Source organism: Tachypleus tridentatus, chromosome 9 (assembly GCF_004210375.1).
Source record: "Tachypleus tridentatus isolate NWPU-2018 chromosome 9, ASM421037v1, whole genome shotgun sequence".
Taxonomy (NCBI): domain Eukaryota; kingdom Metazoa; phylum Arthropoda; class Merostomata; order Xiphosura; family Limulidae; genus Tachypleus; species Tachypleus tridentatus.
In genome coordinates, this window is record NC_134833.1 from 126,654,311 (window position 1) to 126,776,206 (window position 121,896).

Here is a 121,896-nt window from a genome sequence, read left to right on the forward strand (position 1 = left end):
GGGCTGTCAGTCGAAAAGCCCTAAGTTCCACCATTTTTAGTTATGAGAGAGTCATAAAAGCGAAAGTAAATCGTGTTATAAAAAGTAATCATACAAGGGGCGGTTTCTACTGGTTTGTTTGAGGGAACCCTTTCTTCTTGTCAAGAACAAAAAAAAATTGGAGTTTGTTTGTTGTTAACCGCAAAACTACATAATGGACTATCTGTGCTATGCTTACCATGAGTATCGGAACCCAGTTGTAAGCGTTTTATATTTACTGAACCATTTGTGAAGAAAACTTAGAGATATATAATATTTAAGAAATCTCAGTTTATAAAACACACCTCAATGTAATAATTCTTGTTCAAGTAGATTACCATAAATGAAACATAAAAGGCAGATAATCAAAGTTTCTTTATTTTAGAAACTGTATGTAAACTAAACTGCCTGTCCTCTGTTGTGTTGACCTTCATAGACCCTTTCCATACAGCTTAAAATAAATATAAATAAATTATTACACACACGCGGGTTTACTATTTATCACTACATAATAAAGTTTGGAACTAAAACCAACTGTATATCCACTATACATTAACTCTGATAATGATTTTGTATCCAAATATATTTATATATTCTCACACTTTATATAGTATTACAAAAAGTTAAATGTATATTCACAATACTTGGTGGTTCAATATTAAATTATTTTCTGCTTCTAGGTTGCATATTTCTGTTTCTTATCTAGAACACGCATATTTGTTGTCTAAATATAACACATCTGACTTATTGAAGGTGTAATCGTTTAGGCAGTATAGAAATACCACTATCGTTTGTCTTATAATTTGGACAATTTTTACCTCAGGATCAATCCTTTAAAAGCATAATAATCTTTGATATATACAAATAACACAACTGAAATAAAGTTTATATTAAATAATAAAAGGTACCTAGCGGAAAGGGGAAACACTTTTACATTAGTTTTATGATCGTTGATGTCACTTGACAATAAACTGGTCTACGTATTGTCGCTACAGCGTCATTCCTGTCGATGAAAAAAAATAGTATTAGGCTATGTAAAAGCAACAAGCAAATACCGAGATAATCGGATTTCCTTTCCCCCTCTTACAGACCTATAAAAACCTATATTCAATGTAAATCTTAAGTCCGGACATCTACGTTTATCCCCGATGAAAAACCTAATGTTTGTTTTTGAATTTCGTGCTAAACGACACGAATATTATCTGCGCTAGCCGTCCCTAATTTAGCAGTGTAAGACTAGATGTAAGGCAGCTAGTTATCACCACCCACCGCCAACTCTTGGGCTACTCTTCTACAAACGAATAATAGGATTGACCGTAACTTTATAACTCCCTCACGCCTGAAAGGGCGAGCATGTTTGGTGCGACGGGGATTCGAACCCTCGACCTTCACATTACGAGTCGAATGCCATAACCCACGTGGCCATATCGGCCACGTGAATCTTATGCATTTGAATATACAAGAAAAGCTGCATTATTTTGTCTATAAAATAAATATATTCAGTTAAGTGAGTAAAAGTGGTATATTATGTTAATTGTTCACATAGTACAAAATAAACATTAGATTTAGATTGACACAATGGCTACTTTGCCTGTTTGTGGATCATAGGTCCATGGTCCGAGAGGCTATGTTGCTGAACATGTTCTTCATTTCCTGTTGTGTATGTGTGTTCTTCTTATAGTAAAACCACATCAGCTTTGACCACCGAGCCCCTGGTTTTATCGTTGTAAATCCGTAGACTTACTGTTTTCCCAGCGAAGGACTTCCTGTTGTGTGTGCATTATAAAAATAACAGCCTTTTTTTTTATTCTGATTGTTCCTTCCCATCGCCACACAGATAAGTCTGCAGATTTATAACGCTATAAATTGAGTTTCGATACCTATGGTGGATAAAGTACAGATAGTTCATTGTTTAGTTCTGTGTTCAGCTATAACAACAACAACAACAAACAAAGGGCGTTATTCTAGTCAAAGAACCAGCCGAAGTCATTATTACACCAATACTATTGGTAGACTGTCTGATTATTATAAAATTCAAAATAGGTCATCTATATCTGAACTCAGGAGTCTCTAATCTAACCGATTACTGCATATTTCCAAAAGATAACGTTTACTTTTCAAATTTAATGCCCCCCCGGTGGCACAGCGGAATATCTGCGGACTCACACCACTAGAAACTGGGCTTCGATACCCGTGATGGGCAGAGGGCAGATAACCCATTGTGCAACTTTGTGCTTAATTCAAAGCAAAGAAATAAATTTAATATCCAATAAACAGAAATTTTACTACTTAATTTTCCATGGCGATTCAGAACTGCAAGTGTCATCCAGTAGAACCACATGAGAAGTTTCTTGAGTTGTTCACGCGATAACTATCTTTGCATATTTTCTATATAACTAGAAAAAGTATCCAGCATTACAGAGATTAAAAAGTAACGCTACAAAAAAAAAGGCATGGGCTATCCCTTCAGTATTCTGAGCCGTTGTGGTTAAGCATCATTATTGGCGTGGTCGACCCCCTACCCTCTCTCTCTCAGCTGAACCCTCTTTCACAACATGAAGACGGTAAAATTAAAATGGCCGTCAAACTTGAATTGTTCATCCAATCAGAGTATTTTACTTCAGAAGCTGGAGTCCCTCAGGGAGGGGGTGGTTAGCCCTATACTCTTCAACATGTATGTAAGCAATATGCCATTGAAGGATCCAAATCATGAATTCTCTTCACAGTTCGCAGATGATGTAGCAGTCTGGAAAAGTGCCGCAACACCCACGATAGCAGCCACGAACATACAACCGCAACTAAATAGAATAAGTGAATACTGTAAAAAATATAGAATAAAAATAAACACAGCAAAAACACAACTCGTAGTCTTTACGAAATCGACAAAACACAAAAAACAACAGCCAGAATTATATATGAATGGCACATTACTTCAGACCGCCCCATCGGCAAAATTTCTAGATCTAACCTATGATTCAAAATTAACTGAGATAAATCATGTCAATGAAATAAAAATAAAATCTGGCGAAGAACTAACTATGCTAGGAGTCTTACTGGCAAAAACAGTGGAGCATCTACAGATATACTAAAAATCTATAAAACATACTTTAGACCAGTAATCGACTAGGCAGCTCCAGCATGGATAATTGTAAGTGATAAGACAACTAAAACCAAACTACAAACAATCCAAAACACACTCCTCACAACAGCATACAGAGTTCAAAGAACCATATCATCTCAATTCATACACAAATATTCGAACATACCAACCATACCAGATAGACTCCTACATAGTACAATAACGTACTTCGATAAAAATTGGATAAAAAACGAATTACTATGCAAACTAGATAGGTACCTCATACATGATAAAGTTAGTCCTAAACATCTTTCCCCGGTAAATGTATATTTTAAACATACAAAAATAAATAAATAATAAATATATAATAAAAATGTATATATATATATACACACACATAATGAATAAAAAAAAATTAAAAAGTGCCACCAACAAACTTGACATCCAGCTGATAGGGCAAAATAATAACCATATATGTACCACAATACATGAACATTGCCCTGAAAAAGGATCAGAATAATATTCAGTTCAATAATTACAAATTCCAATACGGCAAGACTATAAGTACGGGGAGGAGGAAGAGGTCAAAGAGAACCTGACCATCCAGGGTATGAACATATCTTACCCAAACACCGAGAGAGAGTTCATCCAATTATTTATCCATTTAAATTTGAACTTTGGTTGGTTTACTTGAGTTCTGCTAATATATTTATTTCAGACTGATTAAGCCAGTTCCTCAGAACAACTTTTTGACCTTACAACCTTAGCAAGATAGAATACATTCGGCTGATGATGAATGAATTCATATATAATGATTAATGAAAACTTTAACTACTCCATATATTTTTGTAGACATTGTGGACATTGAAGTGACCATTTCACACTTTGTTGCTTATCACAAATTAAGATTTCTCATACTCAGATGATGTTCCATTGCTTTTATCTTAATGAACTTATCCACTAAGATCTGCAGTGTCCTTCCCATGCATATAGTAGAAATTGTCTGTGTAAGTGATCAGGTACTCAGTGATTCTCCTCTTCCGAACTTTGAACTCAGCCTGATGGATTGCTCAATTCTCCCATCAGGTTGAGTGATCAGTACAACTTGGCAATGATTGTCTCACAATCCCCAAGTTTTGCTTCACGAAAGTTCTCGACAGAGTCTAAAGCTGAACCATACAAACTCAAACTCATACCCCGGACAGACTATTATGGAAAACAGCCTTTTTCTGCCTGAAATGTTTCAGGTGTCTTATTGCTGTATCGTTGAATATCAAGAGCATAATCTGCTTTAATTAACTCACTGGTGATTATAGTCAAAGTCTCTTCTGTGTAAACTCTCAGACAACACCTCATTGAAATGTCAGTGATATCATTGTTCTTAGCATTTAATTCATTGCTTCTGCATGATCCTATACTTCCATGGGATCCATGGTTGCTCTAGCAGGACACCTACTTCAAAGAGGGTCTCTACTGCCCCAAATATTATCATCCTCAGCGTCTTATCCACTGATGAGATAAATTCTCTTAGCAAACATCATCAACAAACTGTAAATCCAGTTTTTGTCAATATTTCGCTAGCGACTTCAATCAAAACTGGAACAAATTATGCTTGGACCCTATATAGACCATCCTACTTGGTCTCAGTCTTGCTAGGCATCATACCACCATAACAAGTCTCAGTCCTTGTGGTGAGTCTTCAGAAAGAAAACTTAATTGACTAATCTGGGTGGCCCAGACATTGACAACTGTCCATCCTAAGTCATCAGGTGCAACAAAAAAGAAGTCATGAACCATTTCAAACTCTCTGCAACCCCTACATTCAAGAAAGGACTTCTTATCAGCCCAACATCTCCACTGGTTAACTGTCTTCCTCCACCGATAAACTTACTTTCTTGGTGGTACATTCTTTGAGTTGTAGAAAATATCATTTCGTCAAAGGGTTTTAAAATTTTAATACAAAATAGCTGAAGTAAACACTGATACACGAATCAAACAAGATACATAGAATTCCAAAGTCAGGTATTCTGTGGTCAAGAGAGCAGAATTCTCTCCTTGTTATCTAATTTGTGGTATTTTCAAATAGCGTTAATTTCCTCTAAGAATGCCAAGATAGGTTCACAAAATAAAGATAATTCATCAAGATATTTACGGCAAAATAATTCTATATTCTCTCACAAACCGAGCTAGTGATAAACAGAGAGATTAAATCTAAATGTACAATCACAATAAACACTCTTTGTTCCACCCAACATAATAAAAGTGATTTACTAAGCACACAAGACAGTTGCCTTTACTTGAGATTTAGGCCCGGCATGGCCAAGCGTGTTAAGGCGTGCGACCCGTAATCTGAGGGTTGCGGGTTAGCATCCCCGTCGCGCCAAACATGCTCGCCCTTTCAGCCGTGGGGGCGTTATAATATTACGGTAAATCCCACTATTCGTTGGTAAAAGAGTAGCCCAAGAGTTGGCGGTGGGTGGTGATGATTAGCTGCCTTCCCTCTAGTCTTACACTGCTAAATTAGGGACGGCTAACACAGATAACCCTCGAATAGCTTTGTGCGAAATTCAAAAACAAACATACTTGAGATTTAGCCCTGACTATCTGAGATACGTATTAGACTAACTCTGTTAAAGACTTAATAACTCTCACAGTATTTACTTAAATCATTAATGTAAGTTACCTAAAACAACTAGCGCTACCTAGAAGACTGGCAATGATAATCCTAACCTGTCAGTGAAAAAATAATTATTTAAATTGATATTCTGTGGGTGACCTTGCAGCTTTCTTCAACACGTAAAGACAAAGGTACTAATCTAGACGAATGGCACGGAACAATAGCTAGCTAGAGCAAAAGTAGTTTAACACATTTCTTGTTCAGTGTGTTATGTGGAACTGCACATAAGCCTGTATAAGTAATAAATTTTGAAAAAAATTCTATGTTACTACAAGGATGTAGAAAAACAAACGTGGATTTATAGTATTTTTGTCCCCCAGTAACACAGTGGTATGTCTGCGGACTTATACTAACAAAAATCGGGTTTCGATACCCAGCTTTGCACTTAATAACAAACAACAAAACCACAAATTACAGTATTTTCCAATATTTATTCCAACGCAGTCAGTTAAGGCTCGCTAGCTGAAGTTTCAGGAAACCGAATAACAGAACATGTTTATCCGGAACTTTCGAATTCGTAAGAAGACAGCAAACGAATGCAAAGTCAAAACAAAAATATTTATTATATACTTAAACTAAAAAAATGGGTAAGTGTGCTAACTGCATATTTCGAATTGTCAGAGATGTGAAAAACCTTTAATTGTTTGTTTGTTTTGGAATTTCGCACAAAGCTACTCGAGGGCTATCTGTGCTAGCCGTCTCTAATTTAGCAGTGTAAGACTAGAGGGAAGGCAGCTAGTCATCATCACCCACTGCCAACTCTTGGGCTACTCTTTTACCAACGAATAGTGGCATTGACCGTCACATTATACGCCCCCATGGCTGGGAGGGCGAGCATGTTTAGCGCGACGCGGACGCGAACCCGCGACCCTCGGATTACGAGTCGCACGCCTTACGCGCTTGGCCATGCCAGGTCCAAAACCTTTAATAGTTTCTCCTGCCAGTTCAATATGCTTTCACTTGTAAGTTAGAGGAAATATAAAATAACAAATAATTATAACCCCGACAAATGCATAACATATAAGATTAAACTAAAGTAAACCCTCCTCATAAGTTAAGTTGAAATGAACTTGTGATAAAATTCACAAAAAAAAACAATGTTAAAGGGAGATAACGAAGTAGCTAAAATCCAAAGGCTCTAAAAAATCTAACAATCAAAGTAAAAATATAATGTTCTTACAAGTCCGCTTACTCTAGACAAACACTGCTTCAAATAAAAGAAACTTATTGTAATTGAATAGTGCGAGACTTGTGCACATCCTCGCCTTCTGTGGGTGTTCCATACATTCACAGCATTCTAGACGAAAAGGATGTGGCAATCGTAGCTATCATACGGTTCTCATTCGCTAAGAAAAATAGTACATCATTTCTCTCGCACGCCTGGCCTGGCATGGCCAAGCGCGTAAGGCGTGCGATTCGTAATCCGAGGGTCGCGGGTTCGCGCCCGCGTCGTGTTAAACATGCTCGCCCTCCCAGCCGTGGGGGTGTATAATGTGACGGTTAATCCCACTATTCGTTGATAAAAGAGTAGCCCAAGAGTTGGCGGTGGGTGGTGATGACTAGCTGCCTTCCCTCTAGTCTTACACTGCTAAATTAGGGACGGCTAGCACAGATAGCCCTCGAGTAGCTTTGTGCGAAATTCCAAAAACAAACAAACAAACCAAACTCTCGCACGCAATATTAAATATTATCATTTCACTCAGGGAATATGATCGTACCAGCTGATTAATTTGTGTGCTGTATATACTGAAAAAACAGAAAGTTGAGTAATTTACTTTAGCGGCTAACTGCGTTCAAACTGAGAACTATGAAAAAACATAGTAATTAAAGAAAATTATATATTAAGTTATCAACTAAAGTAGGAGCTAACTTATGATACATGTAGACTCGTTTTAGAGTATGCTTATGTACCGTAAGTAGATACATAAAATGGAAAATCACATACATCTATACGTAAAATAGAAGACTAAATAATTTTATGGAATTATGCTAATTATATGTCAAATTAATGTAAATAAGATGTTCCGCGTTCAGAGATAACGACTTGGGTCGTAATTTAGTTTGTATTTCTGGCCTTCCATAAATTACCACAAAGGTATTTAAGTATATATGTACTTTTATAATTTCCTAATATTTACTTTTTAAATGGTTGAAATTAGCGCACTTTTATTACTATCAGAATTAGTACCTTTCATATTTGGTATATTTCATAAACAGGATCTTTGGAACATACAAAACATTAGGGGTGTGTGTTTTCTTATAGCAAAGCTACATCCGGCTATCCACTGTGTCCGCCGAGAGGAATCGAACCCCCTAATTTTAGCATTGTAAATCCGTAGAGTTACTGCTGTATCAGCGGGGAACGGATGTGGAGACAGCAGTCGTAAATTGATAAAAATTGTCTGTCAATTAATAAAAACGTTTTAATATATTATTGAACAATTTCACACAATAACAAGAACTGTACTGTACATACAAAAGCATGCATAATACAAATTAAGTTACTGTGTACTGGAAGACCATAAGTCATATAAATAATACAAAAATTTATAATTTAGCATCACTGCAATGCTCTTCTATTTCGGCTTGCAAAGTAAGCAGACTCAATAAAAAAAAAAAAAGACTTATTAAATTTTTGTCAGCAAATATTTGGGGAGAAGTAAATAATTTTTGAGCACCCGATTTAATGTATGTGAGAAAATGTTTCCTGTTTATGATTTCTGTAATAAACTGTAAGTTTTGGATCATTGAACAAGTATGCGATGGAAAAAAAACAACAAAAAATAAAAGGAACAGTTTGGCAGTTTTTAAAATTATCAAATAAGAAATGAACTTAGAAATTTTAAGGTGTAGGCCTAGATGTAATAAAAAGTTAACCATTTTCCTCCATGTTTCGTAATGCTATACAACTATATAGGAAAGATAATGCAATAACAAGATAAAAAAAGAAAGAAAGGCATTCTTGGCAAGTGACCTTCATTAACTTAAATTTTTCCTTAACTTTCCTGGGTAATTTCCCTTGACAAGCAACTCAAGTAGAAAGAATTTGGTGCCTTTGAAGAAGTGTTATCGTAGTGCCATGTTACATTTCAGTCAAGCAACTAATAATTATTTCGACCTTGAAATGGTGAAAAAGGTTTTAATAAGTCTTAAAAGGTAATTGCGCGAGTTATAGTTATTATTCAATTCATTTTTATAGACAAACATTTCTGTGCGACAGGACTGTAAAAAGTCTTACAAGATACTGCCTTACAAGTTACAGTATCAGTTACACATGTTAAAATAAAATAATAAAAAGTGAATAAAATCAGACAAAGAATACCTTTGCCTCTGGGTTAAAAACAAAGTTTACTTTCTTAATGATGTTTCGTAGGCTTACTGCGTCTGGCAATCACAACTGGCTCATATTATACGACCTAAACGAACATTCAATAGAGGGCACACATCTACCATGCAGCTTTAATCATATCTGGCTCTTTTTAAAAAAGAAAGAAGAGGAAAATGTGTTCGTATGCTAGTTTTTACCAATCGATTTGACCACTTTTGGCAGCACAACGACGAATAATATTCTACAAAAGTCCATCAAATTCATTAAAGTTTAATTTTTGACTGAGGTTATAGAGCAAAAGATAGTGTGAAAAATCGGTCCTCATGTTAAGAGATAGATTTTTTTAATTTTCGTGACATTACTGTGGCTTTGACCTTTAACCTTGACTTGCAAAACTAATCACTTCTTAGTTGGGTCCTAGTCCAAATGTGTACCAGCTTTCGACCAAATTCATTGAGCAGTTTTTGAGAAATCTTGCTGAAAATACATATACTGCGTCAAAGGGGTGAAAACATATATTCTGTTCATCTTTATGCGGAGGGAATAAATTAATTTTTTCTTCAGAAATTAAGACACTCAATGTCTGATTTTATTTAAAGCAGTCTTTGATAGATAGTTCAGGCAGACTATTCATATAGAGTAAACGGTGAAGTGGGCGATGATTGCCTATTAGAGAACCGGTGATAAAAGCACTCGGCTAAATCAGAGGGTCGTGGATTCGAATCCCCGTCACCCCAAATATGCTTGCCCTTTCAGCTGTGGGGACGTTATAATGTGACGGTCAATCCCACTATTTGTTGGTAAAAGAGTAGACCAAGAGTTGGCGATGCCTTCACTCTAGTATTACACTGCTACATTAGGGACGGCTAACGCAGATAGCCCTTGTGTAGCTTTGCGCGAAATAAAAAAACCTATTAGAGAAACTTGTACTTCAAGCGTAGTGGACGAAATCTTGAAAGTCTTCTGCCACAGCAAAGTATAGAGTAAAGATATCTAATATCTGAAAAAAATAAATTGTTTGAAAGTTGAGAGGCTTTTATGATATTGCTCGAAATATAACGTCAATGTATATAATACCGTTTTAAAGTAACTCTACACAGACTATTTTAAGCAAATGGTATGTTTGATTTGATTATAATGTTATTATTTTTACGTACTTTGAAATGTTAAAATACAAACAGCTTTAAATAAATAGAAATTATCTTGCAGTCAACGAATATCATTCATACAATAATAAGTAGTGACATTTACAAGGGGAAGGGGTGACTGAGTGGGTTCATTCCCTGCCCTTATGCCACAAAGTCTCCACTAAAATAAAAAATACAACGTTCGCTTTACGATACTTACAAATGTCTTTTTTGCAACGAGTTTTTGTCGTTCCAGCCTCTTCCGCACATTACCAAAAACAAATATTGTAATGTACGTAAGAAAATATACAAAATTCAAATGAAATTTTCGTTACGTGCAACAAAATAATGACGTCACTTACGACAATTTCTTGAACAATCTCGGCACCAGCATCTTTAATCTCATTTTGAGATGAAGGTGAGACGTAGAGTACCTATCAAAAGAAGGTGAGATGTAGAGGGGCGTAGGAGTTGGGGCAGGCAGGGGACATGTAGCCCACAGTAATTTCTAAACAAAGGCTATGCATAACATAGAATTAAACATTATTATTATCGTATCGGTATTTTAAAGCTAAAGAAATATTACAGGCGGTAAATATAATAGTATTTATTAAATTTCATCCTACTGAAAAACAAGACATTAATAATTTGTATTCATTTCTTTCTCGGGATTTGGGTGATCTTATGTACCCTGGAGGGTCAGGTACGCTTTGACCTATTCCTCCTTCCTTAACTTTCGTGGTCATGCAGTATGAGTAGGTATAGCTACTACTTTAGGGTCAGAGTAGTCCGAGTTTACTCCGACCTTTTTCAGGTCAATGTCCATGTACCATTTTGGTACACTTGTCGGTTTCAATTTGCTCTATCAGTAGAAAGTATAGTTTGATGATGACTTTTTCCCCTCCCTTCTTAATATTATTTTATTTATTTTTGTGTTTAAAATATATGTTGATCGGTGAAAGATGATTAGGACTATCTTCATCATGTATGCGGCACCTATCTAGTTCGCATAATAATTAATTTTTTATCCATTTTTTATTGAAATACGTTATTGTGCTATATAGGAGTCTATCTGCTGTCGTTCGTATGTTTGAATATTTGTGTATGAAATTATATGATGTGTTTTTTGGAACAAAGGGTGAGCATGTTGGGCGCGACAGGGATTCGAATCCGCAACCCTCAGATTACGCGTCGAACGCTTTATACCTGGCCATGCAGGACCTATTGGTGTTCACTTATTTGTCTGTTTGTTTTGTTTTTAATTTCGCGCAAAGCTACACGAGGGTCTAACTGCGTTAGCCGTCCGTAATTTACCAATGTAAGACTAAAGAGAAGGCAGCTAGTCATCACCATCACTCTTTTACCAACCAATAGTGGGATTGACAATCACTTTATAACGCCCCCACGGCTGAAAGGGTAAGCATGTTTGGAGTGACGGGGATTCGAACCTGCGAACCTCAGCTTACAAGTCGAGTGCCTTAACCACCTGGTTATGCCAGGCCATGCTATTCATTTATTAAGCCAACCAATGGTGGTTGTTGTGTCATAAATAACGTGTTTTTCAAGAACAGAAATTATCCGTAAAATGTATTATAATGTTTATTGTTGTTATTTTTTTATCAAACGAACACGTATTCTAAGTATTTAAACTTTTTTATATATATAGTAAAATATAACCTGTTCGTGTTATATTCATGGTCGCATTTAAATATATCATAAGTATAATCAATCATATTTTTAGAACATAACTGAAAAATATTGAAGCAATTTGGTTGTGTTTTTTTAGTAACACCACATTGGGCTACTTTGCTGTGTCCACTATGGAGAATCGAGCCCCGAATTGTATCGCTGTACCGCTGTCTCACCAAGAGATATGTTATAATGTTATGAAATGGAAATTTTAGTGCCTCTTTCCCAGTACAATTAAAAGTTTCTGATTTTCTACTCTAGACAGTATTGGACATTTTTGATCTACAGGTCTGTATCTTTGTATGGTGTGCCCCCTAAATGTAAAGTGCAGCGCTTTTTTGTTTAGCCTATTTCATCCCCTTCGCCATGAAGAAGCTGGCGCCGTCTCGGGGTTTTCCTGTCGAGACAGCAGTAAGTCTTCGGATAGGCCCGGCATGGTCAAGTGGGTTAAGGACTCGTAATCTGAGGGTCGCACCAAACATGCTCAATCCCACTATTCGTTGGTAAAAGAGTGGCCCAAGAGTTGGCGATGGGTGGTGATGACTAGCTGCCTACCCTCTAGTCCTACACTGCTAAATACGGACGGCTAGTGCAGATAGCCCTCGTGTAGCTTTGCGCGAAATTCCAAAACAAACAAACAAAGTTTTTGGATTTACAACGCTAAAATTAGGGGTTCGATTCCCCTAAGTGGACAGAGCAGCTAGCCCGATGTAGCTTTGCTCTAAAAAATACACAGACACACGCCATCTTTGGGATCAATAAAGAATAACTTAATTTAAATTAATGTCAAACTGATTGTGAAATTAATATCGTATATATGTTACTAGACATGTCATGTTTCGCTAGCTAATGCGTTCTATTCCCTAAGGATATAGGCCCTTTTGTTTGAAGTAAATTGTCTGTAACGCCTTGCACGACGTATACCTGTAGAGGTATTAACGTAACCTTATTCAGTTAATTATTTGTATCGAGGTTATCATTTGACCTTCTTTTTTAACTGCCATAGGGCGATTGCAGTAACGTTAGGCACATACAGAAACTGTGAACAGCAAAAGAAACAAATGGCCCGGCATGGCCAAGCATGTTAAGTCGTGCGACTCGTAATCTGAGGGTCGCGGGTTCGCATCCCCGTCGCGCCAAACATGCTCGCCCTTTAGCCGTGGGGGCGTTATAATGTGACGGTCAATCCCACTATTCGTTGGTGAAAGAGTAGCTCAAGAGTTGGCGGTGGGTGATAATGACTAGCTGCCTTCCCTCTAGTCTTACACTGCTAAATTAGGGACGGCTAGCACAGATAGTCCTCGAGTAGCTTTGTGCAAAATTCAAAAACAAACCAACAAACATGATATATATATATATATATATAAACAGGACTGTTTTGTAGCAAATTCCAGTAATGAAAAAAACCAACTAAAATCGCTTCTACATTTTGGGAATTTTGAAAAACTAAATCACACATAAAAAATGATGCTTTATTTAAATATAAATTAATGAGCAAAGAAACAATAAATTAATTTATAAAATTTTATGTTTTTGCAGAAGAATAAATTTCAAAATTATCTCTTAACAGTAAGCTCATTAGAATGAAAAACAGCGCTAAAAATACAGATAGTTTATAATTAAAAGTAAAAATAATAGAAACTATTGGCGTGATTGCAAACCTGTGATAAACCGTTTCAGACACGTCAAAATGTGAGCTTACAGGTTTTATGTTATTACAATTATTACTATTAGTTAAAAACTATTTTTTATCTTTAACAATAATATTTGTACATTCGTTTTTCTTTTTTGTATCTTCTTTTCTTTCTAAAATTTATTGAAGTGTTTTAATATATCTAAAGTCTTAGTGATATAATCCTGATCAATTAGTATTACAGTATTATTACCCTTATTTCATTTTACAGTGACGCTATCTTTGTTTTTTCTTCAAGCCTGTAAGCTAAACCTCTTGAAAAATCAAATCTCTTGGCCAGATAAAGTCTCTGCATTTCCATTTGGTTACAATTTTAATATTTTCGTAACAGATAAAATAAGATATAATGACTAATCTCCTTTCCTACATAAAATGGGCCTGGCATGGCCTAGCGCGTTAAGGCGTGCGCTTCGTAATCTAAGGGTCGCGGTTTCGCGCCCGAGTCGCGCCAAACATGCTCGCCCTCCCAGCCGTGGGGGCGTTATAATGTAACGGTCAATCCCACTATTCGTTGGTAAAAGAGTAGCCCAAGAGTTGGCGGTGGGTGGTGATGACTAGCTGCCTTCCCTCTAGTCTTACACTGTTAAATTAGGGACGGCTAGCACAGATAGCCCTCGAGTAGCTTTGTGCGAAATTCCAAAACAAACAAACAAACAAACAAACCTACATAAAATTGTGACACTTGCTGCCAGCTACCAAGAAACAAATAATAATGAAACTGAAAAGTGTATAATACAAAGAAATAACCACTCATAATGTTTTTGGTTATATAAATTATTTTCCCTTTGACAGACGTATAATAATTTACAGGGAATTACAGTGTGATAATATCCTACAAGTGCCACCGAAGTGTACTTCAAATACTGTTAAGGTAGGAAGATTTACCTATGAATAAACAAAACAGGTTATAAACATTTCTTCATGTTGACCTCATAAATATATGTATAGTTTCTTTATCGAATCATCGGGTTTATTAGTACGCATGTAAACTAACTGAGGATATTTGGTTCTCTAAAGGTGAAAGTTAGATAATGTTATACCTGTTGTTTGGTCAACCAAAAGATAAATTCTTCTTTTTTAACGCAGTACTACTAGACAAATTAAATGTTATACAAAATAAACTAAAAACTCATTCATTAAGTAATTTATGCTAGAGATAAATTTTAAAATAAAATGTTATCAGGTTTTGATACAATTTCTTCTTTCATATATGCAATACGCGTTTGAATCGTCCCTCAGTGGCTCATCAGTAAGTCTGAGGGCTTAAACTGCTAGAAAACAGGCCCCTGCATGGCCAGATGGTTACAACACTCGACTCGTAATTTGAGGGTTACGCATTCGAATCTCCATTCCATCAAACCTGCTGGACTTTTTAGCCGTGGGTACGTCAGACCTATTATTCGTTGGTTAAAGTGATGACTACTGCCTTCCTTCTAGTCTTTCAGTGCTAAATTTCGGTCAAAGCTGCATAATATCCCTATACGCTTTGACCGAAATTAAACTCAAACCACTAAAAATCGAAGTTTGATACTCGTGGTGCCTAAACCATACATGACAAAAATAAACAAACAAATAAACTGTTGCAAATACTTGTAACCAGAATTCTTAACTTATTTAAAGCGCTCTATTATAAACTTTAGATTCGTCAGACATCTTCATCTGCGTAAATTCACATTTAGTGTTATATAAAACAACAACATCTCTATTTAAAAATGTTTTTAGTTATTTGAATGGGTTATAAATGACTGAAACTAATCCTAGGAGGATATATAAAAAAGTGCTTAAAAACGGAGAAGGGCCGGCATGGCCAGGTGGGTTAAGGCACTCGACTCGTAATCTGAAGGTTCAGAGTTCAAATCCCCGTCACACCAAACATGCTCACCCTTTCAGCCGTGGGGGCGTTATAATGTGACGGTCAATCCCACTATTCGTTGGTAAAAGAGTAGCCCATGAATCGGCGGTGGGTGGTGATGACTAGCTTCCTTCTCTCTAGTCTTACATTGCTAAATTAGGGAGGGCTAGCGCAGATAGCCCTCATGTAGCTTTGCACGAAATTCAAAACAAACAAACAAACAATTAGTTTTTATTATTCCGGCGATGGCGCTGTATACAGCCAACTTGAAAAATAAGGATTTCTACTGCGGTCACCGAGTTGGACAAGTAGCTTATAATTAGTTTCAAATCTCATACATATGTTACAAAGTGAATGATGCAATTGACAAACATTCACAAAAGCAAGTTAGCTCAGTGTTGTTTTTATCGTGAGTTGTAAAGTATTCCAAAACTCATTGTACGTAATTATGATGTAGTTCGTGATGACAAGAAACTCCCCTTGAAGTAAAAATGTATTCTCAAGATGGCTGGTATGAGTATTAAAACTTTAATTAAAAATAAAGTACAAAAGAATGTTTCGACCTACTTAGGTCAACTTTATTTAACTTCACCTAAATATTTTTTAGACCACCACTTGTGTTTTCCTGCTGTAGTAAAAACACACATCATACACTTTACAAGTGTCGGTGAGTACTTGGTTGTTCATTGGTTTGTTATAGTACATACAACCAGTCATTTTTAACTAATTTAAGCACCACTTACCTTAAAATTAGGACAGGAACCAAGTTAGACGTTGTGATTTAATCTCTTACGTGTTTTTTTTTTAATTACGTCATTCGATTTAATTGTGACACTTTGAATGATTATAATATAAAAGACTGTGAATCATTATTTTAACAAAGCTCGAGCAGATAGCCTCGTTTGAAAACATATTTAAGCAAAATGGCAGAAATATGATGAAAGGCTCAGCAGGTATAGAACCATGATTGTTGTTATAAAGCCCACAAGCTTATTGAGTCGAGGGACGGTACAGTTCAAACATAAAGGGAACTAGTTAAAGGTTGTTTTCACTTGTTAATGTGGTATTTCTAAATATAAAAAGACCTCACCTCCTAGTGGTTCAGCGATTTGAAATATAGAGTAAAAGCAGTGTTAAAACGACAAAAATTTTATAAAACCTATTTTAGATCTACTGTTCCAGGTGATAACTTTACAAAACATATTATGAACATAATTTGATTAAACGTCTTCTATTAGAATAAAAGTTTTACAATAGTACTACAAGCATCACAGTTCAGAAAGACAAATGAAAATTACATCCAGTACATCTGCTTTATAATTAGTTAAGTCTATTGATATTATTATAACCTAGTACGAAAAACTCGATGGACAACTAAAAGTTAAACCTAATACTTCGCTTAGACCACTAATTCCTCTATACCACAGGTGCTAGTACAACTACAACAAACACATTACAACAGGATATAACCCACTTAATTGCCAGCGTTCCCAATTGGATAACTGTGTGACAGTCAACTTTGCTCAGATTTTATTACCTAGCAGGCATTCTTCGCCGAAGTAAGAAATAAAACGGAGGCATGTTGCACCACCTGATTCGTTCAGTGACAAAGCACGTGATCTTCACGACTTTCATTCCACGTTTTCACTTGGTTCGGTGGTCAATGCGACTTTCCTTGTCAGTTTATTAACTCTATACGTATAGTTTGTTAGAGTTGTTCTACTATTTCAGGTGACAAAAGAAAAAGATTCTTCGTTGTAGGTAAGAAATTTTGCTGCACCTAAATGCTCTATGATTGGTATAGCAAGAATATTAAGCATAAATTCAGTATGTTAAATTAGCCTGGTTAACTTAAGTTACTGTTCACGTATGTGTTTACCTAGTTAATTCACATTGCTGTTTAAAATAGGAATCACTGAATATGTTTGTTATTACGCTGCATTTCAAGGGTAAAATTCCAAAGGAAAAATTACAGATAGTAGTTCAGTACTGATACTCCACCAAAATAAAGGTTTCATATACTTTTCCCCAGTTTATGGTATTCACGAACAGTACACAAGTGGGGTTGAATTATGTTTACTTCAATTCATTTTGTTCTGTAATTCTGTAAACATTAAAATAACTGTGCGAATTTATTTATACTTTAGTTTGACTTGTTAGCTTCCAGATGACATAAATGACTGAACTATTGTGAAATTTCGAAATTAAACTGATTACATAAAAATACATTAAACAATAGCATGAAAAGAGAAAAAAATAATAGATTGTGGTAAAAGATGTGATTTTTAGACGATAGAACATTAAATGATTGAATATCTGGGGTAACGTTCTCTATCATATTGTTTGATTTTATATAGTAATATATAACAACTGTTCATTTGGTAGAAGCTGAAAAGATTAGTGGTTGTAATAGTGAGTTTCGATAGATCTGTTGTACATAATTACTCTTATAATTTTGTATGACTTTGAGATTAAAGATGACATTGATCATTCAATTTTTGAACGGGATCAAATTAAGTTTTACAAAATATACGTTGGCACTACTTATAATTTATGTTGTATTGAAGGAAACTATCAGAAGGCCGTTAAAATTATTTTATAAAGTCAGATTGTTTCGCTTAATATATCACAATATAAACTAATGAATGATCAAAAGAGGAGTACATAAATACCTGAGTAAATCAAATATTGTTTTTATAAGGAATATAAATTTATTTTTAGAAGAGTTTCAGCGAAAGTTAAAATTATTCATTACCACACTGCAATTTAGTATAAATTATTACAAGAATTAGATACATTAATATTTCATATTGTTTTAACCGTCCCAGCAATATGAGATATATAACATACTTGATATCCATTCAGTGTAAAAATTATAATAAAAATCCATGTGTGAAACATGATATAACATTGATTCAAAGCTTATCCAGTTAAATGTACTAACACTGAATGGCTATTAGGCTAAAAATTTGGATTTTTATTGCCATTTATTAGAATGAGTAAAAAGTGGAACACCTCGTTTATACAGATATTATTAATTAATTATTGTTTATTGTATTTTTCTGATTTTATCTATTGGGTTACTGCTCGTGAACCATCTGAAGTGAATTATATTTTCATATTCACAAAAACGTTATATGAAATAAAAAGTGAAGATTCACGTATAATAATTTCTTAAAACATTCTGAGTTAATCATATACGACACGATTATTCATGACGTTGGGAAAATGATTTGTAGAATAAGGTTTAGTAACAAATTATAAACTACACTATAGCATTGAACATAGGCCTTGTTTTAAAACTGTATTATGATAATCGTAATTAGGATAGACAAGACACTGACTAATTCACTCTAAGATATTTACATATTTCTCATTTATTATCTAATTTAGAATGTAATAGAAAAATTTACGTCAAGTAGAACTTTCTAGGCCTACTTTGATTTGTTTGGAATTAAACACAAAGCTACACAATGGGTTATCTGTACTCTGCCCATCACGAATATCAAAACCCGTTTAGTAGCGGTGTGAGTTCGCAGACATACCAGTGTGCCCCTGGGGAGGAATACATTATTTGATATTATCATCAAAATTCGCAAATATCTCGAGCTAATAAAGAAATTAATATAATACAAATATAGCATATAACAATATTCAAAAATATATTTATTTAACAAATTTACATGCATGTGTTGTGAAGATTTGTTGCGCATTGACCTAATATTAACATATTATTCCTAAATTTTCATTTGTATATGAAGGAAACCTGAGACTTATTTTAATTCAAGTTAATAAACCATAAACTTAATTGCAATAATTAAAATGTTGTGATTCTTCTTGGTAGATATAAATTATTTTGTTGCAAAATTGACAACCTTGACCACAGACTTATATGAAGATTTTGTTAAGCTATTTATTTTAGAATGAAGGTGAATGCTCAAATGTCTTGCTTCGGCTTAAATTACTCAGTAGTGGCTGTAAGGCAGTAAGAGAAAAACAAGTAGAAAACGATTATATTAACTAATAATTAAGTTCAGACATTTTCTAGGAGTGTTATTGTGGTCCCCGTTCATGTACGTGTAGTGAAGTCTTTAACATGGGCTGTAGTTTTCTTAGATACGACAACATTGCATCTGGTGCAAATTATTAAAACATAACAGTTACTGTGTGATATTCACTTGTCCATCGTTATATATTCCCGTAGAAATGGACATCTGATAAAGAACCCAAACTACTTGGACCAAAAACAGCTGTCACTTTTTTTTTTAAATAAGCATCTGAGATTATTATTTTGAGGCTCAAAATTAAGTATTTGTTTCCAAGATTAAAAACAAATATAATTATTTTACGTTTTATTATCCCAGAAAAGTAACACGTTGACACTTTTTGACACTCATTGTCGCTGTCGGTTTCACCCACGTGGGAATTAGCACCATTCAGTTTAAATGCTTTTATTCAAACCTGATTTCATGCAATAGAAAGGAATTCAGCATTTAGTTGTAGGTAAAAGTTTTTCTTGAAAAAATTTGGCTACCTATGTAGGGATTTTTGTATGGTTTTGTCTATTCATCCCTGCCTTGTTTCTGTGCTGTTTGGCACAGTCATCCATACAAAGACGTGTTAGTACAACGTGAGAATTAAAGTTGCGAAACATGAAATTAATCAAAACTCCATTAAAATATAAGTAATGAGTAAACGTGTTTCGCCTTCAAGGTTAAAGTTATTTCAGATGAAACTGGAACATAAAAGTTGACGTGGTGGAATTATCAAAACATTAGCAAGGTAGAGCTACTGTCGCCAGGAAGCGAGTGAAACGTTAAAGTGGAAGTGATAGTATAGAGATAAATGTCATCAAAATCTAGATCAGGTCAAAATGTCATCGTTAACAATAATAGATGTTCGAATCCCATACACTACCATCAACCTCTCACTGAGAATGGCTTAAGTACAAAGCAAGAAATATTTGCTCGTTGCAGTCATACAACGTTAATTATCGGTGTCAAACTATATTAGGCCTCGATCAGTTTGCAAATAGGCGTTGTACTAAAACTATTATAAAATATGTTAAATTTTGTTAGAAAATAAAGATGATAAGGTTCTTATTCCAGTGATTACGTAATGTGTGAATGAGAAAACGGGACAATGTCTTCTTTCCAAGTTTTTAATTTGACTAAAAATATTAGTTAATGCTTTTCTTTAAAGTTTAGCTCAACAGTATTGGATTGAGGCCTTTTGTTTTAAGAAACAAGTATATCATATATCATTTGTATGATCTCGTACAAATTATACGATATTTTGAATGCTTAGAATGACTCATGTACTAGTATTAGCCTTGGAAAGCTTGAATGAAATGGAGCGTACAGAACTTTCTAGGATTTAGTTTCCAGTCGATTTATGTAGGCTTACTACTAAACCAGTATACTGACCCTGTATTGTCCTCTATACACTTCTGAAAGTGGGTCATTACCCCAGGTGTAATCGAAGTACACGTAGCCTCTTTTCTGGTGCATAAACTAGTCTAAATATTTCCCCATGATGGAGAGGCCAAGTTTATTTTCTTGAGAAAGTCGAACGAACAACCTTGACCACAGACTTGCTCGAAGGTTTTGTTACGTTTGTGAATCATCACAGTTCTTGAGCTCGTACGTCTGAATTTTTTCAGATAAAATTTATATCTATATTATACAAATTACAGTCACATTACATTTTTGGACGTTTTAGATTATTGAAATTATTTTTGTTACTATTTAGTATATTTTCAGTGTTTTTTGAGCTGTTATTATTTATTTAATTAATGCACACTCATTGCATAAATGGATTGTCAAATACTTTTTTATTAAACTATTTTATTTAACATACCAACATCTAAACACACAGTATACCGCCATTTAACGGGTGTTAGTGTGTTTTTCTTATAGCAAAGCCACAAAGGGCTATCTGCTCAGCCCACCGAGGGGAATAGAACCCCTGATTTTAGCGTTGTAAATCCGGAGACATACCGCTGTACTATATTTAACGGACAAAACCAGTATTTCAAGATTAATATATTACATGACTAAGATGCTATTGTTAATCACTGCGGTTTAAGTATTTATAAAATGATGGAAGAAGTATATAAAAGGTGTTTTAACAATAGTGTAATGTAATTTTTAACATAAAATAAGTAAATTAAAATTTTTGTGGACAATTTTTTAATGCAAGACGTCACAGCTTTTTATGTTGTTTTCTTATTGGAATACTTTCAAATGCTTGAACCTTATGAGACTGACTAAAAGTAATACTGTTGGTTTCATGGTGGTATAAATTATAAAAAGTCACGACAGTGTCGAAGCCTTGTAAATTATACACTTTGTTATTCATTGCTGCAGGGCATATACGTCGGCCATTTTGTTGTGAGTGTATTTATTACACGAATTTCACATTTCCATAACTAATTTAGAATCTGTCTTTAGTTAGATATATTCAAATTATAATTTTTCTGAATTAACCCACAGTTGTTCTTTTGTGACCTTACGCCTTTGTTTAGGCCTCTCTTTCCTAGTGTCCCGATTTTCCCTTTTTTTTTGCTAGGTAACTCCATATTTACTTAAATGTTTAACTTTTCAAAGAAAATTAGTAATAGTTTTTTCGGCTTTTATTGTAGTAATTAGAGATCAAAAATAGAAAATGTGATCAATGCTAATTTAAAATGCTTATGAATATTATCAATGAAACCCTGTTGGCCTGTTGCTATTTTTGATGCATCATAAGTCTCACGATGAAGGAGGAAAGTGGCGTTCTCAGAATTCGGTTTGGTTTGTTTTGAATTTCGCGCAAAACTACACAAGGGCTATCTGCGTTAGCCGTCCCTAATTTAGTAGTGTGAGACTAGAGGGAAGGCAGCTAGTCATCACCACCCGCCGCCAACTCTTGGGCTACTCTTTTACCAACGAATAATTGGATTGACCGTAACATTATAACGCTCTCACAGCTGAAAGGGCAACCATGTTTGGTGTGACGGGGATTCGAACCCGCGAATTACGAGTCGAGTGCCTTAACCAACTGACCGTGCTGGCCCTATCTCAGACTTTGTCGCCGTTTAAGTTAAATATTACACTATAAGGCCAATATTGAATTAGCATATCGCGATCCTTAACGGTGTCCTAGTTTGACCACCTACATTTATGGTGATCTTAAGTGCTCTGTTTGTTGTATTACATTGATTTTAACTGATTATAAAAAGGTCACAAACATTTACTCGGGCGAAGCTTGTATATGCCGAAGGCTAGAAACTTGATCACTTTGGCCATGTGTCTGACCACTGAAGAGAGGCGAGCCCATTTTAAAAGATAGGATGGCTCGGATATTTATACGATTTGGTATGATTTAGGGGTCGTTTTCTTCTGTTTGTTTGTTTTTTGAATTTCGCGCAAAGCTACACGAGGGCTATCTGCGCTAGCTGTTCCTAATTTTGCAGTGTAAGACTAGAGAGAAGGCAGCTAGTCATAACCACCCACCGCCAACTCTTGGGTTACTCTTTTACTAACGAATAGTGGGATTGATCGTAAGATTATAACGCCCCCACGGCTGAAAGGACGAGCTTGTTTGCTGCAAAGGTGATTCGAACTCGCGATACTCGGATTACGAGTCGATCGCCTTAATCCACCTGGCCATGCCAGGCCCGTTTTCTTTTGTAAATAACTGAATATAACAAAAACAGCAGTGGTTGGAACACTTTGTTTAAGCTAATGGATACAAGTATAACTGTAATCATTCTTTATAAGCTTGTAAAAGACATACACACCATAACAAGTTTCATTATAGTTACTTTGCACGTGTAATTATTTCGCGAAGGTTCTAAACAGTGCTACAGAAATATATGCATGGTCCATTCTAGCGAGAGCCAACTTTTCCGGTCATGATTCTGGGGTGGTTAAAGTTCTGGGGAGGAAACTAACCCTAAACAAGAGTGCTTTAATGACAATGTTTTATAAATACTTAAATATTCTTGAGGTGTAGTCTCGGGCATGTCTTTCTATTGTTCAGGGTGTTTGAGAGACCTCTTATCCATGGAGAAGTAACCCCTAACAATTTGTTTCAAATAGCACGGTAATCTTCAGTGAAGATATATTTTATTATTTTGTGTTTGATTTTGTTCCTAATTATAATAATCTAAAATCAAAAATAGGAAAATGCATAGATTAAATAATATTTAATAATATATTTACTGGAAAATGAGGGGACCAATAAATTTTAACACTAAATTTTGGGAGCTAATATAATTGTGACTTGTGCGTCTACGATCCCCCTAGATATGCCACTGACTACAGTTAATTTATGAAAATTAAACGTGAGGAGTGTTTATTTGAAAGTTAAATTCCTGTAGTTAACAACTAGTAACTTGCGATGTTCCAGAAGATCGTCAGTGATTCTTATGGCTAAAGCAATGCAGCGTGATGAAGAAACTGGACCTTTAGCGACTCCGAATTTAAAAGTTTCAAGAATCGTAGATTTCTTTCGTGATCGAGCAGTTTTCATAACTGGAGGAACTGGTTTTGTTGGAAAAGTAAGTTAAAACGTGAACAGTTAATACTTTTAACATACGTAACAAACGTGTATAACTATTCTGGTTATAAAACGGTTTTTTCAGATTTTTAAGTCCTCAAATAAATCAATCAAAATTCTAACTACATTTTTTTAGAACCAGGTAGTTTTTATTTTAGAAACAATTTAGGTCAAAGGAACGTAAGAGTAGCCGCCATATTATTTATTACGGGAAACTTTGCGCTTCAAATACATCTGTTGGTTTGAAATAAGATACATTTAGAATCAGATAAATATATTAGAGGTGTTAACTGAGGTTATATTACATGCCAGGCTCTGGTTGAAAAGCTACTTCGGTCCTGCAGCGGATTGAAGGAAATCTACCTCCTTCTTCGACCCAAGAACGGTCAAGATGTCAGACAAAGACTCGATGACCTTGTCTCATGTCAGGTAATAGATGTTATATGTGAATAAAACATCTTATTGTAACTGAATTTCTCATAGAGATGCTCAAAGACACTTGCATTTAATATATATGCAGAAAATAATGTGTGATATTTAAGCGGTTTAGTTGTTAAACTTTGTGATGAAACGTGACTTTACCTAACTCAATATTATTGACGAATTTTACAATAACTTTTAACTTCTGATTAAATGTTAAAAACCTACAAGACAGATTTACACCACGTTAAAACTATATAGGTATGAAGCTTTCAGTTCTTAGTGTGGGAGACCTGACGTGCCAGGTGGTTAAGGCACTCGACCAGTAATCCGAGGGTCGTGAGTTCGACTCCTCGTCACACCAAACATGCTTGCCCTTTCAGCCGTGGGGGCGTTATAATGTAATGGTCAATCTCCCTATTCGTTGGCAAAAGAGTAGCCCAAGAGTTAGCGGTGGGTGGTGATGACCAGCTGCCTTCCCTCTAGTCTTACACTCCTAAATTAGGGACGGTTAGCGCAGATAGCCCTCGTGTATCTTTGCGCGAAATTTAAAACTTAAAACCTTAGTGTGAGTATTCAGTAATAAAATTGTATTAGCATAGTGTTGTAAATCACGTTTCGTCTTACAAACAAGTACTTAACGTCCGTTTTGTTTTCACTTGTATTTTGCTTTACGCCTTTATATAACAGTGCTCAATAATAACTGCATCTATATGTATATTTGTTTCTTAAATGCAGGACCCCAAAACCTGAAGTTCACTATGTAGAGAATATGCAAAGGAAACAATTTTCAAAAACATAGTGTGGTTATTAAATATAAACGAGTTAGTTTGAAATTCTTATTATTTCGAGACACTAGTCGAAGTTCAAATTTAAAAATATCTAAATACAGGCTTCAGTGGGGGTCAGTGGCTTTTAGGACAGATTTTACCAACTTATGTCTTAAATTGATATGTATGTGCGAAAGACTGTTCGAACTTGCGAATGCAAGTATAATGAATTTTAAATTGTATAAAGACAAGAAGGGGTCCATATACGAGTCCTAGCCACCTACATTATTATAGTAAAGTTTAAATGGTACAGAATCTACTGAAACAATAAAGACATAGCTATAAAACCCCGAATTACGTAAAATAAAAATAAAAACTTCTTATTTTAGCACATTGTTCTTATACTGTGCTAATCTGAGCCAGTTTTAAGTAACTTCTTTTATATAGTATGACTTCCTTTTCTCAATAATTTTGTAGCGTTAAAACTTTCCATATTCGTGTAACCACCTAGGTTATGGACATATCGAATCTTTTTCGTCTTTATAATTTTTTTATTACACTTGTTTGTTTCCTTTTTATTAGCTATATTTTTTGTGCCAAAATTAACAAGCGTGGACGCTCATGTATCTTATTCGATTTTATTTTTCATCAGGATCTCTTCAAACCTACCCTCAAATCTATATACGCGTAAAGTAGCGCGTCGTCTTATATACATATATATATACACATAAATATAATTTATTAGTTAAGGCTATTATACTACAATTCTCCTTGGTGGCCTAAACAGATAGCCGAATGTAGCTTTGTTGTAAAAAACAAGCAAATAAAACAAACTTAACTTCAAATTATATAATTAGTCAGAGGTTTGGATTTGCTGTTTTTAACGCAGCCCTTTCTTATGATGTAACCTTAACTTCATTTAAAATGTAATTATTTTCGCTAAAATATACATAAATAAATAAATATGCATATATTGTAGTATCATTTTGGGTACTGGGACTCCAGACGAAAGAGTTCTGTAAAAGAATTAAAGCGGTAAGGTTCGTCTTTTTTTTAAATCTGTGTGCTTGTCTGGAAAATCATTTTCTTAGATGAAAAGTTGTTGATGTAGTGAAATTTTGATTCATTTCATAAACACATATATAACGATTTAGGCAGTTTTATAAGTACAATAAGATTTAGTTTTTCTCAGCTAATACCGTGAAACAGATATTCTTAAAGCGGTTTTAAACGGGTGATTTTCATGGTCGGCATTTTGTTTTATCCCAAACCTTAATATTAAGTACTATAGTACATAATAATTAGGTTTTCATATTAGATCCAGCAGGTTCCCTCTTAGGACTGTTGAAATATTTGTGAAAATAAAGTAATAAATAATCGTTTGCCTTCACGTAAAGTTTACTTCAAACAGTTGTAGAATAAAACCAAGTCATTGGTGCAGTTGTAAACTTATGTACTGCAAAGATATATGTAAGTGATAAGGGAGTTTAGTTGGCTTTGTTGTAAGTTAATCATAAACAATACACATAATTTCAAGAACTCCTAAGCTTCGTGTATTTATTAAATAGTCATGAAACATACTTTCAATAAGATAACCAAATATGCAAGCTAGTGGTCGGTTCAAGATCGTATACTTACAAGTAATTCAAAATTTCACTGGTGATAAATATCCAAATTTACTAGCGTAATGTGAGTGTAATATTTGCAATCTAAGAGTTTAGGCAGTTGATTGATCTTGTGATATTATTTGTTGGTGTGTGTGTTTTCTTACAGCAAAGTCACATCGGGGTATCTGCTTAGTCCATCGAGGGAAATCGAACCTGTGAGTTTAGCGTCGTAAACTTACCACTGTACCAGCGAAGGACTGACTATTCGTTGGTAGTGTGTGTATATTATTGTTAGTATGCTATGCACATTTATCTTGGTGAGGCTTCGTCTCTTTAAGATTGAAAATAACGCGTTAAATTCGTAAGAGTACAGCCGGGCGAGTAGTTATAAACAATTTTTGCTATTATTTTATGAAATTATTGTTTTAAATTACTTTTTTTTATGTAAGTGTTTCTATAGTGAGTATTTTTGGTATTTTCTTTAGGTGTTCGATAGGATTAGAAGAGAAATTCCTTCTTCATTAAATAAAATAATCCCAATTAGCGGTGACATCACAGAAGCTGAATTAGGCATTAGTTCCAATGACCAAACACTGTTAATAAAGAACGTGTCGTTGGTTTTTCACTGTGCTGCAACCGTTAAATTTGACGAACCATTCAGGTTGGTATATTTATATATATATATATACATACTTTATACTTTTTGTAAAGTAGTAAAGTGAATTGCTGGCCCCCCAGTGGCTCAGCGGTATGTCTGCGGACTTACGACACTAAAAACCTGGTTTCGATACCTGTGGTGGGCAGAGCACAGATAGCCTGTTGAGTAGCTTTGTGCTTAATTTAAAACAACAATCAACAAATGAATTGCGGATCTAATATGTGAGGTTTTGGTATATATGTTCTAAGTTCATTCCATTTATCTAACTCGATTACTGTAATTTGCAGTTCAATGCCACACTATTTTTTTATGAAGAAAAGTATGCTTTGAGTTTAAGAGTTAGTATGTGGTAAAGAAATTCAGAGCACAGTTATGCATCAATATATTATGCTATCTTTTGTTTAATGTTTGTTTAACACAGCTATTTTGATAACAAATCATCCCTAGTTTGTCTGATAGGAGCAGTATTAATTATTTTTCGGTATTTGACGCAAATTGATTCCAAGCTTGACATCGTAAGTTTTTAACGTATTCAGCAATTATACAGCAACATGCATTATTGAATAATATAATACATTGAAGTTTGTGACATGTTTTCAGAATTTCTCTATACTTTTATGACATTACTTGGTATATATGCTGGTCGAGAGCATGTAGTGGACAAATTTTCCTCTCTTCTACATTTAATTTTGAAGGGTATTTTATAATCTAAAAATCTTAGTGATACTTGTAAAAACTGTACTACAATATAGTATTTAATATTCATAATATAGTACAAAAAAGTTCAATACGGGTACTCAGTACCGATTTTGAAATCTATTTCGAATCAGAATTGAATGTTGCAGATGCTATGGACAAATTAATTGCTTGTAATCTCGAGTTCCCACAAGATACATAACTTGTTGATTAGTTAAATTTTATTTGATTACTGGTTAGGAGCCCGTGGTATGAACACTCCCACTTCCGATTAAATCTTACTATTAGGCAGTTTTAAAGTACACTGTCATCTATTAGAAAGAAATCAAGTATCTTTAAGAAAAAAGTTCAGAATATATTATGAAGAATAGTATTTCAAACGCTGGTGGGAAATATGAATACACAAGTGTGAAAATGAACAAAATATTTATTGATGGCTAGCACCTATGGTGGAAAAAGAATTAGACACATATATTATACTAAAGAAGACAGTATCAAAGTTAAACTTGTGATAATATGTATGTAAATACGTATTTAGAGACGAAAAATCAAAGAGCACCACACTTTTACGTTGGACAGAGGTTCAAGCAGTATCCTACATTCCTTAGGTTACCCACATCAGTAGTCATTGCAAACAAATATATGCAAAGGCAAGCACATAATGAAAAGAACTTGATCTTTCCCCTCTGTTACAAACATTTAAAATTTCTGTCAAAATAATGTACTGAGAAAAAAAAAGTGATACCTGAATAGCGAATATCTCTGGTCTTAACTACTTTAAAACAACGAGAAATACACACACTTATATTTGTGTTATCCTCTCAGCGATTATCGTGATATCATGGTAGACTTTAAACAACTGTTACATATAAAAAGCAAAAACACCGCCTTCTGGGCGGCTGTTTATGTTAGTAGTTAGTAATCATACTCTTTATATCCCATTGAAACATTTAGAAAAAGTGAACATTTTATTAAGAGGGATTTTATTTTGGGAAATTTGTTGTTTTTTGAATTTCGTGCAAAGCTACACAAGGGATATCTGCGCTAGCCGGCCATAATTTAACAGTGTAAGATAAGAGGGAAGGCAGCTAGTCGTCACCACCCACCGCCAACTCTTGGGCTACGCTTTTACCAACGAATAGTGGGATTGACCGTCATATTATAACGCCCCCCACGGCTGAAAGGGTGAGTATGTTTGTTGTGATGGGGATTCGAACCCGTGAACCTCAGATTACGAGTCGAACACCTTAACCCATCTGGCCATTCTAGAAAGTGTTATATGGGAAAGTGTTTTGATTAATCATACATAACTCATAGCACCAAATTGATTTAATGTACAGATCTCAAAATTTTCATAAATTTTACTGATATAAACTGTAATATTTTATATATTAAAAGTGGTGCCCTTTATTGCAAAAAATATTTTTAAGAACTTCAATTTCTTAGTACTACATTTTAAAATTACATTTATAAAGATATAGCCAAACCTTCACTCACAGTCTTAGTAAAAGTGGTGTTCTTGTTAGGAAGAGAGCGCTTTTATATAAAACCAGATTCTATTACAAAAGGTTGTTACACATACTACAGTTATTTTACTAATTGTCTGAATCTTTATAACTCAAACTATGAATTTTTTAAAATTTTATCTTTGTTTGTGCAGGAGTTTGGTTACATAGATGGATGCTGATATACAGGCAACGTCCATTATAGTAAGACTTAAAAATTGGTGAATTGAAAGTGAACCCTTCTATTGAAAAAAATTATGGGTAGGTAGGTGCCTGCATAAGGGAGAAAGTTCCAACTCCTAGTGACTTGTAGAAAGTTCTGTATCATCCTCTGAGCATAATTTCATTCCATGTTTCTTACACAGATATAGCGAAGTAGATAGCAACAGAATTGGATCACATTTACGAAGTTTATATGTTCAGTTTGTATCAGGAAACACAAATTACTTGAAGAAGAAATGAAAAAAAAATTAGAAAAATATCTGAATATATCTGAAAAATTATTTTATAAGTTTATTTTGCATTGAGATTACTTACTGATTAAGTATACTTTATCACAAGTTACAGCTTTTAATGTAAGTAAGGTTTGTATTTGGAATAGGTACGACGTTTCGATCATTGGTGCTGTCATTCTCAAGTATACAAGTTTTAATGGAAAAGGATGAATTAGTATATAAATAACATTCAACATTCACAATGTATTTGAATTCTAGAACTGATATAGTGGTTACTTATAAAAGTGAATATATACGTGTGTGGGTATTTGTTAATTGCTAGTAAGTTGCCCAGCCTTTTACGTAGGTGAAACTTGAAGATCAGGTCAAATTTAAGAACACCAAAAACCCCCTTCTAAAGTCCATGACCTTATGAATAAAAACAAACACAGTTCTTCTAAACAGAATGTCACAATATTGAAACATGAAATTAATATTAACAGAAGAAAAATCGGGAAAACTTAATTAATCAAATAACACCATCCAACAGTTAACAAATACCAGTGACATCTCTACAAATATATTCTGTCATTATTTCCTCACACATCTCTAATCTTATGCAAATATTTTACATAAAATTCCCTATAGTTTGTTGTTGTTTTATATATATTTATTCATTTTTTCCTGTCTAAACATGAAAAAATAATCTATCAATTCATGTGGATTCATATGTGCATGTGTAATAACCACTGTTAATTCTAGAATTAAAATTATTTCTTTGAAGTTAAGTACAAAGCTACACAATTGGCTATCTGTGTTCTGCCCACCATGGATATCAAAACCCAGTTTTTAGTGTTTTAAGTTCACAGACATTCCACTGTGCCATTGGGAAACACAATTAAAATATACTGTTAGATTGTTGACTGTTGATTTAAATACTAATTCATTATTTGCTTGTGTACTTGACAGTGATCATACCAGTGATCGAAATGTTCTATCTGTTATAATTACAAATTTTAAAAATATTTCATATCAGTTTATGGAAATGTGAAAATGGTAGCAGCTAACATGAAGGCAGTAATACCAGTTATTCATGTTAAGCCCAACTTTTCAACTCAAATAATTTTACTTGAGCTATCATACTATGTGCTGTGAATAAAGTAAAATGAAAATTAGCAGATTTCAACATATTTTAATAGATGCATTTTGACTATGTACCATCCTAATTTCATCTATGAATGTTAATCACAATAATGAAATATTTTGCACATTCTTGTTTTAAAAATGATTTCATTTTTATTTGAAATCATAATGAAATATGTGAAAAATTCAGATAAAAAGTACCAAGACTAGTAAGCAACAATATTGAAAGAGATAATGATGTAAAAGGTATTCTTACAAAAACATTTCCAGTGTTAAAAATTTATATAAGACATTTGGTATTTCTATAGGGAGTATGTTAGCATCAACGTGCTTGCATGTAGAAGGCTCTTGGAGCTTTGTAAGAGAATGGAACACCTCGAGGTAAGCTTTAATTACATTTATGATATTAATTCTCAGAAATGGATTTTGAAGGTATTCTATTATCTGTATAATGCAAACTTCTCTAAGAAAACTTGTTTCCACAGGTTCTTGTCCATGTTTCAACAGCCTATAGTCACTGTAACAGAAAAGTAATTGATGAAGTTGTGTATCCAGAAGCTGTACCATATCAGAAGGTCATTGATGCTACTCAGTAAGAAAATCTAAAATTAATCAGTATTTTAAGCATATATTTCACTTTAAGTAGATATTCAATTCCAAAAGAATATTCTTAAATTTTCTTCATTTTAAAATAAGTATATTATCAAAGTGTGAAACTTCACCTTAAACTGTACATTCAAAATTACATACTTCTTATATGTTTATGAAATATTACTGGGTATTGCAGAGATGCCAACCATAACGATTTGAGCGTAATCATACGCTCATACAGCCAAATATTACGACTTGTTGCAAGTCCCAAATTATTATATATCATATAGGCTTGTTTTTTGAATTTTGCACAAAGCTACTCGAGGGTTATCTGTGCTAGCCGTCCCTAATTTAGCAGTGTAAGAAGGCAGCTAGTCATCACCACCCACCGCCAACTCTTGGGCTACTCTTTTACCAATGAATAGTGGGATTGACCGTCACTTATTACACCCCCACAGCTGAAAGGGCGAGCATGTTTGGCGACCCTCAGATTACCAGTCGCACGCCTTAACACGCTTGTCCATGCCGGGCCCATTATATAGGCCTATACAATAAAGTGATAAATAGTTCCCCCAGGGCTTGAAAGGTGTGAAAAGAAAATTTCTAGTGAGATACAAATAAATTTTGATAATAAATAAAAGACATAGTCCAAATGGCTACTTGTGATAATCATGTTTGTGCTTGAAATAATAAAAAATATTTGTATCTCCGACGTCTACCAATAGTTTGAGTGCAGTGCTTCTCCATACTGGGTACGTGGGGGAGTCTATAGTTACGTCATCAGTGCTTGTCAGCCAATCAGCGCTCACGTAGATGGGTATTTCTTGTTTTCTAAGCGGCATAGAAACACCAATGCGATCGTTCACAAGATGGAAAAAAGAAGCCTCGTTCACCAGATTGACTTGTTTCTGGCAAATCTAAAAGGACTAAAACTGTGAATCAAAAATTCAGGAAAGAGTATAGTGCAAAATATCTGGTCATTACATCAAAAGTCAGTGACAGTCATGCGTTTTGTACAGTTTGTCACATCGATTTCTCTGTGGCGCATGGCGGGATAACCGATTTTCCAGACATACAAAATCGGCATCTCACCAACAAAAGGCTGAGGCAAAGACAAAACGAAACGATGCAGGTAACGACATTTATGAGTAAGAATTCAGAATATGAAACCATAAATGCAGAAGTGATGTTCATGCAATTTGTCATTGCTCATAATTTACCCCAAGCTGTAACCAATTATGCAGGACATCTATTCAGAAAAATGCTCTCAGACTGATATAGCAAAAAAATATGGCTGTGCTAGAACCAAAACTACAGCCATTGTACAAATGTTGGGTTGTGAAGTTGACAAAATGATTTCAAGCATGCTTACTAACAGTGTTTACAGTTTAGCCACAGATGGATCCAAAGACATGGATGACTCAAAACTGTGTCCAGTGGTTGTACAATATCTGTACGGGCTCTGTCTACATTCATTACGCTCAGTCATTTGAAATAGTTGGCATCTCTGGGTATTGTGTTAAACTAATTCTAACTTCAACACTACGTGTAAGTCTTTTTTTTTTCTTTTTTTTTTGTCTGAGAATATTGGGCATTACTGGTTACCATGCTTTTCTGTTTTTCATAGTTTTGGTGTTTCTTTTATACCATATTATAATATTATAAGTACAGTGTATTCATCATGAGTTCTGAACAACTTCCACCAACAGATGGATGAATGATGACTTGCTTCATACAATTCGTCCTCATCTGGAAAATGGAAGACCATGTAGCTACCACTACACCAAGTCCCTGGCAGAAAACCTTCTGGTACAAGAATGTGGCAATATACCACTGGCTATTGTCCGTCCATCAATTATCACTGCTGCCTGGCAAGAACCTCTTCCTGTGAGAATATGTCTATCTTTGTTTTAATACATATTAGGTCATCCCATAAGTAATGTCGTTTGTAATGCTAAGATTTAAAAAGAAAAGGAACTCAAATAACAACTTTAATCAATTATGTATTTTCCATCACTTTTAATAACAGTCTGCCAACATCTCAAAATATTTTCAATACCACACTTATAAAAATCAGGTGGTTTTGAGACAAAGAAGTTACAAAGACTATTTTTTAACATATCCATAGAAGTAAACTGTTTTTCATTCAGATGATGTTGAAAGCTTAAGAAAAGATGGTAATTTGAAGGAGCAAGGAGGATGGGGAAGTTTCTCCCAGCCAAGCTCTTCCGAAAGTGATCCTAGTAGTGTGAAGACATGCATTGTCATAGTGGAAAACAACTCCTTTCTGATTCACCAAAGCAGATTTTTTTTTTTTTTCAAGTGTAGTGTTCCTGACAGTCTCCCAGCAGTGATTGTCTCATTTGGTTGTGAAAACTCAAAGTGTATTAAACCACCTTTATCCCACTGAACACTGAGCAAAACTTTCCTAGGGTGCAGGTTTGCTTTTGGTTGTGGTGTAGCTGGTTCTCCTGCACTTATCCACTGTTGGCAGCACTTAACATTTTGAAAGTGTACCCATTTCTCATCTCCAGTCACTAGGTGGTTTAAAAATGAAGCTTGAAGTTCAAAAGAGTGAAGAGACATGCAGATGTCTACTTGTTTTCTCAGATTATAAGCTGACAACTCATATGGTACCCATTCTCCCAATTTTGAAACTACCAAGTTGTTGCAAATGTTGATGGACAGTGGAAGGAGATGAATTGAGTTGCTGGGCTAATTCTTCAACAGTTACAATACAATCCTCAAGTATTGCTAGATGCAGGTCATTATCAAATTCAACAGGGCACCCAGTGCAAGCTACATTTGTTAAATTGCAGTCACCAGTTCTAAAGTTATTGAACTATCTGTGACACTTTCTCACATCCAGAACGTCATTGCTGTACACCTCTTAAATGCTTCATGTAACTTTGGTAACACTTTTCCCTTTTCTGAACTTGTAAAACATTATATGTCTAATGTGCTCTTCTGACACCTCCATGATAATTGAAGCTTCTGAAGACAAAAATTAGTAAAGAAATGAGCTGGCTTACACTTAATGCTATCAAGCCATCCCATATTACATATTTGACTTTGAGAATAACTTCATTTAGTCAAGAAATATGCATTTAAACTTATCCTATCCCAAAAAAATAACATTACTTATGGGATGATCTGATAATTTGGAAATTTTGTACAGCATTTTAGCTGCTAAGAAGTTAGCAGTTTTCTTAAACTGTGGTTTTCTAATGGGACAGCAGTAAGATTACAATACTGAAAAATACCAAATTAAAAACATCTGGGTTCAATTCTCCATGGTGAATATATGACAGCTGATTGTTGCTTTGCTTTAAAACAAACTTAAACTGTAACAAAAAGATTTAAATATCATACACTTTTTGAGAAAATCTACTTGGAGTATACATTAGAAAGGGCAGGTCATGATAATAACCACTTAGATGAGTTATTGCTTAAGAAAATATAATTGTACATGCTTGTTGGTTGCACCTTAGACCAAGTTGACTGATTCAGTCACAAGTGGTTAGGACTCAACAACTGTACCGTATAAAAAGGACATTGTATCAAATGTCACCTAGATTTGAAAACTAGTTCAAACACTGCATTGTATATCTTAAACAAAAACAGGAACATGTCTTCTTGTAATAAGAAAGTGCAAACAGTTGTCAATGGATAACTGGAAAATAAGTAAAATGCACAGAAAATTGAGTGAAAGTTTAATATATGTATGTTACTTTTTTATTTCCTTTGGAAGTACATCTTGATTAGTAAAGTAACTTCCTTCTGATTTAAATTATGATGTTACTTCAAATCTTATAAATTACCATTTGTAAAATTTAAACATTTTATGTGAATTAAGAACTTAAGAATTCTAAAAAGCAAATAAATTAATCATAATGAACACTTCTATATCTTGTCTATAACAAGGTATTTTTATTGTATAGGGCTGGGTGGATAATTTGAATGGTCCATCTGGATTTATAGTTGCTGTAAGTATTTATTTTTCTTTTAATTGTATAATTTAAAATAATGTAACATTAGATACTACCTAATTTTCAAGTAAAAACACACCATTCTTATTTATTATGTGAGGAATCACACATGATCTGTTTTCAATTATACAGAGTAATTCAGAAGTTCATTTAAAGGTCTAACAATTCAATAATGGAAAGTATTTAAAAAAGGTGTTGTAAAATTACCCTTTGATGATGTCATTTAGGTTATTCAAGGCCATTTCTTCCAAAATTTTATAATATGCATCATACACCTAAAGTGTTAAGGACAAATTGTCAACAACAACAAACAACATTTGAAAATCACATATTACCAGAATTTCTTCTCAAAAACGACACATGGACGTAATTTCACCTTTTCCATATAAATGTAGCTGTTCTAAAAATTATCAAAATGTGACCATAAGAAAGGGTTTGTTTCATAAACCTAAGTTTGAAATGAAAGGTCAGAATTCTGCATGAACAAGTCATTGCAACTTTTGAGGGTTAAAAAACAACAACAAAAAATCATACAAAGTAGCACACAAAAACTATTTCTTATGATCCTAAATTATCTAAATACTGACAAAATATTCAGTGGCAGAACAGTTTGATATGACCCTATTGTCTGCAGTGTGTCAGAAAAATACTGGCTGTTGTCATAGTGCACATTTCAGTGGTGGCGCCAAGATATTTTCGTTGGTGGTGGTGGTGGGGGGGCTAAGGTAAACTGTGGAGGAGCTTCCCAAAATGCCATCAATATGAAATATAGATGGTAAAGTATAATAATGTAAATACTAAGGTACATTTTAGAAAGGTGTGCTATTTTGAACTGCATTTTCAATGCAATTTTCATTGGAAACTCATACTCTGATTAATAATTCATTATCACAAATTAGAAATAATCTGTTTATAAAAATATTGTATATGTAAAAGAGGAAGCTCACCTAAATTCCACCCAAGGTAATACATAATAATAAAGAAAATCAAGATTAGCTTAGATTGAACATTTAATATTCCATTAAGAGTAAAGCTACAAATCAAAAGAAATATAACATAAAGACACAGTTTACATAGCAGAAACGAATTATCCCATGTGAAGTTAATACACTCTGAGGAGGGCCCCCCGCTAGTACAGCGGTATGTCTTCGGATTCACAACGCTAAAATCAGGGGTTCGATTCCCCTCGGTGGGCTCAGCAGATAGCCCGATGTGGATTTGCTATAAGAAAATACACAATACACTCTGAGGAAAAGTAGGGTCAATATCAGGGTAACTATCTTTCATCGTGTTGTGTTTATAGTCAATATTACTTCAAAACAATGCACCTGTTCTGGTGATTGGCAGCAAATGTGTCTATAATAGTATCAATATCGAGTTGTTTTGCCCTCCTGGAGTTCACAGAGGACACAACACTGGCTAAATGCTTCATAGTTTTGACCTATACACAATACACTTTTACATGCATACTATGTTTTACTTTTCAATAAAAGAAAAAATGAAATTAATGGGTAAATACCTATGAAACCTTTGGTTTATCAAGTAAAATCCCTGATGATCTGTTGTAACTTGAAATCAACATGGTTGTCTAATCTTCATCAAAGCTCAAGATAGAATTGCATTACACAGGGAGCGGCAATACAATGCATGAGTTTCAGTGCGTTCAGTACGTTGCTATGGGACGCATGGCACATACTTCCGTCTTAATGAAGACGTTGAGATCTACAGATCTATGTCTCTTTGATGTTAATTGTTAAGCAACAACGACGATTGTGTTTTCAATATTTTATGAATATATGTAGGTAACAATATTGGGGGGGGGGCTCTGGTTTCCAGATGATCGTCACTGTTCACATCAAGTGATAGGAAATGTGCATCATTGGCTGCATATTATGTGATCATTTGCGCAGGCAGACAAAAAATGGCAGCCACTGTTGGAGGTGAAGATACCATATTGATATTTGTAGTATTTAGGCATTTTGATCATAACTACTGATTGCTTCCCACTATTTCATAATACTGTTGGGATATTTACACCTGTAACTATTATTGTTCTTAAGTAAAAACTATCTCAATATAATTTCATCTGTCTGCTTAATCTGGTAAATGTCTTGATATTTTGTCCAGAGTGGAAAAGGAGTTTTAAGGACCATGACAGTATGCCGTAATATTGGAGCAGATGTAGTACCTGTGGATATTGTAGTAAACATGCTAATAGCAGTGGCCTGGAACACTGCCATAAAGAAGCAAGTAATCTTAATCCAACATTTTCTACTTATTGATTGTAAATATTGGATTAGTTGTGTATTTCTTCAACCTAAGTTGAGGCTGTTAGGAAATATTAACAAGTGATAAAAATAAAAAGGACTTGTTTTAAAGGTGACTTTTCAATATTTTTAGTTAAAATTATTTGAAATGTTTTCAATAATTGTAATATCTGATTTTTAACTGCCATTGTATTTATCAAAACCTTATTACAATAATTTCTGTTATTCATTTGCCTGACATAGTTTAATATTTTATTACAAGTGTTTTTTCTATGCATTACTGTATTTAACTGTTTGTGTTTCTACTCACTTTTAAAATTTTACTTCTGTCAGGGTGTAATTTAACCTTCTGGAAATTAGAAGTTGTCAAGACTGACATTTCATCTTGTTTTATCTAGACCAAACAACACATTGGTATTCAACTGCACCACAGGATCCATCATCAAGGTGACATGGGGACAAATTGAAAAATTAGCTTATCCTTTTATTGTGAAACATCCTAGTATGCAGGTGTTCCGATACCCTGGTGGTAGTTTTAAACATTATTGGTGGTTGAACAGCATTTATGAAGTGATAGAACACAATATTCCAGCTTATTTCGTTGACTTCTTAGCCAGACTAACTGGTTACAAACCTGGGTAAGAAACCTAAAATGCACTTAAGATAACTGATATTTGGTGGTTTTATTATTGTTTTATTTTTTATACAAATGGAACTTAAGGGCTTTCAGTACATCTTTAGAGTAAATGAATTTCCTTGAAGTTACAATGTGAAGAACAAATATTTAAATTCCGTGGATGATTTGACTCGTACTGTTCAGGTCATAGTTCAATAAATGTTTAATTAATACTCGAGCTTAATCATAGGTATACTCAACAGATATAATTAAACCAAACAAAGCATTGAGTACAAATCTTCCAGCTACGTGCCCTAGAAGGTTTGTTTTTCCAAGACTAAAAATATAGGGCAAGTAATACATTTAAATTACAATGTCGTAATTCCGATTAATCAGGCCCAGGATGGCCAAGTGTGTTAAGGCGTGCAACTCGTAATCTGAGGGTCGCGGGTTTGTATCCCCGTCGCCCCAAACATGTTCGCCCTCCCAGCCGTGGGGTCATTATAATGTGACAGTCAATCCACTATTCGTTGGTAAAAGAGTAGACTAAGAGTTGGCGGTGGGTGGTGATGTCTAGTTCTCTTACACTGCTAAATTAGAGACGGCTTTGTGCGAAATTAAAAAAACAACAACAAACCAATTAATCAATGTTTAAAATGCACATTTTATGTAATTCATATTACATTTATCTAGTTTTGGATACGGATATTAAATGTTCACATTTTTAGCTATTTTATGAATGAGTTATATTGCAGCATGTTTCATTTGTGTGTGTGTGTGTGTGTGTGTGTGTAGAATAGGTATAGGTAGCTTATATATTTTTGTATTCTGATACCACATGAAGCATTTTCATTCTTATGTATGAAAAAACTAAAATCGTCCTGGTTTGTATGTGCCGGTACAATCTGCAGGTTCAGGCTCAGTGTGTAACTCGAACAGTTGCTACTGAATATGTAATAAGTTTTATTTAGTCCTTTCAATACAAATGTCTCATTAACCACACTTTGCTGATCTAAACGATTGTTGCAAGTATGTTACAGTATTGTTTACAAATTTTACAGAATGGTTACTTTGTACAAAAAACTTCATCGTGCTGTTCGTATACTGGAATACTTTACAACTAACGAATGGACTTTTCATTGCAATAATGCACTGATGTTGTTGGACCAGTTGGAGGGAAAAGATAGAGAGGTAACCTTGTTTCATCACTTTGCCTATCATATAACTTTAATTAGAAAACAAATTACATGTTAATATTTTCATCTAATTAAAATTCATAGTAAATTAAGAATTAAACAAATGCGTTTTTTCAATTGTTTTTGTTCGGCCTAATAAGCTCTTCTGTCATTTTAGACAACAGCACTTAATTGTACGATATAAAATTTAAATGATTCTTTAGAGATCATATGCATAAATATATATTTGTTTTTTTAGACTTTCAATTTTGATGTTCATCCAATAAAGTGGGATCCTTACATGGAAAATTATGTTCTGGGAGTTCGAAAGTTTATTTTAAAAGAGGATGAATCAACCTTACCAGCAGCACGCCAAAAACTTCAGCGGTTAGTGAAGTTCTCATACTTAGTAAATCATAGTTAATTAAAAGAAATAATAAATTACAAAAATCACTTACTTCGTTACGAACTTGGTAAGGTTTGTTTTATTTAAGTAGCTTGGCTGCATGATTTACCATTATATGTGAACATGTATATTAAGAAAACTAACTGATAAATTCTGTATTTCTAGACTCTATTATTATGGTCAGCTCGCTCGACTTGCGCTGATTCTGGGATTTACTCGTCTTCTCATATCCCGCTCGGAAAAAGCACGCGAGATTTGGTGGTTGCTTCTGTCTTCCGGCATGAAAATTATACAAAGAATTCCTCAACAGTTAACTTCTTGAGTCAGAAGATTTTGGCAGTTGTGATTGGTTACTGGAGATGCGGGTTGAAGAATTTTAAGACAGACGGGGTTACAGAACTTTCAGTTTCGAGATTGATGTTTTATAGGTTCATAGTGGACAATATTGTAATTTCATAACATTTTAGACTGTGGTATTTTGTAAATATGCTTTAATTTGGAGTTATTTACCTCATCTCTATGCTAAAAAGTTTATTTTAAGCTTTTATCATTTTTAAGAAATGTGCTTCATCATTTTGGGTAAAAGTATGAATTACAATGCAGCAATTTGTTGAGATTATTAAACGCTTCACTATGCTTTGTTATTAATAAACGTGTAATGTCATGTATTTTACGTTACCCTACAACAAACAAAAAACAAGATAATGTACAGGATGGGCTGTATGTATGTTAGTTAACCCAAATAATGAACTTTTTTACATTTATTTCTTAATGCAAATAATCACACAGTATTTGTCTTTCTAATTTTTGTTTATTGTTACGAACTTTTTGTCAGTCTGGAGGGTTCATCACCGATATTAATCCCAACAATGCATGATAAGTGAGCTGAAACTCTTGTTTTTCTATAAAAAATTGGTTTCACCGATTACGTTTTTTTCTTTGCATGTGAAAAACAGCATAAGTAATTTTAATACAGCAAGTATTTCCTCAATCAAGTGCCATGCTCAGTAATGTTTTGTACAGTCTACGAGGTTAACAGTTCATTTTCAAATTATCTTGTTTGTGGTGATGTGAAGAAAAATGTTACAAAATCACCAGCAGAGAAACAAGGGGTAAACCCTTGCTGTAGGTTTTAAATAGGAATACTTATCATCCGAGTACGACTCTTTTTACATTCAAGGTATGTTTAAATAATGAACGTCAACACTGCTGCAACAGCTTATTTCAGACAAACCTTTTTATTTCATCATCTTACATTGCTTAGTGTGAAAATGATTCTTCTAATTTATGCTACCAACATTCCATTTTTCTAAGAAAAAACAACTGTTAAGAAATAAACGAGTCTTCCTCACACAAAGCTTTAGTTTTGTATAAAAAAATCTATACGAAAGAAAAACTTATGAACCAAGGAAAACTGCACGAGTTAATCATGTATTATTTTAGTCTATAAAAAAGCTCGGTAACCATTACAACCAAACTTAAAAGTGAGCTTAAACTACAATCAAATGCTAGAACACTAGGGTGATATTCAAGTTAAAGACAAAAATAAGTTATTTAGATATTGACTAATTTTGTTACTTACAACACAAGTTTTATATCTATAAAATTCAAAATTGAGTAAGTAGCACTTTATTACTTTGGCATTTCAAATTTTAATATCTGCATCAGTCTGTCAATCAACAAACTAAAAGCTTACCAAAAGAATTTAAAACAAAATGAAATATCCATATTGTTTTTATGGCATCATTGAGCAATGCCCGTTTAGAAAGGTGTTTGCAATTTAATAAAAATAAAAAATGCAAGTCTTCCACTCCACCAGTGATTACCTTTAACAATGAAATTTCAACGAGCAATAAAAGTAATACGACGTATAACACTTCAATAAAACTATCACTACTGCAAAGTTTAGGATGAAAACATTACAGTGCACTTCTGTGCGAGTACGAAAATTCAAGTAATAACTTTACATACCGTATTCACAGATTATGAAAAAAAAACGTTTGAAACTATGTAATAACTATAGTGATAATTACTTCAGAAAAAAAATTAAATTTCCATTAACCAAGATAAACCTTACATTCACACCTATGAATCTTCTGCCTTTGAACCTAAATCTCAAACTTGTATTTTCAAGCTTTATCAGTGTAAATACACCTACTTTACCCCCTTTTATTCAAGTATGAGAGAATATACAATCTTGCAGATAAAACTTCTATACTACAGTAAAACAAGATAATTAACTTTCATGATGACACACACACACACACACACACACAAAATCGATTGTTATTTATGCAATCCATAGTAAGACATTACTAGGATTAACCTGTCACAAATGGAAGTCAGTGAGCCACAAGTATGTTGATGTGAATATTTCAACATTATTGAAGATGGCATAATACAAGTACCACATATAACAATATATCAACTGATGTTTATAGGTACACACCATTCAGCTGTTTTTTCTCCTCTGAAATAAAAATGTTCATGCAGTAATATTTGTGCTGACAGAATGACAAGATGGCTAAAAAACTGAAAAACCTTTTGAAACAATTTCTTATTTAATATTTTTAACTTATAACAACTGCTGGGAAAAGGAATTTTAGGTAATGTTTAATAAAATGAAAATATGTATTAACAGAAAATCTCATGATTAAAAATGAGAAGTTATTCTAAAGCTATTTTTAATAACAAAAGTAAAGTATTTGAACCTGTTTCTAGAAATATATCCAGCTAATTTATCGTGCACATGAACTTTACCAATTTAAATGGTGATTAGTTATAATACTAAAGCAAGTTTTAACTGATCTAAACAAATTTTCTTACTAGAAGAACAGACATTTTAAATGTAGGAAAACCATCTTTTAATTTAAGCATATTACACATGCATGTTCTGCTGCATTTTATTAATTTATTTTGCAGTAATATAGAATGGGTTATAAAATTCTACATTTAATAAACACGTTTGTGTATACAAATGAAAACAACTAAACATTTTTTATTTAGTATGCATTAGGAATGCAATATCAATAGTGTACCACAAACTTTTTAAAAAACTTGTGTGCATGTGTTCCAAATATATTTGACTCTTCTCTACACTTCTTAAATTCAGTGTGTTAGCATATTTACATTTCCCCAGAAGATCAACTGTAGTTACAACAATTCTCTATGTTACTACTAGTAATGAGTATCTTTCAGAATTGTAACTAGCTGCAGTAATAATTTTTCTATAATTTCGACCAAGGAGAAGACTTTCTTTATCATTTGCACATTTTCCAAGATTGACTCAATAAATGCCTGGGGATGGAAGGTTTTTGGTTGAAGTACAAAGCTACATAATGGGTTATCTGTGCTCTGCTAACCCCAAGTATAATACCCAGTTTTTAGGGTTGGAAGTCTGCAGATATACCATTGTGCCACTGGGGACAGAGTACAAAGTTTCATTACAACATTTTAAGACAAGAAGAACTGAAGTTTTCATTTTGGAGCACTTTAAAACACTACCTTCCTAGCAAGCCAAGCAATCTCTGGGGCCCCACTTATTTTTATCCTGTGTGGATGCAGCTACATTTCTGGTCTACTGCCACTTAAGAGCCATTGCCTATTCCTGATAAACTTGAGTAAAAACCATATAGCCATAAGACTACCATCTGAGGTTATTGTTGGAGGCACAAGAAAATAAAATGATAAAACACTTGTATCATTATCATAAAAACATGAAATGTATTAACTTCCAAAATATATTACTACATGTAGTAGCAGCTAATGTTTAGATATCTTATACTTATAACAAGAAATTAGTTATCTATCCTGCTATGTGGAGCACTGACGACTAAAAAACAAACATGACTAGTCACACCTGTACTCTGGATATTTTAGGATAATATGTGGCTCACAGTGTATAATGTTAACAAAATTACCATTGTAATTAATGACATTCAATAATTATATGCCACATTTAAGTGCATATCTTGTGTCTAAGCTATATTACACTAGATTGTTTTCATACGTGTTCATTCATATAAGTTACATAACATGGACTTGGTTGCTTACAATGAAAGTGACATTAAAATCCAATTCCTCAGTGAACAACAAAGCCCAGACGTAACCACAGTTTTTAGTCTTAAATTGACTAGACAACATTAAGTTGAGAAGACAGCCTAAATATTGTTAAAGCAATTTTCAAACAACCTCATTTACATTTCAATAGCAACCAAGTGGATAAAGTTGAAACAAATAAAGACTTAAGGTTGAATGGAGAACCATACAAGTTAAAACTGACAGTTATGAGACAATTTAAATAAAAATAACAGTATAATAAAAATTTATATGTACTTGTAGCTACAAACTTAGAGGAAAATAAAAGCCAGCAAATCATGTAAGAAATTTTGACACTCCAGAAAACAGAATGACTAATTAACCAGATTAGACTTAAACTGAGATTACACTTGCATGTTAAAATAGTCATATGAAACTAAAGCTTAGTCTAATGGAAACTTTTCTTTTTAGATCAAGATTTCTGTATTAATAACAAATTTTTAAAGTCCACCAGTGTCAAATGCTTGCACAGCCCATTAAGCTAGGTGGAAAAGGTTTGTAAACCACCTGTAAATATACATATTATGAACAAACATTTAGGACTGAGAAATAAAATGAAACATTGGACAAACATGTAGCAATTCAGTGCTACTTACCATATATATAATAGAATTCCAGAAAGTATAGAAACGTTTACAACATACCACACACAAGTTCCCATTTCAGATACTACAAAATGTGACTGTATAGTGAAGTAACAAAAAGCATGAAACTTGTACCAATTGTTGGAGCTGCCACTACTGACAGAGTATACAAGATAAATAAACATTTCACCATATTTTTTCCATGTACACATACAGGAAACAAATAATGAAATACTTTATTCATGGAGTAAATACTATTTTATTTTTACTTCTCATTCAAAATATATTTGAAGCACACATAACATCAAAACATCTATGAATAAAATGGGAAGAACAATGTTAATGTTTCAAGACATTCCCACTACGTGTGTATAGAAACTTTATGTGAAACACAAAAATATTTCTGTATTTTTGCAGTCTGTGCAAACTTCAAAATTGTTGACGTGCAAATCTAAACACTGATAGGAACAAAGTTTTCACTTATGAACTAAGTTCATAGCAACTTATGAACACGCAATGAATTAATAACCATCACCGATTTTAGATATCTAAACAAACAGAACTGATATCTTTAACCTATGTACTTTTTTCCCCATGTATTACTTATCTGTGAATTTGCAGGCACAATACATAATAATATATCACTATTTTTCTTTCTCCATTAGAACAATTTATGCAAAAATCAGATTTGGCACAGATCAGTAAAATGTTCTGGTCATGTGGCAACGTTTTCCAACAAAACCTACGATTCGAGCAGTTTTTGCTGCAGTTTAATTTTCCTATTATCTTTCCAAATATGTACACAATCATCTATCAATCCAAAAAAAGAAGTGGAACTTCACAATTTTTTTAGTTGTTTTCAGAAGTCCAAATCTAACTTCATTTTGGAAGCTAAATGATCATGGAATATAAAGAATTTCTCAATTCTTTCTGATAAAGTGTTTTACTCCGTAACTCTGGACCCCCCTTTAAACTAAAATTTACTCAAACATGATACAATTACTTGAATCTACAAAGTAAACAAAAAACAGTACACCTATTATGTTAAGTATTCTGAGGTAACAGTTTCTGCCAACATTTAACTTATTTCAATAAACCATGAACTAAGTACCATATAACTAAAAGCTACCAAATAAACCCTTTACCTATAAGAAAAAAAAAAGTGAAAGAAACAATGACAAAGTGGGTCTTCAAATTCTTGAAGATTAATTGCTGCTTAAAAAAAAATTAAATAATTTGCATGGAAATTCCTACTAAAGTTATCATTTGTTTGAAGATCATCATTATAAACAATGACAAATCTTCAAAACCAAATTAAACACTACACGAAACCCTGTAATAATGTGCTTAGTAATGCATTAACACATGCACTACATTATACAAGCAACAAATACAGAACACTAGAATCATCATACTAGCATACATACACATAGGTTCTGCCTATTTATTCAGGCAACTTACTATTATTTCCATGCCACCAAATGTTACTTATTAGATTCAATACTTGTAGAGCACATTAATTCCTAATTTACCAATATACCTAACTGAAAAAATATATTCATACAAGATCCAATTTTGTGAGAAAATTTTGTTTCATCATGATTTGGACATATGCTTGATCTTTTAAATATGAAAGATATACAGGTTGTTCTACAAAGCACATAAAGTGTTACAAGAATATAAAGGTATTCTCACTTTGAATACAATATTGGACAAAAATAGGTTATATTAGGAAAATGTCAGTAAATACTTATTGTTTACAGGCTTTAAAAAGAAGGAATTTTGTCAAAAAAAACTTATTTCATAAAACTTGGAAGTCTCAAATATTTGGGTAACAAATTCTAGGATTACCTGTATATGGTCTTAAAAAACAACTTACTGCATATTATCACAATTTCAATAACACCTTTTAGGATGTTCTTACTTCATTAAATAGGGTTTGAACAACTTAATTAATAAAATCTCCTTGATGCATAGACTTCTTCACTGTTACACTGTCAAAATCCTGAACAAATCACTTAACATGTCACAGCAGTGAGAATAATGCATTTTATATGCAGGAACATGTAAATCACTTGAATGATAAGAAGTGATGTAATATTAATATGAAAGTAAGAAGTGATTTGTTCACAATTTTGTAAAGATATAAATAAAGAATTACAAGTATCAAGGAGACTACGTACTTAAAACTTAATGAAGAAGGATCATCCGTGAATTTATTATTAAAGTGTACAAAAAAATGAAACAAATATACTTAGCAATTACTAAGTAAGTTGAAAAAATAACTAGATTTCCATATTTGTGTGTAGAAACAGTAAATACTACCTAAATATTCAAAAAATATCCCCAATAACATTTTTTTCAGAACGTAGACTTTCACGTTTTATTTTTTTGACCAATACATGCCACTTGATAAATGGAAATGTACATTTCAAAACAATTTAACTCATTTTCTCACAAGTATAACTATGTTCAGTAGGGTACTTCATTTTACCTCACCACACCCAATGCATTAAAAGGTTATTTATTTCTCAACTTAATACCCAGCAGCATTTCATTTTATATTCAACTTCCAAGCCTGATCAACACCTCTGAGCTGATACCATCTTACACAGAAGAACAAACTATTAAAGCAACTTTGCAATTTAAGAAAAACTTATTTGCCAACATTTGCCTTTCATATTTCTTTGAAACTGGAAGTAATGCCTAGATGAACTTAAGTTATGATTTGGGATCACATTCCACTTGCAGTTAAACTGAGATTCAGACCTCTATCAAAGTGCTTTCATATTGGCCGAGACTTTACAAGTTCACCAGTGTTCAGTCGTCTCTTTGGAAGATCACCAAACATTTCTGTACCATCATGAACACTCATTGCTAGAGCCTTAATGCTGGCTACCATTTGTTCAGGATCATCAGGGGCTGGAAACTGAAACAAAATAATGCTTTCACTTTTGTTTCATGCATTGTTAGTATTCTTTCTAATCCAAAGACTCAAGTCTGTTATGGTAACAATAATAAAGAATGTTAACTTGCTATTTAAAAATCACAAAGGGGTTTGATCAGTGTATAAAATAATGCATCAGATGTCTCCTCTTGGGAATAAGAACTGTCAATAAAAACTAAAAAAGCAGCACTTAATTTTTACCTTTTGGGTATGTTATTGTTTTCTGTTTAATGAAACTAAAGTAGTGAAAAAGCATTTTACTAATCACCATAAATAACTTCCAAAATTAATAAAACTCAAAAATGAATTCAAAACAAAACAAACAAAATACATTTAAGTCTTGTAGTTTTTGTACCACAACACAAAAATTGACATTTTTTTATAGTAGGATTCAGTTTCAAAAGATAGTAAAGCTTAAATAACAATAGTAATAAATAATTTAATTTGGTAAAAAGCACAAATGTTTTATTTTCAATGTTACGACAGGCTGACAACACTTTAAAATAGTTTAAGATGAATATGACATCAATAAATTATATAACTAGTAATGTCATGCAAGTAGAAATCTGAAATTAATTAGATTGAGTGACACTATGTTGCTAGTCACCTAAGCTTCCACAGTAAAAGGATAATATAGTGTCAATAAGGCACATCTTGAGGTATGGTAAGAAGATAGAAGTTTCATGTGTGTGCATGTGCTTAAAAACATGTGCTGGGGTACTGATTTCAGATACTAGACTGCCACTATTCTTGTCTCAACAGTTGTAAAATATCTTCTATAATATGACAAACATTTTCATATTTGATTTAAACTAAAAGCAGCAAGTAGTAAAAACATATTGCTGGATTAAAATGTGGCATGTATATTAACTTTTGTTTTTAATTTTAATGATGCGTCTCCCTCTACAGGTACAATATTAAAATTAATGATAGGACTTAGCTTGTGGGAAACTTAAAATGTGGCAATGGAACAGCAATCTAAGATGATGCCTCTGTGTTACTGACTCAGGTTCAAATCCCACTTTAGATGGTGTCTTATTTATAATAAGTTTTAAAATAATAAACAAAACAAAGTTTTATTTACGTTTTACATGTTGATGCTTGTTCCAACTGAAACAAAATGAATCAAGTTTTCCTTGTTTTTTTTGTAATAAATCTTTTTACATCACATCATTACTGTTGAATATACAAGACCGTTACATTTAACAGTTACTATTTAATTATTATTTAGTTTTCATAATACAAATCATAGCTAATAATCTATTTGAATAGGGTACAAGTGTAAAGTCCTTAATTTTATAAGGCAATACTTTAAAAAATCCTGAATCTTCCTTCTTGTGAGAAATTCACATTTTCTTTAAGCATTCTCCCTTCATTTCATACACCATCCCCTCCTCTTCAATAAGTACAAAGTTCAACAAAATCTTTAATGGCTTTGTGATGAAGCAAGATTGAAGTCTATAAAAATTAGATGCAGAATCAGACCAATCTTGCCACACCCACCCATTACATCCTTTCCTTCAGGATTTGTTACTACTTCTCTTATATTTCATTCTATATTATGTATAACCTATAGAGAGCCCAGTTTCTCATTTGTTCATTTATTAAATGATATTTTCTTGGATGAAGAATTGTAAATTTCTCTCTTAGTACAAGATTTGTTCCCATGGGAAGGATAACAACTAGCTTGTATTAATTTATAATGGCTCTTGCAACACAGAAAAATTGACACATCTGTGACACTGCCTGCCTTTTGCATGTTATTACTGCATTCTTTGGTGCATTACTTAAATAAAAATTATTTAGTGTATTACTACCATTAGTATATTAAAAAACAAAAGCAGAAGACACAGGTAAGAACTTTATTTCTTGTGTATAATAGTGACTTAAAATGTTATAATCATAGACTGTATTGTAATAATAGAGTAGGAAACAGTAACTTGTCTTGTCAGTTGGATTCTAAAGGAACTGAACAAACTTAACCTTTGTGGACATTTGATGTAAAAGAATATTATTTATAGCTCTGTATACAATTGCAATAACCCACAGAGTAAAGTAAATGAATTTATCACTAATTGTATTGTCATAAGAGAGTAGAATTTGATAATGTCTTTTCAGAAGGTGTTAAAGTAATTAAACCCACCTAAATACAACTGTGATAGTATAAAAGATTTTTGTATATACATTTTACTTGTTTTCAGAGTGAGCAAGTGTTTATATATAACACTTTTTTTTTTTTAACAAGTAGATTATGTGCTGTCTGTTTATTGTTCAAACTTATTGGCAACATGTCACAGACACCTACTAATGGTCCCTATAAAAACCTAACAACTTGTGTTTGCATTTTTATATAACTGGACTTTATATATCATCTTTATGCGGTTGATCCTTTATTCTAATGTGGCTGATTTTGTAACAGAAAAATACTTTGACGAGGTTAGGTACAAGACTGGATCCTACCTTCTCTTCTTCATCAGACCCACTTGAGTGATTAGCAACTGACCAAACAGGCATACTGATTGGCAGAGAAGTTGCAAACTTATTATTGGTAAACAATGCACTGGCTTCATCGTAAACACTGCTGTCTGTAAATAATGTGGAAATAAAAAGTATATCAAACACTTGTTTGTTCTTGACATGAAGCTTTCACGCAAGCTCAAAATGAATTCAATGAAAACTTAAGTTGTTATATTTCAGTGCCTAAAAAGTCAAATCATAATTCACATATTACAAACACCTTGCAATTAAACACTAGCCTGTTATTCATTAACAAAAACTGCCAAAAGAAATACAAATTACACTTACTAGCTGGAGTACCAATACCCTGGAAATAAGTTATGCAAGTTCGTGATTAGTGAAAAGTTACCCTTAGGACATGAAAAAAAGTTATTTCCTTTATATGTAATATAAAAAATAATAATCTTAAAACAGCAAAACACAAAATGTGAAACCATAAATTTGAATGTACCTCCTCTTGGATCCAACAACCCTTTATGCCAAATTTGGTGAAGATCCATAAATAGGGACAAAGTAGTGGTAAAACAACCCTGTAGAAACACTTGTACAAACTGCAAAATTGAAAATTTATGTATTTCTCCATGGACCTGATAAACCTTCATACCAATTTTAGTGAAGATCCATCCACACCTTTCAAAGTATTTACATGGACATGCAACAGACAGTACTATTATATTTATACAGATGGCACTACTGTATTAATCCAATGTGACATATAAATGATGTCATATCTACACCCTGAGGATGGAGAATAATTGTTATCTGCGACAGAAAACAGAGGCAAAACTGGAAAATCATGACCCCTATTGCAAATCTACATGCACACAGGATAAGAAGTTTGCAAAATTGGGGGTTTCACATCATGTAATAAAAACGTTTTCCAGTATCATTCAAGCAAGAGTTCCATTAAAATATGATGTATAAAACATACCACTTTCATTCCATTATTACCCGATATGGTTTGTTACTGGAGTTCCAAATAAATCCCAGTAACTTTCTGGCCTTTGAATTATTCATTCCCATGTAGGTTGCACACAAGTATAATTTCTTTATAAACACTATAAAGTTATCAATTACGTTTATTTAACCAATTGGTATTCCAGTTATAAGAGTAGAACTGATATCACCTGCAGTTTATACAGCAGCCTCACACTGCCACTACTGGAGGTAAACATTGTGCCTTCATCATCAGTTATATTAAATGGCATAATAAATCACTTTGTGACCCTTAATTACCCGTCTCTCTCTCTCTCTCAGCACTTGCTGTAAGAAAATAGGGCATTAATTACTTTGTAGCACTTAACCCTGTGACTGCTTTAAATGTGTATGGAAATTTTGCAAACTGTGCACTATGTTCATCAACTGTGTACAGAAAATCAGCAGCCAGTGATGAATAATCTGTCTCCCCATCATCATCAGTTATATAAGAGTACATTAACAATTTTGTAATGCTTACTATCAGTTAGTTATTTGTCATCAGTCATATAAAAGAGTATATAAACAGCTTTATAACACTATCAGTGACTCCACCTGTTGTACAAAAGTACATTAATAACTTAGTAACACTTACCATCAGTATCTCCCTCATCATCAGTTGTATAAAATGGGGCAGTATCTTCTTCCATGTCCACACCATCTATATCAAACATCGCTGCCAAAAACAATTTAACTCAAGTTGTATTACAGCAAATTCTACAATATTTTTTCAAATCCTATTTATATAGAACATATTTGGTTGAGGGTTTACAACTTTAAATCAAATGTTCAAAAACTTTATATACTTATAAATACTGAAATAAGAAAATTTTACTTCTGATCATTAAAGTGGAACTTTGACATTTAATCTGTTAATTTCTGTGATACCAGATTCTAGATAAATCACCGTAAATACACATATCCTTTTACCTTGCAGTTTTATGATGTTTAATAAAACACACATTAAGATAAATGTATACCTTTTGATTTTTCACTTCAAAACTTAATACCTTCACTTAATGCAAAAACAATTAAACTTAACTTTCCCAACTTTTAACAGTTTCTCTAGCATACTTCTAAACTTGTTTAATAATGCAAATTTGTTGGACCAGAAATAGATTTATGCAAGTTATAAAATGCCCACATACATTACATCCATAAGTCAACTACGTAACTTTATGCTTTTAACTCTTAAATGTCTTGACAACACCGGTATCTTCAATATGAATTTACTATAAACAAGTTCTTGATACACATGCACCATTACTTCAATATTGTCTGTATAGAGGTAATATTAATGACATTAACATCATCTTTGCTTGGATTGTGGAATAATTACTTTTTTTTCTGGTTGCTGAAGAAAGTTTCAAAACAACTGGATGCAAGATTTCAGGCAACATTGGAGCTGACTTCTAATAAGGCCATTATTATACTTTTAAGTTTAAGAAGCAGTATAAAACTGCAATTTTTATATATTATAAACAACTTAATGGCTCTTTTGAATGATAAACTTTCTTTCAAATTCTTAAGTTGTTTCTTTCATTTTGTTCCATCTGAAGCGAGTGGAATGAAAAGTTTTAATTCAAGAAAAAAACATGGAATTTGTGGTATTCTTAGTACTTCACATGAAAAATTAGTCCAGATAATTTCTTATTTTTGCATCAACCTGTTTCACGTATATATATATATATACTGCTGCAATAATTTTTTTTTAAAGTTCAATCTCTTTTCTATATTGTTAACTTGTATTTTTACATACCTAATTCCTTACTTGAATTACAAAGAGTTATAAAAGCATTGTGTGTCTTAATGAATTTCAAGTTTAAGAAACAAATATACAATCAGGTAGCATTAGTAATCTTTACAATGTGTAGTTGTATATACAGATCTACTTCCAAGCTTCAGTATTATGGAAGTCATGAAATTTTGTCAAAATGGAAACAGATAGGGGCTCACCTTGACATTTACCTGGGGCTAAAGATGTCACTGTTCATAAATGTTATGATTTGATACTTGCATAACAAGTTGTAGAGCTGAGCAAATTAATCCATTAATAAAAATTTAGATTTTATCAGCTGTCATGAAAATAAAAGACTAATGGAAATTAGGGTTCAGGATAATTACTGTTAAGGAAAAAGCTACTAAGTAATTACCACTACTTTTAAGTGCTGACTACAGCAAAGACATTTTTTATTGCTTGTAGATAAAAGGGTTGAAGGAACAATGCACTAATGAATAATTGGGATTGCTGGCTCATTGATTAACAAATACCACTAATCACTAAGTTCTAATAAGTGGGCAGAGAAAACTAAGTCATATTGTGCAGCAAACGTTCAAAATTGACTATAAGCTAATCACTACTACCGAGAGGGAGACAATCAAAGCTACTGATACATAGTTTAAAAAATTATTTTGGCCAAACACAGAAGAGTTTGAAAAATGCAAGTTTTCTTTATAATCTGTGATAAAGAAACTGCTACTCAATGATATTACTATATAATGAATTATACCATATCTCAAAGAAAACTAGTAAAATTATTAAAGACCCAGAATACACAAGTCAGTAATGTTTAATATTAAACCAACTTTAATTGTTTATATTTTTGAAACCTTTGAGACATATGCATTGTTGAATACTATCTTTAAATCTGAAATCATCCTAATATTTACAATAATATGCACAAAACAAAATTCCCTATACAATAAAAACTTGATATATTAAAGAATAAAGTAGTGAAAAAAACAATCAGATAAACAAAAAATAATGCATCTTGTTAATTTGGATGAAATGATAAATATAAAAACAGAGCAATTTTACTACTGCTTTTCAATGATAGTGTAAATTACTGTATCTTAAAATGTTTTTTTTTTCTTGAAATAAACTTTTTTCTGTTAATAATTTTTACCATAAACAATTATATTAATAAAATTAACTGCTGCTTGAAAGTCCTTTACTTTGGACTCAGTCTAACGATGCACTTAACATATTTATCCAATCTTCTACCTTTTGTTTAAATAATTAATTGCAATTTAAAGTTTACCTTTAATTAAACTATCCTTTCTGATACTGAAAGTACTACTAGTAAGTATTCAGTTTTAAAACAAATGACTTTCTTACTGTTCGTATCGACACTTTTGGCCATTCTGGAAGGCTGCATGTGTTTCTTTCTAAAACGATTCACATTTCGACCATGCATTGGTTTCTGAAACAGCATACATGTATTTCCCATTTGTTTTATTTGTTACTTTCTCAGCACAAAAGAAACAGTAAACTAGCTAAAACTAAACTAACATTTGAAGCTGTTAATATAAACACTAGTACTATTACCTTGTAAAACATTTCATCAATGCTTAAAATATCAACCTTTCTAAGTGTGGATTTCCATTTGACAATTCCTGTTGAAGGGATCAAAATGTTATCCATAGCAGTGGTACAACTACAAAAGATGCCCCATTCTCTACATAAAATGTAATTCAGACTCCTACATTTATTCCCTGTGTTGGATATTACCAAGTTCATTAGGCCCTTTGGGCTCCCTTACAATTGTGAGGACATACTTATACCATTGATCAGTAGTTATAGCAAGATGACAAGCAGAGTATAGTTTTATGTTCACAATTGAAAGTATTGGAAGCTGTTGTAATCTTTTGATTTAAGCAATTATACAAAATGTGCAAAAGATAAAATCTTTAAAATCTTATACAATTACAGTTTACCATTTCTGTAGATATACATGTATCTAAAGGCAGAGAAATGTGTATATCCATATAGCAAGCCTGAATTCTGTAAACTTCCAAAAGAATTCTACATCCCATTTTTTTTTAAATATATTTACATTGTAAAATCGTAAGAACAATTATTTTTCTTGTGGTTTATTACTGATTTGCAAACTTTTGTTTGTTGAATTTTGGGCAAAACTATTTGACGATCATCATACTAACTATCAAGACAACTAGATAAATCAGCACTGTCCACTATCAACTGACTATTTGAAATTTTCACCAATGAATAATAGGATGACTATCACATTATTACAACCATGTGACTGAAGGGCTAGAATGTTTGGTACAGGATTCAAACACAAACTTAAGTATACAACATATTCTACCTTACAAAACTGTCACATTTTCATTTTGATATAAAGAATAAAATATGCCTTAAACATATCTTTTTCCTTAATCTACTCTATGCTGGCTGCCAGTAATACAACTGATAGCAAACTAAATTACTTGATGTGGTCATGATATTTTATAAAGGTGGATTCTATCAGTTATAACTTCAAATAATTTAAACATTAACTTATTTACTACCAGTTACAAATATGAAAGAATACAAACACTGAAATTAATCACACTTTAGGAGAACATGTTCAACATCACATTTTGTCAACTTTCCACAGACTGATCATTCTTAATCTGATACTCATGATTGCACATTACAATTCTCATTGTAAGAAGCTTCTCCAAAGGACAGTAAGTCCAGTCTGAAATACCTTGACAAACTTTCCACAGATTTTATATTTTGCAGGGATACTTTCAAGGTTGCATCAAGAGACTTGACAAGCATGTCTTTCATTGAAACTTCTAATCAACTTTCTCACCAAAACAGCCATTGATTTAAAAGTATGGCTGAAAATGTATAAACATTTGGATTTTAAGCCTCCAATTTAAAAGCCTTGTATTAGAACATTTACCCAGCTTCACTACAATGCCTTTTTGGGTTAGAAGGTTCTGTTTTGTAATAACCATAACCTGTGTTGTTCTGGAGCAAGGTGAAATTTGTCATCCCAAATGTTCTTCTGCAAAAGTTTTCCAATTTCCAGGAGACCACTGAAGGATGTTTTTGTTGAAATGTGTTCTTTGATTCTGCATCAGTTTAAAAATCAACATATGAACATTTCCCCTGAAAACTCTTTTTTATATTCCATTAAATCCATGACAACACTGCATTGTCATATTTTTTTGTAAAACAAGTTGTAAGGAAAGAATACCTAAATATTGTAAATAATTTATGTTTCATAGTAACTTTACAACAAAAAATAAGTTAACTTATTTGTGTGCACTTTTTGTGTACAGACTTTAACAGTAATATTCAATATATACAAGTATCTGAAGTCTAATGTTTGTTGTTAAGTACAAAGTTACATAATGAGCTATCTGTGCTAGGCCAACAATGGATACTGAAATTTGGTTTTTATATTATAAGCCTTCACACTTACTGCTGAGCCACTTGGGGACAGAGTTCGAGTCATTAAAATATTTTCTAATTGCATACTATGCTTTTTAAATCTAAGGTTATTTAACATTTCCACAGAATAAAATTTCTGTATAAAACAATTTTCAGAAATGAATTAACAGATTCTAATAAATAAATGTTACATTATAACAAATCAACTTAAAATATTCTCAAGTTTAAAATTGTTGAAAAGAGTTTGAATTTCTATTCTTAATTAAAATTTGGTGTGCATGTTTACATTTGCCAAGTGGTTAAAATAACCTTGTTCTCAACAGCACAACTTAATAGTAATTAAGGTTTAATACAAATTTTAGAAGTGCCTGAAATATTAATTTCAGATTTAATGTAATAATAAAAGTTACTGACTGGTAGAGAATAAACTAGTTTTCCCTGATGAAGAGCCTGGGAAACTTTAATGGTTGCCTGGGGAAACTCATCTCTGCTTTCTCCTTGACCAGCCATTCCATCTCCTGAAGAAAACTCATCAAATTCTGGAAGACAAACACCACAGAATGAGAAACTATGTAATTTACAGTGCACCACTCTCAAAAATTAATGTTAAAAAATTAAGAAGGTGCATATTTTAAGATTTCTTAACAGTTGAAAAAAATTGCTGCTTGTAAAGATTAGCCTTTAAATTGCAACTTTAAACATTTTAAAATGATACTTAAAGTGGTTGATTAAAATTACATGTTTAATGAAACTTAAATTTTAACTATGCAACTTAGAATAAAAAAACTGATGCCAAACATTAACACTGATTCTAAAACTTCATTTCTTTTTTATATTTACAAGAGAGAGAGAGAAACAGTTATAAAAAAAAAACTATTTGAGGTACAATATTAGATTTCAGCCAATGCTTGGAGGTTAAAAGAACTTAAGTAAGCACTGAGCCACTATGCTTTTTCAATTCTCAATTACTATAAAACTTGTTTGTTTTTCATGTTAGTTTTTACTTTTAAGGAAAGCTTAATTCCAAAAACATGCAATTTGAAATGGCTGAAAACTTGTTACCTGTATCTTGCTCTTCTGTCATGGGTGTAAGCGGTGGTGATAAGGGACTATCAATCATTGCATCAGCCAGTGAATCAGTTACCTGTTTTTCCTGCAAGTCTGCTAACATATACAGCATAACCTGTTTGTCTTCATGTGCTCTGGCTTGTAAGCTAGCAAACTCAATTTGTTGTTGTTCTGTGTACTTCCTAAAAAAGTAAATTCTGAATATCAAGGCAATGAAGAGAACATTCCTAGAGTAATAAACACAAATCACTACTTAATGGTACTAGTATCCTGAGAACCTCTCAGAAATTCACCAAATAACTTTCAGAAAATCCTGTTTACCAAGGAAAACAGAATTTCAGTTGATGGTATCACTGATCAATGTCATTTGTTTCAGTGTCCTCAAAATATAATTATGAGTATAACTTTACACTTACAATTAATAGTTTACTTTTTGATGTAAATTTCACAACTCCATTGTCTGACAATTAGAGTAATGCCTTTGAAAGCAAAAAGCAACTGTACACAGTTCTGCATTCACTTCATTCTTGTAAGCATACTGGAAATTTGATTTTTTTTAACCTTCATTAAAGAAATATCAAATTAGTGAAATTAACTTTAATAGAAAAATTGATGTAATTAAATTAACTTCAGTTTTCCAATTTATTAAGGATATCATACTATAACAGAAATTTTGCTTCGATGATGTTGGAAAAACGTTTTCATTATGCAATGTGCAACTTCCAACTTTCCAAAATTTTGTTATCCTGTGTGAATGTAGATTTGCAATGGGGGGGGGGTCACAATTTTCTGTCATGGAAAATTTTATTTTTCTCCATTTTCAGGCGCAGATATGACATCAAGAATACATCACATGCAGATCTAATGCTCTGGCACCATCTATATAAATATAATAGTACTGTCTGTTGTATAACCATTTAAATACTTTGAAGGTTGTGCACGGATCTTCACCAAAATTGGTATGAAGGTTCATTAGGTTCAGGGGAAAATACAAATTTTCAATTTTGCATTTTATGAATGTTTTTGTGGGCTTTATGTACCACTACTTCACCAATGTTGATGGATCATAACCAAATTTGGCATAAAGGTTTGTTGGGTTCAGGAGATACATTCAAATTTACAGTTTCACATTTTGCATTTTTGCTGTTTTCATGGGTGTTTTGGTTTTATAAAAATTATATATAAAGAAAATTTATGTCCTAAGATAATATTTTATTAATCATGAATTTACATACCTTCCATCCAGGGAATGAGTACCCCAGCTAGTTCTAAATAAAGCATGGTGTAATCCAAACAAACACATCTTCTGAAACCCTTAACTATTGTATGCTATCAGTCTTTATGAATGTAGGTGTTACAAACTTGTGAAAAGCTACAAAACTCAGATAGATCAAACCACTTAGTACTTTAAAGACAGTTCATACCTTATTCTTTCTTGCATTGCTTGTTGCTCTTGTCTCAGGAAACGTGACACCTGTTGTTGCACAACAATCATAGCAGGCTCCAAATGGTTATACTTGACATGATATTCTTCAGCTGAATAAACAGATTGCAGATAATTTTAAGCAAACACAGTGCACTCAAAGTGGCAAATTGAGTGGGTGGATAAGATGTAGTTCATTCCTACAACGTTACATATATTGCTATGTAAATGCCTTCTAGTAAACATCTAAACTAGCCTAACACTTTGTTTCAATGTTAGAATTTTTAGTTGAAATTTAATAAATTTAACAGATTTAAAAAACATTTGCATTAACTTTCAGTTTTTATAATCTCATCTTAAATCTAATTGACAATTTAAAAGTTTCCTATTTAATATATAGTTTCTGTCTAACAATTATATTTTGGACTTTGAGGGGCAAAAAGTATTTGACTAATTTTAACTTCTGGTAATCAGAATATGTTATATTTCCACCATTCGATAAGTGTATATAAAAAAATCAAAACAACATGCAATTCCTCAGGTGCTTACCTGAGGTCTTTTTATCCAGATGGAGAGACCTTGAAGGAAGAATGATCTTAAATAACCTTGAATAATTTTCAGATTTAATTAGAGACGCAACCTGGCTAGACCCTTCCTGAAATAAAAATTTCATTTGATACCAGGGTGCAGACACAGTCATGATAACAAAATTCAAGGACTTCTTGAAGACTAAAACTTCAAAATACTGTTTTTCAAGGACTCCCAATAACAGACATTTATGAAACTTTGACAAATTATCACTTAAAACTAAAAGAATCCAACAATGTATTTAGACAATTTCTTGCAAAGATAAACCATACAAAATAATTGAAATATAACCTCAAACATCTGTAAATTGTAAACAACTTGTTAGGTACCAACCATACAGAACCTAAAATCTGTGTTTACATTAAAAACATGTAACTATTAATACTAATTTGTAAATTTCAAACCTGAAGGTTCAATGCAAATTGAACTTAAAATGTTGATATACGTATTTCTAGAAGAAGGAAAAAACAACAATTATACACAGTAAACAACTTTACTTTAATATCATGGTCCATTTGATTCTCACAAATGAAAAATGCAGAAAAAAACCTTTTCCTTGGAATAGAAAAACTGTACAACTACAAAATACCAGGAAGACATACAGTTTAGTTTTCTTGTTTAAGTATTTTTTTTTACCAGTTCTTTCTCCATTTCTTCCAGTTCCCTTTGTTTTTCTTTGCCAGTTCTCTTTAAAATGTTTTAACTCATTTGTGAAGAAAAGCTTCCTGTTGAATTCAGACTGTCAACAGATTTAACTGTTTTACATCCGTTAACATATTTCATTCTATCTTTAATTTCATTCAACATATATTTCTTCTTTGTTATCATATTTCATTTACTATTTTTGATCTTACAAATAAAGATCATAATGACTTTAGGCACATGAAGCTGAAATGAACAATACTTAAGAGATGGGAACAGCGAGTACTCTTCCAACTGATTTTACACAGTTAGATTATATGCTGAGCTTATCCTGATTCATTATTCATATTTTGAGCTTCTACTTCCTTATTTATAAAGAAATTTCTCTCAATACTTGTTTGTCCATGTGACAAGATAAATAGCAGATTCACAACTTCTAAAAAACTTAGTGTATGCAGTATCCTTCACATACTCACTAACAAAAACAGCCTTAACAGAGATCTTAAACTTTTCATGGAGGGCTATTGAATTATTTTTCCAATAATTTTTCTTCAACATCTTTGCACTTAATACTATTTCCAATACATGCTGATGGGTCACAAGACATATTGCTTGCACACAAATTTTTTTAACCAATAAGAGAATAGCAGACATTCTTCAAGGATCTTTATAAATTAACAAAATCTTTACATTAAAGCCAATATTCAAATGATTTTCCTTTTACTAAAATTCACTTTTTTAAGCTATTTTACTAGAATATTAATATCAATTTGTTTATAGTAGATGTTTTTTTTTCTTGATAAACTTACACAGTTCTGTAAACACAAGAAGTTGCAGAAAGTAGACCATTCTTAATGAATTTCTTCATAATTGTCAGATGAATTCACCCAGATTATCTGAAATGAACCACATCATTGCTACGTGTGATTGGGTAAGCTGTCAAGAAAGGTATAGCATAGAAAAGGAGAAGCTTGAGCTTTGAGAGTGAGTCACTGACAGCTATTGCAATGGTTTTAAAGAACTTGCACCTTGATTCTGGTAAAGACTTGTTTTTACTGCAGTGACATAATTGAATCCATCATCCCAAATTGAGAGCATTAGATTACACAGAGGTTTATTCTCAATACAAACTAAAGAGGCAGTTTTGATGAATCCGAAGCAATTTTTCAGAAGTTCTTCCTCGTAGTTGGTGAATGCTTAAATAAATAATATAAACTTTCTTAATAAAGGAGGAATATTCTAACCAGTAGCAAAAGATCCTGCCCTAAAACTGCTGTGCAAAATGTGAAGCCCACATGATGTAACAGTTATAATGATTGTGTAATAGTCATTAAAAGTTTGTTTTTTTCAGTGTCATAGAATTGCCAGTTTATGTTTGGATCATTCATACTGATATTTAGTATATTTCTGATGTTCAAATCACTCTGAAGTACATTTTCAGTATACTTTAAAACAAATGCTCAGCTGTAGCATATACTGACAAGATATTTTAATACTAACAGCTTACTACTGGCTAACTTCCAACACACACATGCACACAAAATCACAATACAGGTAAATATCCAACAAATTGCACACACGTTACAGTATTTCAATAAATTATATTCCAAAACCAACTACACAGTACTGAATTGTTATTTTGTTTATAGCTTTATAATAATTATTTTAAAGCGATTTTATTCATTAAACTCAAAATTAACGAAAGGTAAAAATTATACAGAATTAAATACAACCTAAACATTTAAAGAAAGCCAAGTTTTAGAAGTGTGTTCCTACTTAGAAGTTCTGGTTCAAAATAGCTGGGTACCAACACATCCATTAAACCTTTCGCTACAGGCTTAGTATAATATACACAAGTTTGCACTGTAACTTTTGATATAAGCATGTGCATTTTCACAAAATCTGGTAGACTTAGTAAAAATTACAGGTTTTTGTAAACAAAAAATTGGGTTTTTATAATTAAATATTTTTACTAAAAATTTTTGTAAAACTACTCTTTTGTTACTAGTCTGAGTGGAAAGTAATTTCATCTTAAGAAAACTATTCTTTGCTCTAAAAATCTCAAGTATTTGTATAATCTCTAAATCTTCCTAAATACACTTTAAATTTTGTTGCGAGTAAGAGACTTTACATTTCATGTTATCTTCTACAGCTATGTGGGATCTGTCACTTGACCATCTGTTTGATAGTAATTCCTCATTGGTTCTTAAGCATTTTTAGTGATAATACGTTAAAAGCAAAATGTGTACTAACCTCCAAGTTCAGATTCACCAGAACCCTCTCTTCACCTTCCTTTCCTTGGAGGGCATGAGTATCCTTCCCACAACAGCTGCACATCCACACTTTCCACTTCCCTACCTGGCGACTTTTACACAACAAGGGTTGTTGCTGCAAACCGAAATATTACTTATACATAAATATAGAGTTTTTTGGGTTTTTTTCAGGCCAACATCTCTATATTATAAAATACTGTTTTATACAACAAACATGTGGATTTGGTTATCACTACTGGATGAAATATAAATGACCACCACACACACACACAGATAGATAGATAGATAGAGACACATTAGAAATAATTTAAATTATCATCATCATCAAAATCAAACATTTTAACAGACATAAAACTTTAGAATTACTAAAAGAACTTAGCATTTTAAATACATTTCTCCAATCTATTTATGCACAAAGTTGTTTGTAGGTCCACAACTGTTAATTTCAGGATTGCCAATACCAGGACCAAATATATATAAATGTTAATTCCACTAATTACTGAAATGAGTGATTCTTGAACATTTGTTGGTTAGTTCTCTCAATGAATGTTGTAACAGGTAAAAACAATAAATATTACCCCTAACACAAAATGTGCAAAGAACACTACAAACCAGTTAGTGTTCCTCCACTAATCATTTTTAAGTAATCAAATACTACAAACTTAACTTGCATTAGTGAAATGATATGCAATTAATACAAGTCTCATCTTATCCACTATGTATAAAACACAAACCTACATTAGCTAAAACTCCTTAACCATAATCAGCTGGGGAATACAAGTGTTAAATCTTAACAGCTTGATGATAGAAACTAATCACCAAATGAAATCTTCATGTAGAAAAGTTAAACTTGTACATATTTTTACTTATACATCTGATTTAATTCCCTTTTAAATGAAAGTTACATTTGAGGTTAAGATTCTTGACTGAATCTAACACCAGGCTTACTTCATTTTTTCATTTATGTAAAATTGTCCTATGATAAATTTATTTCAACTTATTTCAGAATAATATCAATAAATACCTTAGTTATGCCCCCGATATCAAGTATCACCTCTGCTACGTCTGACTGAAAAAACAAATCTTTGGCATTCTCACCAACAATACCAATTGTCTCATTTTCTACTTTTTGTTCAAATTTTCCTTTTGTGTGGACTTGCACATTCAGGCAATTGCAGAAGAAGAACATGACAGTAGCCAACACCCAGCCTGGAACAGAATCAAGAGAAAAGTAACAGTTTAACAATTTCATTAAATTTGTTCTTTACTGCAGACTAAATTAAGCATCTAGGTTACACATCACAAGTTACAAACACTGGATTTTTAAAGTGATTCATATAGCTGTTTTTTGTTTCTTCATAATATAAATAACCAAACAAAAGATAAGTTTAAGATTAATATTTCTTGTATAACTAGGTTTTATATCAACCCACAAGAGTTTAAACATTCATAATTTAGCTTAACTAGAAAAACTATTTTGACCAAGAGGAGAAAAGAAGCTTATACATATTAACATGGTGAACAGAAAAACTGCAGCAACACCACATATCAGTTAATGTGACTGCAATTTCAGGAATGCACAGATTAAAAAAAAGTTAATATTTTGATGAAAGAAAAAACAATAATGTTAACAAAATTTTAAAACAAGTTTTTTTTACTGTTAGTGAAGATCTTACTGAAGGTTACACTTGCCAGTTCAAACCTCAGTCACGTTATCCTTTATTTTATAGTACTTATCTTAGTTATTACCAAAAACGCAACTAGCTTCAGCCAATATATATATTTTTTTTTTATTTATATAAAACTTAAAGTATTAATGCCTGGTTTATTCAGAATAGTAATACTACATTTTATTAATGTTACAATTAAAAATTAAGCCTACCATATTTTCATTACAGTGATAAGTATCTCAAGAATACATTACTACATCTGAATCATTCTACTCAATTCTCAGATTCATATATCATTATCCTTTTCAGAGATCAGAGGCAAGTCTACATTTTTAATAAACAGAAATAATGGCAAGAAAACAGTAAATCAACAATATATGCTTGACATAACTTATGTATAACTAACCCAGATTCAAATCTAATGATAAAGACCATATTGGATCTTACATGGTATACCATGTTACTTGTCAAATCACCAGATTTCCACCATTTTCTCTGGCATTCATTTATTACACAGTTGTTAAAAAAAAAAAAAAAAAAGAAGTTTCAGTTTTAGTAACAGTTTGGATGTTATGCTTTTTCTGGTAAAAAACATTCCACTAACTCATTCAGTCTTACTACATGTGGACAGTTACTATTTTCTTCCAACATAGATAAGATACATCTTACAATCACCAAGGGTATATTATGTTTACCATTGGAAGAAATCTCTCATGCATTTGTACAGATATGTTCAAAGAGTCTTACTACAAAAAGCAATACAAGATTTGTTATAATTTTTTTATCATGTGGTTACGTATGCTGACTAACCATTAACTTGACAAATAAGCCAAGTGCTGTTGGAATCTTGTTAAAATCTAATATTTTAATATTTTTTAAATTAACCAAATAAGAAAATCAAATTCTTTAGTATAGCAAAATAATTTATTCAAATATAACTTCTCAGCCTTTTTTAATTTATTTACTTAAATAACTCCCCCATGAATAAAATAACACAAATGATGTTCTACAAGTGCTGTAACTTAACTGTCTTTGTAACTAAAAACACTTGTAACTTTTAACACCATGAAATAAACTTTCAAAGCTGGGACAAAGTTAAGAATGCTCTTAACAGGGATTTGAACCTGTGACCCTCAAATTACAGGTCCAGTGCCTTAACCATCTGGCCATGTCAGGCCTTCAGTTTAGTTAACTATGTCCAAGCCATCAACTGACTCACCACTTAACTGTTTTGCAAAAGGCTCATTATAAAATACACAAGTTCATACACATATTTACATGTTAAGTGTTTATATTCTAACTTTTAATGCTGTATGTGTATCTCCACAAAATTTTGTGGACTTTTAGCAATGAATCCAAGTATTTTGTACACAGAAAATATGAATTTTTTAATAATGTATTGTTTATTAAAGATTTGTGAAAATATCCAGTCTAAATTTCATTACTAGACTGAGTGCAAAGTGATTTTCTATTCTTCTTTGCTAAAAACCTCAAATATTATTTGTGTAATATCTACAGCCTCCTAAATACAATTCAAATGTTTGTTTTCAATATAATCTTATACTTTGTTATTTTCTAACCTAACTATACAGAAGTCTGTCAATCTGACCAACTTCGTGAACACCATAAAATTTTAGGAAATAAATATAAATTACCTTTTTTATTCTAGAATGACTACATATTATAAAATGAAAACAAAGATTTAGTCTAAATAGATTAAAACTCCTAACATTATACATTTATATATACACATTTATTATTGTTATAATACCTTCCAGTCGTGCCTGGTTAACATTAAAGTTACAATGACATGGCACATAGGCACTCATTATCGCATTCAATAGTATAAAATTGACCTTCAGTCTTTACAAAATAACCTGTCTTAGCTGTGTTTTAGTGGACTAATATTTTGTAAAATACAGTCACATTTCAATTATTATACATTATATATGTACATAGATTACTATTTACAAACAAGTTCTTAAACTTGTTTTTTTTTAAAGAAAGAACAAGAAGAAATAAAGCAAACAATTTTTTTTCTTCTTATAACCTTTGTAATTAGTTGCCTCTTTTTATAGCTTGTTAAACCTTGACAAATTTCCCACGTGGAGAATGTGAAACGAAATATTTTTTTTTTTTATGTTTTATAAATGCATTTGAATAACAAAAAATCAAATTACTATATTGATACTTTAAATATTTGTCTGTTAAATAATTTAGAAGAACAAGTTAGTAGTATTAATGCTGCATATTCTTCAAATCCTACACAAACAGGTTTACTATGGTGAATAAAAAGACTATTCAAAATGCCATATGTGTAACATATGCTTCACTTTTATATGAAGCCTAGTCTTTTTCTTTCAAATTACATATCCAAGATTACAGATGAAGGATGAAATTCCATGAATCTGGTATGTCAAATGATAGAGTTTTTTTTGTTTTTTTTTTAATAATAATAATGAGCATCTGTTTTCAAATTGAATAATTATAATGAGGTATTACTTGTAACTGGGATAAAGTTCCTGTAATGAGAAAATTCTTTAAATGTGCAGCATAACTAACTGGTCTACAAAAAAAAAAAAAAGTCTTTATTTTAAAATAGTATTTTGCTTTTGAGAACAACAGTGTAACTATATTGTTTTCTATTTTTGTAGTTCTTAAGCAACCACCATAGCTTGATGACCAAGTTTTGATATTGTCAACATGTCAGTGCCACAGCACACTTAGTATCTGAACATTTGCCAAGAGTTAAAAAGATGCACAGCTCATCTGTAGATAAAAACAGAAGTAGGACATTCTGCTTTCTAAGCACACACTCTTAATCTATCAGCAATTTAATTATTTCAAAGAATAAGTTATTTTTTTCTTTATAATGTAAGGACATGTTATTAGCTAATACTAGATCCACATAGACTATAAAGTAAATTATATAAATATTATATATAATTAAAGGTCATTTTGTAATTTCAGTTAATTTATCAAATTTCTATTCTTTGCTATTCTACGTATATACTATTAAACTAGCGACTCCTTCTCTAACCCTAATAACCCAGATATTCCTGTAACAAATACTAGAGTATTTCCATCCTACAAAGAGAAGGTTAAGCCTTTAACACAGCAATTTAAAACTTGCACTGTAGCCAAATAGGAAAATATTTTTGAAATGTAACCTTGGATAAAGAAAAATCATCTTTCGAATTATTCATCATTAAATACTAAAGCTACTGCAGTGATTCTACATAGACAAATATAAAGGTAGACAGTAGGTCAAAAGAGTTAAAGACCAGATACATTTTTCCATCTAGAGAAATATTACCCCCCAAAAATATACAAATTGTAAGAAAATTTTAACCTGAAATTAAACATTTAAGTATCAACAAAACTTGTGTATTTAATGTAAACTACTCAATGAATCATTAATGCAATAGATGAAAATAGCTTTGCATAGAGATCACTAAATTTAAAAAAAACTTTCATTTTCCTTATCAATCATTTGTGTGTCTAACTTACCACAGTCAACAAACCTTTACTGCTTTAGATACACATATACAATGCATAAATAAAAAAATTTTGAAAACTATAAAATTGTTAGTTTGACTTCTGTGGTTTGTACCATATTGCAACCTACTGTAAAGTGTTTGGAACTGTATGCAAGAAATGGAATTGAATCAACATAATCAAACTGATTTTTAGAAAGCCAGAACCTTGCTTGCCTTCCAACTTTTTCCTGCATTGTGGCACATTGAATTGGATGTTAGATTACTTATACAAAGTTAAAACCTTCCAGATTTGATAGCTAATTGTCCTGCTTCCTAAAGACTACAAGCAATAGGTGCTTGCAAATGGGCAGTTTCATGATTGGGTAAAGATTCTGTGGACATTGCCATTGTGTTTTTTTTTTTTTCATTTTGTTTTCTTTGTTTTAAATTCTAGTAATATTAAACTATATAAAACCCTTTTTAGGCCTATAGTAGAACACTGTCTTTACTATAGAAAAGATAAAGGTGTTGAGAAACTTAACTATTACAGGAATACTTTGTCTAAAAGAAAAGTAATAAAGCCAAACATAAGCACTTACATATATCACTTCAGACTGAAATGAAATAAAACACAGGGTATTGACTCTCGTGTTCAAAAATGGCACATTTTTTCAAAATGAGAAACAATGGATGATTTGCCCAGTAATATGGTATTCTTTAGATTGCCAAATTTTAATATAATTATTGACAGAGTTTGTGTGTGTTACATCCAATACTTCAAAGCTAATGATTAATTGAATTAATTCTTTTCTCAATGAAAAAGTATTGCGAGTGGTCTTAATAAATTGACTACCATCTGATATCTAATAACAATAAAATAAAATCAAGTTAGAAGTACACTTCAATTCCTCAAATAAAGCACTGAAAAAAGTTAAGCAGCAACTAAACTCACCTAGCTCTTTAGTAGTAGCCAAAAGATTTATGTCAACATTTTCCAAAAAGTTCTTGGATACATTGCTCACAAAATCAATAATTTTATACTAAAATTTAACAAAATGCTCCAAATTACCATAAGACATGCAAGTAAAAAAAACAACTTAATAAAAATCAATGAAGATGAAATGCCAATAAAAAGGTAAGGTGTCAAATTAAGTGAAAAAGACTTAAAACAAAGTGCAAGAGGAAGAAGATAGAGAAAAAGACCAATCAAATTAATACCAAAACCAAAATGGTAAAGGAGATAGAATAAAGAACATAAATAGAGAAAGAAAGAGGTGGAAATGGACACCACAAAAGGAAGTCATGCAGGTAATATAACAGAATAACATACAGGATGTAGAAGTCTTATCTAGATCAAGATGAGAAGTGTGAAACAGAAGGGAGTAAAACTGGCTGAATAGATGAGTTATCCTCCAAAGCCACAGAAGTGTTAGAGATGAAAAACAATCCAGAGAAAGGAGGAGATATGCAGAAGGACAAAAAGTATGTGAAACATTGATGACAAACAGACCACCAATGTCCACGGGCAATAAGAAGGAAGGAAAACTTAAGGGAAGATGAAACATGGAGCATCAGGAGAGTGGTTTGAATGTAAGCAAAGTGAGGCAGTGCAGAACCAGATTAATATCCCCATTTGGAACGGCAGCTAACCATAGCAAAGACAATCCAAAAGAAACACATTCACAAATAAAATTTATGAAAGGTTAATATCTGCAGGATCAGGACCATCTGAAAATCTAAGGTTGACCCAGACAATTCCAACTAAAGTGAAACCATGTTTGTAAAACTAGATCTGTAGACAACAAACAAGCAAACATGTGGGTAACAAGGTTGGTTTGTTGATTTAGTGTTTTATGGCAAAAAACAGGTAACAAGGAACTGGAGAAAAACAAGGAATTGAATAAAATGTAACATACCCAAGAAATCATGTTGCAAAGTGCTGTATTAGGCCTATCTGATTCTACAGGAGAAGTATGGCAAAACATTGCAAAATATGGTGGTGTAAGAAAACAAACTATCAAGCCTTCATGGTGGAGCAAGTTTAGGAGAAGGTTGACTCATAACAATCAATCTTATGATGGATAACAGCAGAGAAATTCAAAGACCAGTTTCTCCCCTACCTGCAGCCTGTGAAAATAGTGATATAGGTGCAAGATCTGAAGTGAGAACATTAACCTTAGAATTCATTGTAAAAATACATAAATCAAACAAAAGGGTTTGATGTAAAATAGAGAACAAAAAATAGCTGGAAAATTAAGAAAGAATGAAGAAATACCACTTGAAAACTAAACCATTAAAATCAGAATTCACGAGAGGAGCTCAAAAAAACGAAAAAGAGAGAATATGGGTACTACCAAATGAGAAGTGGTAATTCAAAAGAACAATCAAAAAAATCACAGGCATTATCAAAGTATATCACACTCGTATTAATGGAGGATTTACACACAATGATTTGCACGAGAAATGCACTGGAATTGGTCATTTCCAGTGGAGAGGAGACAAAAGGCTTGTGGTACATGTATAATGTTCAACTTTTTTTTTGCATATAAAGGGTAGCATTGAATTAAAATGAGAAGCTATTTAGGTAAAAAGAGAAACTGTATCATACCTAAAGTATGTGATCTGGTTAAATCATCTCAATATTCTACTTGACTCTTGAAAATTATCAAAGGGAACTGTTATGAGGAGATATTTTCATTAATTTGGACTGCTGTATGTGATGTCACCAACAATATTTTAATTCAAAAACCACAAATCAACAGACTGCAGAACAAATGACTTACCATTTCCCCTGATAGTTCAAAAGACTTAATGCCTTCACTTCTTTCAACCTTTAAACACTACTTTATAATCCTATACCTAGGCTAAAGGCTCAATATCTGCTCCCTTCATACAGAAACCAGTTGACTTCTGCAACATGATGTGGCAAAGTCATAATACACAGACTTCCTTCATTCTCTAGTATGTGTTGATACTCAACTCATAGCATGGTGTACATTGATCAATTTCTGTGATATTTCTTGTGGATATAAAGACTTGTACCTTCTATTTAAACATCTACATCAGAAGCAGAACATGCAATAAGCAGTATATGTCATCTCGGAACATACCTCCAGTGTATGATGGGCATTTGTTTTTATGAATTTCCTGTAAAGCTACACGAGGTCTATCTGTACTAACTGTCCCTAATTTAGGAGAGTAACACCAGAGGAAAAACAGTTGGTCAACACCACCCATCATAGACTCTTGGGCTACTTTTTTTTACCAATGAATAGTGGAATTGACTGTCACTTATAATGCTTCCATGGCTGAAAGGGTGAGCATGTTCAGTGTGATAGGGATTCAAACCTGTGACCCTCAGATTATAAACAGAGATCCTTAACCATGAAGCCATGCTGGGCCTATATGATGGGTAATGGTAAATTAAAACACTCGCTTTAATAAATTTGAAGAAATAATGTGAATTAAAAAAAAAAAAAGAGTAAATCTGTTAAGTGTAATTTCTTCTTTAAAAACTTTCTAAAACATGTATTACACTCAATTTTAAAAATAGTATTTCTTTAATTATACTTCACGAAATGTGTGCATTTTTAAGGGGTTATGCTGAAGGCATCACTGAACATTATAGAATTCAGAATAACTGTACAGGTATGATTATTTATTCTCAGGCACTTTTCCACCCTGTACAATACTTATTCCAGACTGCATGTTTATTCAATTTTAACCGACAAGGCAGAAAAGTCTGTTGGTTTCATTTACTTCAGAGAAATTGCTGGCTAAGCTGTCTAATTATAGTATCCTGTGGCCTGTCAAGAGTTGTGTCAAAGCTTTGACCTATTCGAAACTCAAAGTAGAAGCATTTTGACTGAATGTAAGAGATCAGTCTGTAACTAGCCAGTCTGCATAGGTGATTGGTGAAATTAATATTGCAATGCTTTTATTATTATTAGCAAAAATTAAATTTAAAAAAAATATGTACATTTTTTACTCCCTTGCCTTTTGATGTCTGGAAGATCACATGATCTGAAGTACACGAAAATAAACACAAAAACTCAATTTTCCACCATGTACTATTATTCAGAGTACATTTTTCATAACACATTCTTCTAAGTGATACCCACTCATTAAGACTATCCAGGTTTAGTGAATTAAACATTATCATTACAAGAATTACTCACAATCTTTGTACTTTTGGAAAATATATACAGCTTATTGTCCAAGAAGATATCTAAATCTTATAACAATTTCAAATTAACAATCCAGCAAATCAAATACTAGTGACATTCTTTCAAAGTAATACCAATACATAAATACTTTCTGCTCTCAACTATAAACCAAGTCTATAGTTTTTTAATCTCATTTATAAATTCTTAATGTTTTGTAATTAAAAACTTTTGATAAAGTTTTTGAAAGTCAATTTACATAAAAGTAAGATTTCATTTTAAAATTCAGTAAATTAGGCTTGTCAAACATTTCAGATTAATAAAGGAAGAATCCCTTTCTAAAACACAATGAGAATTATTTGTCAAGTACCAACTTTCAAGTTCATATCAGATAAATACTTTATAATTAAAACAAGCTATTTCATTTTAATTACTTTGTATTTTAGTAGCTCCTTCCCTAACTACTTTTTCTTTTATAACTTGGTTGAAATTGTTATTTTTCAGTCATTACAAGCTTTTTTAAAGAATAACAACCAAGTGAAAAATCTCTATTTCTTAGTTAAACTTAGACACTTCAAACTTTTTTTAATGATGCATTTGTAAAACATGTCAAGTATTTGAATATTAATGTGTCCAAATATTATTAAAAGTTAGATTGTATTCAGCCCAGATAATTTTCCTTTTAATTTATGATAAATCTCAAAAGAAACCATAAAGTTAACAGAGTTAAGGTATTAAAACAAAAAAAGCTATTCTATAATTAGGACATTCCTAGTTGACATTCTAAGACTTGTGATAAACCACTGCCAATATTGTCCAAGAAACCACTTCTGTATTTGGAAATGTCAAGAAAATATAATTGTAGAATATATTCAAAATTTATTTTCTATAATGTTGTACTGTTTTACATTTTAAGAAAACTTGAAATGTGTATGCAATTTGGCTATCTAGAAAGTTTCACAAATACAATGTTACTTAACATTATGAAATGCAACAATCAGAGAGATGACATTATTTAAAACAACAACAAACAAATATGCAGATATTTCTTACCTGCACAACTTTAGACAGCTTGAAGTGCAGCTGAAAGAAACAGTCAGTACTTTCACACTTTTTTCACAGTATACAGCACTCAACCAGCTCTGGTATAAATCACCTTCTGCAAAAATACAAACTATGTAAAAAAAAATCATATGTAACTACCTTCTTTATTTTGAAAAAAACAAACGTATAGGTATATTCTTTAAATATATATAATACAGTCCTTGTACTGCATATTGGTTGCTGTTTTGTATAAGATAAACTTTAAAAAAAATTGAACTGTTTCAAGAAAAGCAGAAGAAACTTCTGAAAAACTTGTATTACAAAGAGCTTAAGGATTATTTCCTTCATGTTCTCATCTTATAAAATATGCTCTGAAGTAACAACTCAACATAGAAAACTCTCTATTCTCCTAAAGAACGTGTTATATTTTATAATCAAAATTCTTATATAATTTTCTTAACTGTTGATTGAAAAGTACACAAATAAAAAACATTTTAAGAACTGATTGAATGAATGTTATGCTCTTGCTGTAGCATTTAATGAAAACTTATGTAAGTTACAACATGATTGCCATCTAATGCAACCATAATTTAAATGCCACATATATGCTATAACCAAATTGTATTTTGCAGTATTAATTGGTAACATAGTTTATCCAAATCCAAAATGAATGCATCATTTTAGATTTCAACTGGTGAAAGCAATTGCAAATGAAAATAATGTATTAAGGGACTTATCAAAGTTCACAAATATTCTCATGGAAGTTATTAATCCATATATAGCATAAGAATGTGTGTGTGGGTCTCCCCAATTTTGTGGATATTCACAAGCTGAGGTAGCCATACTATACATGAAAATTTATTTATAATTGATGCATAACATATTTTAGCAACTTACAGAACAGCTCAGTTTTTCAAGTACAAACTTTTAACTTGTAGCTAAATCATCTCTTGATTAATTTTAGATGTAATTACAAGCTTGGTCTCAAGAGTTCAAGCCCTTTTGATTGATATAACTGGTCATGCCCAAGGTCTCAAAGGTTAATTTACTGCAATATTGCCTAAAAGAATTTCAGTTTTGAGGGTAGACTGGTAGAGATCCTAATGAGTAATAAAATCAAACTGGACATATGTGCATCTCATGCTTGTATTGCTGGCACACAAAAGTATAACTAATAAAAAGGAAAAATTGCATCGTGAGTTAATTTACTATCCTGCTTAAAAAAAGAATTTCAAATGTCACAGCTATTGAGGATCTCTTGTTTATACTTTCATCTGTATTCAGGCTTCTTAATTTAAAATAATATATCAAGTCTTGACTTTTGTGAAATCAATGTAAATTTGGGTGACTAATGGCACTTCTATATACTGAAAGCTATATTGCTACATTGTAGACAAAAGGTAGTAAAATTCAGTTTAAAAAATACAAAATATATAAATGGTTGTTATTTTAAGCTAACACAATGTACTGGCCAGAACTAACCTAGTAATGTAACGAAATAACTGACACCGAATTTTTTTCCCTTTCTAAGTTACAATATAGTTTTATGTGTATTTTTTTTCTTACTTTAAATCTTGCTTCGTTTTAATAATGGAACTAAAGAAAGATTTAGAAGTAGAAGTTCATATCAATCACAGAGAAAGACAAAAAGAAATTAGTCATATCACAATTTTTTAAATATAAAAGAACGTGTACTTTTTAAAAAATAATTATTACCAACAGTAAATCTCCAACTTTAAGTTCTTAGGCCTAAGTAAAAGTTGCACTAACGTTTTGAATTTGACAAATAACAATATACAGTCTTCAAAATTAGTACTAAAACTTTCAATTCAATTAATATTATACACGCAACTGTTTACAAAAATCTCAAAATAATAAAAAAAATGCTATAACAAACACAATTTATCCTTAGTTCCTGACTATGTTAATATAATTCAAATTATTCCTTACTCCACAACTTAACGACTTTCCATTACTACAACCACGAACAAAACAAGGTTAAAAATACACTCTCAGCGATCATATGACTACGACACGTGACCATTAAAAAAAAAAAAACAGCCAATAAAAAGAGTTGGTATTTCTCCACTTACTAATAACACAGCTGAAGCATGTCTAAAATATTATTTACAGTTATTGCTTCCTATCTTTTCTCGAAAATAAAATTAGAACTTATTTGCGATTACTTCTCTTTTTCTATCACATTATGCAACAAAAGATAAAGTGCGATAACGCTTGCTAAATTTAATTCATAAAGATTAATTATCAAGATAGATAATGTTTATCACGCACTGAAATTACGTAAACGTACGAGTGATATGCTTACACAATATTTGATTTGAGAACTATGTTGTGCTCTCAAGAACATAGTGTAAAAGACGCACAGTGTCACTTGAGCATCATAATAATTGTAAGTTCGATGACCTCGTAAAATAAATTTAGTGATTTTTCGATGGTTGAATGAAAAGGACAAACAAAAACTATATTTTATCAAACAGGTAGTTGAACTGCTTAAAAATTAGGGATGGCTCAGATTTTTCAGTGAAATGGTATTTTAAAATATTTCTTCATTAAGTCATCAAAACTATACTATACTGTTTACTTTTATGACATTATCTGTGTAATAACTAAGCCGCAAGTATCATAGCAAATATATTGAATTTATTCTTTTTTTCTTCTGCTTCTTTTTTATTACATGATAAGTCACAAACTAAAGCAATGGTATCAACCAATTTAACCGAGGTGTTATAGTTTCAAACAGAAGTATTATTCACGTATATAAGTAATTCTAGTGTAAACAGTGATATCATTATCCTGGAAAGTTAACTTGCTTATAAAAAAAAAAAAATGGTGTACTTTTCAAAAGCTCGTTTACAGGGTGAAACAAGTATTACCAGCCGATAACAGATAAACAATAAATATTACAGTTGGAACCTCACTGCATTTAGAATTTGGTCATAGATTCAACCTTCCTATATCTATTGAAACACTGCATTAAAAAATCAAGTAAAGAAAAACATTTTTAAAAAAGAACAAAGAAAGTGAATATAGGGATGGTTAATATTAATCTTTCTCAAAAGACCACAAACAATTTACATCAGTCACACATAATTCATTAACATGCAAGAATTAACACATAATAATATATATATTTATAATTATTAACACATAGTAATATATATAGTTATAATTATTAACACATAGTAATATATATATTTATAATTATTAAATCAGAAGTGAGTTTAATTTATCCTTTTTGTTTTCTCTGTGAATATTATATTACACTCTCTGCTTGTGCTATTATGCAGGTATGATGCAAGCACCATTCATACTACCATGTTTTTCATAGAATATTTTAGCTCATATGAACATGGTCCAACAGTAGTTAGCATGCCAAACTGTGGAGCTGAATATTCTGTGACTTGCATTTTGTTATCACACACACAAATTTCAAGTACTTAATCACTCAGAATTTGTAAGGATTAGTCAACAGACAATTTTCAAGTGTTTCAGTTTTACTGACTTAGTCTCTGAGGGTATCCATGCTTTAATTCAAGTCCATGATCTTGCTTGTTCTATCCTTTAACAGGGTCTTTGCATACAGGATTCTGAATTATGGAATTTTGTTTCCAGATCATATCCTCACTATTTGTGAAACTTGGTTATTTTCCTCTTTTTCCTACACTTTCCCTATACGTTGTTTCTATGTCAATCTTCTGTTTTGAAACCCATAGAAACCTGCACAGTCTCATTTGTAATGAAACCCATAGAAACCTGCACAGTCTCATTTGTAATGATTTCTTATTTTTCTCTTTCTTATCAAGTTTATATCTCTTGGAGGGTATAGGTATCTATATCTTCTGAAATTCTAATTCTGTCTTTATCATTAATATTTGTAATCTCTGCACCAATTTTACTCTTGAGGACTAACCTCTGTATTTGATACCCTCTTTAACTTGTACAGATTTAAATGTATACATTCTCTTTGAGGTTCAGTTTATGCTAACTGCAATAGACAGCATTTAGAGAATTTCCTCAAGGATACAAACCCAGTTATTTTTAATCATGACCTCCCTCTTTTGAGTAGATCCACTCACTGTTAGCATGTCAGTGCTTGACCTAACTATGATATTTACTTCTCTTAATGGCAAATGCTCTTGGCAGGTTCATCCAGATAACTTTGGAAGTATTTTCACTGTGAATCAAAATTTGTCTTTATTTCCTATTAAGACACAAATTTTATCAACTTTTCTACTTTTGTAGATTCTAATCTCCACAGTACTGCTACAGAAGCTAGCTTTACTAGAAATTTTCCTGTAACTCCAAGATGTTTAATTAACTTCATGCTCATCCTATGTGGGCTTTATGGTAAGGTACCATGTTGAAATGATAAATGTGGCAGATTTGTTGCACTTTGATGTTAAAAACTTCACTTAAATGAGATTACTTTATAAAATTATTATGTTGTCTGTGCTTAAGTTAAATGTCACATTCAAGCTGTCAAGTGAACGTGCAAGCAACAGTTTTGTTTTTCAGTCACTAAAGATCTTTCTATCTGTTGAACCTGAGAGAAATATGATATGTTCTCCTAAAAATCATTTCTTAGTCACCCTTGTGCAAAATGTGAAGGTTATGCTACCTTCTTTTCCAGCTAACAATGGAAGATCTTATCTGAACTTGAAGTAGCTCTCACCCTCAAAGACACTAACCTTGGTGGGAATTATATTGCCTACTCTATACCTTCATAATTAAGTCACATGTCTCATTCCTTTTTCTTTGTAATTTACAATGACATCTGCATTTATGACTTATATAATCCATCTTGAGAGCATGCAGAAATAGAGCTCATTCCTAAATCTCATATCCTGAATATGTCTATTCCAGTCTCTCTGATATCATGTGTAACTAATGCTTTTGAGCATATAGTGAATTCTCATTTAAATTGATCCCTTGGCTATCATAATCAGCTTTCTTTCAATCAGAATGGATTTCATAGAGGTCAAAGTACCACAAACTATTTATCATGATTTCAAGAATCCATCTCCATTGCTTTTGTCAATTAGGGAGTTTCTATTACCATATTTATAGATATAAGACAGCTTTTGATGCCCAATGGATTGAGAGCTTGCTCAGGAAACTTTCTTGAATTTATTTTAGAGGTCACATTTTGTATGTATTGGTTTAATAACTAGCTCTGTGAAAGAACTCTTTGCTTCAAATTAAGATGAATTCAATTCACTACCACCACTCTATTTATTGGTATTTCCTGGAGCTTCAAATCTATTCCTACTTTATTCATTATTGTGCTCCTTGATCTAGACAGTACCTAACAGCATTAAGATTCAACCAGCTTTCTGGAGGTAACAAGGTTATCTGATACCAAGGGAATAATGCAGCCTTTGGCTGCTCTACACTCCAGAAATATTAGGTTACTTGAATGAGTGGATTTTTCACTTCATTCCAATTAAATACAAAAATATTGTATTATCCACCCACCACTCTGCCCTTGATCCAGTTTGTTCTATTCTAAAAAAAAATCTAACCATTGAAAGTTTCTTCTAATATTGTTACTAAAGGGCAATACTAGATGCCTGCTCACACCAAGGATTTGTCACTAACTATTGTCAGCATCTGAATTTTCCTTAAGTTTCTGTGTGACGTCTTTGGCTATAGAAGAGGTGCTGATTGCTTTAAACTTCAATTTTAATCATCCATATATAATTTTGAACTGAATTAAGGTTGCAATCTTTACTACACTGTCTCTGCCTCTGTTTTATATCATTTTGACTCTATTTAATTTGCTGCTCTAAGTATTTGTTTAGGGGCTTTCAAATTTATTCAACTTCTGCATTGCAAATCATTTCTAGTGAACCACCACTATAACTGCACTATGACTATCTCTTGGGTCTTTTGGGCTTTAAACCTATTAATCAAACTGGAAACTCACAGGTTCATTTTGCCTGGAGTCAATAATATACCACTTTTTTTTTTTTTTTTTTTTTTGAGGCCATGCGCTGCTTCCTGTATCTAGTAACCAGCCTATGGCCTCAACAACAACAACAAAAAAGTGATACAATCTCTTAAAGTCTATTAATTTAGATGCTACTAGAAATGTTGCATCTACTACTGTAAACTATATTCCATCTCTTTAGCTGCTTGATCGTTTATTTGTTGATTTCACTTTTACTTGGCTTTTGTAAAACTACAGTTTTGTTTCAGCTTGCCACCAATTTCTATCAATTTTTAATGCACCTTAACTGTTTATACTAACAGTTTCTATGATCACACTTGTGGATAGATTGCCTCTTTTTATTATGTCCATACTTTTAGATCTACTACATCCTTCTGCCTTCTTCACTATACCAGTATTCATGCTGCAGAATGTATGGGTATATTTTTCTTGCTCTGGAGAGCATCACCTCTTAGAGCTGCTCTTACCACTTAATTTTCATTCTGTCTGAACTATTTTTACAAGCCTTGGCATATCCTTGCTCTCCTTCTCACTCAATCCTAACTGCAGAATTCCATAATATCATTTCATATTTGTCTCACCTTGGCTGTTTGATGAGCTTCATCTATATTCCAGGTCATATTAGTATTCTTGGAAATGAACATGCAAATTGATTAGCTAAGAAGGCTAACCAAATGTCTCTCATTGTTGTTCCCCCTTTTAGTTTATGATATTTTCACCACACTCTTCTCCTACAAGTGTATTCCACTTAGAAACATGTGTAAACTTCCACTATCACTGTACATTTCTCATCTTCATGTCAATGTCTAGTGGTTTCAAATTTATCTTTTTTAAAGTTTGGGTTTAAGACTCTATTTATATGATATTTCACTAATCACTGGAGACCATACACCATATTTTCTTTCATTGACTTTGTTATTCTAGATGTTGTCAAAGACTTTTTTTGAATTGTTACTGGTTTCTATTTTCCCTTCACTTTTCATATCCTTCTCAGAGTTCATGATCTCCCTTTTTATCTCAAATGCTACCTGCCATTTTAAAGATTTTACTTTTCAGCTTTCTGATTGAGTCTGTTTTACTCTCATATTTATTTATGGGTTATACTTTTAATTTTTGTATTCAGCATTTAGCTAGAAAGAGCATGACATTAAGATAAAATAAGTGTTTGGAAGTAAGCCTAAAATGTTCTACATAACATCATGAAACTCAAATAACTTTATGGAGAATCTAAAAACAATGATACATAATAAATACAAAGATCAGTGAAGCATTGATTCAGTGTTTAGTTTATACTTGGCATCACTAGTCATTAAGTGAAGTATTTCATTACTATCCAAATCAATTTCATTAGCGTTAGCAGTTTTAGCATCACTAGTCATTAAGTGAAGTATTTCATTACCATCAAAATCAATTTGATCAGCATTAGCAGTTTTAGCAAGCTTATGCTTGACAGTTTGTACCAACTTAGAATGATATGGTGATAGAACTGATGCATATAACACAAGGTTTTCTGTTCAGAAAATAGACTGGGCTGCACTTGCTCAGATATAAATCTGTCTGAATGTGTGTGTATGTGTGTTACACCAGTGTTAATTTGTAACTACTGTTATTTCTATCCTGCTTCCAGCTAAAATGATTATTGGCATGCTAAGTTAGTTACAGGGCCAAAAGTGAAACAAGCTAAGCACCTTACTAGCTGGTGAAGCAGGCACTGTATACCACACTTGAGAAAGATTGTACAGCTTCTAGAGCACTTAAGTTCACTAGCTGAGAATTGTGAAAATAACCTGAACTAAACATGATACATTAATTTCACAGATTGTTCAAAGAATTTGCTGATTTATTTGTGACCACATGACTAAATGGGTCAAACAACGATCGTATGCTGTCACGTAGCTGTAGATGGTGTGAATTTGATGAAATAACCACTATGCAGGTTTTCTTGGCATATCAGAGATATGGATAAAGTTGAGCAGATGTTGAAGAGTGAGATTTATACCTTTGAGAATGCATGTGATTTTCAGTGATAATTGTCAGAGAAAAGAAAGGAGTACTAATTTTTTATGTGGACATTAGATGGATGAAAATACTAAAATACAGCAGTGCATTTTTACCTCACACAGAGGAATGCTTGGGTTCATTTGAAGGTATCCACAAGCCAAACACGCTAGATTTAGGGCTAGTTACTTACAGTTCAAAGTGGATGATAATAATATACCTAAGACTGCTTTAATTACTAAGGAAGAACTGTATTAAATCTGGATCATGCCACTTGGTTGGTGTAATCTTCCTGCCAGATCTGAAAGTCTGGTGTAGTTAACACTTAGAGGACTACTATGAGAGAGAGATGTCTTATCTATGTGGATGGTATAATGGTCTTTTGCCACACATTCCCAGCAGTTTCTGAGAACCTGAGGATTATATTCTAGTGTATAAAAGATGCAGACTGAAACCTGGAAAATGCACGCTCATGTACACAGAAGTGTAGTTCCATGGTCACATAATGACTCAGGTTGATGCCTGCTTTTTATGGATAGAAATGTTAACATATGTTCCAAACTTTGAAGCATACTTTTCTTGAAGTACAGAGCTAATTTACCCTTGTTAAGACATTTTCTTTGTCCTGAATACAGATGCTAGAGGAAGTGGTGCACTTTTGTGCCACGTATAGAATAGTGTAGAGAAAGTAATCACATGTACAGGGAACATGCTGAATTCTTCTGAACACCAATACTGTTCAGTAAAGAATCTGTTTGTAATAGTAGTATTTGTTAAATAACACTGCTATTACTTGGATTTTAGGGAGTTCTCCATTCAGATTGCTCCTGCATTACAGAAATGATTGACGAGCTTTGAAAACCAAGAAAGTATGATTGCCACTTGAATAACTACATTTCAAGAGTGCAACAACATCTAACCCAGAAGTAAGGAATTATCCCACAAACTCATTAGATATTGTATGTATATCAATATTTAGATCTTGGATACTGAGTAGCATCTAAATCCAGTGCATTATAAAAAGTGATAAAAATATAAGAAATGGTGATTCTATATTTCAATTAACACCAAGAATGACCAATCATGACTTCTGTAAAGAGTAGTTGAAGGACCAGACATACATTAGGAGCTACTTGCCATGTAGCAATGTAAACCACAATCACCACAAACTGGTGAATGTAGTAATGATTTGCACAATATCCTATATTTGCATTGTCAGTGACCAGAACTGGATGGCATGTTGGATTACCAAAATGAATCACTAAGATGTTATAACCAACTTGTAAGGTAGCACTCACAGTTTTAAGTGAGGATATATTTCATACTTTGCATAATGCAAGGACTGGAAGGCAGCAGGGAGTTGTATTGCATTGTAAGTGGTCAAAAGTGATTTTTTCAGCATGTAAAGAAGCACCCAACCTATATCTAGGGCTTTTCCTTACTCTTTAGTTTTTCCTAGTTGCATATGGTATGTACTAAATGCAATATTGCTACTGCTTATGCAACTAGTACTTTGGCAGTGGCTTTACATGGCTTTGTGGGATTTGGTTCTATCAGAACTCCCCTGCTCCTAACATGTGCAGAGTTGTATAACATAGGAGTGGTAAGATTTGTAAATAAATTTCAATATCAGAGTTAATATTCACATAGTGTCTCATTAAAATAAAATATGCAGAAAAAAATATAATTTGTTTGGCATTAATGTCTGGTCAATGGGGTTAACAGGAACAAAATGACAGATGTTTAAAGCTTTTTCAGATAGGATGCTGTTGTGTACAAAAAGGACGTTTGGATATACATTTCATATTAATGTAAAATTTCATTTCAATATGTTTGGTCATTCTATAAGAGCATTTCATGTATTTTATGATTATCTTTGAATGTTTTATATTTATATGAGTTTATTTTTGAAAACAAGTAGAAATTCACTTCTGGAAAAAAAATTAAAATATACTATAATTTTTTTGTTATTTAAAATAATGCCAAACACAGAGTTCTGAGTATCTAAACAAGATTTTAGATGAGACATATATTTCTACAGTGTTACATACCATATCAAACTCACTCTGCATTACAAGTTGAAATAATGGTGCTAAAGGTTAATAACTAATGTGCTTCAAATGATATAATGCCTTGAATATGATAATAATAGGTAACTTTAGAAAATTTAAGAAATGTTCTCCTGCATTTGACTTTATTATATTTTTGTTTCATATCATATAGTACATAAAATACATTTAATTTTAGCTGGTTGCATCTTTAGGGATATAAACATAACTGTGAATGATCCTTTATTATTGCAATTGTCTTGTGTATTTTTGTAACAATTGTTTGTTTATATTATAATATTTTTATGATTAAAAATTTTAAACAAATCTATCTATTGACATTATTGATGTCAAAGATATACAAATAATTAATTATTATTACTTTCTATAAAAATATAAATTAAACAGTTTATTGATATATTTAAAAAAAAAGACCAATATAAGTGACAGGTACATTATATGTAATTAATAACATGATAAAACGTTTATCACATTTTTATGGAATGTTCAAAGCAGTCTTAAGTATACTTTTGTCATTCACTTCAGCTTGCCAGAACTCCTAATTTTTTCTTAAGTCAGATGGTTAAGGCACTCGACTCATAATCTGACTCATAATTCATAAGCGTGGTTCGAATTCCTGCCACGCCAAACATGCTCACCCTTTCAACTATGAGTGCATTATAATGTGATGGTCAATCCCACTATTTGTTGGTAAGAGAGTAGCTCAAGAATTGATGGTGGGTGGTGATGACTACCTGCCTTCCCTCTTGTCTTAGACTGCAAAATTAAGGATGGCTAGCACAGATAGCTCTCATGTAGATTTGCATGAAATTCAAAACAAGTCAAATCAAAACTTAAGACAGACCTAGTGTACTTAACCAATGGTTGTTTTCCAAGCACCAACACATTGTCATTTTTTGGAATTCCTTTCTCCTTTCTAATATTCACCCCTAGTAACAACCAGGCAGTCCCTAAAGGTTGTACTATTCCATTCTTCAACAACCACTCAGTTTTAACATTAGCCACATTTCTAGTGATCTGTCATCACTGGTCACAGGATTCTTCATGATAGTTGTTTTATCAGCTGTATATCACTTCTATCTATGTGATGATGTGTAGTTCTTGCCTTACCAAACTAGCCATCTTGTACCACAAAAACATTATCAAACTCCTTGATAGATTAATGTAATTTGAGTCTGTTTTTCAAATTTAGCTACACGCCTAGAAGCACCATTTGTACATTTAGCTCTATTTTTACCTTCTTCTCAGTGTGTCCAGAGGCAGTCCACTGTTCTCGAAACCAGTCTAGTGAGCAATAGATCATTGCACTGCAGAGCTGTAGTTAACTTACTCTAAAATCAAAATGTGCTGACTTTCATTCTAAATTACCATTATTGTTACCTGAACCTTCACTTCAATGCAATATTAATGAAACAAATTAGAAACATGCCTTTGCACTCAAGTTAGCTGGTTGTTGTTTGTTAGAAAGAAGTTAATGCTAACTGGCTAAAGTGGTAGCTTACTACCAAGTACCTAATACATGTCAATATCAAATAAGCCATTGATAGATCTTGGTTTCCACTGAAATGTAACCTTGCATCTATGTATCAATCTTAAAACAATCAAAGTGATACCCAATTCCTGGCTCTCTGTACCATCCACCATGATGTTTGATGCAAACTATTGCACTTGCTCAGGTTACAGTCAATCTAACTCAGACTCTGGTGTTTTCAAGTAACTAGAATACCAACAGCTCTTGCCCTTCCTGCATCTACTTTGGTATCAGTCTGAAGAGTACTAATTTTTTGGTGTACAGGCAGACAATGTGTTTCCTACCATTAGTTAATATATAATTTTTAAATGTTTCTGTATTTATTAAATATGTGTTCTTTACAAAGAAATTTAGTTAAGAAAGCTACTGATCTTCTCTTGATCTAGTTATTCATGGAACTGAGTCAGATAATTAGGACATCATGTGCACTATCTTGTAGGAAAGATTACTACAATGTTGAACTTATTATGTAGAAACTGATAATGATAATTTTTACTGTCAAGTCAGGTGATGACCCAATGGTTCACAATGTACTTATTTTGAAGTGACAGTGATTGTCAGTCACCTATATTCAGGGAAGAATGGTATTGTAGTTCTTAGTAACATCATATCATATTTTCCGAGTCTTGAACAAGTTTTGAGGACTTTAAACAACTTTTCAACTTGACCTTTAGAGCTTAAGGCTCAGACCCCTCTCCCTTAAAGACACCACACATTATATTTACCCTTGTACCTGGAGAGGAGAGCCATGTCTGTCCATATGTGTTTCTATGAGTGTATCTTAAAAATTTATAAACCTATGTAGACAAAATCTTTGTACAAGATTGTCCAGATTCAGATTTTGGATCTCTTTGAGGATTTCTTTAAATTGGTGAGATAGGTCATTTTTGTGGCTTTAGGTTAATAACTCTGTAAATTATGATCAGAATTGTACCACATTTCATGGGCTCATTGAGGTTGAGTCTCTTCACCACATTACAAAAGTAATCAAATTGTTTACTATTTTGGATCTGAGAAAGATCATCTGAGTTTCTTAATGTAAAATTTGATGTTATTTAGTATATATAAACACATCCAATCTCATAAACGAATGAGAGGGCAAGGGTACACAATTTCTACAATTGCTTTTGTTGTTTTACTTTACTCATATTGGAATAATTAAAATAAACATTGTTTGACTTGTATAAAGTATTCTTTATGCCAAAAAAAATCAAGATTTAAAAAATTCAAATATGTGCTTTGCAACACATTTTCTGATGAGTCTTCTGTTATTCAGAGGTTTTTACTTTATTACCCAATGGAAAATCAGTGATCCTATGAAAATCACAACCCTCTGATGATTCTGTATGATGATAAAATATATGCATTACATAATCTAATAGTCATTTTATGACAACTAAAACAAATGTCCTTGCCATACATTCTTTAGAACCTTTGTGATGCAGCCATAGCAAATTGGCCTGGAAACATCTGTTATCTCATGAGAAGTAACAATGACTGTGTCAGGTTGCATTTAAGTTGACATTTTCATACTTTTTCTGAGCTACCAGTCTATTTTTGTGCTATGTTTACAGCTACAGTCACTGGTTTCTTTTTCTTCTCCAACACATGGTTTAACATGGACATTTTAAATTATATTACCATAGAAACTGCTTGTATGAGATAAAAATATCCCTTAATCTTATGTGATGTTACCATATGGGTTCATCTGTCAGCCTTTCAATGAACTTATTGATAAATGTTTCATTGTAATTGTTAGAAGGTGTATTTAGTAAGGCCTTCCCATGAAATTTCCTTAAACTGACTGTGTAAGTGGACAATGCCGTTGTTTTACAGCTATGAAGCCAGTCCTATGGATTTGTATGTTGTCTTTAATTGCCAAATCTTTGGCACACTTAATTTGAAAGTGTTCTGGACATCGAGTTACTCCTTGTCCAAGTACCCTAAGAACTTGAATGCAGAATTGTCTAGTCTCAGAATCAACTGTTATACTGCCTGTTCCTTAGTCTATCCAATTTGCTCGAAATGTTTATGAAAATAGTCAAAATGATCCTTCATTTTGCCCATTGTATCTTTGCAAGTTAAGATATTTCACATCACTATCTTCGTTAAATGATGGTGTAAGCAGGTACCTAATACCATTTTCTGTACCAATGCATAGTTAAGACGCTGTACACATTTAAGAGAGGATGTTGCCTTCCTCTAAAAGCTAAAGATGTATAATCCTAATGAATGTGGCATCGTCAGGTGAAATCCTATATAAAATACCAAATGCAGGTGGATATGCTTAGCTGTCATATTCTGTGTCAACTTCAACCAATATGTGATATTTTCAGTTAAAACCAATTTCTCTAAAAATATTAAATATGCAAATCCACAAATAGCAGCAAATTCGATCAAGAAATAAGCAGCGTATTCTGTAGAAGATGACTGACTTTCTTTAAGTCTGAAATAATTAGTCTAGACAAATGTAACTAAATGAACAAAATCTTTATTATCGCAAATAAATAGAAAGTACGTTGTGACTGTTCATGCAGATGGAATGACATTCATTTTAACTTTGGTGTGGTTAGCTACGTTGGCCCCGGCATGGCCAAGCGCGTTAAGGCGTGCGACTCGTAATCCGAGGGTTGCGGGTTCGCATCCCCGTAGCGCCAAACATGCTCGCCCTCCCAGCCGTGGGGGCGTTATAATGTGACGGTCAATCCCACTATTCGTTGGTAAAAGAGTAGCCCAAGAGTTGGCGGTGGGTGGTGATGACTAGCTGACCTTCCCTCTAGTCTTACACTGCTAAATTAGGGACTGTTAGCACAGATAGCCCTCGAGTAGCTTTGTGCGAAATTCAAAAACAAACAAACAAGTTTAGCTACGCAACTTTTTTACCCGTGAATAAATCGTCAAGAACATCGCTCTTTAATTTTATGGCGATTTATTGACGGGGAAAAAAGTCGTGTTGGTAAACACAAAGTAAATAGGCAATTCATATGCACTTTCATTGTTCAGTTGATAGTATTTCTTCGTGACATTTATTTTCTTACTATACTTGTTCGCTGTATTATTCAGATAATTTCAATTTGGCCAGCTAAAGATATCAAACGCTAATTCTTTCAACTAGATGCGATATGTTACTGCAATGTTCTCTAGAACGAAACAGATATCATTTAAAAAATACCCCTCCGTGGACTCAGCAGAAAGCCCGATGTGGCTTTGCTGTAAGAAAATACACACACACATAAAAAAGAAGAAAAAATTTCAACAATTTTCTGAGCCATGTGTTGATGCTATTACAAGAGGAAAACTAAATAACAAAAAAAGTCTATGTCATTAAATTATGATTGTTTTGAATTTCGCGCAAAGCTACTCGAGGGCTATCTGTGCTAGTCGTCCCTAATTTATCAGTGTAAGACTAGAGGGAAGGCAGTTAGTCATCACCCCCCACTAACAACCCTTGGGCTACTCTTTTACCAACGAATAGTGGGGATCAACTGTAACTTAAAAGCCCCCACGGCTGAAAGGTCAAGCATGTTTGGTGTGACGAGGATTCGAACCCGCGACCCTCGGATTACGAGTCGAGTGCCTTAGCCATCTGTCCACGCTAGGCCTTATGTATGTGTTGTACTGTTGCAATGTGTTAGAAGGAAAGTAAATAGGATTGTGGACTGTATCCTTAGGAATGCTGAATGTACGTTAAAGGATGTTAACATTTCTACGTACAGAACCCAAGTTAAGCTTCGTTTGGAGTATCGTATCGTATATTGGGCTCCTTAATTTAATAAGGACCTCGAGTTGTTAGAAAGGTTTCAAAGGAGTGCTAATATAGTTATTCCTCAAATTGGATATTTGTCATATGAGAACAAGTTAAAGTCCTCAAAGTAATTTTTCATTCAGTGAAGAAAGGTTAGTGAGGACCAGAATTAAGATAAACTTGGTGAATTTCGAACAAAAGCAGACAAATTTGAATATAATTTAATATATAGGTCTTTTTATAACAGCGTTGTGTGATATTTGGAAATCGTGATTAGCGTGGAAAGGTATTTTTTAAAGTCACATAGATAAGAGAAAACTGCAGTCAGAAGATTGGTCCTCTTTACACAGGACTAAGAGGTTTATAGATAATTAGTGGAACACAGATTGCTGTTACATAACCCCTATTATAACTTCTTGCATGAAAGAGTATAGGGCAGCAAAACTGGACCATGATGATTTGAACAGTCTAAGCACTTTAAGACTTATTGAAGTGGTCTCCGTATGGTGCCATGACACTTGTTAACAAGCCCAGGTATTGCAAGATACTGGTTTGAATCATTCATAGCCAATAAAAGTAGTAAGATGTGGACAGTGAATGAAGCATGCTGCAATTTTCTACATCATCAAGTGGAGTAGTCAGTGTCTTATGTCAATTCTGAAAGTCTTTGAAGTAGTCAGATGAGATCTACATATAATTTGAACAACCAAATATGTTTAGCTCCATCATTTCTGAAGGAAATCACATTCGAAGATCACAGTTGCCATCCATTTGTTATATGAAACTGTAACACAATTTTTACCTAATTTAATATGGCTCGGCATGGCCAGATGGCTAAGACACACGACTTGTAATCCGAGGGTCGCAGGTTTGAATCCCCGTCGTACCAAACATGGTCGCCCTTTTAGCCTGGGGTCGTTATAATGTGGTAGCCAATCCCACTATTTGTTGGTAAAAGAGTAGTCCAAGAGTTGGTAGTGGGTAGTGATGACTAGCTGCCTTCCCTCTAGTCTTACACTGCTAAATTAGGGACGGCTAGCTCAGATAGCCCTCGTGTGACTTTGCACGAAATTCAAACCAAACAAAACAAACAACAGTATACTGCCTGCAAGGGTTAAGAAGGTAGTCAACCAAAACACCAAAATCTTTTTCTTTCATAACACTGTCACAAAACAAATTAAGTAATGCTGCAAAATGGGGTTTAATACTTGTGGTGGGCACAGCCCAAATAGCCTACTGTGTAATATTTACCTGGTTTTTTGAAAAGTAGCTTTAAGAAACAAATAATTTTAGTGACACACACACTATATCATTTGATTACATTATTTTATCAGAAGTACAAAACAGACTCTAGATAAGAAAAAGCTCTACTCTTTTCGAAAATTTAGGTTTAAAACTACTTTATGATATTAACATTCGACCCCCTAACAATGAATTGGACATAAAGCTATCCGGTAACCGTTGGTTTTTCCATACGGGTGTTTACTAATAGGCGTTATTAACATTACGAGTAGGACTAACTGATTATAAAAAAAATAACTGAGCAGTATGATTTTCTTATACCTTATTTTATTATTATTTTGTTTTCTTAGTAAAAGAGGTAGGTTGTAGTGAAATAATATGTAAAATTATGTGATATTGACAGTAACTGAGTAAGCAAGATTTGAACGTGTGGGTTGCCCAAGTTTAATTTAATTTAAAGTTTCAAGTGTAATCAGGTCTAGAAATTGCGTGTATTCTGCAGTCTGTGAAAGCACTAACGTAGTAGTAGTAGTAAGTGAGTTGATGTTGAGGTATTGAAAGGAATTAAAATTTAAGGAAGAATCTTTATTTCTAAATAAGTATATGAAAAGAATATCAATACTAATGAAACTGTGGATGCGTTTGTAAGTGCAATTAATGACAATAATTAAAAATATTCTGATTAAGAATTTTTTTATTGCAATGAGTATATGAACTAAACCTTTAATAAATAAGCAACACCCAAGCTTATAAAAACGTGAAGATAATTTGTAAAATGGAGTGAACTGAGGTATATGTAGAGAAAAATGAAAATATGGATTTTGTTTTACATAAAATTACAAGGAATGATCTTAATTGTAATATTAAGGTTATATGTATAGTTCTCTTTTATTACATGTTGTAATATTTAAGAAAAACAGGAATAAAAATAAGTGGCTTACTTTACAAATAATCACTACCCTCCCTTAAGTTATTAAATCTCTCTCTCTGAGTTTGTTTCTCTGATTTCTTCCATTTTTGGTTTTTCATTTTTACTAACCTCATGTTTGTGATCTTTACTAGTTCCATTATTGCTACTGATTACAAATATTAAATTTTACTTTTATCATTAATTCATATTGTTGCTTACTTTCTGCTGTCACTGTCCAAATATTGACCTCTGGAGATGTAAATGTGTGGTGCACAATATGAAATTTGATAGCTTGGTTCAACTTAAGGTAGTTTCATTTGTTTGGTTTCACATGATAGCACTTGCAAATAGTTATGGTCAGAAGAAAGCTAAACACCAGCCAAGCAACTGCTGAACACCATCAAGACCTTTCTATTGTGTGAAGGTACAAGAACATCAGATGGATTTTAGAGAATCTTAGCCTCGTAATTTCTGTCTAGCAATAACAAATCCATTATTGGTTCCACGTTGAGGATTTGCATACCTACCTTTGTAATCTTGACGATGTTGAGGTTGTTAGTTATATAACATAGCAGCTTGTTACTTTCATTAGTTGCCTACGCTGTTCTCGTGGCACTGAGCAAACTTTGTCATCTACTAAATTTGGGCACTAGGAGTAGCTTATAGGATAATGAAGTTATTAAAAATTAAGTTCAGATAAAGAAGTACCACAAGTGATAGATCAGTAAGAAAAATAATGTATGTAAAAGTAGAAGTTATTGTTTATTATTTGGTTGGTGCCAAAAATTCGATACATTAATATATTATTTAAACTTGTCAATAGTTACGTACATAGAGATGTAAGTAATAGTATCAGTTAATAAGTGTTGTTAGTAACTTATAAACTGAAATAGCTTAACTTTAGTTAAACTAGCTGATGCTTCCATTAAAGACAGTAGAAAGGCAGGAACTGGTGAGGAGCAACATAAGGATGTCTGATCAGTACACTGCCCTCTTTTTGTCATTCCCTGAAGGTACACATCAGGTTTATTGACAATTTATACAGTGGTTCACCAGGTATAAGTGGACACACTTGCACAGACATTTGTCAAATAATTGTTTAGAAATACAACTATTTGGTGGGTGGACTGGAAATAGAGAATAGAGGTTAGTCAACTTCAGTATAGTTAGAAATAGCTGAGGGTAAGTAAGGAAGAATGTATAGGGTGTGACACATTACCAAAGTGGGTTACGTTTGAAAAAACTAATCTTGATTATAGTTTTCTGAGATTTAATAAGATGCTCTATGTTACTCTTCCAAAGTTTGCTAACTTAATGATAAGTTAGAGATAGGTTTGGAAAATATTAAGCTTTCAGAGGATATAAAAAACATTAAATTAAGAGTAGAAACTAAGGAAACAATGCAATAAAAACATTTAAGGCTATAGGAGACAGGTTCAGTTAGCATTGCAGTACTAATCTCTGATGAATTTGAATCTTTGGGTGCTTACAATGAAATGAGAGGAGGTTTACATATTGAGGGGACTCAGTTGAATATATGAATGAAGTTACTTATTGTATAAAGCATTGACAGAATACGAGTAGAATTTGCTTATAAGCTCCTAAATTATAGAACATTACAGAGCATGTTGACAGTTTATTTGCTGGTACTAAAGAACATTATCTGTTTTTGTAGTTCATGTTGGACCAAAGGATATCACCATTTGTGAATCAGAGCTGCTTAAATCGTATAATGAACTCTTGGGTTTAGGAATAGTTATACGTGTGTGGCCCTTTCAACGGTGTTCCTTGAGTTAGATATGATAATGAATTTCTTAGCAGGAAACAAGGTTTAAATAAAAGGTTATCTCAAATTTATTAGGAACAATAAGTGGGCTAATTGGACCTGTGAGACAATTTTAAGAGTAAGGGTAAAATTATATGACTGGTTCTAGTTATTGTTTGTTTGTTTTTTGAATTTCACGCAAAGCTATTCGAGGGCTATCTGCACTAGCTGTTCCTAATTTAGCAGTGTAAGACTAGAGGGAAGGCAGCTAGTTATCACCACCCACTGCCAACTCTTGGGCTATTCTTTTACCAATGAATAGTGGGATTGACCGTCACATTATAACGTCCCCACGGCTGGGAGGGCGAGCATGTTTGGTGTGATTGGAATTCGAACCCACGACCCTCAGATTACGAGTCGAACACCTTAACACATTTAACCATGCTGGACCTTGGTTCTAGTTAAGCAGGATAAATGCATGGGTTTAGAGGATGGTGTATTAAATGTTGTTTATACTAAAGTTGCTTGGTTGTGAAGAAGCTCAGATAATTGTGGAAATAAACAAATTGATAGGTTAGCTGTAGAGACAAAAGCTTGGTAATAAAGTGTAAATTAAATAATGGTTTTAAATATTAGCTTAATTTCTATTATTCTAATTTTAGGAGTGTTAGGAACAAAATGGTTGAGTTCAGGAGTCTCATTGAAATGGAAGACTGTGATATTCTGGAGATAACCGAAACTTGGTCAGGGTTGGAAAATATTGATAATGGGAATTATTTTAAAATCCTAGGCTATTAAATAGTAATAGAATTTTTAGAAAATGGAATAGAGGGGGGTTGATTGATATGAGAAAACTAAGCAAAATGATATAAGTGTATTGGAAATTTAATGGATGTTGATGGTAAGGTTTTTGTTGAGTACTACAAGATGGCTGAGTTTATTCATATTTTTACTATTTTTACAACAGAAATGATGATATTAATAATATTTCTGACTCAATATTCTGTGGTAGATTTTGGAAATTGCACGAATAACTTGGGTATTAATACCGTGGTGGTAAGTAGGCTTACCTAATCAACACCTGATTTTGCAGCTCAGGCCACAGAACTGTGGTGTTATAGCTGTGTTAGTCACCAACCTGGATGTGGAGAATTAACTGTAGATTGGAGAATTCATCATGCCATAACTTGCCCACGAGATGATGATACATGTGTGAAGATTACAGAAACAAAAGGAGGTATTGATTTATCAATAATTTAAGATACATGTTGGGTTCCTGTATGCAATAGTTAAAAATGTTTCATGGGTCTCGACCTTGACTTTGAAGACACTATCAAGTGGTTGCTAGCTACTTTTCGACACTAGCAAATTTGGAAATAGTAATTCCTTTTAAATTAAATTTTACTGTATGATAATTAATTATTTTATGTTTTAAATGTTAATAAATATGTATGTATTCTATTTATATGTGAAACTTTTCTGTGTTGTTCTTTTTTTGTCACCGTGCAGAAAGCCTAGTTGCTTTGTGCTATAAAATGCCGAACCCACCTACCCATTTATTGAAACTATTTATAAATTGATATCAAAACTTGTTTAAATTACATATAACAATACTTTTATTTTAACTATTTCATAAAAGTTAAAAGATACTTTGAACATGTGTATGAAAACCAGGAGCACATAGTTCAGTAAAGTCTACATTACCCAATTAGTGATGACCACTCTACACTAAAAAAAAATTAAAAATAATTGTTCAAAGTCTGAGTTTGAATGCTGAAAACTGGAAAAGCATTAAAAACCAATAGATCTAACATTTGTTTTAATCATTGATAAATTGAGAGGAATGTGAAAAGAAACAAATTATATTTTTATTAACTCCAAAGAACACACATTGACACTATTCCTGACAAGAGACCAGATGGTGTAAATCTCACCAGGTAACTCATGCTCTGCTTTGGTAACTGATTACAATCCCACTATTCTCATTTTCTGACAGTTGGTACTGGCAATGTTTTTAGTGCCCTTTAAGCTTTACAGGCAAAACTAAACAACAACTTGTTAGTTTGCTAGTGTTAATTTCAAGCCTCGTTTCATTGTTGGATCAAAAACAGAACTATAGGTATGGGAAATAGTATTATAATCTTAGAAAATGATGTGTTCATCAGAACTTGTTTGTTTAGCCAAGTATGTTTGAGAAAGTTAAGGTTAAAAGATTGTGATCATTAATTTTGTTCTATGGATAAGTAAAAAATTTACTTAATGAGTTTATAATATTTTGTTTTGAAGCTGAGAAATTAATTACGAGAGACTGTTTGTCAAACTTGGTTGGTCTGAGGAGGGACATTCCAGCTGACACTTATGAAGGATGTCGTCCTGCAGCAGAGCACCCTAAACTCGCAGTCTATGTACAAAATAATATCAAAGAATTAGAAATCAAAAGGTAAGTAGAAGTTTATTAATGAAAAGATTATAATTAATAGTGTCAATATTTTACATGTATGTATGTACATGTGTATATATATTTGCTACTGACATAAATAAAACTGAAAAGTTTAAAAGACTTGCTTAAAGATCCAAAACTCTGAAACTGATTTAGTATTACATAAATGATACATTAAATAGAACAGCAGTATAAAAACAAGAAAACAATTAAAATGCAGGAGAGAAGGGAAAATGTTAAATTTGTTTGAATGTTTTTAAAGACTATAACTGTAGAAACAAACTGGGAGGAGAGATGATAAAAGGTAATTTTATTTAGATAAGTCTCATTTAAAAAACTTACTTCTGCACTGAGTTATTCAAATCTTATGATGATTGCTATTATCCTTTATGTGGAAAGTTTTATTATAAAAAGGTATTAAATTAATAATTTGAAATTGTATGGATATCAGTGAAACATCAAGACTTGACAAAATTTATATAGTTGTGGTATTTCACCATGCCTTGCAATGTTGATACTCTGAGTATTCACCTAATTTTCAAAGGTTTGAGTAACCTCTGTTTATGCACTTGTTAAAAGCACAACATTATTGCACTACTTCAAACATTTGAATTAGTTATCAATGCTTTTACACAAGTTAAAATAATTTTCAGAGTTTAACAAAACATTAAATATGTAAACAAAATTTTAGGAAATTACAAAGCAAGTCTATTTAGAACTCAACAATGCTAAATGTACATGCATTTTCTGAAAAATATAAATATTTGACATTATTTATTGGCTTAAAAATTTACTCAGTACTAAAAAAATTGGCTTTCACAATTCATTTTAATAGTATAGCATGATATGAAAATTATAATATAAAAATTCTTGAAGTGGTTGTTAAATTTTAACAACATACACATATGAGTCACACTTAGTAGACCTTGCATCTATGCATATATTTTTTATTCTTCTTTTTCATATTCACTTACAATGGATGGATAGACATCCCAAATTATGTTATTATACAAGTAGAATGCACTGAAATTTAACAAAATAGACAGAGTTGTGGTATTTCAAGCTATGGTCTAAAAACAAGGGATATTGAATTCTTATTGGAAAATTGTTTACAAAACTTCCTCGTATAGAGTTTTAAACATTTCCACCTTCAGGAACATAAATTTCTAACTGGCTGAATGATTATACCCTGCAGAGAGCTGTGTAGAGATGACTATATTAAAAGATTGGCTTAATTAAGTGTAACTGTGAAGAAAGTCATTAATTTTCTCAAATTATATTATTGTAAGATAACAGAATGATCAGAAATTAGTTTTCATGAAATATAATGTTGTCCCCTGGTAGTTTGCAACAGTAGTAGTCATATAAAATTTTGAAAGAATAAATAATATGGCTAGTTAATTTTGGTTTTAATCCTAAAATTGTGAGTTGATTGTGCATAAATTGCTGTGGTTTGTTGGCAACCTTGAACAAGAGAAAATCTGCTATACCAGTTTCTCACATAAAACTTTTGCATCATTTAAGGGTTATGTCTATTGTTTGGAGAAATGCATGGGTACTCATATTGTTGATGAAAAGTTCCCAAAGCAAGGCTATTTTTTCATTCCATTTTGACCTGGTTTTACACTGTAAGAATAGTTTTCAAATTGTTCATGACATCAAAGATGGTCTCTGCTCATTGTAGAAACAACAATAACAATTTTTCAACTGTATGTTATGATTTGTTGGTTGAGGTTTGATCAATCCTATCTAAGTCTGTCAACCACTGAATGCTCTAAAATGACAAAAGTGTTTACAACTAGAACAAAGTATCTTATTAGTGCTATTCCATCTGCTTCATGGTATTTTTGTACTCTTTTGATTGTTTTCTAAATTTTTGGACAACCTGTTTTTCTGGTCACATTAACTTCAACAGGAATCTCATTATTACTGCATCCACATTATTTTCATTTCTGGCAAACATTGCACTTTCCAACCTTACACTTGCAAATGAGATGACTTTGGATATTCTCTAATTATATATTGACTAATTTAATGCTGAAAAGGGGTGTGCTAAAGGTAAATTCAAGATTTGCAGTTGGTGCCACTAATGATGATACTTGGCATCCAGTAATAGGCTGTCAGTACTGCTACTAGTTTATAGTATATTATATATTGAAAATAATATCTGTTATCACATGTCCCATCTTTGGAGTTTTGACTAAACACCTCCTCTTGTTACTTCAGCCTTGCATTTTACAGAATTATAAATGTCTGATGTGGTAGTTTTGAGGTTATTATTCATTTGATGAGTGAATCTCACTGTGAAAATTGACAATAGTGTGACACATGGGAAACTGGCTTTCATGCCCTGGAAGAGTACTTGAATGTGCTGATGTGACTGATTGCTTGTTAGGTAGGTGCTGAGTGATTAACCATTAGCATGCAGATAGGTCAAACTATGCATGTCATGACCTTTTAGTGAGTTACATTCAAAATTTAACTAAACTACTTAATTATCATGGTATATGAACAAACCTGATATCAAATGATAGATAATAAATTAAATTGTAATGCTATACAAGTTTTAATTCTGTAAGGAAATATTTAAAAAGTGACCTCAAATTCCCCTAGTGTGAGAATTTGGTTATTTGTTCTTGATGAAATTATAAGTAGGTTGCCAGAGCTGAATACTAGGCTTTGGTTAATAAGTAAGATTGACTGTTTGGACTTGTCGGATCAGTTTACTGGGAGAGGGTAGCTTTTTTGGAATGGATGGTTTACATTTAAATATAGTTAGGCTGGTTTGTTTGCAAGGCTATTAATTCAACTTTGAGGGAAGTTTTAAACTAGTACTAGACAGTAGTGAGGGCCAGGAAAAACCAAATGGAAAAAGAATAAGAGGCAGAAATAAAATTCAACATAGGAAAGGAGCACAAAAGTAGTAATAAGAATAGGCTGAATTGTTTCTCTTGTAATGCTAGAAGTATATGAAGTAAAATAGATGACTTTATAGAATACTGGTAGGAATGGAGTGTTTTGATATAATGGGGAATAACTGAAACATGGTGTGTTGATTCTGTGCATGATTCTGATGATAGAAACTTCTTAGAAACACAGACCATTGGGTGAAACTAGGATATTTAATGATAAACCCTGCAGTGAGATTAAAATTTCATCTTTTAATGAGGTCATAAGTATGAGTGATTTTAATTTTAGGCATATAGATTGGAAAATGTTAGAGTCAAACAATGAGAGAGAGGTTTTGTAAACAATTCAATATATTTTTCTTTACCAGTTGGTCAAAAACCTACTGGAAACAATGCTATTTTAAATTTATTATTAAGTCCTAATATAGAAATGGTTCAGAGGGTGGAAATTGGGGAATAGCTGGATGCAAGTAATCATTGCTTTATTGGATTTGATATTTTACTGCATATGGAGATGAGGAATAATGACACTCAGTTACAATGTTTAAAAAAGCTAATTTTAAAGGGATGCGATAAGAATTTTCTGTCATGAATTGGGAGCTTAGTTACTTGAAGATGCTGATGAGATGCAGAAAATGTTTACATATTGAAGATTAATGTATTCCTTGTAGAAAGAAAGGGGTGATTGCAAGTAAAAACCAACTAAGCTCATAAAGGGTAACAGGATAAATTTAAATAAAAGCACAAAGTTTAAGAAATTAAAATTGAATTGTATGACAGAAGATTTAGGCTATTATAGAATGTCAAGAAAGGTGGTCAAACAGGAAATTAGGACATCAGAAAGTATGTAGGAAAAAAGATTGGCTGAAAATGTAAAAATTAACAATAAGAATTTCTTTTGAATACATTAACAGTAAACAAAATGTTAAGATGGGGGTAGGACCTTTTGAAGGATGATAAAGGAAGGCTTGTATCTGATAATTGAGATTAAATTGTGATTTTTTTACATATGAAGGTTTTAGCAATATTCCTTATCTTGAACTGTTAGATGGAAACATCATCACATTAATCCCAAGCTTGTTAAAAGAAAGTGATAAGTTAGAGTGATAAAGCTCCTAGGCCAGATACTATTTCTCCAAGGGTTTTGAAAGAGGTTAAGGATTGGATATGTGAGCCACTTGCTACTATTTTTTTTTTTGTCAGTTCTTGAATAGTGGGCAGGTGTCAGAGGATTGGTAGATGTCTAATGCTACATCAAGGCTTAATTTTAGTACCTGTTCAGAGTGGGACTACTTGAATGGTGCCTGGGATAGAGGAGGGTGTCATACAAGAAGCAGTTAAGACAGTGTTTCCCAAATTTTTGCCACAGCACCCTCTTCAGCAAACTGTTGCCACTAATTCCCACTCCTAATAAATTTTTAATATAATTACCGAGAGTAGTGACAAAAGAGGTATGCTCATTAAATGAGCTAAAAGCATCGCTTGCCACAAGTACACCCACACAAGTTTTATTTAAGACAGGCTGAAAGAAAAAAAAACTTATTTCTTATGATTTATTATTAACAAATATAAATTTGAAACTCTTAAAACTTTCATGTACCCTATCCCCTCAGAGTTAGTGCCCCTCTTCTGATTTTTAAAAATGCACACTAGGGGACAGTACAACCTAGGCTGGAAAACATTAAATTGTTTTCTCATGAAAGAACAATTAAAGGGATCTGATTGAGGTATTTAAGATTTTTAAGAGAATTGACAATGTTGATCCATCATTTATTTTCATCCTAACTGGTGAGAGTACTAGGACTAGAGAAAACAAATGTAAATTAGTGCAGTTTTATTTTTGTGGATTACAACTATTACAAATCCTCCTTTAGTGACCTAAACTCTCCTAACTTTGACACACAATGCCAACAACATGTTACATATGTACAAATCAATTTTCCTTCACACCACATTTCCTCAGTAACATAACAGTAACAGCCACTCCTTTACATTATTTTCATCAGTGACATACCATTCCCTAGTCTGACAATTCACAATATGCTGATGACATTGCTATCTGGAGCATTTCTAGAAACCTGCTTATGGCCATGTCTTGCATTCAGAAATCACTAAATGCTATCATGAGCTGGAGCAACATGTGGAGAGTGGTTTTAAAACCCCACAAAAACACAAGCAATTATTTTTTACAGGAAAACGCTAAAAAAGTAAACATCTCACTTGACAACTTGCCTGTTAACATGAGCAAGCACATTAAATCCCTTGGCATCACATTCAACATCAGCTTAACATGGAAAAACTATGTCAACAACACGCATTTATCCATCCAAAAATGTATTTCACATTTGTTGACCATAGCTAGCAAGCACTCTAGTTGCTCACCTGAAACCATCATTAAAATATACAAGGCATACATTTGCCCATTAATAGTATATAGGTGTCAGGCCACATACAACGTGTAACAACACACTACAGAAGATTCAAATACAACAAAATAAAATACTAAGAGCAGCAAACCGACTACCAACATGCACATCTGTCAACTGTGTACACAAAATTAATAATCTACCCACCCTTAGGAATAAGCTAACTAAAATATCATACAAATATTACTCAAAAGCAGAACATAGAAATGAACTAACTGCATCATTATACTAATTAGCCAGCACTCCTACAAAATACACCTCACCATACAATATACTTTGAGAGTCACAAATCACTCAATAAAACACAACATAAATAAGATATATTTGTTTTCTTTTTCAGCTCTGAACACAGGACAGGCAGAATATTTGGCACCTGTCCTGTGAAATTGGGATATTCCCATTTCCCCCATCCCCCAACAAATTCTGAGGCACTTGGATTTATAGATCCCAGCCACTCTGTGGCCGTGATCATGGGATGTTTTACAGATTCTAGCGGGGTTGGTCTGCAGCTTCTTTCCTGACTGCAGGCTCTGGAGTTGTCCACTTACTTTTTGCTGCCTTTGTTTCACTCAGCGTTCTCACTTGTCATTTTCATACTGCCCCACCTCACTTCATTGCCTCAAACAAGCCAAATGAAAATATAGTAAAAACCCCCACATACAAATAAATAATTTTCCATGAGCGGTAGAGGAACTACAACGATTCTGAACACCTCTGTTGGGGAGAGAATTTGTCAGACTTCTCTTTTTAAACTAAACATGTGCCAGGGTTTTGTTCATTCATTTTTGTGGAGGCAAGAAGTTTAGGTGAGCTCGAGTTTAAGAGAAAGCTTGATAGCTAACTGAATTATATGGGTTGACTTTCAGTTGTATTCATTTGTTTAATAGTTTTAGTTTAGATAATGGAACAGTCTAGATGGACCAGTGGGTTCCTTGTTGTCCCTAAACATTATCTCAAGTAGAAAAAAACTATATTAAAAATTGTGGAAAAGATAATTTCAGCTTGATTTATCAAGAATTGTCAGTTAAATGATACAAGAATATAAAAGTGTTATTTATTTATATATATTACAAATAATTTGCTAAATTCTGTAAGAAATAATACATTAAAATACAATAATTTAGTTTAAAATTATTGAAATTATGTTTCAATGTATTTTTTTCTGTTTATGACTACAAAATAGATTACCTCCTAGTGGCACAGCAGTATGTCTGTGTACTTACACTGCTAAAAACCTGGTCTCAATATCTGTGGTGGGCAGAGCACAGATAGCCCAGTGTGTAGCTTTGTGCTTAAATAGATTTGCCATTATAAGTTATACAAGTGATTTGCTACCTGTATTCAGGTTATTCTTTTTTCAACACTAATAAATTTATGCCTTTTGTCAAGAAAACTGTAATAATGGAACAGGCCTCATCTGATTCCTATACATGGTGAGGGGACCTCCCAGGGAAGGTTCTGTTCTATCTGGTTACCTTCTCTGGGATCTAAACATCCACCCACGTGTTTGCCGTGCGTGGCGACCCGTGAAGGGGAGGAGAGGATCCTGGTGGTTGAGGGGTCCAACCCTAACACACCACTTTGGCCTCGAATTCCTGTAGACGGGCGGCCTTTGGGTGACACCCCTTGGGTCAATCGGCTGGTCCACTTGGGCTAGAGTCAGCCAAGTACCAGTGTTGGAAGTTCTCAACGGGTGTTGTGGACATTGTGCCTGATGCTGGTGTTTGGGTATAGTGCTCACGAAACCCTGGCGTTGCTGCATTGTCCTTGCACGACTTTGTAGTGTGTCCCCTTGTAGGGCTCCATGGTGGGTGGGGTCAGTGGGTATCAAAATTTTTCCTTTTTCCTATGGATCCTCCAAAAAATTTAAATAAAATTGTAAAAAAACAGTCAATGGGTAAGCGACCACGTCTTTAATACTCAGAACAGCAATCTTCAACATCAGTAACACACGTACCTCATTTTCTTATATTACATTCTCTTTCGAAAACCTTTAGGGCAAATGTCCCCTTTTTTTATTCAAAAGGGACTAGAGGGACTTGCTGGCTCTCCAAAGTCAGTAAAGAAACTTCGATCTGGTGACATATTGGTTGAAACATCCACATCCCAACACAGTGAACTCCTCTTGAATTCAAAGGCAATTGGGGATATACCTATTGAGGTTACACCCCATGCTACCTTGAATTCTTCACGAGGAGTTATTGTTGAAAAGGATTTGAAGAACGTTCCCGAGTCAGTTTCTGCAGTGAGGCGCATCTCCACTCGCAAAGATGGAGTTACACTGCCAACAAATACCCTTGTTTTAACATTTACTTCACCACATGCATCTGCCACCATCAAGGCAGGTTATCTCATTTGCAGGGTTCGCCATACATACCAAACCCTCTTGATGTTTCCAATGTCAGAGATTCGCCACTCAAAGACATCTTGTCGTGGTTCCCTGACATGTGCTCGTTGTGGAGGCAAGGACCACGGTGCCTATGACTGTGACATGAACCCACATTGCGTAAACTGCAATGGTTCTCACCCCTCTTACTTTCATTCTTGCCCAAAATGGTTGGAGGAAAAAGAGGTGCAGCGTTTGAAAATGACACAAAACATTAGTTATCCTGAGGCTTGGAAATTGCTGTCCACAACTCCATCTCGGACATATGCTGCTGCACTTCATACCACAACTACAGTGGGAGTGCAGACAGATCTCTCTGTGCCTCCAAGAGAATCGTTTTCAAAACAAATGAAAAGCCTTTTGACCTCCGTGGTTAAAAAGGTTGATGAATCGACTTTCACATTCATCTCTGTTCCTCCCATACCTTCCAACAAACCTCAAGATCCACGTCCTTCAGTTTCAAATACAGGCATTTCTTCTGATACATCTTTTTCTCCCACCACAAGAGACAAAACAATTATTCGTTCGCGTCCTCAGTCACTGGATTCCCCTTCCAATAACAAAAACCTGCCCACCCGACCCAGAGCAGGATCCATGGAGGTTGATAGACCTCCTCCGACTAAAGACAGTAAAGAAAATGACGTGGTCGTAAACCAAGGGTTCTCCAGCCACTTCACCTACCCATTCTTAAAAATGGCCACCTTGATACAATGGAACTGTCGAAGTTTACGTTCTAATCTGGATGACATCAAAACGCTGATTGCTTCCTACCATCCTGTTTGTCTTTCTTTACAAGAAACATTTCTCAAAACTGCTGATACTGTCTCCATTCGGCAGTTTCCTCTGTACAGAAATGACAGGTTGTGTGATGGTTGAGTACATGGAGGGGTGTCACTGTTGGTTGATCAACACGTGCCCACCCTGTCTTTGTCACTCAACACACCCGTGGAGGCTGTAGCCATCCGTGTTTCCTTGGGTCATACCATCACTGTTTGTTCTCTGTACCTGTCCCCTGGAGAGACATATGGTCAATCAGATCTTGATGCTCTCGTTGAACAGTTGCCATCTCCATTTCTAATCCTAGGGGATTTTAATGGACATCATCCCCTCTGGGGAAGTGCTATTATTGATGGGAGGGGCCGATCTGTAGAGCGGATGCTCTCTGATCACAATCTTTCTCTTTTCGATACTGGTTCTTCGATACTTTTTGTAGATATCCCACACTTTCAAACCGGGTTGCTTTCCAAAGGGCCTGTGCACATGCTAGGTGGGTAAGATGTCAAAGCCAGAAGGAATCTTGGATTAAGTTCACAATCAGCATATCTTCTACCACCAGTTCCAAGATCATATGGGACAGGATTCAAAAGGTTAATGGGCACTACAATTCTGACCCCCTCTCGATCTTACTCTCTGATGGTCAGGAGGTGACTGATGTTCGGAACATCGCTAACACTCTAGGTGAAAGCTTTTGCCGAGTATCTAGCACTTCTGCTTGTTCCTCCACCTTCCTGGCCATCAAGACTCGGGCAGAGCGATCACCTCTTTCCTTTCGAACTGACTGTTTCTTTGACTATAATTGTCCTTTACCCTGGTGGAACTAAAAATGGCCCTTCATCGGTCTGCCAGTGCGACTGTTGGACCTGATGATATTCATTATGACATGCTGCACCATCTATCTCCTGCTTCTCTTGATGTCCTTCTGATTGTTTTCAACCGGATCTGGCAGGAGAATGTTTTTCCTGATGCCTGGTGCCAGGCTATTATTTTACCTTTCTCTAAGCCAGGGAAAGATCCCAAGATTCCTTCAAACTACCGTTCAATTGCTTTGACGAGCTGTCTCTGTAAGATATTAGAAAGGATGGTTAATGCTCGTCTTGTTTGGTTCCTTGAATCAAACAACCTCCTCTCGCCCACCCAGTGTGGGTTCCGTCGACAGCACTCCACCACAGACCACCTAATTCGTCTTGAAACATTTATCAGAGAAGCCTTTCTCAACTGCCAACATCTTGTATCAATATTCTTTGACATAGAGAAGGCTTACGACACAACATGGAGGTATGGTGTTTTGCGAGACCTCCATACATATGGGTTACGTGGCCATCTACCCATGTTTATTAAAAAAATGTTAATGGACAGGAGATTCCAAGTTCGTGTGGGTTCGACACTTTCACGTTCTTTTGTACAGGAACATGGAGTCCCTCAAGGCTGTGTATTGAGTGTTACACTCTTCAGTATAAAGATAAATGCCATCACTGAACAACTCCCTCTCACTGTTGCGAATGGGCTGTATGTCGACGACTTTCACATCTCATGTCAGTCGTCAAACATGAGATATATTGAGTGGCAACTACAAACCGCCCTCAATTGTGTACGGAAGTGAACTCTGATGAACGGCTTTAATTTCTCTCTCTCCAAAACTGTATGCATGCACTTTTGCCGTCGACTGGGTATTCACCCTGATCCTGAACTTCATATCGGTGAAGTTTTGCTGCCAGTGGTCCCGGAGACCAAGTTCTTGGGGCTTATCTTTGATCGTAAACTGACCTTTATACCACACTTAAAGCAGCTTCGGGTCAAATGCACATGAGCACTGAACATCCTCTGTGTTCTCTCTTCTACCAGTTGTGGGGCAGATCGCTGTTCAATGTTAAAGGTATATCGTGCTCTTATTAGATCGAAACTCGATTATGGATCAATGATCTATGGCTCTGCCAGACCCTCGGCCTTAAAGATGCTGGACCCCATTCATCACCAAGGACTTCGACTCTGCACTGGGGCTTTCCGTACCTCTCCAGTTCAAAGTATATACATTGAATCTCATGAACCTTCTCTACACCTTTGCCGTTTGCAACTATCTTTACAATATACTTCGAAACTTCATTCCTTACCAAAGCATCCCACCTGGAAATGTGTTTTCCTTCCTCGGTGGGCAGTACTTTTTCAGAACAGACAATCTGTCATTGCTCCGTTTGGCCTTCTCATCCGGGCGCAATTGGATGAATTGGGTCTCTCCTTGAATAACATTGCAGATTCCACAGGTCAGCCCATCCCACCATGGCTTATTACAGCCCCCAAATGTGACCTTTCTTTCAGTCACCTAAAAAAGGCAGATACTCCAGATTGGAAGTACCATTTTTTATTCAATGAATATCTTTCAAACAATCATTCAGTTCCCATTTATACAGATGGTTCCAAATCAGGTAATTCAGTGGGCTCTGCTATGGTTTGCTATGGGTCAGTAGTTGCACGCAGAATCCCTTCTACAGCTTCTGTGTTCACTGCTGAACTGTATGCCATATCTCTTGCCCTGGATCATAATGCAGCTGAGCAGTACTCCAACTGCACTATTTATACTGATTCACTTAGTTCTATACTTGCCTTGGAATCACTACTTGTTAGCTCGCATCCTATTCTCGCTGATATTCGAAACCGACTGGCCCATTTCTCATTAGCAGCTACTTCAATCCAGTTTTTCTGGATACCAGGCTATGTTGGTATTCGCGGGAACGAGCTTGCAGACATGGCAGCTAAATATGTCTGCTTCAGCACCATCACTCCTATGCCTATTCCGTACATGGACTATGGTGTTGTCTTCAAGGCTCGGCTTTGTGCCAGCTGGCAGTCCACTTAGAGTGAGCAACGCGACAACAAACTTTTTTCAAATCAAACCCAAAATTGGACTTTGGCCATCCAGCTTCCATAAAGTTCGGAAGGAGGAAGTTGTTCTCACTAGGCTACACATAGGTTACAGTTTTTTAACTCATCATTTTCTTTTATCTGGAACTGATGCACCAATGTGTAGTTTGTGTAACACTCAAATCACTATCAGCCACGTTCTATTTTCTTGCCATTGTTACAATTCTCAACGACGGCAATATTTTAAACATATTTTTTCCCAGGGTCAGTCTGTAACATTGGACAGAGTTATTGGTGATGGTGACTCTGTCCACCTTGATAATGTTTTTAATTTTTTAATGGCCATTAATCTTTTTAATCTCATTTAAGTGTTGCATATTTATTCATTACACCTTTATAATTGTGGTTCCTTTTTTACAGTTTTAATCTCTCTCATTCAATTTGACATTGGACAATGGCCAGAACATTAAATAACTCGACACCAGGACTGGAAAGGCCAACTTCAGGTGACTAACGCTACTGTTTGAACTATTCGTTTGAACTACTCGTTAGTCGTCCTGGCGAGTTGTTATTATACTTTTGCTGCATATCATTTCACACTTTTACTACTTTACTTTTTAGTACTGGCCATATTGACTCATAATCTGGAACCAGGACTGGAAAGACCAACTTCAGGTGACTGACGGTGGTTTTTTATACTTACCTGTTAGTCTTCCTGGCAGGTTACGATCATTACCATTCTGCTACAGGTAGTCCTTTACAACTTTGTTGACTGGATGTCACCATTGGTTTTTTCACCATTTTCTGTTTTAAATGCTGATTTGTTTTTATCTTCATTTACTTTTACAAATTTTACTCCATTTACTTGACTTTATCTTTTTACTGGACATTTGGCTACTCATTGTTACAATTTTGCTATGTAATTTTAAAACTTCTATTCTTTTACATTTTGATACTAGTTGCTATGACACATAACCCGGAACCAGGATTGGAAAGACCAACTTCAGGTGACTGTGGTGGTTCTTGAACTTACCTGTTAGTCTTCTTGGCGGGTTATGATCATTACCTTTTTGCTAGAGTAAATACCTTACAACTTCTTATACTCTGCCTTCTATCTTAACATTGTAGACTAGGTGTCAACATTGGTATTATACTTTTTTGTTTTACCTTCATTTCCATTTATGTCTATTACTACATTTATTTTTTTTACATTTTTACCGAATGTCTGGCGCAGATAGCCTCGCTGCTTTGTGCCATAAAACACTAAATCAATCAATCAATCGATATTTATTCTCTGTCAATGTTCCTGCTTTTTAGCTGAATTTGAGCCAATTTGTTGTTTTTAATAAATATAAGAAAAAGATGTTAAGTGTTATCAAATGATATTTCCAGTTTCACAGGAACATGCAGATTCTGTGATTTTCAAATACTTCTGTTGTCTGTGAAATCAGACTGCTTCTCCTATGATTTCGTAGTTATAAAGGCCTTGTTATTTCACAGTCAAACACCTGTTAAAAAAACAGTTTATTGGATTTTAAATATGTTTTGGTTTTTTCCTTCCTCGTAAAGTTCTATTGTTTACTACATGTAGACCTTTGTTTATGTAGCTGAAACATTTGTACGTACTTTTATATACATGCAAACCTGATAAATAAGCATAAAAATAAGGGGGTGGATTTTAATTAACGTCCTAAATCTTCTTCAGATCCAAAACATAATGCTAAAAAATTTCTTTTGCAAAGAAATCATTACAGAACGTAGGATTGGAACATACCATCAGTACATTTAATTTTTTGTAAAGGTAGAGTTGTGTGTGAGAAACATTTTACCTTTGATTGTTTCCATTTGGATTTACTAAGTTAATGGATAACTAGCTCAACACTGTTTGGTAAAAGAGTCACTACCTCTGCCTTTCAAACATCATACCTTTTCATGAAGCCATGAGAGAGAAGTATGACCAGAATCTAGGAAAAATAAAGTATTTTAGACTTGTTACGATAAGATCTTTTAAACAACACATATGCAACTGCTCTATTGTATGACTGTAACTTTGTTTTGTTTCAGTGACTCATGGTGAAAGTAAAAATTATGCAAGATGCACTTTATTTCTTGAACTTCACAAAACTGTTGTAGTATTGTTAGACAGTGAATAAGTTTCAATATCATTTTTTTTTTTTTTTCGTATATTATAAACAATACTGCTTTTGTATACTTCTAAACCTATTTTGTGAGGAATGGGTCAGTAGGTTGTCAATATTTATATATCACAAACCAGCATACAACTTAACATTTACAACTTAACATCCATGGAACATGTAAAAATAAACAGTCCCACATATTTTTTGTTTTATGGTTATTATTACAAAACATAATTTGGCTAACAACGTAATTTCTTATACAGTAAAATATGTACAGTAAAGTGTATTCATAAATAGTAAATTTTATTTTTAAAGAGGAAATAGTTTTGATATTTATGAATACTCAAAAATGACATTGAAAGTGTAAATATTAGATGATTTAGAAGCTTTGATGAAGAATGTGGTGTTGAAATAGAAATGAGTTTAATACAGTTGTTTTGATGAAATGATTATATGCAAAATAAAAAGTAAACAGCTTAGCTTAATTTTAAAATTTTAGTTTTTGTCCACACTACTAAAATTTTAGTATTATTGTTTTTCTTCCCATTTTTCCAGGGACTACTGGAATGAAGTGACCTACTGTTTTTGTAAGTTTGATCAGTGGTGCAATGGTAGTCATTACAATATTGCTGAATTTGCAAATGTACTAATAACATTAATTTCATTGGTCATCCTTCAAAAATGGATGTTTCACTGAATGTTTTCAGCTCATTTTTCCATACTTGAACAATATGTTACTCTCCTGAAAAAGATCTGAAAAAAAACCGTCCATTGTGAATTTGTTTACAATAATAATTGTATGCATCAAGACTTTTTGTTAACTTGTTGAAGAACTGTTGAAACAAATATTGAGATTTTTGTGATTTTGATATAAACAAAACGTATAGGACAGTTTGAGTTGTAAGAAGGTTTAACTTTTGTCTTTCTTTTATTAACCAGCACTTTAAATGTAAACATTAAAAATGGTAGCATGAGACAGATTTTTTTTCCAGACTGGAAATATTGTAGAATTATTCTTGCATATTTTTTTTCACAATGTAAATCAGTGTTCTCTTTTGTTAAATTCATACCTGGAATAAATTATACTATTTAGTTGTTTCAAGTTTGTAGCATGAAAAATATTTAATTAGTTTGTATTTGACATCTTGTTTGCTGATGTATGGGAAAATGTGACAAACTTGTTTTATCTGTATCTGTAGATCTTTCTTGTAAATACTGTTGCATGATTTTATAAGGGCAACTAAAGCATTTGTCAAACTACACATTTACCTGTGTAACTCTTTCATGTGGATTTTAAATGTGTTTTGGATTTTCTTGTATTTCTCTGTGTTATTGTTTACTATGTATAAACTTTTTGAGACTTTATAGAGCTGTTAAATTGTATTTTTTCTTACACTGTGTTTTTCACTCATTATGTCTTCATTAAAACTTTTCTCCAGTTTAATAAAACTGTTATTAATGAGTAACAAACTTACAAACTGTGATGCACTAATAAAATGATATTAATTTTTTATATTTGGTATTACTTTCTCATTTTTAAACAGTCATTTGATTCTCTTTAAATGAATTTGTTTGAGATAAAGAGAGATCTGGAAAAATTGAACTATATACTTTTGTCATGTAGTCAGTGGGCTTCAAGAACCTTGTTATATATAAATTTTAAACGATTTTATCATTGTATATTTATCAATATAGTAGTAGTGGTAGTGTTTTGTAGTTAGCACTTTGGACAGTAATCTACAGATGCTATTTTGTGTAAGTGTTTGAAACATTACAAAAGATTGAGCATGTATCATTAGCTATTTGATTGTGATGTCTTTTAAACATTTGTTTTTATAATTATTGCTAGGTTTACTGTTTGTGAAAAAAGAATGCTGTTTCAAGTAATGATTTAAAATTTGATAAGAGCATTCATTAATCTTCAGTTTTTGATAACTTGAGCAATTTTACTTAAATCTATCAACAGATATATTCTAGATCATGTCCAGAAACTGTACATGTACTATCAGTTTGTTTGTTTTTTAATTGGTCTTATTAGGACTTTCTTATTAGTTTTGTTCTGTGTGATAATCATTTTAAAATGGCTGTAGAGATAAGAAAAACATTCCATTTATCAGGAGCCATTATACATCTGTTGAATCTGAATATATATATATTTTTAACTTTTTCTCATCTGATTTTATTTATAACTGTAAGAATTTAAAAACATTATTCAAGTTTTAATGATAAAAGCAAATGGTGGTGTTAAACAGATTAAAAAGAAATTCTGATATTTTACTTTTTTAATATTTATTCTTTATTTGTTTTGGGTTTTATGAGTACATGTTTTTCAAAGAATTATGGGTTTAATACAGTTAATATTTTAATAATAAATGTATATGATGATATTTGCTATGTACTTCTTAATTTAGACTTGTTGAAGGATTATATTTGTACTGTGTATATTAGAGAACTTGAAACAATCAGAGAAATAAAATATTTACTATTTGTGTATATTTGAGTTTGCATATTTGTTTTCAGAATTAGCAGTAAGCTTGAGAGCATGTCACTATGAAATGTAAGGTTCAATACATGTGGTGGGCTTAGCTGAAATAGCTCCTTCTGCATCTTTGCATTCAATTCAAACAAACTTATCGAATAATACAAACTTTCTACTTGAACTCATGATAAAACTTTCAAAAAATACCATTATGATACAATATGTTATTTCCACTCACATAAAACCTTTTCTGGATTATTACTGCCCTCTCTATGCTTAATGTTTTGCTCGCCGCTAGCTTTAATTCTACCACTTACCTCTCGCATGTTTAATATGGTTCAGCTGTGCATTATCATGTACATCATCCTGAGATAACCTATAGCAGTGTGACATACTCTTATACAGCTAACTCTATTTGAATTATAGCATAATCTTACATTTCAGTTTGGCATTCAAGGGTTTGAACTTGTTGCCAGTACCTTCATTAGAGTTCCTGAGTCACACCATTATATTTTGCCACCAAACTATTCATCATAAGTGGTTTCATTGACTATATGGTAGGTACAGGGTATGTGGGCACTAAGCTGTACAATTTGTTCCACATTTGGAGGTCTTTTAAATAGATCATTGAGTGCTGCAGATATTATCAGAAGAACTCATCCTTAGTTCACACATTCCTTCTTTATCTCCTTTCCTAGTTCCTTTCCCCAGGGGATCATATCCTGCAAGCATTAATCAGAGGTTGTTCAAGACCTTTTTTCCTAAGGTTGCTATATAATTCTTGACTCATCCTTTGCACTGATTCTGTTTATGGTTATTTCTTGTTCCCCACAAGATGGGACTTGCAACCAATCATCGATTTTTCCTGTCTGAAGTAATTTCTAGATGGATGACAAAGTTTAACATGTCTGATGCTTATCACGTTCCCATATAGCCAGCACCTTATCAGTTTCTTGGATTCATTAACGGGAATTGAGTCTTTCGATTTTGAGTTCTTTTGTTTAGTCTTTCCTCAGCCCCTTATTTATTGGTTGGTCAAAACAAAGCTTTTCACAGGCTCCTAGAAGCTTTGGTAACACCATTACATGGACAACTGGCTTCTGGCTCTATTATGGGCAGTATTCTCCTGCTGTACACGTTGGTTGTTTGGTGAAGGTAGAAAAGTCTGTACTGACCTTTCAAACTCTACTTCAGTTGGAGCCAACTATATCCAGGTTGTTTTTGGTCCATGGAGCTAGCAGTTCAAAAGATGAGGGCAATTTCATCTTTGATCCCCTTTCCTATTCTTTATTTCACACTTGCATTCCTGCTGTGATCTGGATCACCACCTGTATCAAATCTGTGTGATGTTATGAAATGTGCATGGCTTTCTTCTCAGTTCCCATTCCTGGCTCCTGATCAACTAAAATATTTCCATATTCAGAGGCCTTTCCTCGATTACCCTTACGTGATGTATTCATCAAATGATCAATTTGGAAAATTCTTTATTAGTCCATGATAATCGTATTTTCCATGTTTCCTCTTTGGTCACTTGGATGAGATCATGCAGGCTGGCATGTGGGCCACTCCACACATCTTCATAGCACATTATCGTATTACTGTTTTTTCCTCAACCAGATCTTGTCTACCTTATGTTGCTGTCTTACGTGGAGAAGTTCAGTTATGAGTGGGTAAGTTATCTTTAAATCTTTTTCTCGTTCATGATACTCGTTATTTGTTTTGGCTAGATCCCATTCAGTGGCGAATTTGCCTGTCCAGATATTCTTATTCTGAAATATGCACTGTATGGCCTTTTAAAGGTCTATAACACACACTTCTGAAATGAGCTGTTCTGCAAAATTGCTCATAGCTTCTTCATCATGGTGTTTTGCGTCATGAATATTCATCTTGGGTTGTAAACTCACGACCAGACACAAGTAAAGCAGAAGAGGATTGCTGCTTATCGTTACCTATCCTTAGATTGACGAAATGAGATTCAGTGTGATATATAAAATAGGATTTGTAGTCATTCATTCCACTGTTTTTGTGGCAACATTCTTCTAGACTCTCCAATGTGCCCCACTCTTCTAGTCTTTACCATGTACAAGTTCATAGCTGCTGAGGTGGTGGACCATGGAGGTTTCCATCTGAGTGTGTTCTATTCCACTCACTTGAGAGTAGGGTGGTATATTTTCTCATTATGAACTGGAGATAACTCACCAGTAATGGCAGTTCACCTCTCTGGTTGGGATCTCTCAGCCTACAACTGCTTTGATGTAAGTTTCAGAATTTGATATCAGAGCTGGACCAACCAAAATAAGTCCTCTCAATAAGGTGAATGGTAGAGGATCTCCTGATATGTGGGCCTGGCATAGCCAGGTGGGTTAAGGCGATCGATTCGTAATCTGAGGGTCGCGGGTTCGAATACCCGTCGCACTAAACATGTTCGCCCTTTCAGCCGTGGAGGCGTTATAATGTTACGGTCAATCCCACTATTCGTTGGTAAATGAATAGCCCAAGAGTTGGCGGTAGGTGGTGATGACTAGCTACCTTCCCCCCTAGTCTTGTACTACTAAATTAGGGACGGCTAGCGCAGATAGCTCTCGTGTAGCTTTGCGCGAAATTCAAAAACAAACAATCTCACTATGGGTCAGAGGAACGATTTTCAGTCCTACTGGCTTTGGATAAAGTTGAGGACCACTGGCTTTTCGGGGATTGGATGATTTAATATCAATCCCAATTGTTCTGAGGATTGAGTTTATCTTCTGATTGCAATCTGGCACATCATCATTGTTTTACATTAGGGACGCGTCTGGATTCAACTAGGGGAGGACCTCATCCTTTTGTATTGTATGTATATTAAAATATATCTGTGTTAAGAAAGAAAACTATCGAAATTCAGTTAACTTTTCAAATTTTCGGCTATTTGAATTATGTAATACGTGACATAATGAATTGGAGACTTATCCAGGATAAATTACAATATCTAACACATTGTATCAATTATCCTGTTTTTTATACCTTTAATGTCCGGTTTCGAATAAATATAAACTTGATGTATTTGGCTGAAAGGGATTTTGTTAATGTTAGTAATTCGTCAAAACGTTTATTTTGGCGTACTGCTACATTTAACCACATAAATTATTCAAAGTATTTCTTGCGTTTCTGATTGTGCTGAATGTCATGCCCATATTTTCAATTTGTTGTTAAACATAATAATTTCCTGAATGTGATTTAACAAGGGAAGGGATTTCCATGATTTTACTTTTGTCATCTCTGGATCTTCATATTTAATTATCATCCCCATCAGAATGAATTCATCTCCTCCTGATGAAAATCGAACAAAAAAACGCAACATATAAAAATTATGTATTAACAAAGACTATACACCATTTTCTAAACATTCGACGTTTGTGTGCAGATTGATGTTGTTGTTTGAATTAAGCACAAAGCTACATAATGGGCTATCTGTGCTCTACCCATCACGGGTATCGAAACCCGGTTTTTAGCATCGTGGGTCCGCAGACATGCCGCTGAGCCACTGGGAGGCGTGCAGATTGACCTCTAACGGTTGTCAAAATAAAAACATTATGGTGTTTCATCTCACTGGAGCCCAAATACAAAGCTCGGTTGTATAAGACGACCAGTTCCAAGCTAGTATAGCTGTAAGTCTACGGACTTAAAACGCTAAAATCAGTGGTTCGATTCCTCTCGGTAGGTTCAGCAGATAACCTGATGTGGCTTTGCTATAAGAAAACACACACACACTCACACGACGACCATTCAACAGTAGTGATGAATTCTTGGTAGATACGTGAATTAACAAATTAAATTCAGCAACACTATCAACTGCAGTTCTCAAACCATTACAACATTATTAACTGCAGTTCCAAAACCATTACAACACTATTAACTGCAGTTCCCAAACCATTACAACACTATTAACTGCAGTTCCCAAACCATTACAACTCTATTAACTGCTGTTCCCAAACCATTACAACGCTATTAACTGCAAATCCCAAATCATTACAACGCTATTAACTGCAGTTCCCAAACCATTACAAGACTATTAACTGCAGTTCCCAAACCATTACTTTTGTTTTATCACTTAAAGTGTATGCTAAGTCTGCAGAAAAAAATGAAGAAAAGACATCAAATCTCGATAATGTCTTATCTACCCGATAGCCAAAACCCATATGTTTTATCAGGCGAGTTACACACCTAATTACCATCAAAGAGCAGAGAGGCAAAAATGCAAAGTCTGACGAGGCTAGCAACAGAGATGAAAGTGAAGACTTAGGTACGCTTATAGTGTATACCAACATAACACCAGAGAGCTCAAGGCTCTCAGAAGGACAGATATTGCTGATCGGGGGCTATGTAGAGTAGGCACAGTTTAAAAAGTGAGAGACTAAACCCAACAGAGGTTCAATAGGTTGATCGATTTGTTCAGAAATTCGTGACATGAGATCCATACAAAGGATGGACTTAGAACTGACCATGTTTTTATCAATAGGATTACTGCAAAATCAGCCAAAAACTAATGATAAGTGAGCGTGAGAAGTATGTCCCATGTAAAGTTTTCACACAGTGTGAAGCAGGCTATAGAGAAAGCTGAGGAGAACAATACTCAAGTGTGAACAAATCGGTAAAACTACATGTCATTGTAAATATAATGAGAACAGCCTATATGATTAAATAAAAATAAGAACAAAGCCTATCATTTAGAATGCATCCTAAAATTGTGTAGCTTCATAAGCTTATATGGATTAGAAACTGGAGAAATGCTGCATTACGACCACGCGTGTCAGAATATGATGGTATTCGTAGCAAACAGGATGGGTGGACAACTTGTTAAAAACGTAACTTAATCGAGAAACATTTTCAGTGTCATGATTGATGAAAGTATATTTGCCTTCAACACACCCATGTGGACTCATTGACTACGTGAGTATTTCGTTAGAAGATGTGGATGCAACTTTTTTTAACATTGTGTAACTAAAGTCAAGCACAAGTTTGGCATCGTAGATGGATTTCTTTCTACCCTCAATCAGTAAGGTGTCACTGAAGACATGCTTCGAGAGCATCTATTATTTTTTGCAACGATGGATCATCACGTATACTTTGGAAGTACAAAAGGAGAGCATCAATCCTGTGAGAAAAGATTAATAGTGGTCACTGAAGCAAGTCATTTTCAGCTATTAATAGAGTCAATGTTTTTTGTTGTTGTTCTTTTTCACAGAGGAACAAGAATCAGAAACAGCTCGAAGCTGTAGATTCTAAGTTCTGACTAAAAATACATAAAGCTGGTCCCATTTTTAACATTTGTTGGTTGTCATCTTTCTGCACATCGCTGACTGCTTTCCAGGAAAGGTCCTCTGCCTTTGTTACGTATTTTAGAAACGGTTCAAGAGAAAGTGCACATACGTCATAAAAAAAAAGCAAAATATGTGTGTCTTCTGAGGAAGATGGCGAATTGGTTGTCTGTTATAGTAGTTGTCACTATGAAAGATGCACTGGAGAAATTAAAAGTCCTGTTTTTGTTTCTTAACAACTGGAACTCCACTGCCGTAACTGCCAAGACTGAGGTCAAGCTTGCAGTTAAGGACAGAGATAGAACAAGTATCAGCACTATGAAGAATGAACTCTTAAGTGGTACATTTAAAGATATTTTAATTATGGAGTCATCTGACGCTCAACAAACACAATACAAAAATTCCTGCATTCAGTGTTTGCAAGCGTTAGTAACTAACATAGAATGAAAAATTTGATGATAAAGTGATTCTGGAAGAGTCAGCTGTTTTCAATCTCCCTTCATGTCCTGTAGAATCGGGTTCAAGAGTTTTATTTGAGGACGACAAAGTTATTAATCTGAGTAAACCTGCGAAAATAAACATTTTAAGACCTGTAACTATAAATGAATTTATAGAGTAGAAAGCTATTCAGCGTAACATAAAGAAACAAGTCAACACTGTTGGTGTAATTCTGGTGCTCACTACTGAATATTAAGGTGGGTTTAGTAAGAGAAGCTGAGCGCACCTAGATCCACTCGGTAGTATAGGGTTTATTTCAGTCCATGGCCCAAACTTGAAGTGTTTCAACCTAAGGAATATGCCATGTTATAGATTAAAAAGGGACACCATGCCTATAGAATAAAAAGGAAATCAAAATATATCGCCCACCAAACAAAACTGCCTTTTTTAATGATCCAGCTTCATTTTTTGTAAAATTTATAAGTTTAAAATATTAAAATAATGAGTTTTGCATTTGCTCTTAAATAGTTTTAAGATTTATTTTCATTTGTTTTTATCATTGTGGGTAGTTAGTAAATTATGCTGTGCGGTGGTCTACAATTTCACGTTCTTTGTAGCAGTTTATCTTCAGTGGTAAGTCCGTCCCTGGACTCGTAAAGCTAAAATTTGTGTTTAAATTGCATACTTTTGTACTTAACAAGAAACAAACAATCATATTTGTTTAGTGTTTGTGTCAGCTGTTGATATATGTAACTGTTTATTGTACGATGTTTCTTTTATTGTTGCTTTAGTTCTTTACATTAAGTCCGCTTAACAGAGCAAATACTTGTAATTTATATTTGGCCCGGCATGGCCAAGCATGTTCGCATCCCCGTCGCGCCGAACATGCTCGCCATTTCAGCCGTGGGGGCGTTATAATGTGCGATCAATCCCATAAATCGTTGGTAAAAGAGTAGCCCAAGAGTTGGCGGTGGGTGGTGATGACTAGCTGCCTTTCCTCTAGTGTTACACTGCTAAATTAGGGACGGTTAATGCAAGTAGCCGTTGTATAGCTTTGCGCGAAATTAAAACAAACAAACTATTGATATTGCTATTTTTCAGTCTTTTTTATTAGTACTTAAACAAAAAATACTTAGCTTTATAACTTTCGAGCTGGAAGATTTTCTTAAACGAATATAACTTTGCAGACACAGTGTTAGTTACAGCCTGGTTTTCCTATTCTTCCTTCTAAGAGACTCTTTAATTCACTCATAACTAACGTTTTCATCTTTTCATATCAGTAAATCCGCCTCTCCTCCAGAGTCTCCCCCTCTTCATGTAAATTATCCTCCCAACCCACTATCCCTCATCATTGAAGTACACTGGACCCAGCCCACTATCCCTTATCATTGAAGTAAACTGGACCCAACCCACTGTCCCTTATCACTGAAGTAAACTGGACATTTTACAAGCACGTTATTTCTAACGCAAAAAATATTTCAATTTCTTTGAAAAATGTGACTTACAAAAAATACCAGTAATTTATTTTTATTTTATAGACATAGTTGAAAATCATGTAAAAGATATTTTTCCATGCAATTTGTTTCTTCCACAGGATAAAAAAAAGAAATTACAGTGTAATGGAGTGGTGCTACAATATACAATTCTGTGAAGCAAAAGGAAAAACGTGGCAGTTAATGTAAGACCACTAGGCAGGATAAGTCAAAGAAAAACATTCGTTACATCATCAACTAGTGCATTACATCATCGACATAAATTGGAAATGGATGATCATTACGAGACTATTTCCTTGGCTTCAGTTTTTTCCTGCTTCTATCACTATCCAATGTTATATTATTCTTCGTGACAAATAATAACTTAAACAGTACTTACGCAATGAAAATTCATATTTATTTAGCTGTTATTAAACGTTCTTAAATTTGTACTAATTATTATTCTTAGAAAACTTTAATTAATTTTGCAGGCACTAGACTCTCCATTATATCGACTAGACATTGAATAGTTAAAATGAATAAACAGGGTTGCTTTATCCATTTTAGGAATATTCTTGAGAGCTTATCATTCTATAGATTCTTCATAACACTGGAATTTGAGGGAGCTTAAACAAAATAAATCGAAAACAAAACACAAAAACTGAAATATTTCAGTTACTGTGGTAAGATGTTTGTATAAACAAACAAACCAAGGTAAGGGAGCGGAAAAATATGTATTTGTAGCGCTTTTTGATACGTAATTATGCACATTTGTATAATTGTAAAATGTTTTAGCTATTGCTATTATCAAGTAACCAATATTTGGACATGGTGCTTGATGTTTATCTATTCTCACATGAGATATGAACAAATTATGTACAGATGAGGGGCCAAGTTAGACACCAGACACTTTTACTCATTTCCTAACCTTCCAGATGAAATTCAGACGTGTGACAACACTAGTCATAAGTCGACTTATGTTAGTAATGCACTATGAATTGGTCAAGATCTGAAATATATTCTGAACCATTTATAAATGGGTCATGGCTCGATCCTGCACCAACACGTTATTTAATATCTGTATAAATATTTTCACACAGTACGATTAATATGTGATTCATGTGAATACAATAGCTGCTTTTAGACTTTTAATATCGTAACGATTTAAATGTGTTATAAGTGACAGTCAATCCCACTATTCGTTGGTAAAAGAGTAGCCCAAGAGTTGGCGGTGGGTGGTGATGACTACCTGCCTTCCCTCTAGTCTTACACTGCTAAATTAGGGATGGCTAGCGCAGATAACCCTTGAGTAGCTTTGCGGGAAATTCAAAACAAACAAAAACAAACCGCTTTTAATTAATTATAAATAAAGAAAATAATATAAAAATAAAATACAGAATTAGCCATTCCTCGACTTGCTCTTGCGAATTATTTATTTATTTTTTCTGAAAAACAAAAAAATCACCAAAGAGTTCAAATGTAATTTCTATGTGGTGGCTATGCGACTAAAACATATTATCGTTTTTGTTGTTTTTGAATTAAGCACAAAGCTACACAATGGGCTATCTGTGCTCTGCCCACCACGGGTATCGAAACTCGGATTTTAGTTGTAAGTCCGCAGACATGCCGCTCAGCCACTGAAGGGGGGCACATATTACCGTCAAAGAACTGTAAACTTAATGGAATTCGTTGACTTTAATTGCACAATCTTATGTGCATCTTTCATTTATCATCTGATTAAATTTAAAAAGGTTTGTTTGTTTTTTGAATTTCGCACAAAGCTACTCGAGGGCTACCTGCGCTAGCCGTCCCTAATTTAGCAGCGTAAGACTAGAGGAAAGGCAGCTAGTCATCACCACCCACCGCCAACTCTTGGGCTACTCTTTTACCAACGAATAGTGGGATTGATGGTCACATTATAACGCCCCCACGGCTGAAAGGGCGAGCATGTTTGGTGCGACGGGGATGCGAACCCGCGACCCTCAGATTACGAGTCGCACGCCTTAACACGCTTGGCCATGCCAGGCAAATTTAAAAGATATTCAAAGAAGCTGTAAAATAACGACAGCCCCATTTCAGGACTTCTCTTGCTTTGTTTATGAGAAGCTAGTGTAAATGTACAGTATCTTTTTAATGTTGTTAGAAGCACTTCCGCTCTGTCGATGAGAAACCAACGCAAGTCGATTTGGCAGCAACTTTCTATGAAACGTTTCGTTTGTTGTTATTAGAACTATTTTATAAAAAATAAAGATAGAGATAGTGTGATAATTAATAAATATACGTAGCACTATTTGTTAAGATAATTTATACTATACGATATAATAACATCATACACAAAATCTGTTAATTAGTATCGTAAAATTTCATTTATACACAATGGAAAGGCCCGGCATGGCCAAGCGTGTTGAGGCGTGCGACTCGTAATTTGAGGGTCGCGGGTTCGCATCCCTGTCGCACCAAACATGCTCGCCATTTCAGCCGTGGGGGCGTCATAATGTGACGGTCAATCCCACTATTCGTTGGTAAAAGAGTAGCCCAAGAGTTGGCGGTGGGTGGTGATGACTAGCTGCCTTCCCTCTTGTCTTACAATGCTAAAGTATGGACGACTAGCACAGATAGCCCTCGAGTAGCTTTGCGCGAAATTAAAACAAACAAACAAAGTTCCCAAGGAAGAGTCTTTGAAACCGGGCCTGTCTGTCTATTGGATTCGTCATAAGGTATCTTTGTTCTAAGACTCAATTGAATTGATGGAAATATAAGGGAACCGCGTGCTAAATATTATGTTATAGTAGTTTTTCACTTTTGACTCTTAAAATTGGAATGGGAGCATAGATAAACCTAAATTACTTGACCACTGAAGGTTATTTTCACCCTGTTTGTGTGTGCGTGTGTGTGTTTGTCAGCAGTATTACATAAAACGGCTGAACGGTCCAAAGTTTGTTTGTAGTTAAGTAGAAAGCTACTCAAAGTGATACTTGTGCTATGCCCACCATGGGTATCGAAACCCAGTTTCTAGCGTTGTAAGTCCACAGGCGTATTGCTGTGCCATTGGGAGCCCGCGAAAGTTGTTATATGGTTGTATCGTGACTTAATTTAGAAGTGATCAGTTTTGAAGTTCAAGGTCGTGAAAAAAATCCCTTTTCTATTAACATTGGGATCAATATGTCACTCTGTTTTGGTCTACGATTCAACCAAACATTATCGGGTTTTGATTAAACTTGGTGAACGTAGATATAATATGATTTGTCATTGTCCTGCCGAACATTATCCGTGTCTGTTAAAAACGACGGACATACGAACACGTTTCGTATTTTTCGAATGTGACCAACGATGCGTGACAGAGATATACGCTCCACTGAGTTTAGTTTGATCGGGTTTGACATTTGTGTAATTTTCGTGAACCCTTACAGCTGCTGATTGATTGCAAGAAGTCAGTCCCTCAAACGCAAAAATCATGTGCGTTACAACATATATTCTGGAATCTCCTGGCACACAAGTTCTAATCCCAATGTTTTATGTGCTATTACTGGCGCATTGACTTGAAGAGTTAGACATGCACATTTTATCCACGATAACACCTACGTATGCAAATATATCTTGCTTCAATTTTAGACAATATTTGGATATTTAGATTTATACAAAATGCCATCTTCATAAAAATGAAACTTTTTTTTACATGTTAAATAGTTGGGAAAGAACCGATGTCGTCTTTTTTAATATAACAAATTCCTTAAATCCAGAAATAAAATTGTGCACATATTAAGCAGATACGAAACGCCTTGTAGCATGGCCAGATGGTTCAGACTCTCGATTTATTATCTGAGGGTCGCGGGATCGAATCACCGTCGCACCAAACATGCTTGCCCTTTTAGCGGTGGGGGCGTTATAATGTACGGTTACTCCCACTATTCGTTGGTAAAAGAGTAGCCCAAGAGTTGGCGGTGGGTGGTGATGACTAGCTGCCTTTCCTCTAGTGTTACACTGCTAAATTAGGGACGGTTAATGCAAGTAGCCGTTGTATAGCTTTGCGCGAAATTAAAACAAACAAACTATTGATATTGCTATTTTTCAGTCTTTTTTATTAGTACTTAAACAAAAAATACT

At 33.4% G+C, this 121,896-nt stretch overlaps 3 protein-coding genes and 2 long non-coding RNA genes across 7 annotated transcripts; 2 read left to right on the forward strand and 3 right to left on the reverse strand.

Annotated features, from left to right (window-relative positions):
- The first annotated feature begins 17,013 nt into the window (after nt 1-17,013).
- On the forward strand, nt 17,014-40,936 carry LOC143226315 (putative fatty acyl-CoA reductase CG5065). The gene is made up of 13 exons (XM_076457113.1): nt 17,014-17,224; nt 23,858-24,008; nt 24,320-24,436; nt 27,290-27,465; nt 31,549-31,621; nt 31,726-31,832; nt 33,541-33,718; nt 35,773-35,817; nt 37,948-38,066; nt 38,486-38,725; nt 39,765-39,894; nt 40,138-40,265; nt 40,450-40,936. Exons 2-13 carry the CDS (start codon nt 23,877-23,879, stop codon nt 40,604-40,606), a joined length of 1,602 nt encoding a protein of 533 aa, XP_076313228.1. The 5' UTR covers nt 17,014-17,224; nt 23,858-23,876; the 3' UTR covers nt 40,607-40,936.
- On the reverse strand, nt 31,368-40,477 carry LOC143226317 (uncharacterized). Its single transcript, XR_013014544.1, has 2 exons — nt 40,337-40,477; nt 31,368-31,757 (listed from the first exon to the last, which is right to left on the reverse strand). It is a non-coding gene; the product is annotated as an uncharacterized LOC143226317 (long non-coding RNA).
- On the reverse strand, nt 33,831-38,528 carry LOC143226318 (uncharacterized). The gene is made up of 2 exons (XR_013014545.1): nt 38,398-38,528; nt 33,831-34,825 (listed from the first exon to the last, which is right to left on the reverse strand). It is a non-coding gene; the product is annotated as an uncharacterized LOC143226318 (long non-coding RNA).
- Nucleotides 40,937-41,506: 570 nt separating the features above from the next.
- LOC143226316 (uncharacterized) lies at nt 41,507-75,055 on the reverse strand. Of its 3 annotated transcripts, none has more exons than XM_076457117.1 (12): nt 75,037-75,055; nt 72,953-73,058; nt 63,612-63,796; nt 62,568-62,702; nt 59,634-59,739; nt 59,086-59,197; nt 57,656-57,843; nt 57,008-57,132; nt 54,524-54,608; nt 52,001-52,081; nt 50,374-50,498; nt 41,507-47,895 (listed from the first exon to the last, which is right to left on the reverse strand). In XM_076457117.1, the coding sequence occupies exons 3-12, from the start codon at nt 63,774-63,776 to the stop codon at nt 47,752-47,754; spliced, it is 1,266 nt and encodes a 421-aa protein (XP_076313232.1). In that variant the 5' UTR covers nt 63,777-63,796; nt 72,953-73,058; nt 75,037-75,055; the 3' UTR covers nt 41,507-47,751. The 3 variants fall into 3 exon arrangements, with proteins under 3 accessions (XP_076313232.1, XP_076313230.1, XP_076313231.1); XM_076457115.1 differs by lacking the exon at nt 75,037-75,055 and adding an exon at nt 74,894-75,020; XM_076457116.1 differs by lacking the exon at nt 75,037-75,055 and adding an exon at nt 74,660-74,920.
- Nucleotides 75,056-89,697: 14,642 nt separating this feature from the next.
- On the forward strand, nt 89,698-110,602 carry crim (QVR superfamily protein crim). The gene is made up of 4 exons (XM_076457112.1): nt 89,698-89,857; nt 93,268-93,411; nt 94,461-94,614; nt 108,665-110,602. The coding sequence occupies exons 1-4, from the start codon at nt 89,806-89,808 to the stop codon at nt 108,804-108,806; spliced, it is 492 nt and encodes a 163-aa protein (XP_076313227.1). The 5' UTR covers nt 89,698-89,805; the 3' UTR covers nt 108,807-110,602.
- The last annotated feature ends 11,294 nt before the right edge of the window (nt 110,603-121,896 follow it).

Excerpts from the sequence above, each read along its gene's own strand:
- crim (XM_076457112.1), top strand. The coding sequence starts at position 89,806 with ATGATTTTCTTATACCTTATTTTATTATTATTTTGTTTTCTTAGTAAA. Across the intron at positions 89,858-93,267 it reads TTGTTTTCTTAGTAAAAGAG|CTCAGGCCACAGAACTGTGG; the intron begins GTAGGTTGTAGT and ends CTGATTTTGCAG. Across the intron at positions 94,615-108,664 it reads AAAGAATTAGAAATCAAAAG|GGACTACTGGAATGAAGTGA; the intron begins GTAAGTAGAAGT and ends CCATTTTTCCAG.
- LOC143226315 (XM_076457113.1), top strand. The coding sequence starts at position 23,877 with ATGGCTAAAGCAATGCAGCGTGATGAAGAAACTGGACCTTTAGCGACT. Across the intron at positions 24,437-27,289 it reads ATGACCTTGTCTCATGTCAG|GTGTTCGATAGGATTAGAAG; the intron begins GTAATAGATGTT and ends TATTTTCTTTAG. Across the intron at positions 39,895-40,137 it reads TGGAGGGAAAAGATAGAGAG|ACTTTCAATTTTGATGTTCA; the intron begins GTAACCTTGTTT and ends TTGTTTTTTTAG.
- LOC143226316 (XM_076457117.1), bottom strand. The coding sequence starts at position 63,776 with ATGTTCTTCTTCTGCAATTGCCTGAATGTGCAAGTCCACACAAAAGGA. Across the intron at positions 57,133-57,655 it reads GACAGAAGAGCAAGATACAG|AATTTGATGAGTTTTCTTCA; the intron begins GTAACAAGTTTT and ends TTTGTCTTCCAG. Across the intron at positions 50,499-52,000 it reads TGATGAGGGAGATACTGATG|ACAGCAGTGTTTACGATGAA; the intron begins GTAAGTGTTACT and ends CATTATTTACAG.